Source organism: Macrosteles quadrilineatus, unplaced genomic scaffold (assembly GCF_028750875.1).
Source record: "Macrosteles quadrilineatus isolate MER2022 unplaced genomic scaffold, UCM_ALF_1.0 Scaffold_3__2_contigs__length_128488019, whole genome shotgun sequence".
NCBI lineage: Eukaryota > Metazoa > Arthropoda > Insecta > Hemiptera > Cicadellidae > Macrosteles > Macrosteles quadrilineatus.
In genome coordinates, this window is record NW_026542596.1 from 28,998,954 (window position 1) to 29,143,132 (window position 144,179).

The 144,179-nt window shown below is 33.1% G+C and overlaps 4 protein-coding genes across 6 annotated transcripts; 1 reads left to right on the forward strand and 3 right to left on the reverse strand.

The window, feature by feature from the left end:
* Positions 1 to 265: 265 nt before the first annotated feature.
* Positions 266 to 2,420, reverse strand: LOC128990846 (39S ribosomal protein L44, mitochondrial). Its single transcript, XM_054413460.1, has one exon. The coding sequence runs from the start codon at positions 2,161 to 2,163 to the stop codon at positions 1,060 to 1,062; it is 1,104 nt and encodes a 367-aa protein (XP_054269435.1). The 5' UTR covers positions 2,164 to 2,420; the 3' UTR covers positions 266 to 1,059.
* A 1,997-nt stretch (positions 2,421 to 4,417) lies between these two features.
* Positions 4,418 to 38,707, forward strand: LOC128990497 (F-box only protein 9). The gene is made up of 10 exons (XM_054412871.1): positions 4,418 to 4,577; positions 6,991 to 7,080; positions 13,847 to 13,993; positions 16,733 to 16,892; positions 17,624 to 17,775; positions 22,219 to 22,382; positions 26,852 to 27,040; positions 31,604 to 31,685; positions 32,443 to 32,586; positions 38,451 to 38,707. Exons 1-10 carry the CDS (start codon positions 4,575 to 4,577, stop codon positions 38,640 to 38,642), a joined length of 1,323 nt encoding a protein of 440 aa, XP_054268846.1. The 5' UTR covers positions 4,418 to 4,574; the 3' UTR covers positions 38,643 to 38,707.
* Positions 38,708 to 39,212: 505 nt separating this feature from the next.
* On the reverse strand, positions 39,213 to 42,769 carry LOC128991157 (leucine-rich repeat-containing protein 51-like). The gene is made up of 4 exons (XM_054413925.1): positions 42,735 to 42,769; positions 41,781 to 41,910; positions 40,671 to 40,882; positions 39,213 to 39,546 (listed from the first exon to the last, which is right to left on the reverse strand). Exons 2-4 carry the CDS (start codon positions 41,866 to 41,868, stop codon positions 39,259 to 39,261), a joined length of 588 nt encoding a protein of 195 aa, XP_054269900.1. The 5' UTR covers positions 41,869 to 41,910; positions 42,735 to 42,769; the 3' UTR covers positions 39,213 to 39,258.
* An 8,670-nt stretch (positions 42,770 to 51,439) lies between these two features.
* LOC128990601 (clavesin-1-like) lies at positions 51,440 to 64,000 on the reverse strand. Of its 3 annotated transcripts, none has more exons than XM_054413065.1 (6): positions 63,955 to 64,000; positions 62,639 to 62,786; positions 61,986 to 62,190; positions 59,594 to 59,930; positions 56,448 to 56,602; positions 51,440 to 55,063 (listed from the first exon to the last, which is right to left on the reverse strand). In XM_054413065.1, the coding sequence occupies exons 2-6, from the start codon at positions 62,781 to 62,783 to the stop codon at positions 55,030 to 55,032; spliced, it is 876 nt and encodes a 291-aa protein (XP_054269040.1). In that variant the 5' UTR covers positions 62,784 to 62,786; positions 63,955 to 64,000; the 3' UTR covers positions 51,440 to 55,029. The 3 variants fall into 3 exon arrangements, with proteins under 3 accessions (XP_054269040.1, XP_054269038.1, XP_054269037.1); XM_054413063.1 differs by having other exon boundaries at positions 63,891 to 63,964; XM_054413062.1 differs by lacking the exon at positions 63,955 to 64,000 and adding an exon at positions 63,831 to 63,890.
* Between the last annotated feature and the right edge of the window lie 80,179 nt (positions 64,001 to 144,179).

Below are 144,179 nucleotides of genomic sequence, written 5' to 3' on the forward strand. Positions count from 1 at the left end.
AGATTTTGATCAAACTTGGAAAATGTCTTTATTTTGAACCAAGCTATGCCTATTAATATTTCACTTAAAACAGACTCTTTACCACCCTCCGTAGCAGCAAACCTAGGTACCCACTCGTTAAACCTAATGTTACTGAGACCAACCATGCCTACAGGAATCCTACAATCACCCTGCATGTGCAGATACATTTAAAAGAGATTTCTACTCTTATTAACAATCTAAATGCCATTCAAACTGGGACTGCAGGATGAAATAAAAGCCCAAATTAGAGTACTAAGTAACTGACTATGTATTTACAAGAAAGTTTGTCTCAACATGACAATCAAGTTTGACTTAAAATAGGTACCTACGAATGGTAAATCAATCTGGATTTTTAAGTTGGGATAATTTTGTATTGGCCTTGGTATGAATTTTAAAACATTAAAATTCTCACAATGTTTATGCCAAGGGTTCTCAAACTTTACTAAAACTGTGTAACTGTTGGTTAAGCAGGTATTTTTACAAAATTAAACATTACAAATTCACTCTTTTTGAACTAACGAGCAGAATGTTTGCAAAGTTTATAATATAGGTAAGCCTATTGTATAATTTCCAGTTTCAACTAAATTGTGGAACATAAAAATCTAGGCCTATCTAACAACTAACTTAAATAGGTAGGTATGATGCTACAAATAAATACATACTGGAATTTGTTCGAGTTTTAATTTAGGGCCTATAGTTTTAATTTTCAATAATATGCCCCTAAATAACAAATGAATCCAAACAGTTTCTACAAAAATATTTCAGTCGCATCATCAGATAGGCCTACTTATATGTCATGGCTTGAATCCAATTCACCTAAACTAGCTACTGTACTGTAAATGTGCTTTTGCTGATTTAAGTTAGGCCTTATATTTATTTAAGTTATTCTCAAGGTAAATTATAATTATGAATCCGAAAATTGATAAAGGTTATTGACCGTGTGTTCCTATTGGTTGTCTTCCAATTTGGAAATGAAATGGCAATTTGGCAAAACTAAAAAGGCAGTGTATAAGTTACTCACAAAATCTAATTCCAGCACTAGGTCATTAAGGATTTCACATTTTTCTCACACCAATCTTGAATACTTATGTTCGCAAAAGGTTTTTGATCATTAGCTTTTAACACCAAGTTGAAAGGTATAGGCCTTGCTCGTTCGGTTGTTTGGAATAATCTTTTCAGTGCATCTCTAGCAGCCATATCTCTTGCTACAGCAATGCTTTCCCCAAATCCCATGCCAATAAATTCTTTGTCACTAAACAAACCGATTTGATACGCAGCCAATATCGTTCCTTTACCAGCATCTCCAATAATTCTTGGTTCTGCTTCACATCTTCCATCTCGCTGTAAAATTGAAGCTAAAACAGTCTCTGGCTCATTGATTTCCCAAAGTTCATTGATATCTTTGTCTGAGAGATAAGTAATAATGAAGTCCCTTATGAATGCACAGGCTCTTTCTTCACCAGAACTCAGTTCCAGAGCATGGATGATAGCTTTCAAAACATTAGCCAACGAGTTCACTGACGGGGGATGGTCTGATGTTAATATTATATCAGTTGTGCCGATGTGTCTCGATATTTCGGCCAAAACGGCATCACTCAATAAATAGTCCGTGATTGAGCAAATCCCTTCCTCAGGATACTTGGGATACACAGTTCTTAAATATCTTTTTATAAAATTCTTGATCAAAGATTCTCCTTTGAGAACGAACTCTGTATTATCCTTTAACATAATCTTGGGTTCCTCAATGCCAACTTTCTTCTGTTTTTCTTCTTCCATAATAATATAAGATCGCTCCACAAAGGCTCGCTGCAATAGCTCCTTGTTAAAATTTTCATTTAACCTCTTACCAAAGCCAAATAGTTCAGCATTGTAGTTCCACTCAGGATATGTATTCCTCGGTTGAGGAGGAAGAGGTCCCATATTGTCTTTTACCATTTGTTCTTTCCTTTTTTTGAATACTGCCTTAACTGCACGTACATACCTTTTGTGGCCTCGATTTATCTGTAGTTGTGGACTTGTAACTTTTAGAGAAGCAATCACACCTGGTCCAGAATTGGCTGAAAAAAGTGAATTAGTACACCTGGATAAAACATGGGTCCTGGTAGTTGAAATACTTGAGAAGAACTTCATTGCAAGCGCCATAGTTTTCCAAAAACTTTTAAGTAGGCCTACACGTCAGAAGATTGTCATTTAACTCGAATTAATGTAGATATGAACAGAGGTCAAGTGGTCTGACTCTGACTAGACAGTTCCTCGCGCCCTCGCAACTCTCAATCTCAATTAGTTTATTAATCGAAATGGAAATCTAAAAGCAATAGTCTAGTTAGCCTAGTAGCGTATCTCATAAAACATGAACTCATGAACATAACATAAAACATAACCTCCAACTCCAACGATACAATAGAGAATAGACAATTAGACAAAGAACTCAAGAAGAAGAAAAACAAAAACAAAACATTCAACATTTCTTTCAACAAATGGCTAACTATTATTAAAACCATGCAGCTCCAACATGATGTGATTGCTTCATTTGAGCGTAGATTAAATATTAAGGAGAGTTAAAATTAAGTGACCGTGGTTAAGGTTCTGGAGCCGAAAAAAATGAGACTCATTCCAATAAATTACACTTTCTTTATATAACACACAATTATAGTTCCATTGGTGGTAAAATTTAACCTTTGACTATTTTGAGTGATACATTGTAAAAAAATACTTAAAATATCTAACAGTATGTTTTAGCGAATTTCCCTATAGGGAAGTAGCCATCACCGTAGGTGGCATGGACAGAGCTAGGCCCGAGATCGATTTACTTTTTTCATTTTGATGTCACCAGAGGGAAAAACACTCATCGTCCAAATTGTTTTGTATAAACAGGATGTTTTTTCCTACTTCTTTATTTATAGAAAAACTGCAATCGATAAAAGTATGCAGTTTGTGGGAATCATCTAGTGACAGAGGGGCCACAATTTTTGAGTATGTAATGCGAATGGGCAAACGCACGGCCGCCTTTAACTCCAGGCCGCGGCCTTCGAAGTGGCAACGTCGCGAGTGGTGTTGTAACAGCTGTTTTGTTTGGAAGCAGCTAATGGTATTTTTTGTGTATTTATGAAAGATTGGTTAATGGTCTATGACAACATCGACTCCACTTAAAATGTACAGATATAGATTTTTAATTCTTATTGTTTCGGTTTTCAATTCTGTATGTATTATTTTCAACATTTTAATAAATTAAATAAATGTATTTAAACATTTATTAAACCTAATATTTAACCATTTTAATAAATGTATGTTCATAAGTTTAAATTTTAATCGATAAAGTGCAAATTAATGAGCTGATGTCACCTGTCTGCTATGTTGTCTTATGGGACGTCTGTCACTAATTACAACACAACTTGCGATTTTGCCAATTTTACCAGGCCGCGGCCTGTAGTGAAAGCCGGCCGTGGCATACGGGAGGGACGATGGCTAAGGGTGTGGTGACGTCATATCTCTAGTGGCTAATGTCTTCTCTTGAGGCAACACGATTACCGTAACGAGACAATGTGTTTCCAGCGGCGTTCGTGGCATAGTGGATAGCGTTTCGGACTGGTGCTTAGGAGTTATCCAGTTCGAAACCAGCCGGGGACGCTATCTTTTTGCCAAGACTACTTCTTAACTGTACATCTTTTGTTAGAATTTGATGCATTTATCAGGACTTTTTATGTTTAATAGTAAACCTTTATTCGATTTTTATCTTATACCTTTTTTTATTATCAGCAAGTTTGGTTGGTTAGGTTAGGTTATGACAGTAATTTAATTTTCTAATTAAATTTTTTTAAATTAATTTTAAAAATAAAAATTTATTTTATAATTAAAAAGTTAATTTTATAACTAAAAATTATGAAAGTAATTTCAATTTTTTAAACTTAGCTGTTTTAGCAGAGAACGCTGACACTACAAGATATGTTAGCCATCGTTCCTCCCGTGTGCCCCACCGGTATTTAATGTGAAGTTCCCATTCGCCCCTTTTCTCACCCTACCCATAACATTTTTAAACTGCAAGACACCCCTCATTATCATATCAAAGATATCAAATGTGAGGGCATGAAAAAAGAAAAAAAAGAATGACAGAAACTAGAGATCTCTACGTCAATCCTATCCAAATTTATGGCAGTTTAAAATTTGAATTTTCAACCCCTTTTTTTAAGAAAAACACGTGTAGCTAAAAAACGGTAAGAGCTAGTAAAGATTTGAGATTATAAGCTATAATATAGTGTATAATTTTTATATTTCAAACTCTATGGATTTATCTTATTATACTTTGTAGAAACTACTTGAGAGAAAAAAAATCCAGCTGACACGAAAACGAAGACCATACAGAGAAAGAAACGTCAACATTGACTTGACTGTCAAGTCAAACAGACCACAACCAAATCGAAAATCCAGAAGGACAACAATAACATGGATGCGTGTGTCTTTGTAATGCTATCAAGTTTTGGCAGTTCATCGAAAAGTTCATCCGTTATTCGATATTCCGACCGTGAATTTTGGCGCTGAAATAAAATTGGGCTAAAATGGTAAATTTAGACTATTTAAAAAAGTATAGTACTTAAATAAGAGCCATGTCTGTGTAATTACTGTGGACCTAGTAGCATGACCTAGAGGTAGGGTTTAGGTTTTACAACATAGCCTAATTCAATGTATTAATTGCGACAATATAAACTAGTAAGTTAGTCTAAGAGAACGTGATGAAGGATTAACTTTACTACTCTTCTTAGCCTACAAGAAAAACAAATATGTGTTGAAACCCTAGCCAAAACAAGTAGGCTTAGGCCTAGGCCCAATGAGTTACCGGTACCCAATATCTGAGAAGTTCAAATTCATATTCCTTTATACTCTTCAATTAAACATAATTAGGCCTAAACATAATCAAACATAGCCTAATTACTTAAGTAGTGATGCGCGATGTCAAAATATGTTACAATATAAATGTTTTGATTGTTTGAACCGCTCGACACGTTTCGATTGTATTTTTGCATAGCTAGAGGTTCTTACCGAGAGGTTTTTAACAAAATATTTGTGACGATTGTTTCGTTTCAGCACGGCATGAGCATAAAATTTGTCTCGTATAATTCTTAAGGAGAACCGAGAAATCCTTACCGAGAGACTTTTTAACGAGATTTCATGGCGATTGTTTCGTTAAGTAAGGCATTGACAATTAGCATCCTTTTTCTATTGTATCTGCCGAAAATTTACCCTCAACGAGAAGGTCTTTCTTATTTCAAAAACCTTACACGAGGAAGGTTTATGAATAGGTATACTTTATCAAAGGAAACTATATATTTAATACGCTAGGCATATTTTTGTCATATGTAATTGTTTTGGAGTGGTGGTGCTACCGATCACCATGTTCAAGGTGTCGTTAGAAAGGTCTTGGCATGTAGTTTTGCAATCAAACAAAAAAAACTTTGGAATTCCATCAGGGCTCTGCCCCACTGGCCTTCAAAGTTCCATTGTTATTCTTAGGGAGAAAATGTTTGTTTATATTTGAACAGATGAATACTTTCAAATTGACACTAATATTTGAAACAGATGGTTATATTAAAATTTTTCACAAAATCAAAACATAACCAAAAAACGTTCAACATAATGGAGACTATAAGACGTTGACCAGGACGGCCAATAGGAGGAGGCCGACGAACTTTAACTGGTTGACACGAACGAAATACATACTATTGTCGTTGATAGCCGAACACAGCAAGCACCCTTCCGTGCTGGCTTTAAGTGTGCTCTCCAACAGTCACCAGAAGATTTCACATTCAATTTAGGACTGATGGATACTAATTGCTGTGCATAAGCTGTTGATTTTGGATGACAAGGAGGAGGGTAGGACTAATTTGTAAACAGAAGAGAGGAGATGAGTGGCAAATGCGTTGGGAGCAGAGTGTTCTATGTTAACGTTTTAAAGGTAAACATCCGTATTTATACCTAACATCAGAAAGAGACTGGAACAAGATTGGGAGATGGGCCATTATGAAACGCAGTTTGTCACAGGACATTGAAAATTTCAAGGCGATTTTGTGAAGATTTCACCAGGTGGAAGAGGAAGTATGTAGATGCGGAGAAATAAAAACAACGAGTCACGTATTTATAAATTGCTCACTTCAGGAGACAAATAGGTGAGAACAGGAATATGTCTTGGATAAGATAGACATAGAGATGAGAAAATAAAACATGATGAGTGACAAGGAAGCAATTGAGACGTTTACAAAAGTAGCTAGAGAAATAGGAAAAGACAAAGGATACATACAGGTATTAAAATTTAAAAAAGAAACAATCAAAAACTTAGAAAGAAAGGGTACGAAAACTTGCCCATGAAGGGGAGAAGAAAGGTTAGAGCGAATCTCAATGATCCCTCGCTCAGGGCGGTATGGGGAAGGGAGTCGTGCTGGCTTTTGGACACACAATGTGTCTGGAAACCCAATGCAGCTATGAGTAAGGCTATTTTTGTAGAAAACACTATTTACAATAAATGTTGATTATATTGATCTATTAAGTACATCTTTAGTATTTCCATAATCTTTGAGTCGAATATTTTAAAGTCATCAGATGCTCGAATTCAAGCAACAGGTTCACAAGTATAGAGAAAATTTTGTTAGAATCATGTATAGCCTAATAACCTCTGGATCTTCCCATCATTATTATCTTGAGAACTTGAAGAGTTGCCAAAAAATATCGTCACATTCACAGTCACTCTCATGACCAATAGTCACATCAGGATGTCAAATGTCACCACCACCTTCAGAAATCTGGTCGTCATCACTGATATTGTTATACAATTCCTTATACTGTCACTCTCAGTGACTTATTAAGATTGAGGATTTAAAGAATTATGGTGGATTGTTTCACAGTACCTAGTACCTACTCATAATAAACACCAGCATTGACTGATTGATTTAGCCTTACCAAGTTTTTATTTATTATTTCCAGAATGCCAAATCAAGTGGAAGCGGGGATGGGGCAGGAGTGGGCGACGAGGGGGATGATCAGGAAGACCCTTCTTCTTTGTCATCATCTCAAGTAAGATACAGCTGAGTTCTCTTAACCCATTGGTATGCTGAAATCGCACTGCTTAATAACCCATAGGAAATATTTTTTTCTGCTCTTTTAGTGACCTAACAAAAATCACCGTAACTTATCTATTTATTATTATTTTGTCTTAAAACTATTATCTTTCTGCACTAAAAGATTGGAAGACATTTTGCAACTATCTATACCGGTCTATTACACTTGATCGTTTCAAAACGACAGTCATGGCATTTTGATACAAAACATAACCTCATACTTTCATTTGTAACTAATATTTTAGTTTTCCAACATAAATTAAACAACCAAAGAAACTAAAAATACACACCATAACTATTGCAGATAGACAGAAACAAGTTATTGACCCATCAAGTGCTGTGATCCCTTATAATAATGTGTCCAACTAGTAGGAATGTCCAAGGACGGAACAGTTCCGTCTGTCAATGCCAAAGCGCATTAGAGGCAAGACGTCGAACTATGTAAGTGGGTTAAGTATATGCAATCATACCTTATCAAATGTACCTCTCTTGTTTGGAATATGGAGTATCTTAGAACACATTTAGAATGTTTACATACAAACATTACATTATATTAATAGCCTACCCCTAGCTACTTCGGCCTGCAGACCTATTTTAGCACCCTTTAAATCATTCTGACAGCCCTAGGCTTCTCAAGTAGCCCAGGAGCTGAAAGACACCCAGCTTCCTTATCTCTGTTGGTTCCAGAAATAACCTCCCCAGAGATGTAAGCCTTCTTTGGGCCAACGCTGGACAGTCCAGCCATAAGTGTTCTGAGGTTTCTACCTCGTTCTCGCAGAACCTGCAGAGGTCTGTCTGTGACCTACCTATGGTCCTGAGATGTTTCCTGATAGGACCGTGCCCTGTTAACACTCCTACTAGTAGACTAATGTCCCCTTTCTTAAGGCTCAGCAAGCCTTTCCAACTTTTATCAGTGGGGTCAATTAGTAATTTAGACGTCCTCATTCCTGGGTAGTTCCTCCAGGCCAAAGCCTTTTGAGCCTTGACCCAGTCTTGGACTTTGGCTACTCCTGAGCTTATGGGGGTACCACAGTAGGGTTCTGGTCCTCCTGACAGTTGGCCTTCCGCACCCTTCCTGGCCAATGCATCGGCTTTTTCGTTCCCCTCATGCCCCGAATGTCCAAGGACCCAACAAGACAGTTTGACTTGGTTCCGCTCTGCTAACATTTTGAGGGGGTTTTTGCACTCTTTTACTGTTCGTGACTGTGTCACACATGACCCCAGTACCTTCAATGCTGCCTGGCTGTCAGAGAGAATAAGGATTTTCCCCTTTCTTAGATTCTTGCCAGGAATATTATTAGCACAGCACTCAATCGCCAGGACCTCTGATTGAAATACTGTTGTTGTTCTGCAAAGGCCAGGGATAGGTTGGTTTTGTTACCATACACTCTCAACCCTGATCTCTCATCCTTCCGACTTCCATCGGTGTAATAAACCAAGCATGCTCTGTCAAAGTTGAAGTTACACTGTTGCCAGTTATCTCTTCCTCCTATAGCAACTTGGTAAGGAATCTCAAAGTCGTATTCCTTTGTCATGAGGTCTGGTATACTTAGTTCCATGTCCATGCTTGGGAAGTCCCTTAGGATGGACAGGTGACCAGACTGCCTCTGTAGGTTCAGCTCGCCTCTGCTTCCCATTTTTAGGGCAGATATAGCTGCACATTTCTTGACTTCCAGCCCTAGTGGGAGCATGTCGAGTATTGCCTCCATTGCAGCTGTGGGGCAGGATTTCATGGTCCCACAGATCCCCGAACACGCTAGCCTTTACAGCTGCTGCAGTTTCCTGCCAGCTGCTGTCTGCTCTGCCTTAGGCCACCATACTAAGGCTGCATATGTAACCATTGGTTTGACTATGGCTTCATAAGTCCAATGTATAAGTTTGGGACTCAGTCCCCATTTCTTGCCAAAGGTTCTGCAGGCACCAAAAGCTCCTGTTCCTTTTGCAAGTACATAGTCAAAATGCCTGCTCCAGGTCAGTTTCTGGTCCAGGTAAACTTCAAGGTATTTTGTTTCCTTCACAAGTTTCACTCTTTTCCCCTGAATTTTCCCCTAAAATAGTGAGTCCCCTGTCGCTTCACAGGTTCGTCTACCTTGTAATAAAAACAGGATGAAATTAATATATTTAAATTCTGTGTTAACTGCTGTTTAATCCCTATAAATATATTTATTTTGTGGCAATGGGTAGTTTTGTATAAAGGAAAATATAAAAAAGGTTGCTCTATGTAAGCATGGAAAAGGAAGTAAGCGAGGATTTTTTAAATTTGTTGGTCAGATACAGATAAAAACTTTCAGCGAGAAATGTGTAGATAATTAAATGCTCTTCAGTTTTTGTTAAAAAAATTGTTTTGTAAGACTTTTAGTTTGTCCAATAATTGTCTTAAATGTTCACCGCGAGGTCTAGATGAACTAGTTTTCTAGTTCTAGTTTTCTTCCAGCGCATAGTTTTCCAGCAATTGCCGTCTTTCAACTACAACTTAAGTCTTTACTCCGGAACTTAAGTTAGCTAAAGATGAAATAATACTATTAAGCCGAGAAATTAGGGTAAATAAGGATAAGTTTTTAATAAAAAAGCTAAAAGACCTGAAAATAAGCTACGCAGCCCAATTAAATAGTACTAAACGACATTATATCGAAAGCAATATAAGAAATGCCAGTAATGTCTCAAAAACTACTTGGAATATTATTAATAGGGAACTAAACAGAAACCGAGTTCGTGAAAATGAAATCCAATTAAAAATTTGTAACTTTGAATACACTGAACCTGATGATATATGTGAAATATTTAATGATCATTTTGTAAGTTTGGTAGATAGGATTGGGGACTTGTCTTCGGGAGCTCTTGGTGCAATCTCAAATCCTGCAAATTCAGTAAAATTTTATTTAAAGCCTGTTGATGAAGCTGAAGTAGACAAGATTCTTTCTTCTTTTGAAAACAAGTTTACCTGTGGTTTTGATGAAATTCCTATGCCTGTTTTAAAAAGTGCTAAAGATGTTTTAGCTAAACCATTGGCTCATTTAATCAACTCTTCTTTCATTTCAGGAATATTTCCAAGTAAATTAAAAATCTCTAAAATTAAAACATTACATAAATCTGGTAGCAATAAGGACCCTTCTAATTACAGACCATTATCTATTTTGCCATGCTTATCAAAAATCTATGAGCGTGCCATGCATTCACGATTAATGAATTTCTTAGAAAATAATAGCTTATTTGATACTGAGCAACATGGATTCAGGCCCGGTAAATCTGTTGTCACTGCAACAATTGATTTGATAGAAACTATAATTGATGCTATTGATAAGGGTGAGAGCACTGTCGGGGTGTTTATGGATATTAGTAAAGCCTTTGATAGTGTCTGCCATTCAACATTAATTTCAATTTAAAAAAATTTTGGTTTTGCTAACAATGCTTTAAATTGGTTTCAATCTTACCTTGAAAACAGATTACAATATGTGGAAATTAATCATATAAATAATTTCAACCAATTAAGAAATGTAAAATCCTCTTTGAGGTGTATCAAATATGGTGTACCTCAAGGTTCGATTCTTGGTCCCATTTTATTTCTTTGTTATATTAAAGGTCTGCCAACAGCATTAACAGATAATATGGCAAAATTGTGTCTATATGCTGATGATGCAAATTTGTTGGTTTCTGGTAAATGTTTTAATAAAATACAAGAGTCGGCCCAAAACAATCTGTTATCTATAAAAAACTACTTAAACTTCAATAAATTATTTCTCAATTTTAATAAAACCAATTTTATGTCATTCAGTACAGCACAAAAGAAAAATCCAGAATTCTGTATTAAAGTAAATGATCTCCAAATTACTCAGGTAAAGGTAACAAAATTTTTGGGTTTATTGCTTGATGAAAATTTATCATGGTCACTCCATACGGATAAATTGTTACATAAAATTTCCTCGGGTTTATTTGCCTTAAGAAATCTGTCAAAATTTTGTTCCCTTGAGATATTGCTTAAGGTTTACCATGCACATATCAACTCACACATTACATTTGGTATTGAGTTATATGGAGCTACAAGTAATCAAAATTTACAAAGTATTCTAATCCTTCAAAAAAGGGCAATAAGAATCATGTTAAATCTGGATGATGAAGAATCGGCCAAAAAATATTTTCCTAAATTAAAAATTCTAACCGTTTACAGCTCATATATATTGCACACTATTATGCATGTGAGGGCTTCTGAAGACAAGGTGCCACTGCTGGGGGATAATCATAGATATAATACTAGGCATAAAAATTATCCATCCGTAACACAACACAAACTGGAGTTTTATAACAAGAAACCAACAGCTGCAGGTATTAGGTTTTTGTACCATCTACCAAAAGAAATATTTGATATAAAAAACATTAGGTCTTTTAAAAAAAAACTTAAACTGTTACTAATTGATAGAGCATTTTACTCATTTGAAGAGTTTTACAACATGTAATTACATTAATGAAATTTTCCTGTTTTATTTAGTTTAACAAAGTATTTTTAATTAGTAATAAGCTGTTTTGACGCCATTCTGTATTTATGCATATATTTCATGTAGGTATATAATGTATAAATCTTGAATAAAGCTTTTCTGATTCTGATTCTGATACAATAGGGCAGAAATATTAGTTCACGCTTTGAAATTGCTAAATGATTAAAACTATTTAGTATTAACTGCTTCAGCTGGATGTACGAAGTTTTGACATAATTATATGCACATAACATTCATGGTGCATAACGCAAGCAAGTCTTCATGTCTGTTATGTCTAAGACAGATTAAAATGCACTGGTTTATCCAAAAGCACCCAACCTCTTCATTCCCCTCCCATCTCTACCCACTCTAGCATTCAGATCTCCCATTAAGATGTTCACACTCTTTTTTAATGTTCTTCTAACTCAACTTCAAAATCCTCTTTTTCTTGATCTGTATGTACATCCCATTTGTGGTACATATACTTGCATTATCCCCAACTGTTCTGCGGTATTTTTTTTAGGATGTCTTCATCCTAATTGACATTCTAATCATTCTATCTGATACATGCTTCACCTCTTCAATCCTTTCTTTGATTTCTTTATTCTCTATTAAAGCAGCACAATACCTTTATCTCCTATTTCTACTCCAAAAAGGCTTATACCCATCAAGTAGTTCCTGTTCACCATGTCCTCTCCACTTCATTTCACTTAGACCTAGCACATCTAATTTCCTTTCCTTCATCATATCGATTAATTCTTCTACTTTATTCGACTATATAAGTATATTTAATGTTACAAATCTTAGCCTTTGAATGTTCCGTTTATTCCATTCTTCCGAGACCTATTTTTGTTTCTGAAAGTAATTTGAAAATCAACTGTTGGCTTTCTGGGCCTAACACAGCTTCACCAGCTGCCCATTTTGTTTCCTAATCAGGTCGTTGCTCGCATCTTATGACGTGGACGTGGTTGGTCTTAAAGAGGCAGAATGTTGTTTACAAACGTGCAAATATCCCTTCTTGCCTGGATTAAGTACGGTACATCATTGAATATGATCACATCCTTTTATCCCAGAGAAAACTTTATTTCCTAATAATACTTAGTGTAACTGTTGCTCGAATTCGAGCAATTGCAAAGCATTACAGGCGACTTAAAGATTATGGAAACACTCACGATCTACACAACAGTTAGATATAGGCCTAATCAAAATCTTTTGTAAATATCTTATCTTTTTTCAAAACGCTTATCTTGTTTTTTTAGTGTAAAAAAAACATTATTTCTATTTCTTCTACTTGGTTGTGTTCTATGACTTTTTCTATGTTTCCATTGTTTGCAAATCGGTTGTTTCAATGATTGCTCAAGAAATGTAGCACAGTGTTAATTCAGTTTTATTTTTAGCCTATATCAAATTGTCCAGGATTTCCATTGTAATAATTACACCAACCCAAGTTTCGTCTACAGATGCAATATGCCAAAGAATATCACCTACGTACAATCTCCAATAAGTGGTAAAAACGGCAGAAACCAACCAATACAATAGATATAAGTTAACTCCATAAGAAATAATTTCAAAAGTTACTGTGATATTAGGATTTTCCACTGATTTGGTAATAGAACATTATATTGCAAAACATGATACGATGCAGAAGAAAATCAATTTTAAAATCAGAAAAATCCAGTTCATTTTGACAAATTCAATAAATCACAATTTAAATATTAACAGCTGTTGCATTAGAAAGTAGTGTAGAATTATGCATATGGTCGTAATGTAAACAAATCTGAAGAGGCAACTTTAAAGGCTTCTGGGACAGAGCCCCAAGGGTATTTACCTCTTTCCTCTTTTAATGGCTCATCTACAGACCAAGACCTTTCTTTAGAAACCCCTACCAAGTTTCTACGCCCAGCCGTTCTTTCAAATTAGCTGTGATAAAAACCCAGTTTTCCTCCATAAGAATAACATGGGATGGGAATTTAAAGGCCATGGGGGCAGAGCCCCAAGGGAATTCACCATGTTTCTCTTTTGATGGCTCATCTTCAGACCAAGACCTTTCTTTAGACACCCCTACCGAGTTTCTACGCCCAGTCGTTCTCTCAAAATAGCTGTGACAAAGAAAAACAGTTTCAAATTAATATATAGATCATAAATAATTTAGTCTTTACCGCTTCAACATAGATTGATTTGTTCACTTGTTGTCCTCTGTAGCAAGTGCAAAATCAACAATTTATCTCTGATTTTTTTGTACCTTTGTGTCAGAGACCAACCAAAGGTGATGAGTTAGATGACTTTCGAGCCAAGTGGAAGAAAGAACTTGAGTCTGCACCAGTCTCTCGCAATGCAACAGCCCCCACTACACCGGTGAAAGAGTTCCCGGAGAGTCGTGAAGAAAATGAGGAAGAAAAGGTTAGTTTTATAATGAACCACATCAGTATAGTTATAGAGAGGAATTATCCTACCTGTAAGGGCCCTTTCACACGAGGCCACTGGTGGCGGCCACCGGTGTCCGCCACCAGTTACCGGCCGGGAAACTGCAGTGGATGATACAGGCAACTTACAAGCCACTCCACTACAGCCACTGTACAATGGCAGTTGCTGTGAGAATGTTGTCGAACAATGAACATCTCCTTCTCGCGTTGATAATAAAGAAAATAAGGCAAAGACACAGTCGTACTATACCAAATTGCCGGTTACTTTTCAATTTCGCAAATTAGATCTTCAGTATCCACTTTGTCTTATATTATTTTGTTTATTCTCTTATTCTGTTGTTTTCCTTTGTCTTTTTCTTTTTCAGCAACGTCCTCTTTATTTTTCTTCCGATCACTCATTTTTACAAACAAACAATTCAACACGAAAACACTCAACAACTACCATAGTCGTTGCAGTATGCACGTGAACTGATTCAAAATAGTAGCTGCGTGCTCATCCACGGTGGCGGCCACTGGTTGCTACGTGTGAAAGCTCCCATTTAATTCAATGCCCCGCGACGAGTTGCCGCCACTGCAGTTGCCGGCGGTTGCCGACTAGCAGTTGCGCGAGGAGACACTGCTCGGCCACAGTGTAGTGGCGGGCAACTACAGTGGCTGCGTGTGAAAGGTCCCATTTTAAATAATGTTAAAGCTGTGGCGGGCAACCAGTGGCGGCCACCGGTGGCGGCCACCAGTGGCCTCGTGTGAAAGGGCCCTAAGGTGTTACTATAGTTTAATAGACCAATCCAAAGAAATACCTAGCTTTAGAATGGGTGTCCTTCATGTGAAATTCCTGATGTGTTTATCTTATTTTAATAATATTCTTATGTATATATAATAATATAACTTATTGGAATTAGGGCTACTATATGTATATATACAGGGTGTCTCACGAGAGGTGTCTCAAATCGATTACGGAAAAACGGCTTAACGTACAAGGATGAAATAAAGTTATTTCCCGCTAAATCGACCCCAAGGAATAACGTAAAAATATTTTTAACTTTTTCCCAATACAGGGTGTGCCAAAAACTGAGGGTCACTAGTTCGAATCTCGGAATTTTCAAATGTAAACATATGTCATGTTATACATCATTTTAAAGGTATTTGATAGACAAACATTTTAGTGAAAACAGAAAGTAGTTATCTTTTTCCGTTTCAAAATGGCGGCAGTTTTTTTGGAAAAGATCTATATTTTTTTAATACTCTGTATTTCCTATACCAATGCATTTATCCCTTCTCCGGTTGAATTTTCTTACTCGTTATGAAATTAGCTTTTAATTTCATAACGAGTAAGAAAATTTAACCGGAGAAGGGATAAATACATTGGTATAGGAAACACAGAATATTAAAAAAATATAGATTTTTTCCAAAAAAACTGCTGCCATTTTGAAACGGAAAAAGATAACTACTTTCTGTTTTCACTAAAATGTTTGTCTATCAAATACCTTTAAAATGATGTATAACATGACATATGTTTACATTTGAAAATTCCGAGATTCCAACTAGTGACCCTCAGTTTTCGGCACACCCTGTATTGGGAAAAAGTTAAAAATATTTTTACGTTATTCCTTGGGGTCGATTTAGCGGGAAATAATTTTATTTCATCCTTGTACGTTAAGCCGTTTTTCCGTAATCGATTTGAGACACCTCTCGTGAGACACCCTGTATATATTTTTTTTTGTCCTATTGATGCAAGGCACTAGCCCGGAATCGTTTTTCACATTACTTTAGGCTAGACCTGGGGTTTTGACATTATTACTTAGATAAAATCCATTTGTCATTTGGCGGAATTTGAACCCAGGACATCAGGGACCAAAGTCTCTACTACTAGATAAGCTCGCTCCCCCAATATTCTTGTATATTAAAATAATTTTGTGTGTAAATCATATATGTATAATGTATGAATTGTATTGACATGTCACATAATATGTATATTTATTTTCAATTGAATATAATTGATATTTCGGGCATAGAAATATCTTTAAGAGAGAGGGAGTTTTCCTCGCCTAAGAGACCTATTTGTTTTTCATAGATGTACCCACAGCTTAAGGTATAGACAACAAACCATTAATTGTGGCTACCACACAGGTAAACCAAAGGGTATTGGTGATTGTGGTGATTTAAATTATGGTTTCCTAGACAGTAGTATTGGGCTCTAACACTAAACCAGTCCCGCTCATCTGAATCGAAGGTCACATAGTAGTTCTAAGCATTTAATGTGAACTAGAGGTCGTCCAGTGGTTGAAAACTCGACCAAAAATATGTAATGTGACAGACTTCTCTATTTTCACCCTATACTGTAAATAAAACATCTGACTGGAATTTCTTCCATTTGTTTTGATTTTCTGTTTATATTGCATTGTTTAGTCACCATAAGGCAACCCATAAGGTCAATGTAAATTTTTTTAAATTCTAAATTCATTTGTTGTGTTTATTTTTTAGCCTATTTTAATTTATGAAGGGATTCTGCACATCTACAGGAAAATATTTTTCCTACAGTATGGGTAGATTTTCCCTACATGCGCACAACTGAGAAGAAAGGTTTGAAAGAAACATGCTTGCCTATTAATATATATATACCTGCATACACCTTGTTAAAAATTACAGCATTTTGTGTAAGTAATTTTAAAGGTTGACATTTGTAATAAAATCAATCAATAATTTGTAATTTTTTTAGGCTAGAAGATTGTTTCTGAAAGGCATCGAGAACGAGCAAAAGGGAAAGCTGTATGAGGCGATTCAGTTCTATCGGCGAGCTGTCCAGCTGATTCCAGACATTGAGTTTAAAATATACGAGAGCACAAAAAATCAGAGGCCATCTGCTGAACCAACTCAACGTAAGAAAATTAGATCCTGATAGTTAATTGTTCTGACACGATGTGTTTATACTTTTCAAATTATCATTCTGGCACAAGAATCATAAATCTTTACACTAGGCTTATACCATAATTAGAACATTTTCATACCCATAGCTTAGGTGGCATTGAAAAAGCCTTTAGCATGCCTGTATGAGAAAGGACTGCTTCAATTCATCAAGCCAGTTCTATGTAAAATCTTATGTTAGCGCTGAACATTTTGGATTTGTTCACTTCGTTTGGCATATGTAATATGTACTTAAACTAGATTAAACTGATGCTTACAGTTTTAATTTGACTCACCAATTTGCAGTACAAGACTATTTAAGATTAACCAGTCTTCAAAATTCTTGAATCTATCAAAAGTTGTTCAAAATAATGGTTGTATTATCTGCATGCATATAGAACAAGGTATCGCCAAAAAAAATCGGTGGTGTGACGTACAGTGACTTGGTACTTGGTACATGGCCTGTTCGCATGGGCAGGGTTCATGGTTTTTGTGCCGCCTGCCACTTAAATTTATCAACTTACTTTAATAGACTGTGCTGACCTCGTACCCTTTCTTTGCATGATGTGTCCAACGCACAGGCCCATTGCCTATGTTGACGGGCAATTACAAGGAGAAAAGAGGCTACCAACATTTCAAAAAATTAAATACCAGTAATCATAATAATTTAATTCCTTAAGATCTTTGACACGTGTACATTTTGTAGATGAAGTTGATGAGGATGCTGAAGACAGAACACCAGGAGAGGAGGAGGAGGAGGAAGAAGAGTTTGATCCGAGTCAGACAGATTTGGTGTCACATCTACAGCGAGTCATGGCCCGTAGCTATTGCATCTGTCAGCCCAAGCAGCCTCAGATGGTGATTAAAAATAAAATAGAACACAATTTTGGTTATGTCCCACCTTTACATTCTAGGACGATAAAGCTCTAGCCCAGAACTGTTTTCATATTCAGACTAGGCCTTGTCAATCCGTTGGTTATTTAGACCAGCTTGCTTGGGGTAGCGGAATTATTTCTCCCTTGAATTTTACCCCCTGAGCAAAACTGATGCCACAGCCTAGGGGCCGGACTTTTGAGTTGCAAAACCTGACGGAATTTTATCCTTAGACTTTTCCCCCCCATGAGTTTAGCTCAAAATGTACGGCCCAGATTTTTACCCTGAACTTTTACAGGATGAAGGTAAAGGAGGAGCCAGGAGGTAAAGTCATAAGTAATGAGTCATAAGTATTTTATTGCATAAAACATTCTTCATTACAAAGGCAATGGTGAACAGGTGCATGGTCAATCAATAAGTTATAAAAACTAAAATTAAAAAGTTACAAAAAAATACAACAAGAACAGTAGCCTACAATTGAGAGAAAGTTACCAATTCAAAAAAGTTAGAAAAAAGACAAATAAAAATGAAGATGTTGAAGCAATATCAGAGAAAAAAAACCATTAAAAACATTCTGTGTCATATTTCACATAAACTAATGGTCAATTAATGTCACGGTCACTTAGGAAATCTGCCAGGAAGTAATATGATTTTCTCCACAAATAATGCTTTAGTCCTAATTTTAAATTTTTGTGGTGTAAAGGATTTTATTTTTGAGAGGATCTTATTATATAGACAAATCCCCATATAGATGGGGTTTTTTTTCAAAATGAGAGTGTTTAAGAATTGGATAATTTAGCAGATTTGGGTTTCGGGTATTATAACTATGAGTGGGTCTAAATTCACCAAAAAGTGTATTATTTAAATTAACAAATTTACTGTTTCATAGATGTACAAAGAAGTCAATGGCATTATTTTTAATTCCTTAAAGAACGACGACAGCTTGATCCATATTCTGCCCCTATCATCACTCTAATAATACTTTTTTGGACTTTAAAAACTCTGCTAACATCCTCTGAGTTTCCCCACAGAACAATTCCATAACGAAGCAGAGAGTGTATATAAGCATAATAAATAATTTTTAATGTTACTAGTGATGTTGAATTTTGAATACATTTAATTGCAAACCTAAAAGAAGTCAACTTACTAACCAAATATTGTATGTGTGATTTCCAATTGAATCTTTGATCTATATTAATCCCAAGAAATTTATATTTATCAGTGACATTAAAATCCATTCCATTGAGTTTGTGGTTATTGTTATTTCTGATGTGGAATTGCATAATGTTAGATTTGCATTCATTTAGTAAAAGTCCATTTGATTCAAACCATCTCTTTAGATCTTTTAGTGTTAATTTCAAAGTGCTTTCTAATGCAGACAGGTTTTTTCCCTGAACTATTACACTTGTATCATCAGCAAATAGTACGAACCTTTTGGAAATATGTGCTGGTAGGTCATTTATATATATATAAGAAAGAGTGTGGGTCCTAAAATGGATCCTTGAGGGACGCCAAATTTCACTGTAGCCCAGTCCGAGTAAAAACGGGTTGCCCTCTCACTGATAACTGTTCTCTGCTTTCTCCCCAAAAGATATGATGTTAATAGCTTAAGAGCCGACTCCTCAATACCAATACTGGCCATTTTTTAATTCATCATCTGATGATCCACACAGTAAAAAGCCCTGGATAGGTCACAGAAAATCCCCGCAGTAAACTGTCACCCATCCAAGGCCCTCGCTGCATCGCTCACAAAGTTTATCAAAGCCAATTCAGTTATTCTATTTTTCCTAAACTCAAACTGTTCAGCCTCAAGCAGATTATTACTTTCAAGAAAAAAAACAATTCTATTATACAGAGCTTTTTCAAAAATCTTTGATATATTTCTAAGTATATTACTAATAATATAGGTCGGACATTTTGAATGTAATTTTTTATTCCTTTTAAAAAAATTGGTTTTATCTCTAACAGCTTCAGCTTAGTCGGAAAGGTACAATTTCTAATAGCTAGATTAAAAATATAAAGTTAAAATAGGGCTTATTACTTTAACAGACAATTTAAATAAATGAACTGGAATGTCATCCCATCCACAAGATTTTGTGTTATTTAGACCTAAGATAATTTTAGCTACTTCTTCCACTGACACAGGTGAAAATTCACTTAAATATTTTATCTTACATGAAGGACTGTCTTTGACAAAAGATAAAACAGCTTTAGGGACTTTTAATAAGTCAACGTTGTTAATAAATTGATTGTTAAAACTTTGGTTGATTTTTTGAGGATTTTAAATTATCTTATAATTCTTATTGTTTATTTCTAATGTAATAGGTTCACTAATTTTATTACAATGCGCATACCCATTTCTCTTTTAACAACCAACCGCCCATGTAGCTCTTGATTTGTTTTTTGACTAAAAATGTAATTATCATTAGATGCTATTTTTCCTGCTTTTACAACTGACTTAAACACTTTTTTATAATTTTTTACATATTGCTGAAATTTTATACTTATGTTATACTTTGCTTGCCAGTGTAAAATTCCGGGGGTAAATATCTGGGCCGTAAATCTTAAGTTGCCTAATCCCCAGTTATACAGACAGGTGTAAAATTCCGGGTTTTATTGCTAATCTAATTTATCATGCTCTATCTACTTTCATTAGACTCCCAAATCCGCAGGGGTAAAATTCCACCTGCGAACAAACTTGAGAGCGCTCAGATGACTACATCATAGTGACGTCAGCTCTGCTCAGGGGGTAAAATTCCGGCAAACCGCTTGCTGTTCTGAACATAATACCAGATGAAATAAAAGATATTAAGGATAAAAAAAAGTTTAGACAAAAACTTAAAGAATTTTCGATAGAAAAGCCCATCTACTCAATAGATGAACTGTTTATGAATGTATACAGCTATAGATAGTTTTATTTTCTGTATTTTTTGTTTAGGTTAAGTATTTGTACATAGTAATTATAAGCTTGACACTATTTATTGTACGTTTTGTACATAATATAAATAAAGATAATTTGAATTTTGAATTTGAATTTGAACATTTGCATGATATTATTAAATTATATTATATTTTAGTTTTGGAAAACACATAATCCATTTGTTTGGTTTTTGTTGATGTTGATTATTTGATAGTTAAATGGAGCTTAAAATAGCCAATGAAAAAATTCCTACTACAAAACACAATAAAGTTAAACGCCAATAGATTATTTTTATTTTTATAAACCTAGTTAAGTTTATAAAAATAAAAATTATTTCATTTTTTTGTTGGAGCTTTTATCTCAAGTAGGTATATGAATATGTGTAGTTTACATGGCTTAAAATTTGCCCATAAGAAGTCAACAGTGCTTTTTATTAGAGTAAATTAAAATTATACGAGAGTACGCCCCGTGGTCGAAAAATCGACCAAAAGTATGTTTTGTGCAAACTTCTCTATTTTCACCCCGCACTGTAAATAAAACATGTGATTGAAATGTCTTCCATTTGTTTTGATTTTCTGTTTATATTTTGTTGTTATTTTGTCATCACCATAGCAACCCATATGACCCATGTTAATTTTTTAAAATTTCAAATTCATTTTTTGTGCTTATCTTTGAGCCTATTTAAATTATAAAGGGATTCTGCACACCTACAGGAAATAGCTTTCTAACGGTATGCGTAGATTTTCCCTACGATACACACGAGCTGAGAAAAAAGGTTTTAAAGAAACATGCTCGCCTATTAATATATAGATAGATTTGTCTGAGTTCTTGAGACTTGTTCATCCATCCTACATGAGGGTTGTTCACCATAGGTTATGAATCTAGGATCGTAGAATACAACAAGTTAAAAAACTCAGACTAAAAAGGTAAATAATATTTAATTATGATTTTAATATTTGTATTTTCAAATTGGAAAATAAGTCTAATTATTTTTCCCATGTAGTGTGGGTAAAAAGAACTTTAACACGACACTTCATTTATGGAAATTGCTGAAGAATTAAGGAAGTTATGGCCCACCGACAAAAAAATACTTTAGAAATTGTAATATATACTGTAGGTATAGATATAGATTATTTTATTATTATAGATTAAAAAATTTTTTTGCGCTTCAGTTTGATAAAAACAATTGTGAGATTAAGTGAATTTCATGTGCCATATTTTGAACTATTATAATTTTTGCAAATTCAAAATTAAATCCTGTCATTCCATTCAACAAAGTGATAGTAGAGTAACACTACTATTAATACCAACATAGTAACACTGTCCAAATACCACTTATACAATTTTTTAGCAACTTTTGCAATTGTTGAAAAATGCTGGCTAAAATGCCTCAATCTTACCAGATGACAAAAATGGTTGGAATAACAAACGGTATGTTATTCTCAAACCTTTAACTATTAAGATTGCATTCCTTAAAAGACTTAGCCTAAGATTCAAATTTTTAACAGACAACTCATATCTCGGCCCTGCCAGTGGAGATAATCCTGTATATCCTGCGATGGGTGGTATCCTCGGATCTGGACTTGCGATCCTTGGAAATGTGCTCTCAAGTCTCCCGGGGATTCTACGTCTGCAGCAGGGATTCTGAGATTTGGAGGCTAGCTTGTGTAAGGTGAGAATCTCAGTGTTAATTGAACATTTCCCCCTAGACCTGTAAATGCTATTATGTATGTATTTTTTCTCTTGTTTCTATCCTCATCTGCATATATTTTCCCTTTATTTCTTCTGTAAATTTCACTTGTATCCAGTTTGACCAATGTAAACCAACATGATGCACTTTTGACCTTTCCACATGCAATGTATTTTACCTGACTAGAAATTAACGTTTGATTTAATGTAAAGGTTAAGGATGTAACATTAGAGCAGTAGGGTCTAGGTTATTAGTATTTCTTTAAAGAACACCTTAATAGTTAAAAGTCCAAACTGGCACAAACACACTTGGGCTCCTCACATTGTTTTCATACAACCTCTCAACCTTCGACCCATAGTAATAGTCCAACCAAAATTTCCTTATCCGGCAAACAATAACTCAACCAACTAATGGATCATACCCTTGTGAAATCAAGAGATAAAAAAATGTGAGATAATTCAACCAAGCAAAACTTTTCCCAGCTCCAAAATTCCAATCCAAAATTCAAACATATGTGAAACAAAGCATATTGTTTACCAACTCATCCAATGTAACCAATTTGATGCACACAGTATGTAAGCCTATCCACCAATAGCCTTGTATCAAGGATGAATGGTCACAGTCAAGATGTATCTGCTGAACACAAAGACAAACCAGTAGTAAACATACCCAAAGCCACAATATCTCCAATTTTTACGAATGCTACACAACGTAAACAGTCAAATCCCTGCCTCTTCAATGGAACCAGTCAATTAAGAAGATGGGAATTATCTTACTAGTGGTTTACTTACAGATCTGGACAACTAGAGAGTAGGGGTGTGAGAGCGGCTCGATTATCGAGCCGAGCCTGGTCTATAATCTCAAAAGATGGAGCACAAAGTTGAAAAATCAAGTAATCGTAAAACAAGTCTGCAAAATTTGTGCAATCAAAAAATGTACCCTATTGCTGCCATTGCGGATGATGATGAAAACATAATCGCGGGAAATAATGGTGATGTGTACACAACTGCGGAAGGTGTCCAGGATTTTGCCATAATGGCAAAAGACAATGATGACGTTTTTGTAACATAACTCTTACATCAATTTTTGTTCAATATTTACCAATATAACCAAAAAATATATTATACATATATATTATATATTATATAATATATAATATATATTATATATATTATATATTATTAAAATATATTATTTATTATATTTTTAATTTTTCAATATTTTTTAAATATTTATACACACCCATTTTTACCAATTAACAGAAGCGACCAGCCAAAGCTTGCCTAAAAAACAGTCTAACTTTTATCACAAAATATTTTAAATTTTTAACAGAAGCAACAAGCTAAAGCTTGCCTAAAAACCATCTAATTTTTATCATACAACGTTTTTTAAATTTCAACCAACTGTTCAAGACTATTTGGCGAAGACTTAACTATGTCGAAGTACAAAACAAAACTTTCAAAATATCCCTGTGGTAAATGTAATATCATCGGTGTAAAATACATTACAACACTCGTCATGGCTACAAATTTGTCCTACCAGCTCACCGAACCACTCTCTGGGAGAAAAAAACCTTCATTCACCGGCCGTTTTGTATATTAAAATTAACTCTAATTTACTCATGCAACTATTGTAACTCTTGATGAATGCACAATAAAAAATATTGTATTGTATTGTAAATAAGTTGAAATTTATTTTAAACTACTCTACATCTTAACATTAAATTGCTTTAAAAAAAAAGCTTTTTGACTAAGTATGATGATATTCATTATAATTATAGAAGAAATCTCGGCTTGGAAAAAGCTCGAAGCTCCGCTTGACTGAAAATCTCATGCTTGCACACCTTTACTAGTAAGCACTAAAAACAGACTTACATACATATTTACTTACACATATAAAGTCTGAGTACATATTGGCAACACTGTTACAACTTCCTGGCCCATTAGGCATGAAGAAAACTCTCTCTTTATCATATAACATAAAAGTACCGGGGGACCGAGGCTTGCTCGGTTGTGGTTTTGGTTAAATGGTAAAAAAATATCGTAAACACATTTTATAATTTACAAAAAGGATTTTTATTACAATCCATAGACACTTGATTGCTGAAATAACAACAAATCTGTAATTTTAAATTATGCAACCAAACAAAAATAAAATAAACTTTTATGAACTTGCTTAAGTTGATCCAATCTATTTCTGCCTCAGTAATTTTTTATCTAAAACTCCAAAAGTCTAGTAGAGTTGTATTTACCAAATTAGTTTCTTCAGCAACTTCACAAAGTTCCCTGCGATACTGGTCCACCAATAAATTTGATAGCTCCAAAATTATCTATTCATAAAATTACAACCATATTCTTCCCTTGTTTTTAAATACACTTTGCTAGAAAATCCACAAACGATCAATATTATTGCTCATAAAAACATGAGATTAAGCTCACTCTGTAATTAGAAACATACTCTAAAAATAGAACTATTTTTCTCCATATTGCGTAAAATTCAGTGTAATGTTTGCTCAATAGTTACAACTGATGTTTTTTCCTTTATTTTGTAATTTGTTAGCATACTGTGGATGAATTGTTATGAACAGATGTTACATACAAGTCCTTTGTTTACATTTTCCTTGTTATTTTGTTCAACCAAAATAGTTACTTAACAACCTATAAGGCCCAATAATACATTTTTAAAATTTTTAAATGAGTTGGGGTAGCGAAATACAAATTTTCCTGGGGTAGTGGCTGTCGCCAATCACGTTTTTTGGGCTATAAGTCTCTACCTAATTCCAAAATTTAGTCAAAATCCTAACAGACATTGCTCGCATTAGAGAATAGGATATTGTCAGTGACAGTGAAATTTTATAAGGTTTTGTGTATAGTGTAAAGTTTTGTGTTTCTTGTGCCAGTTGAAGAGCAAGTGTATCTGTACCATTAAAAACAACAGACAACATTTTTACCATTCAGGTAAATCAGGAATCCTAGAAAAATACCGGTATGGATCATAAACATAAACAAATGACGTTGTCGGCCCGAATCCTATACTTAAGGCGGGGACACACTTGTCATACACTGTTCCGATCCTACTACGATCCGATTTGCGGGATTCCAGAGGGATCAGTGCGGAGGGGGTGAGCACACATGTCATATACGATTCCGACTCATCTCCGATTTCCTCCACCGGGTCGATCAACACTCGCCAGTCTGATTTGTAAACTACGTGCAGAAGGTGGTAAACATGTTCAAAAACTTTGGACTTCGGGATTCAGCCATGATGGCGGTTTGTCTAGATGAAGAGGAAGAATGTCAGACATCTCTGGAGGGCAGTGGAAAACGGAGAATTTGGGTCCATTCTGCATGGAATGAAAGTTAGGTTGTTTACTTAAGTGCCCATCTTATATATTAAACACATTGGGTTTTCTCTCTCGAGTTCGATTGGCTCTTCTACCCGTCCGATTTTCATGATCGAGGTCTCAAATTGAAGATATGCATGCACAGATTTCACATCAAGCATCGGCATATATTTATCTTAAACCAATATTCTTGAACATTAAGAATAAAGGTGATTTTTAAGAAACAACCCGTCCTGCATCCGACAAACGAATAGACTGCAGTGTCGGTGCGTGATCGGAGACAAAATCGGAGTAGGATCGGAGTATGACGTGACGCGTGTCGGAGAGGTGTAAACACCCGCGTTCAAAGTTAAGTAGGCTACCATTCCCCTCTCCGACAGTCGTACCACAGTATGATTGGAGTCGGATCGGAAGGGTGTATGACAAGTGTGTCCCCGCGCCTTAACAGCATTAACATATGTTTTGGCAGTTCCATTTAAGCAATGTTAAATATTGTTTATTTTCGGGCCGAAAACATCATTTGTTTATGTTTATGATCCATACCGGGTCTTTTCTAGTATTCGTGAGGTAAATCTTCTATCCTCACAAAGATCCTAATAGACTCCCCTATAAATTTATCATCTTTAAGGATCAGCTGAAGACAATTTTAAGTTATGTTGTTTGGTTACATAGTAGTTATATATCTTGTTATTTTGCTAGTTATAAAATTATAATAAATCTAAAACAACATAACCATAGAAAACCATTAATAGAGAATTAAAAAAATATTGTGGTGTCAATTGGTTGAAGGCAATAAGTAAGTTAACTTGTGTAAGAACAAGAACGCAGATTTGTTTGGGGTAATTTTATTTATAGTTTGAGCCTGCTCCAGGACTTTTCGATCCATTCTAACTAGTTTAAAAAATCTTGTGAAATAAGTCAAAAGTAGCAATAATAAAGAGCTCATTTATTGGGAAAAGACTTGCTCCCATATGTTTCTGCAAGTTTGTTATCATAAGATAAAAAAAGCTAGGTGAATTGGATATCAGACTGTGGTTATACTGATGGGGAAAATTGTTTATGAGAACACAAAGTCCAAACTAAACAGTAATATTCTGTATTGCAACAGGGTGTGGGGCATCAACTGTGGAGGTCTGTCGTCATACAAGACATGGAGGGAAATGTTCATATCTCGGCCTCGACTGCTGTACAATGGCTGCTACATCAGTAAGACAACGTACATCCGTAGCGGAGAGAACAGCTTCCAGGACCAGTTCTACAGGCCCTGGCATCTAGTGCAATACTACCGCTATATCAGGTAGAAATTTGCCTAAAACATTCATAACAGTGAGTCCAGCCAACTGGGAAACCATGGTATGTGGTTGCTTTTTTTGGTGTCAGTTAATGACTTGCCACTTCATATTGAGGGATCCTCAACCACAATGTTTGCGGATGACACTACTTTTTTAACTGTACATTCAAATTACAATAGTCTTAAGATAGCTGTAGATAAAACAATGGAACAAGCTGGTGTATGGTTTGGTGCTAATAACCTAGTTCTAAATGTAGACAAAACACAAATTCTTATTTGCCTAACAAAAAATAAGAATATAGGGTGTGAGGTAGGGAAAATGAGGCTGTAAAGACTCTAGGTGTGCTTATTGATAGTGATCTGTCCTGGTCTTCCCATGTTGATTATGTCTGTAAGAAGTTGTCTAGAGTTTTATTTTTATACTTATTAAATAATTTAAAAACTGTTGTAGGCCTACCTGATAAATATGTTAGAGTAGCCTATTTTGCTTTTTTTCAATCTGTTTTAAGTTATGGTTTGATTCTCTGGGGCAACAGTAGTTGTATTGAAGATGTTTTGTTACTGCAGAAGAAAGCCTTGCGAATAATACTAGATCTCCATTTAAAGCTCATTGTAGGCCTTTATTTACCAGCACTAAGATATTAACTGTAATTAATCTGTATATATTTGTATGTTTAGTTGATGTAAAAAGTAATTTAAGTAATTTAGTTGCTGGAAGGGATTGCCATGCGCATGACACAAGACATAACTCTTTGCTCCAAATTCCACAACATAGACTTAGTTTAAGTGCCAAGAACCATCCCATTTTGAGTTTAAATATGCTCAATATACTTCACCCTGAATCAAGACTTACCAGATTCTGTATTTATAGACTTTTCAACTGGTTAACTGTAAATCCTTTTTATCACAAGTATTTTGATTTAAAAAAATACAACTGTAATTTTTTAGTTAAAATCCGTATGCACTTTAGTTATAGTCTCATTGTACCTGTTTAGTTAAGTATATAACAAATTTTGACTTGGCCTATTTTATAAATGTTTATGGCAATAAAGAGATTTGATTTGATTTGTGAATATTGGTGACTGGGAAAAGTAGGGTGGATCATGTGAATTTGTATGGGACCAGGAAATATTTAATAATCACCAGTGTAGCCTTTGGTTGAGTGTCTACTCATTTATGGCATTCCACTGGTCTCACAAGTAGCTTGTAGTGAGAAAATCGCAATGACAGAAAATTATCTTCATGTTTCCATGATCGCCAAAGGGTCCGCGGAATTGGCTAACTCTGGAACTCGCTAACCCCATGTTAAACGCCCTATCTTCAAATTTGGTCGATGAGAGGAACTCGCTAACTTGTTCGGTTTCGGAATTGGCTAACTCCGGAACCCACTAACCCGCTCTAGAGCCGGGTTAGCGAATTCTGTCCTCGTACGGAAGTCGCTAACTCGGTCCCTCGGCGGAACTCGCTAACTCCCAATCAGAAGCCTCGCGGGCCGTCCAATGGGAGCCAAGCACGAAGATTTTTTGGCCAGTGTTGCCGAAAGTGTAGTACCTATGATCGTATCGGTACCATAATGTCGTATCCTACGAATGATTAGGAGTAAGAGGAAGGTAGTTGATAAAATAAATATATTTAGAAGTATGTTTAATATTATTCTTATGATTATTAGGGTGGAAAATGCATTATAGTCTTACCATAGAGACTAACCAACACAAGTAAACTTTACATCCCATTGTAAACTTTGAAGCTAATTTTTCGTGTCTAGTCAATGTCCGGTGACACTGATCGCTATTGTTTTTTAATCATAGAAAAAAGAACCTTATGAAAAATAAACTTGATGTTGGTTGTTCACCTTGCGTTTGCTTGAAACTCGTCCGATTTAAATAAATAAAAGCTTAATGAAAGCCGGTATTTCTCTTAAGGTTCTTGATCAAAATACCTATATAGGATTAGATAATTATAACTGGTGAAATACATCTTAAATTGAAGTAAGAATTTGAAAATGAAATTAATCAAATTATGTATTTGGTCGAGTAATACAGTAGGTAAATATATGCCGATGCTTGATGGCAAATCTGTGTGTGCGTACCTTCAATTTGAGACCTCAATCATAAAAATCGGTCTGGTAGAAGAGCCAAACAAACTCGGAAAAGAAAAACAAAAATTGTTAAATATATAAGATTGGGATGCAAAAAGATATTACTGTACATTTAATTTGGATCATTTACATGTAATGAAACATCTTTTTTCGTAGTCCGCCATTTTTCTTTTATTCGAATAAATATCATTTTGTGAACTTCTGCAAATAAAATAATTAAGTTCGTATTTTGTATACTGGGCTTGTAACCTTGAATGCTTATCCTTGATGGGCTATAATATTTGATTCTTTAAAGGCCTATTATATCTGTCGTGTGAGTGTTAACAATAGTTTGGTTCTTCTTAATATTTCTGTATTATCTCCGAAATAATTCCGAATCATAGTATTTGTAAACAAATGAAAATAGTTTCGATATTTTTATATAGCAGGCACATGATTTACCTAGGTACATTAATTAATAACGGAAATAAAAAACGTTAACAATGCATTACAATATTGCATCTTTACTGTAGCCAAGAAAAGGAATTTAAACTTTCTTGCATTACGTTGTTAGGAAACATATAATCTATTAACACAAATTGAAGCAGTGTTGTAATAGTCTATCCTATTCGAGGCAAATAACAAATAGACATTTAAAAAAGCTCCAGTAATTGCCGTAGACTTTATGCCTAGAATTTTGAGGATTACCTTACCGATATAACTTACACGTTAAACGTCATTACAGAAATACTTTGTAGTGGTAATATATTTTTAAATAGAGCTATTGAATTAAAATAAATATTGATCAATAGGCCTACATTATAAAGTGGTAATGTATTCATGGATTGCATTAAAAATTAGTCTATGCATAAATACAATTTGTAAATTTCTCTTACCATAGGCTATTAGTGTAGAACCCGGGTCATCCTCTTAATTTTGTTTAATTGATATTAATTTTACGTTTCTTAGTAGGCATACTTTTAAAAAGTCTGGAGTTTTTATGGTTCTAAATGGACCCAGGCGTTCTTGTTTGTTACCATTTTAATGGATGGTGACCATAGCTTACCTGCTGATCTTATCCAACAACAAAGCTACTGTCTAGATTGAGTAGCTCAGTATCGGGAAACGGGGAACCGAGAAATGGCTTGGTATAGTTTATTTCGATTGTGAAAGCAATATAAAGGAAACTTGACACTCAAATCAGGAAAATCCGTCAAGTTGCTGATTAAGAATCGTGAATTAAAATTACTCTGTCACGTTTTAATATAAGAATATTATATCTTCTCCTATTATGTACTAGTGGGGCTTAGGTGTACAATCTAAAAACTGTTTTAAAACATGTAACATTACTAAAACACATTTTAGAATTAGGAAACTATTTACTAGTAGGCCTACAAGGCTTTGGTTACAGCTATTCTATAAATTGATATGAAACGTAGTGTGTATGTCATATTTTTACAGGTAAGTTGGACGATTCAACGACAAACCTTTAATTTTAAATCTATGAATTAGTTATAAACGTTACGTTGGTTGATGACTGTATTATTTAATGGTTTTGGTTTATTACTACATTACGATTAAATTTGTTTTCCGTGTTGAAGAATTTGCGTGTATTTTAGCTTAATTTCGTAGAGGTTTAATTGTTTAGTACCAATTAAACTGAATGTTCAATATTTTTCATATTCTATTATTTTCCTATAATACTGATTGCATTTATATTTTTAGATCGAAATCATTAACATTTAAGCCTAATTGGCCGTTGTACAGTTAAATAAAAAAAAACACTTTTTTCATGATTTATTAATTGCCTTTCAATTACTTTGGACTAGTTAGCTGTTAAAAGTGGAATTGATAACAAAAAACAATAACATATACAGTGTTAGAGGTCTCCATTGGCACTCCCGTTTCGCTAACACTGTACTGTATCTTCATTGAAACTGACATTTTGAAATACGGCAGAGTACAATTATTTCTTTGTACAAGGTTGGCAACGCTCCATGCAATGGGCGCGGCCCGGTTAGCGACTTCCAGAGTTAGCGAATTCCGCCGCGAGACAAAATCGAGTTAGCAGGTTCCGGAGTTAGCCAATTCCTGACTGAGATGGTTAGCCAGTTCCAGAGTTAGCCAGTTCCGACACACGACCGAGTTAGCGAGTTCCAGAGTTAGCCAATTCCTACGTCTCTCGCCAAAGATACTCAAGAGTGTTGTCGGCGTTGTCGCTATTGTAGGAGCTATAACAATGTCGCCTTCAAGGTTCTTTTCCTTTTGTTTTGATACAACCTCATAATCAAGATTTGGAAAGTAGGTAGTTCAACAGGTAAAACTCCTAGGTATAGACTAATAAAAAAAACTTATCTTGGGGTTAATGGCGTGCCAATTTTTTTTTTCAAAGAAATTTCAGTCCCCTACAGAATTTTTGATGTTGATTAATTAGTTTGTTAATATACCACATACAGTACCATATAAGTTTATAAACTTAGTGGTTTTGGCAGGTTTTTCCCTGAAGGTTTGGTGCTAATGCTCACTACAGCTGAGGAGCCGATGTCTTGTCTCTCTTTGTTGAAGGCTCGCCAGGTAACATCCATTTGCTGATACATTTAGCAATTTATTAATTTCAATTTGTTCAATCATTGAAACCTTATTTACAATCACGAGTTTTAAAAAGGGATACAGGTTAGCTACCTTACCTGAGAAAATTAGATTATAACAGTCAGTTGGTTTTTCTTTAAAATATTTCATAATTTAGCGATGGATTAAAAATTCAGTGGTACTCATTACCACGATTCAATGTCGCCAGAGATATCAGTGATATGTTTATCCTAACTATTAAAAAATAGATTTGTTTAAATTGACTGGATCTTCTTAGTTCTTGAGCCAGTATCTTGGCTGTGGGTGTTTCACGGAATATTAATCAAACAATCAATCAAAATGCTTTATTCTCAAGTGCTTCTCAGTTCAAAACTGGTTTACAAAATTAATTATGTCAAACATCAAACAAACTATATAGATAGAAGAATATACAAAGAAAAACTTATACAAGGATGCTTTGTAAAACACTTTCATTTTCACCATGAATGCCGAGGTCAAAAGGCTTTTGAACTTAAACAAAAGGTTGTTGTAAATTGTTGGGCCAAGATAGGAGAACCCCCTATGTTCTATCTCTCCAAATTGACTTTTGGAAAGTGGAAGAAAGAGTCCTGTGTAGTGCCTTGTCGAGACAAGCAGAATCCACAAAAAAGGGGATGTTTCCCTTACAAGGCGACTCTAGACAAGACAAACTGTGGTATTTGACATTTGTACATTTAATAGTAATGTGTATTTTTGTAACCAGGCTCGCCACCCCGCAGTGATGATTGGTCACTATAGGCTATGTGATGATAGAGTAACCTTGACTGTACAAAAGCAAGAGACTGGCGGACCACAGAAGTACAAACAGAGGAGGAACAATAACACACAGGAACACACCTTCCATCTGGTAGGTCTACCAATCTTGTACATGCTTTATGGTCACTATCCCCTTATAACACACCTATTTATTTGAAGTATGTTATCACTTTCACAGTGGCGTAACTAGAACATGGCTTTGGGGGGGGGGGGGGGGATGGATGAGCTCAAAGTCTGCACCCATCCGAGGGGCCTGCCAGTAAAGAGGGGGGTCCGGAAAAATTAGAACTCCAAACTCGCGTTTTCAGGCTTTCTAAAGGTGTAATCACGTTCAAAAGAACTCAAAAAATCAACCCAATTGAGGCTGTCTCTGGCCGGTCAGATTTAGGAAATAGTATTTCTTGATAAGAAGTACCACTATCAGTAACACACGTGATTGTTTTTACCGGCCGCCTGCGTGATTCGCAGCTTATTACAGTTTCTCCACTTTAGAGTTTTAGAGCTTTAGACTTGGCTGACATACCCTCCCGACAGCCCTGACACTATAGGCTATTGGATAATCTTCATATACAGGGTGAGTTTTAAATAAGTTCCCCCCCCTACTTTTTTCTACATTTCTTAAGATATCAACTCCGGACCACGTCAGATCATTGTAGAGTAGAAAGTACTTCATTTTGACTGGGTATAAAATTTTGGCCGCCATCTTGGATTTGCCATATTGGATACAAAGTTTTTTTTTCAAATGTAAAGGTAGGATTGTGACCCATCGTTTCAAACAAACATTTTACGCTGAGTATGATGCTGCAATGCGTTTTTAAAAATCTTGATCCATTCTAAAGTTATGAGAAAATTTTATAACTTATTTTTAGCCCATTTTAACATTGTGTAGTTACAAACTCAGACTATAATCGTAAAATAGAGCTAGATAAAGATAAGTATACACCACCAGTCATTGTCAACCTATTTTCACTTGGTTATGATCACTTGGATACGATTATGGTCTTAGTTTGTAACTGCACAATGTTAAAATTGGCTAAAAATACAGTTTTAAACAGTACTCATAACTTTAGAACGGATCAAAATTTTTAAAAACGGATTGCAGCATCGTATTCAGGGTAAAAATCTAGTTTGAAACGATGGGTCACAACCCTACCTTTGCATTTGAAAAAAAAACTTTGTGTCCAATATGGCGGATCCAAGATGGCTGCCAAAATTTTATACCCAGTCAAAATGAAGTACTTACTACTCTACAATGATCTGACGTGGTCCGGAGTTGATATCTTAAGAAATGTAGAAAAAAGTAGGGGGGGGGAACTCATTTAAAACTCACCCTGTATAATACGTTAAGGCGATTTCTACGAAACACTACTCCTTCGTTAATAATGGATGGGTTTTTACAAACGATGTGTCAAAATTAAGTATTTTTTGTGTAGATGCCCTCTTTCACCAATTCCTGTAATAAAAGTCCTCGGACTTTGCCCTACAGACCATCAAAATCCCAATGTATTTCTTATAAAGAAAATTTACTAACCCAGCTGTTTAGTAAATCTTACTTCAGTAGTGGAATTTGTCAAGTGTCAAGAAAGTATTTAAAGTATAAAGTATATTTTGCGTCATGTGTACATGTTGTTAGTTCAATATAAACAAACAACACATGGCTTAATATAAAGCAAATATTGGGTTAGATAAAAATAAATATTAGAATTCAATAATATTTTCCGTAGATTTTTAAAACAGAATTAATTATTCTCTCCTGTATTCTCACCCCGTAGCGAAGCACAGGCAGAGCAACTAGTATAATACAAAATACCCAACATTACTAAATAACTTCAATATATTTCAAATTAACATGGCTCATTTAATATTTGTTACAAGTCAATACAAGTTTATTTTTGTTTTTGGTTCTTTGCTTAAATTAAGGCAAACTATCATATTAAAAAGACAACAGGACAGTTAACGTGTGATAGTTTCTGTAGATTACAAAACAAACTCAAGTTTTCTTGGTCTTTTTGTTATGTCATCTATAATTTCCGTATAACAGAACAGAACTAGAACTAGAATACAGAGTAACTAACCTAAAAGCTGTCTGGCGTCTGATTAGTGCATGCCTGCAGTTTTACCACTATCACTCTCCAAATTAACTCCTGCTGCCTGGGTGTATTAATTAAATAAACCTTTTAAAATTAGTTAGCTAATAATTAACGTATTAGATTAATAAAACCAAATCAAAACTAAATCATCAGTTTCAGTTATAATGCTGTGATAAAAATATTTAATTTTAATTTTAGGGTTCTGGGGGGGGGGGATTATATCCTCCTCATCCCCCCCCCCCACAGTTATGCCACCACACTTTCAGATCTATTCAAACAAACTTAAAATAAACTGATGTAATGGATAAAGGTAAATTCAAAGATACGACACAAAATGATCATTTTTTTTAAACCAACAAGATTTTTTTCCTGGCACAAGAAAGATTGGAAATATCTCAAAAGCAGTATAGTGTCAAGTTGATTAACACGTTCGCTACTGCAATAGTACGAAATTTTTCATTAACATAGACCAGCGACGCACATATGCGACGGCCAGTTTCCACCCATAGACTGCCGTCGCATATTTGCGTCGGGGTTCTAATGTTATTAAAATGCTTATATCTTTGTAACGGTCTATTTGAAGGCACTGAATTCCCTGCAGTGGTCTACAGAGATGTCTGACGTACAACTGCGTTGCTTGGTCTGTGGATATGATGATTGGTGACGTCATATGATAGTTGGAAAAACGGGTCCGCGGAATTGGCTAACTCTGGAACTCGCTAACCCCATGTTAAATGCCCTATCTTCAAATTTGGTCGATGAGAGGAACTCGCTAACTTGTTCGGTTTCGGAATTGGCTAACTCCGGAACCCGCTATCCCGCTCTAGAGCCGGGTTAGCGAATTCCGTCCTCGTACGGAAGTCGCTAACTCGGTCCCTCGGCAGAACTCGCTAACTCCCAATCAGAGGCCTCGCGGGCCGTCCAATGGGAGCCAAGCACGAATATTTTTGGCCAGTGTTGCCGAAAGTGTAGTACCTGTATCGTATCGGCACCATAATGTCGTATCCTACGCTTAATTAGGAGTAAGATCAACGTAGTCGATAAAATAAATATATTTTGAAGTATGTTTAACCACAGAGAAGTTCTTATGATTATTAGGGTGGAAAATGCATTATAGTCTTACCATAGACTAACCAACACAAGTAAACTTTACATCCCATTGTAAACTTTGAAGCTCGTTTTTCGTGTCTAGTTCATGTCCGGTGACACTGATCGCTAGTGTCGACAAAATTGTGTTTCGATTATTTTATAGTTAACTTCATGATTTGTTCCTTACTGTTTGGTTATATAACTAGGGGACGTGTTATTAGTTGTGATTAGAACGTTTTATTTGGTTAAACGAGGTTTTAAATTACTGAAAACAAGAAACAATTGTAAACCAAACACGACCTCTAAAGACAGTACACCGGACAGAACTAACAATACAACTGTCTTCAGATCATCCATAAGGATGAGAAATGTACTAATATAAGGGAGTATGTTTTATATGTGGGTTTCTTACTTAAATAGTAGCTTATTGGTATGAAAAAGATAAAAATACACATTTAATTTGGATCTATTACATGTTATGAAATATCTATTTTCGTAGTCCGCCATTTATTTCTTTTATTCGAATAAATACCATTTTGTGAACTTCTGCAAATAAAATTTTTGAGTTCGTATTTTATATACTGGGCTTGTAGTAACCTTAAATCATAAATCATAATAAAATTTACACGTTAAACGTCATTACAGAATTACATTGTAGTGGTTATGTATTTTTAAATAGAGCTATTGAATTTAAATAAATATTTATCAATACATTATAAAGTGGTAGGCCTAATGTATTCATGGATTGCATTAAAAGTTAGTCTATGCATAAATACAACTTGTAAATTTCTTTTATCGTAGGCTATTAGTGTAGAACCCGGGTCATCCTCTTAATTTTGTTGAATTAATATTAATTTTACTTCTTTCAGTAGGCTTACTTTTTAAAAGTCTGGAGTTTTTTTCCAGGCTGATTCTATCTTATCCAAAAACAAAGCTATTGTCTATTGTGTAGCTCAGTACTGGGGAATGGTGAACCGAGCAATGGCTTGGTATAGTTTATATCGTTTGTGAAAGCAATATAAAGGAAACCCAACACTCAAATCAGGAAAATCCGTCAATTAGTTTATTAAAAATCGTGAATTAAAATAACCCTGTCACGTTTTATTATATGAATATTATATCTTCTCCTATTTTTTACTAGTGGTGCTTAGGTGTACAATCTAAAAACTGTTTTGAAACATGTAACATTATTGCTAAAAAATTCAACACATTTTAGAATTAGGCAACTATTTACTAGTAGGTCTACAATGCTTTGGTTCAAACTATTAGGCCTAGATAAAAACTTAGTCTATGTCATCATATTTGTACACGTAAGTTGGACGGTTCAATGACGAACATTTAATTTAAAATCTATGAATTAATTATGAAAGTTACGATGGTTGATGACTGTATTAATTAATGGTTTTGGTTTATTACGACATTACAATTAAATCTGTTTTCCGTGTTTAAGAACTTGCGTGTATTTTAGCTTATTTTCGTAGAGGTTTAATTATTTATTACCAATAAACTAAATTTTGAATATTTTTCATATTCTATTATTTTCTTTTATACTGATGGCATTTATATTTAAGATCGAAATCATAAACATTTAACTGGCCATTGTACAGTTTAATAAAAAACACTTTTTCATGATTTTTTAATTGTCTTTTAATTACTTTGGGCTAGTTATCTGTTAAAAGTGGAATTGATAAAAAAAAAAATTACATTTACTGTATCTTTATAGACACTGACATTTTGAAATACGGCAGTGTACGATTATTTTGTCGTACAAGGTTGGCAACGCTCCGAGCAGTGGGCGCGGCCGGGTTAGCGACTTCCAGAGTTAGCGAATTCCGCCGCGAGACAAAATCGAGTTAGCGGGTTCCGGAGTTAGCCAATTCCTGACTGAGACGGTTAGCCAGTTCCAGAGTTAGCCAGTTCCGCCACACGACCGAGTTAGCGAGTTCCTGAGTTAGCCAATTCCTACGTCTCGGAAAAACTTGTCTTTACTTTTCTGCATCACTGTATGTATGTATGCTGCATTATCCTATGTAGCCTTTATATTTGTTCAGTTATAAACTGTTCTTGAATAATCTGTTTTTGACTTACTTTCACCTCAAAAATTAACTGTCGCATATATTGGGCGTTTGGTCTATTTCAAGAAAACTATGATAATTTTCACTATTGTCTTTGCTGTAGACCGGGCTTCGCAAATATGCGACATTACAAAAGGTTATAAAAAATACAAAAAAACAAGAATAAATTATTTACAAAAACGATTGTAGCGTATTACAATGTAAACGATCTCTGTTTTACAGGTTTTCGCCCGTGGTCTGTGTGTACTGTTAACCAAGTGACAGCCGGTCTATGTGTAAGATTCAAATGTATACCTCAGTCTGTGGCAATGACCTCGGTGTCGGATGTATGCGACGCTCAGTAGCAAACGTGTTAACCATATCAATGTATGTCAAGCCCTTGAGTGTTTGGAATGAAAGAAAGCCCAAATGATCAAGCCCCAGAAAAAAACCATCAAAAAGCTACTGATATTTTTTGGTACCGGACCTGGGACCTTCTGATTTAAATGCAAGCATTATAACCACTCAGTTTAAACCCCAGCTTTTGTTAAAAAGTATTCACCGCAAGTATTGAAGACACATTGCAATCAATTAAATTAAAAAATTTGATTTCCGTAGCTTTTAAATAGTTAAATCATACCTTTTCAAAACACGTACACATTGACTTTTGCATTCATCCTGATAAATCTTGAATTTGTTTACTATTAGTTTTCCCTTTGCAGGAGTTTGAGATAGTCCCAAGGCGCTCTAAGAACCACGGACAGCTAAGATGGCGTTGCTACTCAGTGTTCACCAAGAATAGAGATGGCCACGAGACATCGTCCACGTTTGAGGTTGTCGGCTCCCGTTTCCCTTCCCTTTGGTTCTCTAGAGTCAAGAGTTACACGGCAGAAGCTGATTACCCTCTTATGTAAAGTTATATTTTTCTCAGATACTAAAGCTATATTTAACTATAGAATAAAGTCGTTGTAAGGACCAATGTTTTGTACTCTTTGGTGTTACTTTCCCGTTCCTTTATGAACATTAGTAGCAGAAATGTGCTTCACTTAATTTCTTTTGAATTATTATTCAACTTACTGCAGAAAAATTAGTACCCTTTTTTATGTGTCTTTTAACATCTTATCATTAGGTGTTCTTCATGGTTTTAAAAACATTTCCTAAGACCAAATTGGAATTGAATTATTGTTGAATTGTTGGGTATCATCCAATGATGATGTTGGTCTTCCCTTAGTTAATCGGTTGAGGAAAGTTGATGCAAAGCCTAGAGCTAAAGTTGAGATTGGAGGGACGAACCTACCTGCAAACTTGTCCTGTGTTTTATGTTCTTTTGCACAACCTATACACAATTATTTAAAGATGTATAGGATGAGAAGAAAACAGACCATCCAAGAACGAATAAGAGAAGTTCATAGAAGTCCATAGCAAAAACCTTTCTCAAAAGAAATAAATACCAAAAGTCAAGCAATAATTAATTTTATCCATAATATTTTTGTCCATTCCTTCCTCCATGTGTACCAGTGGCAATCAGAATCAATCCTTGGGCAGAGACTTTTTCTTTCCTCTAACAATATCTTGGTGCCACTGAGGAGGTTTTCCTAGACGCTCAGATCTTACGACTCGTACAAAATCCAGACTAGTAAGCTGAGGTAGTAGATGGAGTACTGTCGTGCGATATTGTGGCAGGGAATCCATAGGGTTGCCATGGAGAGTGAGTGAACGGAGCTCCTGAAGTGGTTGAAGTTGAGTCACCACTTCCAGGTTGTAAATTACATTACCATGTAAATAAAGAATCTTCAGGTTCTTGAAGTGCAGGATTTGCTGAAAATTGTTAGTAAAATCGTTGACTAAGGACACAACTAGACAATACATTCCCATGTTAAATTTGAAGCAGTAAGATCCTAGTTGAATCGACCCAATGACAGAGTGTGCTGATGTAAATTACCGATTCCTGATGTGTCTTGTGTCCTTGGAGGCTAGCGGCCATCTTGGATAATTTCAAACATCTGCTGAAGAGTTAATTTTCATCCAAAATAGTTTTTCAAACACCAAAGTGATTATAATCTTTGTTATTTTGAATTGATTTCCAAGGGATTTCATGGAAACCAACGGCCACTTGGATTTGCCTGCCATAAGAGCAATGTTAATTTTGATCTTTTTAAACAGCCGCTGAAAAGTTATTTACAGTACCATCTCAAAATATATTTTCAAATACAAAGGTGATTGTAATTTAAATATCTAGTATACTGTGTAGTTAAAAATGTTCTTTGTATTTTTAAAATTGTTTTATGAGTTAGAATGTCTAGGCTCCAAGGACTCTTAACCACACCAAACTGAAAGGACAACTTACTGTATAGGTTATCTCCAGCATATTGTATGCCACATCAACAAAAACAAAGAGGGAAAATAGAATCCTATTTTTGAAAGACATGTTTTTAGGTGAGGTTTATTATACTGTATTGATCAGCTTGTGGGCTTCACTCACCTTAATTTGTTAGTCCAGGACTCGTCAAAATTTAATACACGAAGACACAAGGACGATTTTTTTATGTACGTGTATGTGTATGTTGTGTGTCTTCGTGTATTAAATTTTGACAAGTCCTGGATTAACAAATTAAGGTGAGTGAAGCCCACAAGCTGATCAATACAGAAAATAGAATGTCAGATTCTTGCACTTTCTGTTAGGGCCTCATTCAACTTTTTTTTTTATTAGTCAGAGCTTTAATATTAAGTTACTTTTATGATCGTAATTTCTGCTGGAGCAGCTTATTGTTTCTCATAAATCATAGATTGTTATACTTAAGATGAGTAGACATATATGCAGCTAATATACGGTACACTATATGAGTTCACAAAGTGTTTTCAGGAGTTCTGCTAAGTGTCTTTAAAATTGAATTATCTTTAATAAATTTTACTTTAAAATTATTATGTGTTGTATACATTACCACATCGATATCGTATATCTTGTTGTAAGAAAGGTCGAGCCAAACAAGATTGATTGGAGCAACAAGAAGCAGATTCAAGATGGCTGCCGCATCTCTAGTAGTCTGTAGCTTATTGTTGCCTAACCACACAGCTGCAGCATTGTACTTGCCATCTTCTCCAACTTTTGGACCAGTACCCAGCCGATTCTTACTTGGTTTTTGGGTAAAAATGTCTGAAGACAACATTTTTAATATTTTTATTATTGTGGTTTACTTTTCCTGAAGTTAAACTTTCCACAAAATATAGCTGAACTTTCAACTCTCTTAACCTCTTAGCTCACTCAGTTACCAGAACCCTATTACTGGTACCAAAGATTTATTACTAAAATATCATGGTTATTTTACCACACACAATAGTAATCTAAAGAGATTGACAGGTAAATCACCACACAAAACATAAAAAATACAGACTAACTCATAACTAATTCAAAACAGCTAGAAAACAGCAAACATCCATCTGAAATATTTGTATCATTATAAAATAAAATTGTATATATGCTCTCTGCAAATAAATATATGAAATGGAGAATACAATATCAATTTTTTAGGATGGGGACGCCACTATTTTAACCCAAGGATGAGTGGCGCGATCTTGTAGTCTATAGTCTAGTAGTGTTAATGAATAAGGCCGACATATTTCTTGGACACAGCTGTTAATTAATAGACCATACAGCTAATGGCAACTAAGGGACCTACAGTTTATGGTGGAATCCAAACCACATTTTTGCCTTGGAATTAAGGAATTGGTCTAATTATCAGGATAGTACTGCAGATAGTTGTAGTACTCACTAGTGCGGACGTTAATCCACACCAGGGAGGATCACATCCACAGTGTATGCCTATAAATATCCACAATTCGTGACCTCCTATATGCTGGATTATAAGTCAACGCCACCATCCCAGTCTATTAAAGAGTGAATCATTTCTATCAGTTAAAACTGAAACTAGAGTTTTTGTGATGCGACAATTACTGGGGTTGATTAAATTGAAATAGGAAATGAAAACTATTCACACTATTATTTCTTTATTTATTACAATCTATTAATATTCTGTCATAATGTTAAAACTTACCAGTTTCGTCAGCTATTTGTTTAAATGAAAAGTCAAGAGGAGGAACTGCCCAAGATACTTTAGAGTGTTCTTCAGTAGGTTCTGCCATGAGGAAATAGATGCTCAATTTGGGCCAAATAGAATCAAATTCCTGTTTTTATTTCAGATGTCATTATTTTAGTAGGTAAAAATAGTACCTAACCAACATATACAATACTTGGAAGTTTATTTACATTTCTTGAGCAAATAACATAAAAGTTTAATTGATAAACGTATAATAGTTTCATTCTCAATTTTTGGTTTGGTACTTTCGTATTATACGGAGGCCACCCTTATATAGCGTGCTGCGGCGGTTATGTTAGGTTGGGTTACGATACTTGCTGTTTAGGTAACGATACCAGATAAGTCATACTTTCAATCCCCTCCAAGTAAGCCAAGGTCAGGTCATTGACCAGCAGAGTGTGCACGTCACCTGTCAGGCCTGTATCTGGGTCAGTCCTGAGTGATGACTCATCTGGTATCGTTTGATTCATAAAGAAACGAGGAAAGTCCTACAAGCATATTTATGATATAACCCAACCTAACATAACCGCCCTAGCACGCTGGATACCTACTTGGCGGATTATTTGTGGCAGCTACCGGTGGGGGACGCATTCAACTCAATCCTTGCCAACATCGCTGCCTTCTGGGAGGCAGAACTCAAAGGCCGCTAATCGTAATCATGTCAGTTTCAGACAGTAAGTCAATTTAAGTATGTTTTTTCCAATTATGTAGTTATTTTTGGTCTCCGGTAAAAAAATCCCTCTAAAATAAGTGGCTTCCATATAATACGAAAGTACCTTTGGTTTTGCTATCAATTTTCAATTTTAAATTCAAATGATTTGTATATTTTATTATGAATATTCAAAATTAAAAACTTGACTTTTACAATCTGGACTAGACAGAAAATACTAATAGATGAATATAAATACTTACATAGTTTATACCAAAAATTTTTAGCCTTAAATTTTGCAATCAGTTGTCATAGTTTTATCTCTTTAAAGTATGTTTTAAAAAAATACCCACGCCTCAGCAAACCTGCTTTTTAAGCGGATTTCCATTTGTCTGAATTGATTTTCAATAAAATCTATTTAAATAAAATTAGGTTTAACAAGTACCTAGGTTTGCTGCTACAAGAAAACTAAAAGTGTGTTTTTTAGTAAAATAAATAGCTGAGTATAAAATAAATAAATTTCCGAAGTTTGGTCAAAATATATGCATAAACAAGCAAACTACAACATTTTACAATACTCTCCGTAAGAATAACATAGGAATTTTAAATTTACATTTTTTTGAATTTTCTCCATTGCCAATAGCTTAACTGTAACAAATCACTTTGATATACTAACTTATTTGTTTTTTTAAGCTCTTTAATAGAGAGAAATTAGGAAATTTTAAAATTATAATAGTTGTTTAGCCTCTGGATTACTGTATTATACTTAAAATGGTTTACAATACCTATACATATAGTAATCCTTTGTTGTAATCCAAAGGATTACTAATATGCAGGTATTGTAAACCATTTAAAAATTTTATATTTTGGAGGGTCAAAAATGAAAACGACCAATTTTTACCCCATAAAACCTCCTGTTTCCGTGGTCCGATCATACTGGTTCACGAACTCATTCAAGTTTATCTCACCTTACACCTTCAAACCAAATTTCATCAAAATTGGACAAAAATTACCCAAGTTATCGCGTTCACGGACATATATATATATATATATATATATATAAAATACCCCCGCCGCAGCAAACCTGCCATCTAAGCGAATTTCCATTTGTCCGAATTGATTTTCAATTGATCTATTTAAATAACATTAGGTTTAACGAGTACCTAGGTTTGCTGCTACAAGGAAACTAATAAAGTAGTGTGTTTTTAGTAAAATATTGATAGCTTACTATAAAATAAATAAATTTGCCAAGTTTGATCAAAATATATCCATAAAGAAGCAAACTACAACATTTTACAATATTCTCCATAAGAATAACATGGGAATTTTAAATTTACCATTTTTTTTGTTTTCTCCGTAACCAATAACCGTACAAAAACACTTTGATATACTGAATTGTTTGTTTTTTTAAGCTCTTTAAGAAGGTTTAGAGAAAAATTGGGAAATTTTATGTTTTGAGGGTAAGAAGTGAGAAAAACCAATTTTTACCCCATAAAACCCTGTTCCCATGGTCCGATCATGCTGGATCGCGAACTCATTCAAGTTTATCCCGCCTTACACCTTCAAACCAAGTTTCATCAAAATCGGATAAAAACTACTCAAAGTTATCGTGTTCACGGACACACATATATATATATATAAATCTATATATATATATATATATATATATATATCTATATATATATATCTATATATATATATATATACACATATATAAAAATTTGAACGAATGGTGTTTTTGGCCTCTGGGGACACTAAAATGAAAAAGTAAATCGGTCCCGGGCCTAAGTCTTACCATGAGACCTACGGTAATAGCTACTTCCCTATAGGGAAATTCGCTAATAGGTATTATTGTGATAAGGGCTACTTTACATTAGTACCCTTTAACTCATTTTAATTTATAAACGACTAGTTTCTACACTAAGGACATAGTCATGTTGACATTTTATATTGTATAAATATTTTTGTTATTGTATTTGTATGAAATGTAAACATGACCTTAGTGTAGAAACTGGTTGTTAATAATAATTAAAATGAGTTAAAAGGGTACTAATGTTTTGAATACTAATATACACTATATATTATTAAATATTTAAGTAAATACAACTGAGCACCCTGTATATTATCAGTTGTACTTATTTACTTAAATATTTAATATATCAGCAGCCCTTACGTGAACACATAAATTAATACTATATATTATGTATATACAAGGTGGTAAAAAAGTCCCTGGACAGTTAAATATTTTAAAAAATAATGTAGATAGAGCTACAATACTTGGTACAAAGTTACAGGGCATAAAACTCTATTTTAACACATATTCAGTGATCCAATAACTCTTCAGGGGGACGGCCCACAAGGAGTCGGAAGAAAATCTTAAATGGAAGCATAGGTCAATATGCACATCAAATTAAAGGTCTTTTTTAGTAGAATACAATGCCGCAAACCGCACTTTAAAAGGTTGATCCTGCGCAAAATGGCAGATGTTCAAAGATTTCTTGAATCCGCCATTTTGAATCTTTGAACGACTGCCATTTTTTACTCAGGCATTCTTTTGAGCTTGAACTTACGGCATCGTAATCTACTAGTGAAGACCTTTAATTTGATGTGCATATCGACCTATGCTTACGTTAACAATTTTCTTCCGATTCCTAGGGTTGTGCCCCCTGAGGAGTAAGCGTATAATAGCAATGTTAATTAAATGAATCTTTGAACAACTGTCATTTTGCGCAGGATCAACCTTTTGAAGTGCGGTTTGCGGCATTGTATTTTACTAAAAAAGACATTTAATTTGATGTGCATATTGACCTATGCTTCCATTTAAGATTTTCTTCCGACTCCTTGTGGGCCGTCCCCCTGAAGAGTTATTGGATCATTGAATATGTGTTAAAATAGAGTTTTATGCCCTGTAACTTTGTACCAAGTATTGTAGCTCTATCTGCATTTTTTTTTAAATATTTAACTGTCCAGGGACTTTTACCACCCTGTATACATATATAAACATTTCAACAAATGGAGTTTTTGTCCTCTGGGGACATCAAAATGAAAAAGTAAATTGGTCCCGGGCCTAGGTCTTACTGTAGGTATATATAGTCAATGGTCTTATTGTGCCACCTACGGTAATAGCTACTTCCCTATAGGGAAATTTGCTAAATATAAGTATACTTCACTACTGGTCCAGAAAGGGAACAAATTCAAGGCAAGATAGAGGTTTGTGAGGGAGGTAAAGCCAAGGAAGTGCAGAAAAACCAGTGTAGCTCCAAAATGGGACTCGAGTAGTGACAGATACTTCTCATCACAATGCAAATAATCACACACAGCTTTTTGGTTTTAAATAAGCTATTTGCTTTACCCATGATTTGAGAAGAGAATAATGTTGCTCTTTAAATCCTCTGTAATAGTATATTATGTTACTAGTCCTGAAAAAAGGTGTTTACCAGACGAGAGTGGTCGTTCCCGTGCGGGACTACCATACAAGTCCGATAAACACATTTTGGACGAGCAACTCTTGGTAGGTACCTAATAATAGTTGTGCTAAGAATTTATTTTTGGCTCTAGAGGAGGGTATATGTATACAGCATTTAGAAGATAATACTCCTGCCGCAGCAAACCTGCAGACTAAGCGAATGTCCATTTACTGATTTGGTTTTCAATTAAATCTATTAAAGTAAACATTAGGTTTATCGAGTACTTAGGTTTGCAATAATAGGGAGGCTGATAAAGTCTGTATTTTTTTTTGTAAAACATTAATAAAAAACTCTCTAGTACGAAATAAGCAATTTCCATCCTTATTTGTTCTTATAACTGAAAATATTCTGCTGTTACCATTCTATTTTTCTTGATTGAGATTAAGGCCATATTTTAGTATCAACAGTTATTTTAAAGATAGCAAATTTTTAATGGCCGCCATTTTGGATTGGTAAAATTTAAAAATCTGATACTTTGTGCAACTTGTACAAAGTTTCAAGTCAATCACTTAAGGAGTTAGAAAGTAATGAATTAATTTGTGAAAATCACATATACACACACAGACAGAAATTGTAGACCCATGTTTATATGGTGCATTTTTTTTAGCGAATTTCCCTATAGGGAAGTAGCTATAACCGTAGGTGACACGGTAAGATCTAGACCCGGGACCCATATGCTTTTTCATTTCTTATAAATGTGTATATTTATACATACCTATATAAACATTTTAACGAATAATGTTTTTGGCCTCTAGGGACGTCAGGTGGCGTCCCCATCTCAACGATTGATTGATTGATCAAAATGAAAAAGTATATCGCTCCCTGGTCTAGGTCTTACTGTGCCACCTGAAGTAATACTAATAGCATAGCTACTTCCCTATGGGGAAATTCGCTAAAAACACACTTTATTACACTCCCCACAGCAGCAAACTTAGGAAATCATTAAACATAATGCTATTTAAATATATTTAAGTGAAAATCAAATCCAGAAAATAGAAATTGGCTTAGTCTGCAGGTTTGCAGCGGTGGGGGTATTTATTTACATCTGTGTATGTATGGTCGGTCTGGAGTATATTTTTGGCATATGAGGATTTTTGCGTTGTTATGTTATTCGATTGTATTATGATTAATACTGTGTATTTCTTCAAACAGACATAGCGAAAGGTTTACCAAAGACTTAGGAACAAAACAAAGTGCATAGTCAACATTAAGCCACACACAAGAAGCTAACCTGCTGAGCCAGGGATTTTTATTACGTCTTATTGATGTCATAATTTTAATTTTACTTGTTTGAACACCAGAAATCCACATGCTTATTTTCTAACCCAAGCTACATAATAATACCACCGCTGCAGCAAACCATCAGACTATGCGAATTTCAATCTACTTGGCTGGAATTCCACTAAATTATTCCTTTAAAATTGTCAGATTTATTTCCTATTTAAATATCATTAATGTTAATGAGTACTTAGGTTTGCTGCTACAGGGGAGAAAATAGGGGATTTTTTTTAAATATTGATAGCTTAGTATGACGTAAAGCAAATTTTAAAATTTCATTAAAATATGTCTATTGACAAGCAAGATACAACAGTTTAATTATTCTCCATAAGAATAACATGATATTTTAAAATTTAGACTTTTTTAGGATTTTTTCCGTAACCGTTAGACATTGTTCAAACAAATGCTTCAAAATATTAATTTTTTTTAGCTCTACAAAATAGTTTGGAAAGTAATTGCAAGATCTTATAAATGTAGGTTTACACGTTTTTACAAAATTTCATCAAAATCAGATCATTTTTGCTCGAGTTAACGGACACACACACATTATATATGAATTTGAACGGATGGTGTTTTTGACCTCTGGGGACCTCAAAACGAAAAAGTAAATCGGTCCCGGGTTCAGGTCTTACCATGAGACCTATGGTAATAGCTACTTCCCTATAGTGAAATTGCTAAAAGCAACAATGTAACTTGTTAATTTATTTTTAATACTAGTAATCCTCAAAAACTATCAAGATTGATTATTAAGGACTGAATAAATAACACCAGATGCACTTTTTACTCAAACAGTAATCACAACACAAAGAATATAGTAGTAACATAATAATCTCATAATAAAAACTAAAACCATAACAAGTTATAGTAACCAAATACTTTTGAAAAATAACAAATATTTCTTAACTAATTGTTTAAAATTCAGTTTTTGTAAACATACAAATTCAACAAGATAAATTTGAACGAGTATTAATCAACATAACTAGTTGGTCTGTGAAATGAAAACTTAAGAGACTGGATTTTAACTGTTCGGCCTTCTAATTTAAAGTTTTAGTTGCTCAACCCAGAACATTATGTGATGTGTACCAGGGCCGTCCCTAGGGTTGGCGTCGCCCGGAGCAAACGTGGTTGTGGCGCCACCTCCCCCCCCAGTAATAGTTGCATATATTTTAATACTATTTTAATACAATAATAGCCGCTTGGCGCCCCCACTGCCACGGCGCCCAGGGTAGCTTGCCCCCCCCTTCGGACGGCCCTGATGTGTACTGATTGGCAAGAGTTTATATCCAAGTCAAATTGCTAACAGTTAAATCTAAAAACTCTAGCATTCTAAACTACCTGTATTATAAGAAGTTACCAGCCAATGTATTGAAATTTCTGTAGGGTTATTAAATTTATGTTAACTGTATTTTGTACGGCAAATTTTTTGCCAGCAGTAATTTTATCAAATTTGTCTATATTAAGTTCAATACTGTTTTCATTCAACAATTTCTAGACTCTTTAACAAAACCCCACACATTTTAAGGACTGTTAGAAAACAAAATTTAATCAAATAAAACTACAAGTAATATTGCTTTTATTTATACAAATGACCTTAATGTTTGACAGCTATGCTTAAGATAGAAACCAACTAAATATGTTAGGTACTATTTTTACAGGTTTGTATAAAAACTATCATGGTCACAGTCAACTACGGCTATTGTTTTTATGAAAATACTAGCTGGCCCGACAGACGTCGTCCTGTCCTATTGTGGTTTTATGTCACATGCTCGTTCATTTTCAAGATGAGCTCGTTCGCATGGCTCAATCACGTCCTGGTTGAAGTTCGTTCGCTACGCTCACTCACCTTTAGGTTGGAGCTCGTTCGCTGCGCTCACTTGCCTTCAGGTTAGCTCGTTCGCTACGCTAACTCGCCTCCGTTGAAGTTCGTTCGCTACGCTCACTCACCTTTTAGTTGCAAATTAGCTGTTCACATAAATTAAAAATAAATATAGTGCTGCACCCTGTTGGTAAACCTATTAACTTGTTAATGCTATTGAACATCACAGAATCAAATTGTTTAGTTGCACCAGCTGTTAAGATTCTTTAATTCCATTTAAATATGAGTACTCATAAGGTTAACATGGGAAACTCCAGAGCCACTGGGGTGGAGCCCTATTGACGGATCTGCACCAAACTTCACACAAACCATCCTTGAATGATGCTTAATAATGCCTGAAAGTTTCATTACAATCTGTCGAGCGGTTTTGGAGTCCATAAAGGACAAACATACAAATATACAAACATACAAATATACAAACATACATTGGATTTTATATATATAGATAAGTAAGAAGGCACTGTTTATACAATAGTTAAAGAATTATAGCAAATAAAACCTTTGCTTTTTGTCAACATTTGTTTGTTTTTGTAAAATATATATATATATATGAAAAGACATAAAAATTACATACAAAAAGTAAAGTGAATGAACTCAATATTTGAGATTCTATCAATGACCATAGAGAATACAAATCAGAGGACACTTCAATAGTACACACACACACAAACTGTTTTCGAGCCTAACAGTTCTACTCAATTGTGTCTATTCAAGATGACAGTTTTTTCCTGGTCATACATTCTCTTCTTATGAACAAAACTGGTTAATGATACCATAATTCTCTACATTAAAACTATTGCAAGGCTTTAATAACTCCTCTTATTTAACACATTGAGTGAGGACTGGCCAGTGGCCAGTGGCCAGGTCCCACTGAATAAAGTATAAGTGTATAAGCTATTTATATGACAAAACAATATATTTTTCCTACAGTCACCCACAAAGTTGGCTTCCTTGTACTGTTTATAGTACAGAAAACTGCTAATTTGCTGCATATTTATACTTTGTCGTACAGTTTATACTTCAACGCACATCAGAATTCCAACGAAACAACACAAAACAGCGTGGTTCTATTATGCACGTAATCCGTGTACGCTTGGAAATAGGTTGGCAACACTTAAAGATAATAATACTATGAGCAGCTGACTGACTATTATAACTACGATTTAACCTGTCATTTCATGATTATAGTTTCGGTATTTCTGAACTTTCTAGACTTTTCTTTTAAACGTTTAAACGTTGTTTAAAACATTGCTAAAATCTTAATAAACAAGAAAATACCTTTAAAGCATTTTTTTAGGCGCCGAAACCCCTTCAAGCGGAGTGATACGGACCGGTGACTACTTTCTCTAGGGCACCTATTTGTGTTGCCAGCTGAACCTAAAAACGTGTTGTATAGTGTTTGAAAGACTAATTATTTATATGCTTTATAGTGACTGTAGGAAAAATATAATGTGTAACACGAGTGCAAAAGGCCTTTGCTGCACTCGAGATCATTCCGCACTCGCCTGCAGCTTGTGCGTAAACATTGCTCTCGTGTGCAGCCAAAGTGCCACTTTGCTCACTAGTTACACAAATAACTATTATTGTTAATTATTTTAGTTTATTTGCTTTTTCTTTTTCCAATACAAATTGTGTCCAAAATCGCCAGTCACTCAGACTGAAGCATCATGGCCGAACAATCTTAAACAAACTTAAAGACAACCGGAAATGACGTCCGGTCCCTGGAAAAGTAAAACCACGATGTACGATGCCGCAAAAATGGACGTCAATTCTGCTTATTCCTATCACGAGCTTTGTGATAGGTGGTCTCATTAGTGGAGTCATTGCGAACTGTGCTATTAGTGTTCCATTGTGTGAGCTGTTCACACTACACCTTTTATAGACTATAGGTTTTGTGATTGGTTATTATTTGCATGTTGTATCATGACTTGACTATTATACAGTGCATCTTTTTTTACTGCTACCCTCTGTAGTGTATTCCAAATTAGGTTAGACATTTGTGTATTGTTAGTTGTAATGTGTTAGTTACGTTTTTTTCACCTGAGGACGGTATCAGATTCCAGATCCCAAAACGTTGTGTATTAACTCACCATCACGAACAATGAACTTCAAACAAAGAACTCCATTTTTGGAGTTCTTTTGGAGTTCACAAACATTGTTTTTGACACCAAATATGATAAATATAACTTTAACTAATATTTACGATTATATACAGCCCCTTTCTCCCTCCCAACAATTGTTTATTTCAGTCACTGTGAATCATGGAACTGGACTTTGGTATATAGAAAGGGGCTGTATAATTGTAAATATTGGTTGTAGTGCTATTTAACATATTTGGTGTCAAAAACTGCGTTTGTGAGACCAAAAATGGAGTATTTTTGTCACGGTGCCCGCAAATATTATTGCACAGGCCAGCCGAATCACCCATGACTGGCGATTTTAAACACAAATTTTATTGGAAAAAACAGCTCAAAACCCTATTTCCGACCTGATCTGGATCCTCACTTCTGGGAACAAAAGGTAAGATTTTATGTAAAAACAATTTCATGGTCTTGGGGAAGCACCCACTGATATTTTCACTCAATGTGTTAACAGTATCCTCTGATCCATATTCTCTGAGTAATCACACAGTGAGTACCAAACAGCTAATACTACAACAATACTTATAAAATTAAAATGTATCCAGAAATGTTACATTTGACTTCCTGTACATCGCAAAACATTAAAAAAGGTACTGTTTTTCTGCATACTTATTCAACCAGAATGTCGTAATACGATTAATAGTGTAGTACAGATAAAATAATTTGTTTTCAGTTTTTATCAAATGAGTTGATACATAATTCAACACTTGACATAACAAAAATATATAGGTATCTAATTAGGTGTATAAGGGTAGGCCTACATATTAAAATATGTATGTTGTGCATTATACCTAAAACCATAATGTATAAAATTCCTGACTTCCACAAATAAGTAAGCTACATACAAAAAAGTAGTAAATAATAGATCTGTGTTAACATAAAAACCTATGAGAAAACCAAATTATTGAAATACTTCAATAGAATAACATTTTAATTTAGAACAAATAATATCAAACAAGTATACAAATCTGTAATACAAAAATTATATTGTATTCCAAAAACATAAACAATATAAAGTAAAATACATTTTAAAATCCACTAACTTAAAAATCATTAAATAGGTGAGATTATTATTTGATTAGTGTTACACAAATTGAGTAAGAATATTATCATGAATACAACTCTTAAAACAAGCACATAAACATGCTATTCATACTTATAATCACAATCTGAAACAAATGTTTTAGAATATGGTTTAATACTGAATTTATACAAAGCATACAGACAGAGCAAGTTATATTTTCTAATAACTTATCACTTGACTAACTTAATTTTATAAAGTGTTGGTAGGTATAAAATACATTATTTTAATTGTAAGAAATAATACAAATTATTGTCATATCTGAACTGGATATTATGATAAGTAACCATTGGTTTAGTTTGTACTCCATAAAGGACTTATTGTTTACTTACACACATTAATTTAATCTTCAATTGTTCAAATGTTCACTAATAGAAAAAAAAAATTAGCCAGACATAAAAAAATCAACTGTAGACTTGTCTACATAAGCCAATGAAAGAGTATATTAAGCTTAATACTGTAGGTATAAAACTATAATCTTGATGTTAGAGTTATATTTGGTATTATCTAGTAATGTTTGTGCTTTCTCTAAATGTGTGTGCCTAAGACAGCCTTATAGTTTACAAATAAATTAATTGATTATTTCTTGACATATGTAATGTTATACTGTATAACGGTTATTATCACAAGGAGGATTAGTTTTTACAGAGATTAGAGAAGAGTTTTTGTTTTCATCAAGCTATATCTTTACATTTGAAGTATCCATAGCAAGGGGTCTCCAACCTCCAGCCGGTAATAGATTGTTTTGGCCTGCCTAAAAGTAGTGTAGACAACTAAAAATTAATATTTTTTTATAGTGTTGGCTGAAGATTGTCTCTCACAATCGCGGCAAAACTCGTGACAATGCCTTGCGGCCTCAGTGATAGCGTGATCGTCTCTCGCGAACATGGCAGTACTCGTGACAATGCCTTGCGGCCTCAGTGATAGCGTGATCGTCTCTCGCGAACATGGCAGTACTCGTGAGCATTTTACGGTCTCAGGAATACCATAATTGTCTTCCACAATGACGATGTCATACAACATTAAAAGAGAACCAATTTTACACCGCCGACAAAATGGATTCAATGCTTTTTACCACCATTCTAAAATTCAAATTTAATATTCAAGGATTTTTATTTTTCAGCCATCAAAATTGATGAACAATTTTTAGTTTCCAGGTCAAACAACCTATTAAGATTTTTTTATATTAGGTACACATTTCTCACTTGCCACTTTTTTCTCAATAATTGATATCAAATTGTAAAACAACACTGAACTGGTGCCTGCCTTTAGCCTACTCCAACAAATTAAAATGGCCCCTGAGTAAAAAAGGTGGAGTCCCCTGAACTATAGAATAAGCTTTAGACACTCCCTTTCTAGCTAATATATCACTATTAAACTGTAGATAAAATAATTACATGAATACAAGAGCAAACAAACTAAACAGCTAGAAAACCACAAAGGCTTTCTGACATCAACACAAATTTAGAAGTTATTATCACAGTAGGATTTTATCTGACGTATAGAGACTATTTATCCTCAAGATCATTAGAGAAAGAAAGACTAGAGGCAAAGGAAGATAAGTATCGAGGAAGCATTGACAGAGAAAGATTTTTTAAATAGATTTAAATCTTATTCAATAATATTAGCTTGATTCGAAAACCAGGCAGCTAGTAATTTAAGTAAAAACGTATTTAAACAATGTTATCAATAGTAACACCAAACTGTTTTCTACTATTTTGACACATTCAAATAAATAATGTAAGACAAGATATGACATTACAAAGATAAGACATAACGACATAACCAAACTTGAATGTTTGCTAAACTGTTAAATAAGATTCCGTCCCACTTTATACTATATATGTATAGCATATATCAAGTAAATACTTTTAGGATTAGTTAAACCATTAAAGTAAAGAATGATGTGAGTTCTTTTTTAATAGATAGAAGATAAACCTAGTGAACATCGATTCTAGGCCAATGAAGAACATATTATATACCTATAAATATTTGGGATCAGAGCCACTTTGATAAGTTCTTGGGCCCAGGAGCGCAAGAGGTTTTGGGTTTGTTGGAGCGCAAGGAGGAAAAAGATTTACCCTCAAGGTAGGTGGAGAGGGGCACAATCATTGCTTGTGCTTATAAGCGCATCACATGCAAATCGTGTGCCTGTCGCCTGTCCAGGGCTAGAAAATGATTTATATTTCATAGGTTAAGTAAGGCTCATAAGTAGAAAACCAGGTTGATACTAAAAATGCTTACTACTGTAGTACAAAATAACCTAACTATTGAATACTCCAATGTACTCCATAGAAGTGATAATTATGTTTTAAAAACATAATTAAGATCACATTTCAGGACGGTTACAATATTAATAAACACATGAAATTTAAGTTTTTTAAAGATAAAGTAGCTCACATGAAAAAATTAGAGACCAGGAGCTTTTGGATGTACAAAGAAAAAGGTTAGATCTGTGGTTTTTATCCATAAGCTATCTCTTTGAACTGTAATTTTTTCATGCAAGCTCACTGAACACTATCCATAAAAACTCCTTGATTAGCCATATTGTGTGACTAATGTCAATCAAATATAAACTAAAATGAATTTAAGTATAGTTTCTAGATTTTAAATCTAAATCTATCAATAAAAATAAATGCCGCACCCATAGATCCATGAAGTACTTAAACAAGAAAACTTTCTCTTAAATTAAATGGTCTTGCAGTTTGACTGCTCTTAGTTTTCATCTGGATAGACTTTTCCGATATCCCTAAAAATACACATAATTATTAACTCTCATAAAAATGTTATTGTTAGCTCAAATACCTGAAAAACATGGTAAAAATGTTTTGCAACTCTTGGTTTAAAAGTTTTATACAGTCAATCTTGGGAATGATATTTTTTTTCACGTCTGTACCAAATTTCATAAAAATCGGATGACTTTTGCTCGAGTTATCGCGCTAACGGATACATATATAAATATATATGAATTTGAACGGATGGTGATTTTGGTCTCTAGGGACCTCAAAACGAAAAAGTAAATCGGTCCCGGGTCCAGGTCTTACCATGAGTACTACGGTAATAGCTTATTCCCTATAGGGGAAATTTGCTAAAACATAATATAAGTCATCAAAAATGTGTATAATTTTAGCTTACTAAAAGATAATAAAAACACTTGTAAAACGAATATAAAGATAGTTTATCTGTCCCCAGGTAATGAAATAAGTTGCACCTTGTGACATAGGGCATCAGGAGCAGACAGATATGTAAAACGGAGTAGACGATTATCAGCACAAGCGTTGAATGTCACATTTTTATTTTATTTTCATCAAAGGAACAGTGGTTTTCTAAAATAATAATGTGGAGGGTTCGTTATATAGAGGGAAAGACGCAACAAATTTGTTAAGTAAGAGGTTAAATTCAATATGTAGATATTCTGAAAAATATAAATTTAGATTGGCAACAATCAAGCCGCATCGTTGGAACGAGGAAGATGGCTTTGTAGACTCGTGGGACATGGGGAGGGGGGGGGGCTCCTTGTGAGGCATGGTGTGAGACGTTAATTAATTTAGTTCCAATAAACTTATTCTTTGCATACTCCAGCTACCAACAACATTAATCTAATTTCTAGTGTCAGCATTTTAATTCCAGTATTACTTCAATTAATACTTCACGGTGTCCAGTCACTTGATCTGTAATTATTATATTCGTTGAAGGATAATAGTATTTCTGTAGGGAAAATGCATTAATTAGTATTAGCAATCATCAAAGCTGGCTCTTTGGGCCTGTGATTCGTGGTAAACTGAGTCCTTCTGATTAAATTCAAGGGTTGTCATCGTTCCCAACATGAATGGTTATGTTATAAAAGTCAATCAATCGACAATAATCACCAATGTGTTGCCTCACCGCCACAATTCCAAAGTTGTATATGAACCAACAACATACCAGATAAAGATGTCATAGACACTCAACGATATTTAGGCCGACAAGATCCAACTGCACATAAAAGTTAAAATAATCAAAATAAGTTTTTTTTACATAATGTCTTAGGCCTAACTGAACATGCAATATTCGATAAATACATAATAGGGTGGTGTTAAAAGTGATCTTTTTATAGGTTTTAGGTTAAATTTAGACGATATAGGCCTACTCACTTTTCCTTCCATCTGGAGGAGGCGTCTGATGTCAACATATAATCGGCCCAGCTAGCAGGCTTGTGTGTAGGCAACTCTCCCCCGAGTTCAGCTGGCAGCAAATCAGCATTCACTGCCTCATGGAGAGCGGACAAGTTGTTGCCGTACATCCAGATCTGCAATTAAAATAAATACTCATATATTCTCCCCAATAAATAAGGCCTACTACTGTGGTATGATGTATTTAGTAATTGCTCTACCCCAACACCCAAAGTTTCTCTCCGACTCCAAACTGTTCAAGTATTTAGTAAAAAGGTACCATTTTGAAATACGGATTTTAGGAAAAAGAGGGAAAAAGTAAAAATTTGGAGTTTTTAAGAAATATTTCAAAATTTATGAAGTTTAGCCCAAAATACTTACTGTTCAGTTCTTTCACCTAATATTTTTTATTTAGCCTGTTTAGAATTAATTAGAACAGCTGATGATTTTAAAATGATTCATAATATTGTGCAAATAAACATTCTATTCTGGTTCTTCTTGTTAACATGGCTTACTCATTTTTCTCTCATAATTTTTATTTATCACACACAAACACTCCACACTTACGGTACGTTATATTGTATACAGAAAACGTAAGTAACATTTAAAACAAGAATCATGGTCCTCTTCATAATCTTGCTAAAGTAGATCTTAATAATAATAAAGTTGCAATATGTTAAAAATTAATACCGTACATTTTTAATAGCCTTCTTAGAATGTGTATAAAATTATTGCTTTATCACCATGGTAACTTTGTTTGTATACAGGATTATTTATATTTGTTTTGTAACAATTGCTATCAATTTGTGTGGTTGGAGAGTGTGTGTGGTGGAATAATGGAAGAGTTTTGTTGATAGTGTAGATGAGGGTTGAAACATGGCATTTAGGAAATCGTTACCTAATGAGTGCGTAAAATGTTGGCGAGTTAAAGAAATTAAAGCTTGTGACACCTAAGCTGGCACTTGGCCTAGCGCGGGCAGTTTTGGCGGGAGGAGGGTGGAGGTAGGGAAAAGACCGGACTGCAAACATTTCCGCTGCCTCACGGGGTTGACTCCCCTTGTGTTATGTGCTTGAGCGCCTTCATATGGGTCGCGAGGACAGTTGATGCAACCCGCATCGACGGGACATAATGTTTTTGAAATAGGTACTAGTAGCGATCGGCCAAGTGCCAGCTTAGATGTCACGAGCTGTACTGGGCAGGTTAATTAACCGAGGAATTAGGAAAGGCTGCAACTGTATATTTTAAAGGAAATGGTTTTACCCTGAGGCTGATCGTGCCCATTGCCGTAAACGCCTTTTGATAAGCTGGGATTAACTAATTTATAGCATGAAAACCTTATAACTATACCAATACCACCTGAAAAGAGTTGCATTATGGAATACTTGGGTATTGTAATTACATAATAAATTCCATTTCACTATGGAATACTGAATTCTTGACACAGGTAATCTTTGGAGGGAATGAATTACTCAGATTTACAGGAGAGAACTACTGATCAATTTAGTACCATGTGATTTTGTGACATTATGTCTCTAGAAAACTTTGATGGGGAAACAACGTTTTAAACTCCAAAACTACATCCTAAAACCCTTGGTTTTTCCCCGGAAACCCCTAACTAAAGCTAAACAAACTATATGTGATGATGAGGAAAGCGAATAGGTACCTCTTGTCGGGAATTTTTGATTTTGAGTTATATATTTATATTTGAATTCTGTATTAAATTCCGAATCACTTGGTGCAAGTCCCATGCATCTACGATTTATTTGGTTAAAGTTATAGGATTTTGAAATTTTGTTATAAAAAAGGGTCATTATGAGAAAAACTATTAAAAAAGTTCTAATACGCAAAAAATAGTTGTATTCTTTGGAGTATAATAGGGAATGGGGGAGATAGATTCAACCGATCAGATTTTGTTACGTTTATCTTGACGAAAGAAGAACGATGAAACACGCAAAAAAAGTTATATTTAATGTAATTGGCAGAATGGTTTGAATTCATACATTCTTTATTAATTTAAGCTGGAAAGGGCTGACTTTATGAAGGAAATAATTGAGGATTTATCAAAAGAATGGTTGGCTAAAAAAAGTGTTCCAGCAGAGGTAGGAGGGGGTGGGGATAGTGTTGAAGTTGCTCAAAATTTGGGCTATGGACTAAGAAAAATTCCTGATGGTAAGGAAAGAGTGTGCAAATTGTGCTCATGAAAACCATCCCGAAGGGAAAAGGCGGAGATCGAGGACAGTGTGTGTGCGGTGTGGGGCGCTCGTACACCCAGAATGTTTTGTAAATCATGTCTGTTTGTAAAAAAAGACAACATGTACATAGTATAAATAGTATATTCAAAAGACTACCTAATGCAAAAGACTAATAGTGTAAAAAAAGACAACATGTACATAGTGTAAATAAAATAGTACCTATATTTAAAAGACTACCTAATGCAAAAGACTAATAGTATTAAATAATATATTCAAGACTAGGCCTGCCTTATGCATTTTGCAAAGTGTTCGAAGTTGGTTTTCTCATACCTGCGCAAATCAACATTTTGGTAAGTTTTTTTTTAAATTTATTTGTATAATTTTTATAAATAATACTATTTGCATGAAATTTTTAGGATTTATTCACAGCAATAGCCTATATATTTTTAATAAAAAAATTGATATCATTACTTCAAAATTTGTGTATGGTTTTATGTAAAAAAAACTTACATATATAGGTAGGTACTCTCTAAATATTTTAATCCATATTTATATATTTGTTATTTGGGGGATTTCATTAGTTACAAAACAAAACAGAGGTTAATAGGCCTACCTTAAAAATTAGGCAAGTTGTGGAGTTTTTCACAAAACACTACTTAAATCACCAATTTCACCCTAGCACTTTTTAGATATTTCTAGAAAAAATACCAGCATTTTTAAGAAAAATAAAAAATGCCTAGCACTGATAGGGTTAAGACTCTATCAGTTACTTGTAATATTTAGGCTATTTGGTTTGGCCTATAGATTCAACAATATTTAAGGGCTTTTAAATAGATTAAAGGTTAGATTTAAACAGATAAATTAAAATCTTTAAGAAAAACAAGGAATAAAAACAGCAATTTTGTAATACAAATACGATGTAAAAAAATAAATACCTTTTCTTTAGTCTTTTCTTTGAGAAAAGGCTTCACAACCATCAGGGCCGCTTCAATGTACCACGGCTGATTTACAAAATGAACTCCCTTGAATCGAGCTGGGAAACAATCCTGAAGACCTTCCACCATTGATTTCAGGACTCTTGGACTTATATTTGTCGACTGTCTGAGAGAAAAGTCAGTCCAGTCCACTATAAACACAAAGCCGTTAATCTGATTCTCTTCCTGCTCTAACAGACGGTCGAGGGTCAGAAGAAGAGACCTGTAGATGACTTCTAGAGAATAGTTTGAGTGGTCCCAGTGGTTGCAGAAGAACACCAGAACACACCGTCCTCGTCTGAAACATTATGTTCAACTGTAAACTAGAACTTGTACATCATACTACATCATATATCATTGTGATCATTGTACAGTAGATATTGTCTTTGTAAACTACTTCTTCTGTTATTCTGTTGATATGGCAATGGATGATTGTTTTTGACTGAGCCAAGTGACTGGTCATCCAGCACAGAAGCTGATTACACCTGTAGTTGATCTTCTAGTTGCCATATCACCTGCAAAATCAGCATCACTACACTATATGGTTAACTTTTGATTCTCAGGCTGTTTGTCATATTTTATTCTATAGTACATTGTGCCTTTCAAATAGCGCATAATTTGTTTCACTGTATCCTAGTGTTCAGAAGTATGGCAGTCCAAGAATCTTGAAAAAGAAAGGGTAAAGCCATCAATTTTCAATAATAGCAAATATAGGACCTTTTCAAAGCAAAGTTACAGACATGAAATCTTTTTTAAATAAGTGTAAATTTAAAAACGTACGTTTTCAAGAAAAGCACTTATAAATTGTTTTTTATTTTTTTTCTAAACGTTTTTTATTTTATTGACATTTCAAGTAAAGGCATTATTAAGCATTATTCAAGGATGGTTTGTGTGATGTTTGGCGCAGTCTGTCAAAAGGGCCCCTTTCCAGTGACTCTGGAGTTTCCCATGTTAACCTTATGAGTACTCATATTTTAATGGAATTAAAGAATCTTAACTGGTTCAACTAAACAATTTGGTTCTGTGATGTTCAATAGCATTAAAAAGTTAATAGGTTTACCAACAGGGTGCAGCACTATTATTTTTTAAAATTTATGACAACAGCTAATTTGCTAATTCAACCTGGAGGCGAGTTAGCGTAGCGAACGAGCTAACCTAAAGGCAAGTGAGCACAGCCAACAAGTTCCAACCTAAAGGTGAGTAAGCGTAGCAAACAAACTTCAACCAGGACGTGATTGAGCCATGCGAACGAGCTCATCTTGAAAATGAACAAGCATTGACATCAAACCACATTAGGACAGGACGACGTCTGTCGGGCCAGCTAGTACAATATAGGCCTAAGCGTTACCTTATAATAAAACGTTACAAAATAAATATACCTGTCAATGTAAACATAGTTTAAAATCTGTTTTTTACATCCTTCAATTAATTATACTGTTATAACAAAGATTTTTGTTGCAATTAAACTAAACAGTGCAATTTACAATGATGTTTAAATTTATTTTCACCACCATAACACAGTTTAATTGATAAAGCTATTGTGATCATGAAATACCCCGTGATGGTCGTGATGCATCGGTCGTGAAATTGTGTATTATTTGGTTCTTTTCTGGTGGCTGCTCTACACCTCTTGTTTGAGGAGGCAAAGTGGATTTCTAGGTTAACGTAGCAATTAAAATAGGCCTATAATAACAACAAAAATTAAGACCATGTCTAATTCATCAAATGACTACGTACGGTCGTGGCACACCAAAATTACAAAAAGCACAAACTTACCTATAATAATCTTGTACTTCTTTTTTTTACTGCAATCCACCAGCACAAAGAAACTAACGCACATCCCAAACCAGTCTCTAAAACCAAATGACGCTATCGCTGCCAGGATTGCCACTGTTGTGTTCTAAAGTTGCAAATTTTGCCCTTATGGTCGGGACATCAAATCGAGGGACAGACTTATTTTGTCATGGTAGTCTTTTTGCAATTAAAACAAAATGTTTGTAACTTATTCCCCTTTTTTGTAAATTTAATAACTATTGATGACATAAAAATATGTCATAATATATTTCGTTATGAGTAATTAGTCTAAAAATAGCGTGAAAGTTTAAAAATGTACCCTAGGGACACGTGATGGTCGTGAATTTCGTGACTTTAAAAATACAAAAAAAAAAAAATACCTAGAACCTATGTAAGCCAAATAAATGTTTGTAACTGTTACCCTCATAACAAAAAATATTAAAACACATAATAATATACTACAAATGTCAAATACTGTATCCACAAAATAAAAGGCCAGGGACATTAAAATGTGTACGTTTCAAAATTTTCACTCAAATATTGTTTAAGCATCACCAACCTGTCTCTGTTAGCCAAAACACCAGGGAAACCATCATACAGAGCTTGTTGTATCAGTGTATCATTGAGATTCATATTGGCAAACAGTGCAGGGTTCTCCTTCCTATACTGGTGATATCTACATAGTAGATGGTAACTTTCTTCTACCTTCATCTTCCGGGCATGCAGAAACCTCAGGAGAAACATGTCTGTCATTTCTGGTAATTCTGAAATCACCAAATCAACACATTCAACACCGAGCAAAACAAGCCACCTTAACAAATGTTTAAAAGAAGCTTGCAGGAAACACTCAGTTTTTTCCTTCATTAAAAACTAATTTGACTAAACAACCCAAACCGACTGAACACATTATGCCAGATTGCAATTTTGCATTCAATGATTCATGCAATATAAGAGTCAATTTGATGTCAAAACGTTTTAATAGGCCTACAGTAAGTTTAAGATTGTTCATAATGGCCTACTAAAAAACTACGTTTCCTTGCAGTATTTTGTGTGCTGAACTTATTTGATTTTGTCAGAAATAAGTTAGCCCTGAACATGCAAAAATGAAGATCAAAATTAGAAAACACAATTGAGTAACTTACAACACTTGTATTTTAACCTTCATGTAAGCTACTGTTTAAAGCTAAATTGTTTAACCTAATTGGTATTTACCTTTGTTAGAGTCAACTTTACTTTTGAGAACTTTTAAAGCCTCTTCTTTCCCCAGAGGAACCTCTTTAGTTGGTGTATAAGGAGCGCTAGAGGGACTAATGGGCACTCTATAACCAGTCCAGTCAAAGTCACAGTACTCCGCCATTTTCTAAAACAGTTTTATGCAATAACTTAATTCTTGTAGAGTTCATTGTAGAGTAGAAAGCATGATTTTGTTCTTTCTAACCTAAGTCAGTGTTTTTGCAGGGTTTGCACTGTATGATATAATACTGAATATTGAATAAGTTTAGGCCTATATTTATTTGTAAAATATTGGCATAACATACAAATTTTGAATGAAACATTCTAAAAAAAAACTTTAAATGGTCCAAATGATTGTTTAAACCTTCTCAGCAGGGTGGATGTTCGAGTTCCTAGAAAAACATGATATTTGGGAAACCTCTCCTTTAGGTAACTTACAACATGTAACTTAGAGCTCTGTTTACCATAACTTAGTATCATCCCTCGTTTGATTTGGGAATGCAATTTTACCTCAGGTTTTCTTTGGACCAACGCTTCCATCCTTCAAAAGTAAAATGTTGTCGCTAAATTTAAGTTAAGCCTATTAATTTTACAGAATAACTTAGGCCTAGGTTTTTGAGGTTAATAAGTTATTTGTTTACGCTGTTGAGATATTATTTCTGTATGCAAATTAAGTTTAACTTATTTTAGCCTATTTGATTAAAATATTGAAATTGCTGTAGCCTACAGGCTAGTAAATGATTTAAGTTAGCTTGTTACCTTAGGCTATCATTCTTTCCTATAATTTTAAATGGTCCGTTCACAAAAATTAGGCGGTTTCACGATTACTAGAAAAATATTTTTCTAGTAAGTAATCGTGGGCGGTTTGAGGGATGGGTTTTGTGGGTTTCCCTACCACTTTTTTAGCTTAGGCCTTATTTTTGAAATGGGAATTTTAATAAAAGTAGGCCTACTTCGTTATAATAGTCCAGCTTATGTTCATATATTAAGTTAAAGTTGAAAAATAAAAAATAAACACTTAAGTTAAGTTATGGGGTTATGATTAGAACATTTTTAAATTATAGACATTTAGACTATAAGAAAAGGATTTCAAAGCTAGGCTTAATTATTACAGCTTCATTGACGAAACCCTAATATTAGGCTAGTTTAGATTTTCATATTTTCTACATACATCAGCCTTAATAATTTCACAAAGTAGCCTAGGCATATGAGTCAAACTATGTCCACTCACTTCACTACTACAGAACTACAGTAGAAGAAGGGCTAAATTGAACCCAAAACATAAGAATTACAACCTTCTGCCTATATTACTATCATCATCACAATCAACAATGAAATGACATGACGACACTGATCATCTGATGACAGTAGACAGTGACAGTTGAGTTAGTTGTTTGTTGTCAAAGTTGAATCATCACATAACAAAACAAAACAACCAAAAACGCAAACCACTGCAAAGCAGTGCTGCAAAGCAAACGCAAAAAAAAAACGCAATCGACTGCGAGCGACTGCGAGACTGCGACGCAAACGGACAGGACAAGAGAAAAAAAAAAACATTGTTCATTTTACTGAAATGCGAATCTTTTACCATGTAACTTAACAGTACACCTTAAGTTCATCAAATTCTAATATTATTATTTATAAAAAAATAACTGAACCCTATGATGAACTAGTTAGCGTTAGTGCCTCGATAAAAAACACACATACTCAAAACAAGCTTTCTTTGGCTTATGTAAAAAAATCAGTTAATCCTTATTCAATGTAGCCTCTTCTTTTCTTGTAAAAAAGACTTTGCTAGAACCATTGACTATCAACTATTGGATCTAGAACGCGTTAGCACACGGCCGCATTTAGCGTCGTTCACACGGGGCGAGTTTGCATAAAAGCTGCTCGCCAGCGTAAGAAGCCGGCAAGTGCGCTTGTAGTCGTTCACACGATGCTTTTTCCACTCGCCCAGTAGCTGGGCTGGCTTGAACCAAATCCTCCGACATCCTCCTACGGGTTCCGCCCATAAGCTGGCGAGTAGGCGTGTAAAATAGCCACAGAGTCAACTTTTTCCAGAGATTATTTACAAGCAGCTTTTGAGTGATTTTGACACTGGTCGTCTAAGAGGATGACTTCTTGAAAGTCGAAACTAGTTGTTGTTATATGACCAGTAATTCATTGGTTAAAGCTCCAATATATTTAAAAGAACGTTTGCTGAGAGACTATTTTTTACTTATTGCTTAATGACTGTTTTGTTTTCACAAGTTATTTCTATGGGTTTCATGTGTGTTTTAATTGTTTTATAAATAAAACTAGCTGAACCCGGCAGACGTTGTCTTGCCTTTGACTATTTATAATTTAAGTACCGTAACGCTTAATTGTCTTATCGTATATGAAGTGCTTATAACCAAATTAAAATACGTATGGCATCTAATGAAACACATATAGTACAAAGAATAACCGATTCTTTATTATTGCTCTTATATTAATGCTAGTGGGTAGACAATATTTTTGGTCTTTCTATTCGGCTCAATCTCGTCCTGGTTGAAGTTCGTTCGCTACGCTCACTCACCTTTAGGTTAGCTCGTTCGCTATGCTAACTCACCTTTTGGTTGCAAATTAGCTGTTGTCATATGTAAAAGAAATAATAGTGCTGCACCCTGTTGGTAATCCTTGTAACTTTAATGCTATTGAACATCATAGAACAGAACCAACTTGTTTAATTGAAACAGCTGTAAAATTCATTAATTCCATTTCTCATAAGGTTAACATGGGAAACTCCAGAGCCACTGGGGCGGAGCCGATTGGACGGACCACGAAATTGATGGTGTATAAACCTATTCCATGAAATTCTACACGTATGTACCAAGTTTCGTGGCAATCGGTTCAGCGGTGTCTGAGTTTATCACTGCCAAATATACAAACATCCTCTTTTTGACCGACTTCCCCACTACCAACAAAAGGAGGAGGTTCTCAATTTGTTTGTGGCGATGTTTTTTTTTCTATGTATGTTCACCAATTTCTCTGTGATTCTTTTACCGATCAGTGTGGTTCCACCACCAAAATAACCAGGAGAGTTTCTATTTGGTACCTTATATATTATGTTTAAGTATAATATTTGTTTCGGTGAAAAATTCTGAAAACCTTAAATATTCAACATTTATTTTGTTTACATTTGTGCAGAGAAGGCAATAAATAATAATAACATTCCTACAGCTGTTAGTTGAAACCATTTAAATGAAGCTACAGACAATTCTTCATGAAACAGTTGCTTCATATTGATCAATAAACTATTTCTTGCCATGGAGCCTAAATGAATTACATTGAGAAAAATGCATTTTGTTTTGGTTACTATAAAAAATGTATTTTAACGTTTGACCTGATTTGTGTATATAGTAATTCTGTTTTTAGTATTGAATATTCTGACTTACAAAAGCATGTTTCAGTGAATAGCTGTATGATATTGACAAATAAAGGTGTATTGTGAACACCAAAGCATTCGTAAAACAGGTCTAAATATAAATTAAATGCAATTATTCCTTACACGACCTAAGAAGTGTGACAGTGCATAATCATCAATTGTCTTAAAAGTGTTAAATATTTTAATTACTAAACATGCATTTGCAGATGTTGAATGTTTATTGATATTCTCTACCGAGTTACTATATCATATCAATACTATTATGCCTGTTTCGGAAAGTCCTAGAGGAAGATGATTTGCAATTTCGACTAGGCTATATCATAGACTAACCAACACAAGAAGACTTCTCATCCCATTGTAAATTTTGAAGCACGTTTTTCGTGTCTAGTTCATGTACGTGACACAAAGGCGCTAGTGTCGACGAAACTTTGTTTCTATTATTTTAGGGTTAATTTCTTGATTTGTGCTTTACTGTTTGGTTATATAACTAGGGGACAAGTTATTGTTTATGATTAGATCGTATAATTTGGTTAAACGAGGTTTTAAATGGCTGTAATATCGGGAAACAAATTGTAAACAAAACACGACCTCTGCAGAAAACCGTACAGAACTAACAATAAAATTGGCTTCAGCTGTTCCATAAGGATGGGAAATCTACTAAGGGAGTATGTTTTATCTATGGCTATATCTTGAGCAAACAAAACCCCCTACATGACTTACACCACTTTTAGCTGAACCAATCTTTCATATAATATTTCATTTGCAGATGTGGAATGTTTATTAATATTCTCTACCCAGTTACTATAACATATAAATACTATTATGCCTGCTTCGGAAAGTCCTAGAGGAAGATGATTTGCAATTTCGACTAGGCTATATCTTGAGCAAACAAAACCCCCTACATGACTTACACCACTTTTAGCTGAACCAATCTTTCATATAATATTTTACAAAGGTACTATACGTGTTAACGACCAATTTTCCACTTTTGAGAGATTTTTTAGTGCTGGTGGCTGAGGAATAACTTTCATATTGTTTCAAAAGGCTTGAGACGTTACTGTAGTTCTTTTTATAATGTAGAAGTACACCGATTGCAGGAAACGATGATGTCTGACATTTTAATGTATCTAGAAAAGACAATTAGTTTTTCATTAGGCCTAATGTAATGTAATGGACAACTCTTTCTTTTTTAAGGAATATCTAAAGATTTTTAATTTTATACCCATTGATTATGTAACCTGAACAGGTGACTCAAAGCAGTTTTAAAATAATGATTGTTCTGTGGAACTTTTGATTGTTTCAAACAGTTTTGCTTATCAAATAACCTCAAGTAATTAATATATAAAAAAATATACAGTCACTAAAAATCACGAATAATTTATTTTTGTAAAAAATACAACCGACTTCAAAACGCTCTAAAAAGAATGAAATAATTTTAATAAAGTAAACTTTTGAATTAGGCAAGCTCACGTTTTTCAAGTCGGCGCGGCTCAAACTGCAAATATGATTGAAATTAAATATTGTGTGTGTATTTTGAAAATCAATAAATTGTAGCTGGATAACATAAATATATAAAAAACATACTGAACTGTTTTGTTTATATATTAAAGGAAATATTTTCTTGTATTTTATGTTTACTTCAGAATAGATGCATTATGAAAATAACACACACAAATGTTCTATATGAATAGGAAAATAATTTAGTTTGATATTATGATAGGGAAAAGAAGCTAGTTTAGTATTAAAACGTTACTTTTCCAAGTTAGAAACATTTAAATGCGTTATAATCTTTTTAAAGATACTCGTTAATACCACTATAATGCCGATCTCTGATTACGGTAATAAAATAACACTTAACGCATAACTATGAACAAGAAATGCAGATTAACACCTTTAGTTATAGATAGATAGTCACCTGCAATATGGACACCCTCTTTCAATTTTGTATAAAAAATCATCATAGAGCCGCGCCGACTTAAAATACGTGAGCTTGCCTAATACAAAAGTTTACTTTATTAAAATTATTTCATTCTTTTTAGAGCGTTTTGAAGTCGGTTGTATTTTTTACAAAAATAAATTATATACTTATAGATAAACAAGTTTAGTTTTTTTGGGATTCGTAAACAACACCAGCTCATTTTGGTGTTAAATTAAATCCTATATTTTGTCATTGCCGAATTTAATTTCGTCCGTATCACATGTAAGTGAATCGCGTACAGTAGACGACGACGCATATAGTTGCGTCATTGCAACAATTTGGATTACTAAAGAAGCAGGTAAATTTATATTTCTTGGAAGTCAAAAAACGCCACCACTGTCCTATCCATTCTGTTCTAATTTTGAAAAAAGAAGGCACTATCCTAAACCCCGTCAGAGTTTAAAATTTTTTAAATTTTATATTTTTAGACCTTTGTGTTTTCTTCTCTAAGCTTGGACTATAACATTTCTCAGAACTCAGTAAACACCATCACAATCCTATATCAATCATGTTCTATTTTGGACAGTACAAAGAATAAAACAATCCTAAATCCGGTCAGAGTTTCATTATTTATTTAGTTTTGGTCGATGTGTAAATCCAAATCTTTATACTTTATTTTGTTTATTACATTACAAAAACCATATTAGTATTTAGCATGTTAGGCGTATCAGAATATTATTATCAATCATCATTCATTCATAGGGATATGTCTTATCAGTTCATCATCTCATTTTATTCAATTGTTGTGAACATATTTTAATCATACTGTTTGTAAAAAAAATACTCTGTACCGGTAATCATTTTAAATTATAGCAATAGTCAAATAGTTAATAGTACACTTAAAGGGAGGAGGAAGTTGGAGAGATTGATTGTATTTATTTTAGTTCATCATACCAAAATGATATCATACAGTCCACTCCTATAAAATTCATTTCAAGTGTTAATAAACAGTCCTTATTTAAAATACATAAATGTGTCATTTTTATCATTCCATAATATTGTCATCCCATCACGCGCCTCAACATTAATCATATTCTATATTAAATGCCATACTAAAATATTACGAGGCATGTTTTTTAAGTAAGTACCGTTATTAAATTTCTCCGTTGCAGTGCTGCGATTGGCATTTTGGACATTTTCGCTGTATATGTGCATCTATTGGCAAGCCCTAGCCAGAAATTCGACGAAAATCGGCCGTGTTTACATCCGGTATCGAGCATTCAAAATGGTGCCGCCAATTGAGACTGCCGCCGACTGTGAAGTGCGCGCTGTAATTAGAGTTTTAAGTGCTAAGGGTGTGAAAGCCATTGAAATTTATCGACAGATTAGTGAAGTGTATGGCGAGAACATGTATGAGTGACGGAATGGTACGCAAGTGGGTAAGGGCATCTAAAGACGGCCCCACCAACGTCCATCATGAGCAACGCACTGGGCAGCGTCACTGTCCCCAGTACCCAGTGCGTTGCTCATCATGAACGTTGGTGGGGCCGTCTTTAGATGCCCTTACCCACTTTTGTACCATTCCGTCACTCATACATGTTCTCGCCATACACTTCACTAATCTGTCGATAAATTTCAATGGCTTTCACACCCTTAGCACTTAAAACTCTAATTACAGCGCGCACTTCACAGTCGGCGGCAGTCTCAATTGGCGGCACCATTTTGAATGCTCGATACCGGATGTAAACACGGCCGATTTTCGTCGAATTTCTGGCTAGGGCTTGCCAATAGATGCACATATACAGCGAAAATGTCCAAAATGCCAATCGCAGCACTGCAACGGAGAAATTTAATAACGGTACTTACTTAAAAAACATGCCTCGTAGTTTTAGATGTAAGGTATCCTCAAAAATCATATTTATAGACAATAAATTAAATAGCTTTGACATAATGAAAGATTATGGACTATAAAATCGATTGGATTGTGAATGTTTTCTTATTAAAATATTGTACAAGTATTGTTATCACCATATTGCTAGAAGTCAGATGTATATTATGATACTTTGATTTAGTAAGATGTTTCCTTCCAAGTTACATGTAGTTTGTTAACAGAGGCGGATCTAGAACAGTCACAAGGGGGGGGGGGCGAACCGGGGGGCCTGGGGGGTTCAGGGGTACTTTGTGTGAACTAAGTTTCCAAAATGGCAGTTTTAAAGCATTTCTTTGTCCAAAGTTAGTGTGACAAATTATTTTACGTACTGTATTACATGCAGTAAAAAAATAAATATATGTATATCCGAGGGGGGGGGGTCGCCCCCTTCACCCCCCTCTGGATCCGCCACTGTTTGTTAAAGGACTGTCGTGATGTATCAATGAAGTAAGTATCAATCGATCTGCGTTCAATTGAAAGACATGTATATCAGTCAGGAATACACATTTGCTGCGAATGAGTTTAGTTTTGAAATGGCCCAATATACAAGTTATTGATCAATCAATCAATTTATATTGAATTAGTAGGATGGTATGTTATATAAACTACTAAAACAAACTAGTCCAAATATAAATAAAGTAGCCCTGTATTTTTTTTTATGAAAAAATGTAATTAAAGCATTTTGTATAATAATGATGCCAGCACCAGCAGTTCCAGTCGATGGTCATTGTGTGCTACCGTAGAAGCAGTTGACAATATTATAAGGTCCATTTACATAGAGATTGCAGTCATCATCACTGTGGATTACAGCCGTCATCATGTAAATTACTGGAGTCTCGTTAAAAAATATGAAACATTTTAACTGGCCTCTCTTAGAAAAATAGGTTTGTTAGACCATGCTATCCATACGTCATAAAAGTTATTTAGTTCATAACCTATACTGTGGGACTTGGAGAGATTTGTAAAATGTTAATAAATTTAATTTATTTTCTATTATCTTCTATACTTATCAAAGTCAAATATCACTCACTGACTCACTGATCACTGTATCTCAATAACCACTAACTATAATAACTCAGCAATTAGCAGACTTACTATTTAAGCTCTAGGTGTGCAACAAGAAGCGTTTTCAAGAAATCCCACCATGGCTCTGACCCAGTGGCCAGATTTATTTTACTAGATAAATTTTATAATGACTCTAAACAAACAATGTTATTACAGTTACTCTTATTTATTTAAGCACACAGTTTTCTTCAGCGAAATGTTTCATACTATGCGGCACGGATTCCCTAGTTTTATAATATTACTTAAAGGAACAGCTGGTTGTATTTATTTGATTGAAACGAAAATATTTGCATTATTTTGTGGTTTGATAATTGGTGTGTTATATATGTACACTATTTGTTGATGTTTTTAAGATTTGTTTCTCAACAACTAAATAACATTATATTATGTAATGTTTTCAGAATGTCAATGTCAAAGGAACGATTATTTGCTATCGAGTTTCATCAAATACCTTCTTAAGGTATGGCATCTGCCTTCTTCTTTCATTACTTTATGGCTATTTACAATGGGTGCTCAAGAGAGAAGATCAGGAGTCCCCATCCCTAGGCTAATAAAAATGGCGCAATCATGAATTTTCAGATGAGTATGTTGCTATACAATCCCAGTTAAGTATAGATGGGTGCTCAAAAGAGAAGATTAGAAATGCTTGACAAGAAATGATAGACACTGTAGACCTGCCTGTTTAGGGCCTTTAAGGGTTATAAGAACTACAGTAAAACATCGTGCAAGGATTTTATGCAACTTAATGTTACTTTACGATACATAAACTCAAATATAGGAACTGCTTTAACACCTTACTTTGAAGAGGCGACCGTGCATCTGACAGTACTACTGGATAATTAGGTTTAAGCATTTAAACGTTTTTGAAACGAAATCAACGAGAATGGTTTTCTGGCCAAAAATATTTTGTAGGTGGTGTCAGAGTGTAGTTAACAAGTGGTCACATATGTTTATCTTAAATATTCGTAAGCAAAACCACGACGGGGTAATCTAGTTCGTGTATAATTCAACAAAATGTATAGTTTTAAATACATATTAGGAGGTAAGATGTAAATTTGTATTTCTATTTTTGTAAAAATTCCTTTTTCAATTGATATTATTTCAATAAACATTGAAATCAATATTAAATAATTGATTAACTTCAAAATGATAGAATGTTGATTGAAATTCCAAATATTTGATCTGAAAATCACTTCTCAGCAATAACCTTAAACGCTCCCAAGGCAGTCGTTCAGGCAGATTGGTTTTGTTACGACACTCCGATAAATGGTTTGGTCTCTTTATCAAGACTCGTAAACGGAATCGCTGCCAGTAATCACTGATACACTTTCAGTGATGTGCTTTCTCTTGTCATATCGCACCTAATATTCATAAAGTAGTGGATACAAATAATAATATATAGACAAATATCACTTTGTTGTTTCCCTAACAGGGGCGTCATTTGGGGGGGGGGGCAGGGGGGGCATTTGCCCCCCCTGGATCCTGGGCTAGAGAAAAAAATATGCTGTACTAGCCAATATACAAATATTTTCTCCTGTCAAATTCTAAAAAAGCACAGCAGACAAAAATCGGTATACAGTATTCTTGTACAGTAATTTGAAACAAAAATTATTATTGTTTTATTGTCTTACATAGCACATTTTGAGTTTACATAAGTTAGTAGTTTTGTTATTCATTTACTTTTCTGTTTGGTGCTGTACGATAAACCACTTACTTCTAGTTTATATATATATACAAAAATTCAGAATTTTTAGAAGCATTGCTTTGTCATTTACTTTTATGAATTATTTAAGCATTAAAATTATACATGTGTACCTATACATTTTACGTAATTTATTTTGAACATTGCAGACTACCAATTTAGTATAGTTAAATAGAACCTTTTGTACTTTTGTGTCAAATTATTTTATTGGTGATAAAATTTGATTTGCTTTTAAGTTCTTAAATACTTGTATTTTATTTAAAACCCAAAATAAACTGTTATAAACTATAGGCTATGAAAAACCGTATTCATTGCTAAATGTTGTACAACAAACATAATATCACTGACAATGATAATATTAGTACATCATATGGAACTATTGATCACGTTTCTTAGATAACTAACTTACCAACATAAAATTATTGTGATTCTTTCTGATGTCAATAATTTCTAAGTTTCGTTAATTGTAAATAAAATTTAAATAAATTTTACTCATATTTATTTTTTACTTGAAGGGCTTTTGTCAATTAAAATAAGCTTAAACCCCTCTTTTTTTGTTTCAAAACTGCAAAACTTTCTGGGGGGGACCCCCGGATTTGTTGTTTCCCTACCTAAGTTCCACTCTTTGAAACTTGAACTTTGGCGATACATGTTAAACGTATGAAATGTTAAAACAGATTTAGGTGTCATATGAGTAATTTGTGTCTAAAATATCACTGTATAGTGTAGATAACACCATCCATAGGTCCAGGGTCCAGACCAGTAATAAATCAATATGAACATTGCACAACAATACAGGATACTGTCGTCACTGACGGACAGGCAATATAAGCCATTTAATTCAATTTGTGATCATGGACCACTAAGCATAATGCAATTTTCTTAAGTCTTGCCATCTCTTTTTTCTTTACTTACTTTCTTTACTTTAGGTTCTGTGGCAGTAACTTACATAATGCCTGCCCTTTCTCTTGTGTCTGGTACAATAATATATTGAAGTCAAATTCCCAAGAGATTTTCAATAGAAATAGATTTCCACTTAAGACATTTCAAAATGCTAAAAAACTGGAACATCTATCTATCTATATTATTAATACGCTACATGAAACTTTGTGAACGATAAGGCTTTTTGTTTTAAGATTCAACCCCACATAATACATACCAAAATGTTTGAATAGGTGTGTAGATTTGCAAACTGACCTTATATTTTCGAAAAAGATTTGGGTTCGCGTAGCAATGGAAAAGAGCGAAAAAGCCTGGACAATTTGATATACAAAAAATAAAGCTGAATTAACACTGTGCTGCATTTCCTGAGTAATATCATTGAAAGAGCCGATTTGCAAACTATGGAAACATAGGAAAGTCATAAAACACCACCAAGTAGAAAAAAAAGAAATGATGTTTTTTTTAAATAATAATCGTTATTATGGACAACCTAATGCAGCTATGAGGGGAAAACATTTGTAGAAAACACTGAAAAACAAGATCAGCTTTTAAAGTTTTTTTTTGTAACCAGCCTCTATATATAATAATTGATTAACAATGTTGCCTGAAAAAATGCCCACGAGAAGGATTTTCTACAAATAGTTCTTTCGTATCCTACATTTAATGTTTTACAATGTATTGTCAAGAGAAATTTACGCTTCTGTAAAAAGAAGTAGAAGTAGCATCCCTTCCGTATTCAGCATTTAAATAAAACAAGACGTTATTCTTCTTTCTTGAAGAATAATAGCTCCCTCAAAGCAGGGCCGTTTTATTAACTGGGCTATCTATTACAGTCCTTAGAAGGGGTGAGAAACACAAGTTCAGGTGTGGTTCAATAAACAATGGGGGATTTCAATTCAAAGCATTTAGACGTTTACATTTTTGTATTTAAAATTTTTGATACTCTTGCAGTCTTTAATATTGATTTGTTATTATACTTGGTTGTATGCATGTATGCATGGTTAAACAATATAAAAATAGTACAGAACTGCATGGAGAATATTTTAGCCTTTGTTCCAATGCGAGTAGGGATTGTTTAAATCTCTTCTTACAAATATATCTTAGATAGATTAATTAAATAGTGAAAATACTATGAAACTTACTACTGAATAATTTATATCACTTTATGAAGTTGTTGTTTATTAGTTTACTTGCTGCTTAAAATGTTAGGTTATATAACCAGAAGTCAATTTAAAAATGTTTTCCTCAAGGAATCGTGGAGCCATTTGTATTTCGAAATTAGGTTTCTGGTTAAATGTTCCACAATATGTAATATAAATCTGTCCAAACGTGACCTCACAAAGGTACACGAAGTGAATTTATGAGTGCGGTTTTAGATGACCTTATACATAACTGGACGGTGACCATGTCCCTAATCTACATTTTAATAACTTTGTCGAACAGAGTATTACATGCAATACTTCGTGTATGTATAATTTATTATTGTTAGCTCAGAACGCACAAAGTCTGATTTAATTAATAATAGTCTGAAACCACTACAGAATTATTGAAGTAATTACTTTGACATGAAAGCAAGTATGTTGTCAATATAATATTTAGTAATTTTTATTACCGTTCAATTTCCAATTTGCGTTTTGCAGTATTACAATGAGAAACTAATTACGGTAGTAATGTTTTGGAGTTATTTGCAATGGTGTTCCGGTATTAATAAATGATATTCGAAAATACATTAACAAAGATATTTTGATATTTGTGTTTTGTTATTCATGGAAAGTACACTGTTTTCTTAAATACCTACATATAGAAGTTTAAAAACAAACATACTTCTAAATTTGATATTTTAACGCGTTAAGAACATGTTGAAACAAAAAACAAGTATGTTTAGTCGAAAATGGTGTTTTGTAAAAATCTGTACCCAAGATGAAAGCCTATATTAGTATATTATGCCTCTAAAAAGTCTTGATTATTACTAACACGATTTGTATGAAATCTATGCTAGACATATTCCACCAACAAACTCTTAAACAATTGCACTTATCGTCAAAAATTAATCAATAATCTTCAACCATCAATGCCGTCCAAGGTCTATCTATCATCTGGTGTAAATGTGTGTACTAACAGTGCTACGCTGTCCTTGTACACACCACTGACTAATCAATCAACCTCAATCATCTTTTGACATTAACGGTCTGTCTATCATCTGGTGTAAATGTGTGTACTAACAGTACTACACTGTCCTTGTAAACACCACTGACTAATCAATCAACCTCAATCATCTGTTGACGTTAGTGGTGTATCAGAATATACTTGTCATTTTAAGTAATCATGCAATTCAACTAGAACAGTGTAAAACACTGCAGTACTCAAAACCAGAAAGGTTCTATTACTGTCCAATCAGAAGTAAAACATTTGAATAGAGCATTCGGTCCAATCAAGGTAAACAAGAGTTTACTGTGTGTGTACAATTTACGACCTTGAAAATAAAACTGCTGCTCATCTGATTTAAAGATTTATTTTGAAATTGCATTACATTTTTGGTCGATTTGTATTTGATTGAATCAGAAATGCGTAATTTGGCTTAAGTGGTTTATCGGCGACTATGCTTTTTTCATTGATTTATTCTGTAGTCATTTAATTTTAACGTTGAATTCAAATACGATTCGGTGGACCTACTTTGAAATATAAATACTATAAACAATAAATCATATTCCTAACTGTGTAATTTACATAAATCACCTTTACTTTGCATTTACTTTTTTTGGTAAACATTTGCTAGTACCTTAAAAAGTGTAATTTTCTTGTACTTTCTTTTAGGATAAATTACACTTTTAGCGGTAAAATGAATGATTTATTAATGTCTAGTAGTAATATAGACACTGTTTGCAATTATTGAATATTGTAAAATGATTGTGTTTTGAAAATATAATAATAAATACACAATGTCCTATACTATTTCCAATGAAAAAATAGCCTTTGTATTTTAATCACACGAGTAGCTTTGTATTTCTAGCCCCAACTACGGAATCTAAATATATAAAAGGCAAAGCCCTCACTGACTGACTGACTGACTGACTCACTCACTCACTCACTCATCACTAATTCTCCCACTTCCCATTTACCTAGGAGGCTGAAATTCGGTACACCGATTCTTTGGGCATTAAATAGAAAAACTAAGTAGTTTTTATTCTGATCGGGCTTTCGGGCTCCGCCCCAGTGGCTCTGGAGTTTCCCATGTTAACCTTATGATTTTTCATATTTAAAAGGAATTTCTTAACAGCTGTTTCATTTAAACAAGTTGGTTCTGTTGTATGATGTTCAATATCATTAAAGTTAGGTACAAGGATTGCCAACAGGGTGCAGCACTATTATTTTTTTTTTTATTTATGACTACAGCCAATTAGCAACCAAAAGGTGAGTGATCGTAGCGAACGAACTTCAACCTGGAAGCGAGTTAGCGTAGCGAACGAGCTAACCTGAAGGCAAGTGAGCGGAGCGAACGAGCTCCAACCTAAAGGTGAGTGAGCGTAGCGAACGAACTTCAACCAGGACGTGATTGAGCCATGCGAACGAGCTCACTTGTGAAGTTAAACGGGGCAAAGCCCGCGGGTACAGCTAGTGTAACATATGGTCCAGTTAATAATTCTGGGAAGAAGAATACTGTCTTGTTTTATTTACATGGAGAAGACGGTGCGAATCGCTTTAACACACACATCTATTTACAAAAAGGTAAATTACTGTTTAGTTCAAATTGTAAAACTAAGGAGGCAAGACTCAATGTATAAGAACTTACGGCTAACAAAACTTATTTTTGAATTGTATATACGTGAGTAATGAGTATACTATATTCCTAATGAGTTACGTTTCGCAAAATTTAGATACTACTAGCCGTCATACCCGTGCTTAACAACGGGATGAGAACCAGAATGCTAAAGAGAACAATTATCATGTTCCCTAGAACTGCTGTATGTAGATATACTTATATTAATTTACTATTAGTATTAACTAAAAATCCATCCATTCCATGTATCACAGTTTTTTCTCTGCTTGGTACAAATTAGCTGTTGTCATAAATTTAAACAATTTATAGTGCTGAACCCTGTTGCAAAACCTATTAACTTGCTATTGAACATCACAGAATCAAATTGTTAAGTTTAAACAGTAGTTGATTCTTTAATTCCATTTAAATATAGGTACTCATAAGGTTAACATGGGGAAACATCAGAGCCACTGGGGTGGAACCATTTGGGCGGATCACGAAATTGATGGTGTATAAACCTATTCCATAAAATTCTACACGTATGTACCAAGTTTCGTGGCCATCGGTCCAGTGATATCTGAGATTATCACTGCCAAATGTACAAACATAAAAACAAACCAACATCCTCTTTTATATACATAGACAATCAGCATAGATTAAGCATAAGTTATTGCTAGATGGTTGTGCATCTTTTTAGTGCTGCTTGTAACCTTCTTCACTTTGTCATTACAAATGTACCTCTATACGTTAAATCTTCTAAGCTCCTGGTTTTGATCAAAATACCCTAACACTACTACTGTAAATAGATTTTACCACTCACATAGGCAAAAACATTCTGGTTTGGGAGGTTTAAATATAAGGAGCTAGATAAAAAACTAAACAAATTGGAACTAGAATTAACAGTATGGTTGAATTTTACAAGGCTCATTTTATGAACCCTTATTATAGTTGCTTAGGTCCAACAGTCCATCGCGCTAGGGACCGAACCATTGGAAAACCACAATCGTCATAAGCATTCCATAGGAAAGCTGGAGGGTATTGTACAATAATGACTTGCTTTGGGCGATTAAAACGGTGCTTTTGTTAGTGACGCTTTTAAAAGAACAACAAAAGAAGAGCCTTCTGTAATATTTCTCAACAGTTTTCCCTTCATATTTCATAAGTTTTTACTTAAAATCTATGAGGACATTCTAACTCATTTGCTTATTTTAAGAGTCTACCGCCATGCCATAGCTGCATAATCAAATAGCTGATCAACTGTGCATTTTTTTAATATTCACATGAAATAGTCACTGTGAAAATAATTGCATTCCTCACTAATCAGTAAATAATAACCATAAATATATATATAAAAAAAACTAATAAGTGACAATCGTGTGAACTCATACACCATAAGTCGCCTAAGCTAAATGAGTATTTTATGGAAATACGTAGAAATATATATTTAAATAGATAGAAAACAACATTTACGAAATATCATAGTTTCAATAGGAATAAAAAAGATTGAAATGAATATTCAAGACCAAGTAAATTACATAGAGGACAGAAACTTAATTACAAGTTGGAAAATGCAAATGAGTCTCTGAGCTGAGTTTATTTCTCTCAGAGTTTGGATTTATTCATAATACGAAGGTTTGAACACCGAAAGGAAATAGGTTGTACAGTACTCATTAAAACAAGTGTCATAAGACATACCACTACTAAAAAGTCCTCGTGGTTAGTCATTCTAACATTTATAGATGAATACAACTAATTTTCGCTTTTATTATTCAGGTTTTAGTGGAATTTTAATTTATTATGTTGTACATTTTAACCTAGCAATCCACAACACATTGTTTTGACAGTAGCAGGGTAATTGAAGACTTAATTAGTAAAATAATTCAACCTGTAAAAAATTACGGCAAAAAATACAAAATCTAAGGAGAAAAGTTGTACTGTAATTGTAAAGTAAAACTACTTCAATAAATGAAAGTAACCTTGTTAAGGATGTAATTCCTATCATCAATGGGTTTACAAAATTTGTTTCCAAATAAGTTAACTTTTTATATTTTCAACTGAAAAACATTAATTACTTGCATTTATATTTACTTGAAGTTGAAACATTGTAAAGTTGAATAAAAATAGACTCATTCCAATATGTCAATGTTATAAAAACCAACTTGTTATTTTGGTATTTGATTACAGTTAAAGGTATTAATGCATATTTATTAATTTTAAAAACATGGGAAGTGTTATTCAATTAAAGGTTTTCATCTAGCTAACAAGCCTAAGGAGGTCCTAAATGATTTATTTTATGAAAAAGTAATAGGACGAATACTTAGAGTAATAGAAATAAGCAAATCATAAATTGAAACCTTTCATTGAATTTGTTAAACATATAATGAGAAAACAATGTTCTTTATTCTTAAACCAGGTATTCATTATTCTCTTACTACAATTCCCTTGTAATAGATAAATTTGATGCGAGGTTAATCTTAATATTTAATTGTCCAGATATTGACAAGAAAAGATTTATTTTTGTCAAAGCCTCTTTTTCTTTCTCTAAAGTTATTAGTTAATAACCGTATTCTTCAATGATTCTGAAAGAACACGGTATATTAAAGCTTTGTACCTCAAAGGTTTATGGATAAAATAAAATATTAATTAACTTAAGAATGAAATCCATCGTATAGTCTTACATTTCAAGTTTAATTGTATAAAGAAATCCTCCATCGATAACTTATATATTTCAAATGGGGTTTCTTTGGTTGGAAAATGTATAGGCTTGGAGGATATTTGCAACTAATCAAGACAATTCTCACCGTTATTTATCAAACGACCATCAAAACACACGAATATGTGTCTCTACCTCTGTGTATATGACAATGACAGGACAGTGTCAATCGGCTAAGTGCACTCAGTGCAATCTGTCAGTAGAGACAATGTCACAGGTAGAGTGCTGTTTGTATCACGTATAATTGACATTGATATGACACGTCATCAAAACAGGAGTGAATCCCTATTGGGTCCGAAAAGCTCCACAATCACTTTATATCCGTAAAAATATTTGAATTCTTACAGTTTTTAGCTTAGCAAGATTTAAACAGTGAATCATACTTAATTGATCTTTTAAATGCTATCAGCTCCTTACAGGAGTCACTAATGTTAGTGTCACTAAGTTTTTGACAATTTGTAGTAAGAAGATCGATTTTTAGAGACTATTATTCACAAATATTATTACTTATTTCATATTATATAAAAAACTTTATTGTATTGACATTTATAACTTAATGGCATTGTGAAATAACAAATAGTATATTTCATCACTAGGGCCTAAAGTGACCCTTTTGCCCGTGTGGTGAACTATATTTTTTGTCATGCTGCATTATTAATTAGCAAACTAAGCTAGAAAACAGTAGTTATTTATGCAACTAGTGAGCGAAGTGAGCAATCGCCTCACTCAAGACACCATTCCACACTCGCCTACGGCTCGTTAGTAAGGATTTCTCTCGAGTGAGGCAATTGCTCACTTTGCTCACTAGTTGCACATTATATTTTCCCTACAGTTACCATAAAACAAATAAATTGGTAAAGAAACGTGCCTTCACGTTGCAAGTCTGGAGTGAGGCAAAGTAATTAGAGTGAGACAATGTTATCATTGTCTCACTGATGAGCGAATTGGACATGTACATTGTTAGGTAACTGTAGGAAAAATAATTTGTATGTAAAGATCAATTATTCTTATAACGTCTTCCAGCTTGTTTTCAATTCTGCCAATGCAAATAAGCAGCCGTTTAGTAAGTGATTCAATCATTTCCTCTGTTACGATTGTGTTACATACCATCGATATGTCGAGTGATCGACAACAATTAGGCTAACGCCTGACTTAATAAATCAATCGATACATAATTTCGATCGATACCATACGATTACCACAATCGAAATTTACAACTGTTTACAACTGCTGATTTTTACTCACTAGGGTCTAAAAATGATCTTTACTCCCTAAGCAGTAAAAATGCTACTATAGACCTGCAACGCATGCATTAAACGGCTGTTTTGCCGCAGAATGTCGAAGAATAAATTGAATGTATTCACATGTTGGAACATCGTTATTAATTCTTAGCTTGTAATGTTTATTTTACTTCAACGTATTGAAAATTTAACAGGAAATGTACAATTAGATGAAAAGGGATTACGTAAGCATGTTCAAAGTAGGAGTAAATGCTTCTCAAGTCCTTTCAGTCAATGATTGTTTACCAAGAAGCATCTGTTAGAAGATTTGGTTTAATACTGGTCATATCTAAGATTTGATTTTGTAACATAGAATAACATTAATAGCTGCGTAATGTTGTAAAATTTCAATCCCATGTGTAATGGCTACTAACTGTATCTATTTGTACTAATGAGCTATTATATACCAGGGGCCCATTTCATAATAAAGTACAAACTAATATTATTAGTAAATCAGCTGATTGCCCAATGCAAATCTAATGGAAATAACAAGGTACAAGTTGTAACTTGTAACTTGTAGTTTATTATGAAATGGGCCCCAGCATATACATAATATATCAGTACTTCTTCTGTCATATTTTCATGTATTTTAATCCAACAATACTCTGGTGGATTTGTGCAAGCTTTTGCTCCTTGCTATATCAAAATACTTTTTACGCCACACTACATTATTTTGACGAACTTCCCACGCAAGGATTTAGTCCAGAAAACAGCTGTTTGCCGCCAGCTTATTCAAATGGGGTTTCATTGCGTAATACTGTTCTGCAATGAGTTTTACCGGACACCAATCAGCTGATTATACTGTATTTTCGTGGCAATTAGTGGTTATAAACAAAAACATAACCTCTCTCAGAGGTTATGACTAGTGTTTATTAGTCCTTTAGTTGGTGGAAATATATCAGGATTTGTACGGATTAAGTAGTATGGCGTAAACTATCGTACGTAACTCGTCCAAAATGTGTGTACCGGACTCGTATGGTAATCCCGTACTCGACTTTGTCTCGCACGGGAACGACCACACTCGTCCGGTAAACACTTATTTTCAGGACTAGTAACGTAATATACTATTACCTACGACCGTTTTCTAAAGTAGCCGTTTCAGCTCAGTTCTTAGAATTGAAGAGTTTCACATAACAGCATTACAGTTTACTTTCATAACAGCATAGCTGTACTCATAAATCACGGGTGATTGACCAATGAGGTTCGAGGATCGAGAGAGGTAGTAAAATTGTAAAAATTCGAACTATTCAGCTGTTCAGGCCAATTTAATTGTTGAGTGGTGCAACTAGTGTTTGTACAATGTTTCGTTGCATCACTGGCAGTGGCAATGAGAGGTTATAAACAAAAACATAACCTGTCTTAGAAGTTATGAGTACGGTAGTGATTTTTAGTAATAAAAACACTGTCGTAGGTACAGTAGTGTACGCAATTAGCCTAAATAGTGTTAACGACACTCGTTGAAGTTCTTAAGGCACTTGCCAAGGCTCGTACCTTAAATTTCTTACTAGTATCGTTAACACTATCTTTTCGCAATCGTTGCGTAAACTAGTATTACAATATTGTTAAATATTATAAGTACATTGTATTTTGAAGACATTTTAAATCACACGGACTCTATTTTTAGCTTGTTTCCATAAAAATAAACAATCACCTAAACGTGTTTAGTTCAATGTAAGAATTGGTCAGTAAGCTACCAAAATTATATAAGTAATAATTAAATCTTTAACTATTCACAATACACATTAAACAACCGACAATGATTAAAGGCAGCTATTACAGCGTTATCATAAATGATAGAGAAACAAAAGATTACTAGGTGAACCCCGTCAAAATCGACGGTTGCTTTAAAGGCTTACGACAATTCTTCTAACTGCGTCAAAAAGAGTGCAATTATAAAAAAAATGAGAGCATTTAGCATTGTTTAATGAGATATAAATAGGTGTAGAAACAATAATGACTATTGCGTTAGTTACAAAATATGGTTGATCATGAATAACATATTTCTTATACCGTCCGTAATAGGAGTTATTGTTCATATGTTAACTGGTTTATCTTATTTTGATGAATATAGTATAAAGAATCTACATTTGGTAGAATCTACAGACCGAGACCTTTCTTTGGACACAGATACCAAGTTTCTACGCCCAGCCGTTCTCTCAAAGTGGAGACAAAGTTTCCATTTAAATATTTAGAATCCCCCTTGTTAATCTTATGGGAGAAAACCCAGCTTTGGTGGAAGATCCTGCCCAAACTAATAAAGATTTCAATAAATGAAAATAAACACTTTGCGAAACTACAGATCAGGGCCATTTTTGACTCTTTAATCATCAAAATCGGTCCAAAAATGAGGGAGGAGTTCTTTTCACAAAAATCGGCTTAGCGTATTACAGTATATATATAGATTTCCTCTGTGATGAGCCCAGCCTCCATCTTATATACATATATGAGAAGTTATGGGAATGCATTGGTGACAGACAGTCCCCGACAACACCTGCTACGAGGCTGCTAGCTTACATCAAGTTGTATTCACTCCTGCTGAGATAGACTTAAGTGTTGTTAATGTCATCAATCTTGCAGTAGCAGCAGAGTAACAAAATGTTGAGACAACGTTGTTCTTATACGCATGAAAATTAAAAATTGTAAAATTTTTATAGTAAGCAAAATAACCATAGGTAACTAATTAACATTTCAACAGTTAGTTTTATTTTGTAGTACAGTATCGTAATATGAAAAGTTTTAATATTTTGATAATCCTACTTTATTATAAGTGAGAAAGTTTGTATGCATGAATGGATGTTTGTGACAAGTAAACGCGAAAATACTGGTCTGATCGGGCTGAAATTTGGTGTGGTGATATATCAAAGTCCTTCCAGGCTCCTCCCCAGTGGCTCTAGAGTTTCCCAAGTATTCATATTTAAAAGGAATAAAATAATTTTGTCAGCTGTTTCAACTTTACAAGTTGGTTCTATGGTATTAAAATTGTAAAATAGCATTAAAAAGTTATAAGGTTTACCAACAGGGTGCAGCGCTATTAATTTTTTGCATTAATGACAACATCTAATTTGAACAAAAAGCTGTGAAAAATTCGAATTTAATTTTTTTTTGTTTAGGTTTAGGTTTATTGCAGGTTTCTGCAGTAGTAGAACATTATGGATAAGGGAGATGAAAATAAATAATGTATGTAAAAATGTTATTCGAACATCTTTATTCGAAGTTTTTCTCATATCAGCCTACACTAGATTTAAAATTAATCAAAACCAAAATTGATCAACACTTCTAAACCCTGCACAAATAATTGTTGAGGTTAATAGTCCATAATACTTCAAATGTATTCGTAAAAATTGCCTTTGCAAAGTTAGACGAAGTGAATTTATGAATGAGACTGTAAATGGCCTTATACATAGTATAATAAACTGAATGGTGACCATATTCCTAATCTACATCTTAATAACTTTGTCAGCAACAGTATTACATAAAATACTTCATACATACATGATTTATTATTACCATTCAAAAGGAAAATGTAGAACAATAAAAAGCTTTCATTTATGACTGTCCGAAATAGCTACGAGCATTATTGGAGTAATAACTTTGACGTGAAATGCATGTATTTCTTCAAATTTTTTCAATTCCTGGCACACTTCAATTATTTATTCGAGTTTCTGTTTATAACATACACTAAAACAAACTGTAAAACAGTTTGTTAGTAATTAGTAACATACAATGCAATTCTCGTCTGTTGTCTGATTCTTGTAAAAATATGACTGTTTTACACCAGTGGCTGGGATTTTTATACCAGTTATTGTTGCCTTAAACAACAGTTTTTCAGCAGAAAACAACATTAAAATACATTAATATCATTAAAATTTGTAAAGTGTGCTTCTATCCTATGTTCTATCCTAATCTGATAAAAATCTAAACATATACAAGCAAATTAACTGTTCATTTATTCTCCATAAGAATAACATGGGAATTTTGAATTTACAATTTTTTGAATTATATCTGTAACCGTTAGGCATACAACAACGCTTCAACATACAAAATTATCTCTTTTAAGCTCTACAAATTGGTTTGGAAAATTTTTTTAAATGTTGTGTTTTTAAGGTCAAAAATCGGATAACCCAATTTTACTCCATAAACCCCTGTTGTCATAGTCCGATCAAGCTGGTTCGCGAACTCGTTCGTATAGACGTAGGTTTACACGTTTGTACTAAATTTTATCAAAATCGGATAACTTTTGCTCGAGTTATAGCGCTAACGGACACACACGCACATACAGTATATATATAGAATTTGAACGGTGGGTCATTTTGGTCTCTGGGGACCTCAAAACGAAAGAGCAAATTGGTCCCGGGTCTAAGTCTTACCATGACACCTACGGTAATAGCTATATGGTAAATTCGCTAAAATCTGTTAAAAATCAATATTGATAGAAATTCCAAATATTTGATCTGAGAATCACTTCTCAGCAATAACCTTAAACGCTCCCAAGGCAGTCGTTCAGGCAGATTGGTTTTGTTACGACACTCCGATAAATGGTTTGGTCTCTTTATCAAGACTCGTAAACGGAATTGCTGCCAGTAATCACTGACATACTTTCAGTTATGTACTTTCTCTTGTTGTGGTACCTTCAAGGGATTTTGTTAATGTCGTTTTAATGATTAAGTGTAACTTAGCTTGATGGAAAATAATTGAAATCACGTCACTGTCATCTTAGGCAGATGTTAATGTTAATAATATGATTAAACTTGGAGTATCTTAGTTTTTTATTTAATTAAATCATTAAAAGTTATTATGGTCTGTGATGGTGCTTCTATTACAACAACTTTTAAAGCGTTAAAACTGAAATAAAGTAGTATCTTTAACTGTTGTACTAAACTTATTATAACATATTTTATGGAACTGTATTCTTACTATAGTCTGTTGCAATGGAGATCAGGTGTCCTTACTGCATCTAGTGACTGAGATGGGCCAGGTGTGCCCTTGTCAACTCCCCTACTGCTACAAATCTACATGCTGTAAATATTGTCAGTCCTCCATTCACTTCCATCCCTTAGTGGTGAGACTAATTGAAAAACCCGTAAACCTTTAAATGGAAAACTATTTTCTACAGTATCTATGTTTTATTGTAATAAAGCGTCTTCACTTTTTTTCTAAACTATAAACCATGTTATATTACAATATTATTACAAGATTATTACAATATTACTGGGAAGCAAACTAGTCGTGGTAGACCGTGGCGACTCGGCCCTACGCTCCCAAATTTAAATCCTGCCCATGTCTTTCAGATATGCAATAAAACCGTGTCCCTCTGTGCCTAAATCAGAGTAATCATATTAAATTTATTGCTTAAGAGTAGAAAAACTCCGTACTGTAATATACTTACATAAACAAATTTATTGTTTTGTTAATAGCTCAATAATAAATATGGAAAATCAACGAAATCATGTTAATAATTACTAAATAGTAATTAAATTTTACCCAAGTTTAATTTAAACGTGGAATCTGTATAGTAATTTGAAATAACCTAGACTGTTAACAACTAGTTAGATTTTTAGAGCATGTGCCAATAATTTTCATTAGGTTGAACATTCGACTTGAATCGGACCAATTGAAACAATTTGTTAGGGAAGGGTCAATTGGAGAGAATCGCACAGTTCAGCTAGTTCAAATCTTCTTACAAAATAAATTGTCTAATACTTTTTAAAACGCAAATTGTTTGTTTACACGAAAATTATAATTTAATAAAAACAAAATAGTATATGAGGAGAGATTAAGATGAATGAAAAGGACGGTATATTTTATTTATCGTCAGATTTAATTGAACTGAAACCCTTATACATTTTTTCATTTGTATCATTGTGTTATATGTACAACATAAACATGACACTTTATTCAAAACATAGATTTACACGTTTTATTCGTGGGATGGTATATAATTAAAATCCATCTGTGTTTGGGCATGATGTAAGAATAAACTACTTACGTAATCCTGTCACAGATCAATAAAATATGTTAATTCAGGACATCAAAACAATTAAATAATACATAATACAGGACATAAATACATAACACAATGAAACATTTTAGAAACATGTCTGTTCTAATAAAAGATGACCGACCGCATTGGATCTAAGGCAATATTTTTCTGTATTTTATAACACACTTATGTGGCAGTGTGTTGCCTTTTGGCTTATCAACAGATTGTTGTTTGGTTTCTTAACGAATCTTCATTGAGATAGTATAATGTTAATCATTCAACCCACTTACTTTATGTTCTTTAGTATTATGGCATGCTATTGGTAGCCTCCGTGTGCACTGTACCTACTAAGGTAGCGTCTGTATGTACTGTAAATACTAAAGTAGCTTCTTTGTGCACATTTACAACTAAAATAGCTTCTGTGTGCACTATGCGCAGCACTGTGTGCAGCTTCTATGCAGGCTAGAACTAGGGGTTCCGGCATTATCACATAGATAAAATCCATTGGTGATTTGGTGGGATTTGAACCCGGGATCTCTGAAACCGAAGTCCGGCGCTCTAACCACTACACCAGCTCGCTCTCCAAAAAAGGTAATATAGCTACGAGTTCCTTATAAACATGTAATTTTTAATCTAGGTAAAACCATACTGGAAAAAGTCATGTTATGACTAAGTATGTTTCGTTTGGTTTCTTTTTTTACGTTTAAACGCTGCTTTGTAAGTTTATCAACATATTATTAATACGTATTCGGTAAAAGTGACTTTGTTGCCAAACACATTTTTCGAAATATAATTATAAATAAAATATAATTAAGTAATTATTTTAGTTTGTTTTTTATTCAACTTTTATTCTTGGTTTTTAAGATGTAAATGAATGTCTGTAAGTAAGAGTTGAACCTTACCTAAGCATTGTCAAGTATCAGTGACAGTGACACATACACCGCCCCTACATGGTCTCTGGGATTTATGCCAAACACATGTCTGCATCCTTACATTCAAATGCTGAAACAAATAATCAAAGTAAGTAGATGTAAATGAAACTATTTATTTATGATAATCAATATTTTATAGTTATTATTACATTAATATATTATCATAATTAAAACTTTGCAAATAATAAGGTAACAGCTTTAATAAAATAACTTCAAAACAACTTAAATAAAGTAGTATATAATTTCTGTGTTTTATTCTTGCCCCGAAATGGACCAATCAAATCGTATAATGCAATTAGAATCATTCCTGGCACGAATTCCCCATTCGTTAGGTTAAGACTAAATTTCTGTAATGAGCTCAATAAGTTACAATGAAATATTACTAAAGCAGTCCTTAACACAATCTGCTTCGCTTCTAATGGGAATAACCGTTGAGTTTCAATCTTGATATTTTTATTGCAGAATTACAAAGAATTATTAAAATGAAACTGAAGGGAAAGAACTAGACGTATATTGTTTCATAGGTTACAAGCTGTGTATAAAAGGACTTAGTTACATTGTATATTCAAAATGTATACTGATTGTGTCAAAAGATGCGTAAGAGTAGGGTAAAAATGAAGTGTTCTTTGTTAGACTTGAAGGTTTATCGATGGTTTAAAATAAAAATTATTTAAGTATTAAAGTACCTGCTTGGAACCAGCAAATATAACTTTTGCAGTAATGTTTATTGTCAATAGTCTAACAAGACTATAATCAAATCTGTAGATGGATTTTTGATTCGTTAATTAAGTAGTTAATGTTGTTCATTCCCTCCGATCTTTTTCTTGTTTGGATTGGCTGTAGCATTACCCGGTTACAAATAGAGAATATTTAACTTGATTTTCTTCAAACTAATCCAATAGCTTGGTCTTACTATGCAACGTGTGGACTTGCCTGAATCTTAAGGGTAGCATAGCTGGATGAAATATTTGTGAATGTAAGAGTTCAACAGTCCATGTAGCAACAATAATAATTCCTTGTTAAGCTATAGAACAGGAAGCAATGGATGATTTTTAGATCGTGAATTTGTATTGAGGTATGTAATTTTAAGGAATTTGTATTTTATCTTTAGCGTTTGATTACATTCAAATTTGAGTGTGAATTGAGTGGCAATTTTATCAATTGTAAGATGAACGATCTGCTTCTTTAATAATACCCTAGTAGTCCTATCAAAGTCTATTTGAGTAATACATTAGGAATAAATAAATGCTGTTCACCTTTAGTGTGATATTTTATGTAAAAATATTTGTTAGTCCTATCAAAGTATATTTTAATAATAAATTAAGAATAAATAAATGCTATTGTCCATTAGTGTACGCAAACAATTTTTTATATCGAATTTTCTGATTTTTGTGTTTTGATACAAAATTACCTGACCAGGTAATTTGATTTCGAACTTAATAATGAAACATCGAAGTGTTTAAATAAACCAATTTGCCGCATATGACAACCTGTCAACGGTATCGAAATTGACTTGTTGTTTTAATATTGTAAACTGTTTTGTCAAGGATTACATTACAAAATATAATTGAACATGTTTATTATTCAGATGGAGTTATTCACAAAATCATCACCAACCATGTGACGCTTTGAAATCTTGTTGCATGCGTTACCTCTTTGCTCAATTAAGCTCAATATTAAGTTCTTCTTCAAAGGTAACTTCACAATTAATTACAGGAATGTATATGTCACATGTGTACTACTTGATGGTAGGCATGTAGATCCATAGAGTCCAAAAATGCGAAGCATTTATTGCACTATTTACGACCTACGAAATAAGCACACCGACAATACTGCTGTCTAACAAGAAGGGGGTTTTGCGTGACGTCTAGCTGTGTGTGATTGTAAACGTAATTAGAGGCGTGATTGCTATTGCTTGAAGTAATTACATCAATCACGACCAGTATTAATTTGATAGTATGATTAATTTACTCACTGTAATTCACGGACCTTCCACTCAATTCCCTTAGTTAGATTCATCAGAATTCTACATATTGGATTGAAATTACTATGTACAATCTAACCAGTTTACAATACAGTACTTGGAATATTACTGGTTTATGTAGCCTACTTATTAATTTAACGGTAAAAAAATCCCAAAAGATTTGTAATTACAAGCCTGAGAGATCTGTCTGTTTTATTACCAAATTTGTATTTTTGAGACCCATGTATACAATTCATACAAGTAGACATCTTATATACTAAAAAACTTTTGCAAAACTTATGACAGCTAGCCTGACCTTACTACTGAACCGAATTATATGTGGTTGGTACCAAATGAAAGATATTTACCTGTAGATGTGCAGAGTCCCTTAATAAATTAAAATAGGCTAACAAATAAGCACGAAAAATGAATTTGAATTTTTTAAAAATTAACATGGGTCTTATGGGTTGCTATGGTGATGACAAAATAACAAAAAAATATAAACAGAAAATCAAAACAAATGGAAGACATTCCAATCACATGTTTTATTTACAGTGTGGGTGAAAATAGAGAAGTTTGCACAAAACATACTTTTGGTCGATTTTTCGACCACGGGGCGTGCTCTCGTTCCATACTAATGTTAAAGTTGTTGCGAGGTTGCACTTATCAAAAACTACTAATTTAGAAAAAGGTGGCAACAGCTGATCCATATACATGTGATGTCAACTTCAGTTTCCGATAGTCAATGCTAAGACTGTGTAAAAGCATTAAACGTAGAAAAGTGCATACTTTTACCTTATAAGAATTACTGAATAGCCTATAAAACACAAGAATAACTGAGGAGCCAATACAAGAAAAGAGTAGTTCCTGATACAATCCGATAGTGGTACAGTACAAGTCAACCAGATTCATGCATTGGTGTTTAGTGGCTCATATCAGTCGAGGCGCAACTTAGGCAGCGATGTTGTGGGTTCGGATTTGGTACCTGCCGCCACATGTTATCTATACAGTTCAAATCTTGTACTGTACTAGCTTACTAGTTTATTTGCTAGATACGTGTTACGCAAAGGCCTGAGACCTATGTAGCTGGGAAATACGGACTTAAAAGAGGCTCCAAATCTATAAAAAATGTCAATTGAACCTATTTTATTAATCTAAAAACCAAACGTGGTTATAATAAATACAAATGTTTTAAATATGTCAACAATTTTCACTCAAGATACCCTTACATCAGTTCTAAAATCATAGTCATAATTCTATTACGCTAAAGAACACGAATCACAAAAGCTTACAATGCGTAATTACCTAAAATTCAAAGGTCACTTGAGCATGTAAAGTGGAATTCATAGAGTATACAATCTCTTTAAATTTCAACAAAATAAAAACAGTAAGTAACATTGCTGGGAATGGAAACTGAACAGCAAAGATAAAGTTGGAGGGAAGGAAGTACGTCAGGATGATCAAAGTAGCAGTAATTGCCTAGCAACTACTTTCAGCCGATGTTCGTTTGTTATCAAACAGCGTATATAGACAGTTATTGTTTTAGCAGTTTATAGCCAACCTCAAGGAATATTGAACACAGAAAACTACATTTTAACCTTTTCGTATTCTTAACTATAATTACCAAAATGTGCCAAGATGTCTTGAAAAAAATAACATTTTAACTTAGGCTTAAATGTTTATAATCTCTTAGTGACGTGGTGATAAAGTTTAAATATTACTTAATGCTATGTTTTGAAGCAGTTGATATCCCAGATGGATTTTCGAAAATAATTTCTTATACATTAAAAGTGTTTTAAAATGCGACTAACAATCAATAAGGCTACACAAGAGTTTATAACACTTCTATACAGGGTGTCCCGGAACTCTCTACCAATATTTTAGGGCATTGTTCCTGGGTAGTTAACATACCTAAATATCATATTTAAATTGTCCGGAAGTCCTTAGTTACTCACACAGCCGCCATTTTGTTTTTTTGAGTTATTATTTTTTTTCTAAGGAATGGTTAAACATCCGAAATTGAAACTTTACACAAACGTTTATGACATCTAGTTTTACCGTAACCGCTGGAGGATAGTTGCAGTGCATGCTGATAGCGGTCACGTATCACTAAAACCATAGATTAAAAGAAGTCCTTTTATCTATGCTAAAACTACCATATCTCAGTTAATACTTGTCCAATCAAATTTAAGGTGTAATCGATTTGTAATAAAAATGCCTTAAAAAAGGTATTCTTGTAAAATTTTTGTAAAATCAACGGTTTTCGAGTTATTAAAGAAACAAAAATTAAAATGGCCGCCATTTTGTTTTATGAATTTTAAAAATCTTCATAATTTTTTGGTAGCTTTGTCTAGTTGTCATAAATGTTTGTGCAAAGTTTCAATTTCGTATGTTTAACCATTCCTTAGAAAAAAATTAATAACTTAAAAAAACAAAATGGCGGCTGTGTGAGTAACTAAGGACTTCCGGACAGTTTAACTATGATATTTAGGTATGTTAACTACCCAGGAACAATGCCCTAAAATATTGGTAGAGAGTTCCGGGACATTCTGTATACAGAATATAAAATGTTATACTAAGACAGCCTAAAAGAACCCCTTTCTACATACGAGGGGTGTAATGGGGATGCATTAGTGACAGACAGCACCGGACCATTTGTTCTGGAGACAACACCTGCTACTTGGCTGCTTGTTTGTATTAGGTTGCATTCACTCCTGCTAAAAGGTTTACTGAAGTGAAATGTATAACGTTGACTCCTACATAAGAGTAACAATATCTAGGAGCAATGTGCAAGACATGAAGACGAAATGACAGAAATATAGGGAAACAGTTTTAGGGCATCAAAGCCTAGAGTTTAATTAATGTTCACGAAAAAAAACAGTAAATATCTTATACTGAAAAAATCTTTTACTTGCATTCCTATTTTTAATGAAATTTCAAAACAACGTTCAATAGTGTAACATAATGCACATAAATGTAAGTAATCACGAAAATATGATGTCATAGTTGTTTTACAGACGGTTATTTTATCTGTCATATATTATTCAATATGTAAGAGAAAGTAAACATAATCTAAAAAAAATATCTAAAAAAATATATATTTTTCTACTTAGTAGCTAATTTAGAGAGCATTACGATTTTAGTTTAAAACTTTCACCTCGATATTTTTTTCGATGTCTTAGCCGTTTTACAAACGTTTATTGGAGGCCTAAAGCTACGTATTGCTGTCTATTCCAGCTGTCATCGTCATTTGGGGACCGAGCAGGTTTAACATCCCTAGGGCCCAAATTCAGCTGTATGTTTACAAACTAAATAAGCAAGCAACAATAAACAGTTGGACCAATAAGCCGCTTCCAGTTTATTCATATACAATTTCAATTATGGTAATCGTTGATGCTCTTTCAATAAATTCCCTAACTCATAAAATATCGAAACGTAATGTTTCTGTAGTAAATAGTTTCTTGATACATTTTGTTTACATGTGTGTAAAAAGAGTTTTTATGTTTTATCAATAATGTTCAAGGAACTTAAGGCAGGCCAAAAAAGGATATAACATTTTATTCTAATTATTATTACATGATTTCAACATCAAAGATCATTAGAAAAAACAACATTTTTTGCCAGTTTTTACAAATAAATCCATATTTTGGACAGTCTTAAATTAAACTCCGATGTATTTGCTTTAGGCTGAACATATTTGCTTTAGGAGTCGTCAATTAAATTATATGCTATTTTTCAATGGATTGAAGTTGAACCAAAGTTGAAACTGTTTAGTTTGAACTACAATGGTTGTATACACGTCCTGTAATTAAAGCTATAACCCAGAGAAATAATCCTATTGAGTTTTGATGCACTTTAACATGATAGATTAAAAGCTATTTACAATCTCCAGTACCCATATCACTGACGATGTTTGGTGGTGACGTCAGCAGAAGCTCCATCAGTTAAACTAATGAGTCTATTAATAACGTTTGACGTCGTTCCATTCATCCGATTCATTGATAAAGCACCAGGTATATTGGTAAAATTATTCACATCATACTTTTTTTTCAAGTTACGTACAATTTACAATCCTGTATACACCTAAAAAGGGAATGTAAAAATATCTAAGAACATAAAATTATAATTGTAAATGGACATTACTTGATTTTTAAATACACAGTAGCCTATGCTTTTTCTAAAACCCCAAACATAAAAAAACCTTCCATAATTAATTATAGTTAGGAATACTTCCAAATTATTAATATCGTTAAGCTTGCACAAGCTGTAATGTTAGTAATGTATAAAAGTCATGTTAATGTGTCAACCAAAAGTGCAAAATGTATACTAGTACTAGCCAGGAGGAGATTTTGGATTTCAAAACGATCATCTGCTTTTTTTCAGGTAGAATTATTATAAGAAGAATTGCTTATCGAACACAGATTTGGGCTATATTTACTTAATGTATCAATTTATTAAAACTATGACGAAAGAACGAAGCTGAGACACATAATAGTTAACTTAGTTAAAAGTTTTATTTAACTATTTTTTTAAATTATAGACGTATGTATATTTTTTGAAAGAATACAATTTTGAAACTTAAACACAATTAATTAAACAATGGAATGAAATATCTTTTTTTTATACAAATCATTGACAATGTTATAAAACTGCTAAAATTAGCATAGTCAGTTAATGAATACAATATAGCTAACTACACACAAGGAGACATGTTACATTACATGTTTTAAATATTACAACCAAATAATCTTATTGTTAAGAGAAATTCAAGGCATTTGGAATAATGGAAGTTATTAAGCCCTATAACCAACTAAATCCAACAGTAATTTGGTAAATTTGCTGACTAGGCCTACTTAAAAATTAATAAAAGGCATTTTAAAATAATCTTTTAATGAATAAAAAGGGTTGTTCAAAAGCCATTTGTAGAATTTGAATTTAAAAGTATTTTCAGGATATTTAGGTATTAAATATATTAGCTTGTTGTATATTTTTTAGTGAGATTACAATATGGCTTTTAAGATTTAGCCGGTCTAAAAAATCTATGATAGCAACGTTTTTATTCCTTGTATTATGAACATGAGAATTTTGTTTGATAAGGTTGGGATTTTTTTTAGAATGTATGATACAGAGTCAAATACATAAATTGATTTATGGGTTTACTGTTTACATTTAGGGTTTACTGTTGGAATTTGTAGCTGAATGAACAGGGGTTTACAGTATTCGTAGGGGTTCACAAGATATGATTCCAACTAACATATTTTGTAAGACTAAAATTTCCTCTATCCTACTGCAATTTCCGTAAAAGATAATATTGTATCTGAAAATGGATTGAAAATCTGTAAAGTAGGCTGTTTTAGTATAATTTTGATATATACAATGTATTAGTTTAGTTATAAGACAAATTACCCTTGAAAGCGTACAACTTATGTAATCTATAAAATGATGTCCCTAAGAAAGGGTCTTATCCAGATAATTACCAAGAAATTTAACATTATCTACATAACCATCCAACATATTTAATTCACACGGTCTAAGGCCAAACACAAATTTTTGAGTTTTATCTTTGTTTAAGAGGAAGCCATCAGATTCAAACCAAATAGAAGCTTCATTAATTGACTTTTGATTAATTGACTCTTGAAGTTGTTTAAGATCGGAATTAATTATTTAAAAATGTTTTATCATCTGCATGAAAATAAGTTTTACTGGTTATACATTCTGGGAGGTCGTTAATACAAATTAAAAATAACAGAGGACCTAGAACAGATCCCTGAGGCACGCCATAATTTATTTTTAATTCTTGGGACCATTCTCCATAAATATTGCCATTTTGTGTTCTATTGTTTAAGCATGACTTAAAAAAAGAAAGTGGAGTTCCGATGATACCATAAAAACCTAATTTCATTATTAGGTCATCATGGTCCTCAAAATCAAAAGCCCTACTCAGGTCGCAGAAAGTGGCCTGAGTAAATGAATCTTATTACTTATCAAGAAATTATTGCCAGTCTCCATTGTTCATATACTGATAACTTTCAAATCAAGGGAATGTAGAGATGGGTAAAACTTAATATATTTTTGAAATAACAACTTAACCGTTTTCGAATGGAGCTGCTGCTTGTGCTTTGACCTTCAATAACCTTTTTTAAATATGACACATGTAAAACGGCATTTCTTATAGACTACGTCTTTTATATTTGAAAACCATACACGAAGTAAGGTTATCATAAAAAGTATATTCGTATGTTCTAGAAATCAGAATTTGTTTATATTAAAGCAATACAAAATATTTGATCTGAGAATCACTTCTCAGCAATAACCTTAAACGCTCCCAAGGCAGTTGTTCAGGCAGATTGGTTTTGTTACGACACTCCGATAAATGGTTTGGTCTCTTTATCAAGACTCGTAAACGGAATTGCTGCCAGTAATCACTGATATACTTTCACTGTTGTACTTTTTTTATTGTGGTGGCCTTGTAACATCGTAGCTGATTCATGTTGACTTTGATGTCTTAGTACCAATGTTTCCTTTGTGTCTAATTTGTTATTTATTTCGGTTACTTAAAAGGGTGTCCCAGTAAGAACGCCGGATTTCAGGAGCGTCATATCCTTATCTGTATTTCAATAGGAATTCCCAAATTATCAGCGATGTTATCAGTATTATGTCCCATTTGTAGTCATGAATCGTTACATGACGGATCAACGCGTGGTCATAGTTTAAGTGCACTACAAGAACGGGGAATGTTTCGCTGAAACTGTGCGGAAGCTGCGCGCTATTTTCGCCCGGGATAATGCACAAAATGAGTCATCTGTCTGTAAATTAATTTCTAAGTTCGAAGGAATTGGCTCAGTTTTGGACATTAAAAGACCAGTGCGTAGTCGGGCAGGTCGTTGATGTTGTACATGATAGTGTAGAGGACAACGCAAAAACATCGATTCGTCGGCGTAGTCAGCAGTTAGGCCTAGCTCGGAGCACAATACAAAGAATTTTGATAAAAGACCTTCACTGTTCCCTGAAAAATCCAACTCAAACAAGAGATCAAGCCAAGAGATCCTGTAAAATGGCTTGAATTTGAAATCTAGGTGGTTGGAAATTGAGATGAAAATGACTTGTTTTAAAAAACATTGCTGTTCAGTGATGACGCACACATTCATCTAAGCAAGATCGTGTGATTTAACACCGTGTGACTACTTTCTTTGGGGATGTTTAAAGTCGCTTGTTTTTGCCAATAATCCTCAAACAATCCAAGACCTGAAGGAGGAAATTATTCGTGCCATTAGAGGAATTCAACATGAAGTGTGTGAAAAAGTTATGGAAAACTTCGTCAATAGATGTCTGGCTTGTCAGCAGGCAGTAGGTGGGCACTTACGAGACATATTATTCCATTACTAATCGGAGATACTATGCTTTAAGATTCATGTTTCATATTGTAAATTTAGCGTGAAAATATATGGTTTATTAAAATTTTAAATCCGGCGTTCTTATTGGGACACCCTTTATTTTAATTTTATTTATCTATGCGTACCTAATAGAATTCCACTCAGTTCAGCGCATGCTAGGCTATAGGCCTATTGTATATTGCCGTTCCTACGTTAAATATTATGTGTATTATGTTGTTTTAATGTTTCTGAGTCAGCGAATTAAAATATTGATATAAGTACTGTATATTGTCCCCAGCAAAATAACAAGTTTAAAATTACCAGGAGCAAAGTTGCCGCCGGTGTGTTTGAATTGAACTGTAGGTACCTCTTGGATCAATTTATAATGAATAGTAATGTATATAGCTATATCTAAATGTGCTATTTTGTTTCTTTTAGAAGAATTGAGTTTGTTCCTCCTACTGGTTGTTCAACAATAAAATATAATACCCATAACAAGTTTTAAAAGGTAGATATCATTGAATATTTTATTCGTTAAGCTCTACTGAAATATTTTGAATCAAAGTTAATGAATCTAAAATTTCCACAAGAATGCGATATTACTATCAAAGTCAAGGAAAACTTGCAAACCCATTTTTGGGAAGAATACTTTCGTCCAATCCCAAAATAAGTGCTGTAGTGTAATTGAGGAAAGAGAAAGTTGCTGTAATAACTTTTAGAAACGTTATAATTGCTTACTGGTGGTGTATTTAGAAGTACTGCAATCATATTGATGCTAAAGTTACAATAGGAATCTCAAAATATTTAAAGCTAAATAAATATTCAAGACCAAGTAAATTGCATGGCGGACAGGAACTTAATTAATTACAAGTTGGGAAATGCAAATGAGTCTCCGAGCTGAGCTTATTCCTCTTGAAGAAGAGATTTGTCCAAAACCACTATGTTTCAAACTAAGGAATTAGGCCTTTAAATAAATATTGTTGTGTATAGCCAAAATATTAAAACATTAAAATATACTTAACGCATGAAATTCAAATTCACAGAGAAAGACTCAAAGGCGTTTCTACTAATAATGAACCTTAAGTGCCAGTTAAGCTGAGTAAAAGATTGAAACTACAGTACTGGAAAAAATGTTGTTGTTATTTTAGAACATAAATGTAATCATTTGTTTTGTGTCTTAATTAAAGTATTTACGTTTAATTACTTTTTAAGGCACGTGGCATAATTTTTAGAACCAATAAATTTTGTTTATACATTTTATTAAAATCAGATGCAAACTATTGGCCATTGTGTTTTTTTATGAAATACAAAAAAAATTTATTACACCAACATTCATACACCTACACTACAATGGTAAGAGGAATCCACTGTAAAAATGTGTATTTACCAGCAATAAGAAAGCTAAAATATACTATCTAGCTAAAAGCATTAACAAATTTAAATTTTTATCATGCCATAAGATTCTATAGTCTCCAATGGCAGGGGGTCAGGTGGCTTCCTTGTCACCCCTCTGCAGCTGCAAATCTTCCTCATGTTGTAAATATTGTCAGTCCTCTACCTATCAGGACCCCTTAGTGGGGGAACTCGAATTGGCAAACCCATAAACCTCTTAGACTATTTATGAGCAATAAAAACCTCGAAGCAAAATTAAAGAAACCCTCTTACAGATTGGCTAGTTTACTTATTACCCAAAGATCATGCTGGATCTTCCTTAACAAATTACTTTAAGAGTTCCGTAACAACTGCATCATGCAAATCAAGTTAAACAAATTAAAAACTAAATCTTAAGCACAGGTAACAAAAATAATACATTAATTAAACAATAGAGCTTAATATTGATGAGATAGAGAGAAATATATAAATTTACAAAATATAAATTTTATCCATTTTTACTAACTCCAATTATCATCAGATCCAATAGGCCAATGTTAAATGTATATTTATTAAATGTATAATAAATATATTTCAAATCTTTGTACTTATTTATAATGATTCAATACAGCTATTTCACAGTCTAGAACACTCTTTCAACAATGTTTTGTTTGTAAAGACTTATTGTAAGAATGTTAATAATGTATGTTAAGAGTTTAACCTAAGCATTGTCAAGTATCAGTGACAGTGACACATACACCGCCCCTACATGGTCTCTGGGATTTATGCCAAACACATGTCTGGCACTGCTTACATTCAAATGGTAAAAGAAGTACATTATCTAAGTTACATAGCTTTAAGTAAATCTATACTAAGGTTAAATAAGACATCTATTCTTAAAATATTTTGAATTCCTGAATTATGTTTAAGGCACGGATGGTAAAATATAACAACTTTGATCTTTGCCGGTTTTTCACCAATCTAGTTTATGTTGGTGAATCGTAGTCCTTTCCTCGATAATCAGTAGTCAAAGAAATATTTTGTCCAATTCCTCAATGTGTTCACAATTTCAATACTTTAAACTATTACTATCCAGTCCAACAAGTGTGGCTCATTTGATATATAGGAATGTAACATGAGGGACAAAATCTGTCGTAGAAAAAGGTACAAAATGAAATCATAAAAACTTAATCTAATTAAACAATCTTAATTCACAGGATAAGATTAAGTAAAAAATAAGATACTGTATGCAGAGCTTATTTTTGTAAAAATAAGGATTAAAATAAGGATAAAAAAATTTCAGGCAGACGGTGAATTTGCAGAGAGAAAATATATAGCTGAGAAAATGGACACGATTTATGGAGTAAAATAGTGGCTTAAAATATCTTTAGAAAAAATTCCGTAAAATTAGTTATTTAAATTTACGTTGAAAACAAGTGCAACTTTTTTATAAAGTAGTTTACCAAATAAATGCTTGACACCACGTAATTTGTTTTATTATACTTAACTTAATAGCCATCCAAACAATTAAAATATGTTTATTCCTCTAATGTTCCTATTTTTTTTTTACACCTAAGTATTTAGAACAAACTGATAAATAGTTGATTGTAAACACAGAAGATAGTATTAGCCAATATTATTTCAATATCATGTGGTGAAAAGACTACAACGCGATTTTAAAAGAGCTAAACAAATGACATATAAAAAAGGCTCATTTAAAAAAATCGCCAAATTTGATGTAGGACCTTTTATTTTGAGACCTAACATAGTATGAAGTTGAGTTTGGAAAAACAGTTACCATATTCATTGATAAAAAATGTTACTGAAACACAAAAAACTTTAACTATTGTGATTTTCACTAACGAGATTATTTTACAAAGTTGGTTTTATTTTGCGAGAAAAGTTAGAAAAAGTAACAATTCTTCAAACGAAACAATTAAGAGCAAGAATCTGGACACGTGTTCTCTATTCATCATGTTAAGATTAAATCTCTATAATTATCTCAATATGTTACTGTAAAATATTGCTTAAACTGTCTTTAACACAATCTGCTTTCCTTATAATAGAGGCGGAGTGGAGTTAAACTGATCCATTTCAGTATTTAATGGCCAGTTCTTAGAATAATGTGACTAAGATACTAATTATTATCGGTCAAACTTCTATTTAAAGAAATGTCATAGCTAATACATGTTATTTTTATCTCCCTAGTTATTAAATCTTCCTAAAGAACCTTAATGGGGGGGGGGGTCAAATAAAATTTCCAATATTGAATAATATGCTTCAGGTGTAAATTTAGTTTTTATATAATTAAATGTTTAACGTTTTCCTCAATTATTATTCCCTTCTGTATTATTATAACCTCGTTGAGAAGTAAATGCAGTGCACTTGTTTTAAGAATCACCATTTATAATGTAAGTTTTAATAATAATCGTATAAGTAAATATTATGGTGTGTGGAAAATATATAATTGAAGTATAGAGTTGAAACTGGAACACAAAGAAGGGGTGAATAATTGCTTAGGGTAAACTTCTTCTTCTTCTGTTGTTCTCGATAGCCAAGTCAGACTTGTTTCGAGAGTCTACAATCACAGTGCGAGGCTATAATTATACTCGATCACGTGACTGGATATCCACCCATGTTAATGACGGTCAAACATACTTGGTTATTAACTTGTCTGGTTTGTAACACGTTGCTTTGATGGCTTAACTAACAATATAGCTCGATCACACGCATGTTTGAGAACTATCTGTGCATTACTAAAATAAACTGGATACAAAAATTGGAGGACCCGTCATCATTTTTAAAAAGCCCTCTTTATTTTTGATGTAATATATCGTTTAGTATGACGTTAACGACTTAATTTCCCAATGCGCTCTCATCACTCTAACCTAGGCTATACTAAAATAAGGCTGAGGACTATAAACTCAAGAGCATTGTGCGTGGTACTCAGGTGTGCGTTGGAGGTTTCTGATTAGTATTGTTTGTCGAGATAATTACTCCACTCATGATCAATATTTGATTGTATGATTAATTTACTCACATCATTAATTGATGTAACTTTCTCGTGGCAATTCCAATTAATGGTAATCTCATCATAACTCCACGCGCGTTTAATCAAGCTTTTTCAAAACATATTGATACATGAATGTTAACAAGAATAACTCCCCAAATGTTTATATTAAAGCAGTTTTCAAACATCTCATGTACAAAAACCCTACTCTCTGACACGACCTATATCTGTTTTTATTTGTGGGTGTCTTTGTAAAATGTATCTTGAGATTCAGCCTAATCGAACAATTATAGGAAATATTTTGCCTAAAATTTGGAATTAGAGACTTAAAGGCCTAAAACAGTATTTGGCGAAAGACACTACCAACTTCCGTTTAGCGGTAAAATTAATACAGGTATATATTAATTATCTAAGGTAACAATAAAGAATTTAAACAAACATCAAACATATGTTTTAAATTAACTAACTGTCAAACAATGTTAAAGATAAGACTACTATAAACACGTGGTTTTACAATTAATTGTAAATAGTGCGATTACTAAACTCAAAAAGATTTTTATCCTACCCCATTTTTTAAAACCCACCATTTTTTTTTAAATCTAGCTGACATTATTGTATTCTTTATAAGACTGAAATAGCGTTGTATTTTACCCTATCAATTACGCTAATGACTCTCACCACAATATGACTAATGATGCAGATCATTCGTGTTACGATTGTTGAGATGATTGATTGATTGTGAAACAGTGAAACACGGTTCTCTTCTACAAAATGTTCTAACTCGAACTTGATATTGATTGAGTTTTAATTGATTTCTAAAAATATGATTCAGTGTTTTCACTAGTATCAGTAGTAAACTAACGAGTTCCGTTGTCTCCTTTACTTTAGTAGTGGTAAGGTCATAAGTAGTTTTAGTTGTTTCCAGTAGCTGAAAAACCTTCCGAAAATAGGCTCTAGAAGATTTAATTGTAAAATAAATATTAAAAAGGTTTGAATACCATCCATTTAATTGCAGTTGCAACTAGTTCGACTCCTATGTGGAGTCATCATCAGGCGGTACAAGGACTTCTTCTTTCTTCATATGAAGAGAGTCATATTTGACACGTAAAAATAAATAAACATTTACACACAATTAAATGCATTAAATACAATTAAATGGATTGCTTGATAGCAGGTATTTAAACCTTTTTAGTATTATTTGGCAATCCGGAGGCTACATCCACAATGAAGTAAAATAAATAGTTTTTGGAAGTTTTTCTTGATGGAAGAAAACCAAATACTTAAAATCACTCAAATTCGTTAATACTGTACTATATTCACAAAGCCACAATTTAGATTCTTGTACCATTAAATTGGTTAAATGCAGAAGTTATGTTTATCCAAAACAATTAATTTTAGTAAAATAAAATTAAAAATTTTACACTTCATTAAAACATGTTATAAATAGCCTACATTGTATATAATTATCTCATGAAATATGTGTTCAAAGAGACAAAATATTTGCGATTCTAACAAAGAACAGGAACAACTATAAAAATCATGTATAAAGTTTAGTATCGGTTTAATTCAAGCCCCGATCTAGATCGTTGGTCAGATTGGCTTTGTTTATAGGTCATTAAGCTTAATGGGAATACCTCCTTTGCAATGCCTCTCTTTTATTGCCTAACTGAAACGTTTGTTTGTATTACAACAGCGCCAAGTAGTAACATTCGTTTTATAGAGTTTCAAAATGACTTACTTTATAGCAACTCGGGTAGCTACTGAAATTCTTAAGAACCGTGGTTTTAATAATAATATGGTTTAGCTTTATATATCCAAAACATCCTATTTATCCTCAATTTAATCATTTCAAAGTTACGTGTCAAGTGGAGGTGACCCTCGACCGTCGTATACCGTGTACTTGAGAAATTAAAAAAATCTTATCTTTTTCGATTGTTAAATGATGTTTAAATATATATTTTCCTTATTAACTGATGTTTACAAATATAAGATAAAAATATACAGTCAATCCACGTTACTTGCACTGCAATCCATTATATTAAAGCTCAGTCTGCGACAGGCACGTTTCGACTATCTGTCACTTGAATATATAAATATGCTTGAGTTAGCCTATTAGGGTAGAACCTAACTAGTTATGTTTACCAATGTACTTTAAATAATTTATGCATGAATCTATGCTAACAAAAGTTAAAATCACATTTAAGTCAAATACCCCCGTCGCAGCAAACCTGACGCCTAAGCGAATTTCCATTTGGCTGAATTGATTTTCAATTGAACTATTTAAATAACAGGTTTAACGAGTACCTAGGTTTGCTGCTACAAGGAAACTAATAAAGTGTGTGTTTTAAGTAAAATAATTATTGCTTAGTATAAAATGAATATATTTGCCAAGTTTGATCAAAAGATATCCATAAACAAGCAAACTACAACATTTTACAATATTCTCCATAAGAATAACATGGGAATTTTAAATTTACAATTTTTTTAGTTTTCTCCGTAACCAATAACCGTACAAAAACACTTTGATATACTGAATTGTTTGTTTTTTAAGCTCTTTAAGAAGGTTTAGAGAAAAATTGGGAAATTTTGTGTTTTGAGGGTCAAAAGTGAGAAAAACCAATTTTTACCCTATAAAACCCCCCATAAAACCCTGTTCCCATGGTCCGATCATGCTGGATCGCAAACTCATTCAAGTTTATCCCGCCTTACACCTTCAAACCAAATTTCATCAAAATCGGATAAAAATTACTCAAGTTATCGTGTTCACGGACACACACACACACACACATATATAAAAATTTGAACGAGTGGTGTTTTTGGCCTCTGGGGACATCAAAATGAAAAAGTAAATCGGTCCCGGGCCTAAGTCTTACCATGAGACCTACGGTAATAGCTACTTCCCTATAGGGAAATTCGCTAATACTTCCCTATAGGGAAATTCGCTAAAATGTGAGTATATTAACATGTCATAGCCTTAAAAGTGACCAATCTCAAGTTTTATATACGTTAACTGCAGGGGACCATGACTTTTGATTAAAAATTATGAGATCATTTCATACGTATTATTTTGAAAGCGAAAATTAGATTAGAAAATTAGAATTTAGACACCGGTTTATAATGCATATTCTTCCTGTTACATTATGTTTGGAATGATAATGTGTGCTTGTATTGACTGGATATATGATTTTAAGAGGGCGTATGTACTGAATATATATTGTCAAAATTATTTCTGCACGGAAAATTTATTTTCAAGAGAGCGTTTGTCCTTGAAAATTTTTTCATAAGGGCGCTTCTATTTGGTTGAGTAATGGTATACGTTTGTGCACTGAATATACTTTAGGACCATGTTTTTGTACTAGTTTCATTTTGTTGATGGAGTAAGTGTAATGGGGATTTATTGTTGAGCTAATGTCTTTCTTCTCGATGTAGTTTATTAACGGCATATTTGTACTGGCCGTAGTCTCAGATATTTGGTTTTACCTGGCGTATACCGAGATGTGTGCACATTTGTACTGGATATTCTTTGATGGATGGCACCCGTGATTGATTCTGATTGCTTGTCAAAACTCAATGGACTTGCATCATTTCAGACAATAGCATTTTCCTAATGCAGCCTCTACATCGCTGTTAGCAGCAGAGCCATCTAAGTACAAAATATTTTCATACAGCTGTTATAGAAATCATATTTTATCAATAGTAAAGGTCATCCAGTGGTAAAAAAAATTCGACCAAAAATATGTAATACTAGCAGTTGTACCCGTGCTTTGCAACGGGAAGAGAACACAAAATAGAAACATTTTAATCTTTACATCTGTTGCATATAATAGTTACACATTATAACGCTTTTAGAAACAAAATTCAACTTTTATAGCCTAAATAGAAACGTTTAAGTTATATGACTTTTAAATCTGGTAAGTAGTGGATACCACCATTTTGGTTTTGATTAATTTTAAATCTTGTGTAGGCTGATATGAGAAAAACTTACCAAATCTTCAAATAAAACATTGACATGCATGATTTAGGTACCTTCATCTTACATATCTTTTAATTTATTATTGACATTTTATATTTCAATTTTGAAGCTTCAAAAATACTAATTATTAAATTTAAATGAACATTTTTTTAAATTTCACTCTTCTTTATATTAAATGACAAATCCTTCCATCTTCAGTTTCTTCACTCACAATAAATCATTAGTAAAACTAAGTCAGCTGTTATAAACTATAGAAATATTGTTGTGCCTTATCAATACAGTTTTTTTGAAATATTAAAGAAACTATATCTATAGGTACTATAAAAAATTGTAAACAAATAATTTAGCATTAAAGACAGCAGACAAAACTAATATGATTATCAAAGCATCAAGGACTAAAAAATGTAATAGCAAATACAGTATATGTTTCATTGCATCTCTGATTCTACTCTACAAAAATATCAACAAACAACTTAATATGAAGGGTCCAGGGGAAAAAGGGGCAAAGTCCAATTTTTTTTCAAATTGAGTTAAAAATGCAAAAATATTCTTCTTTTGATGCTAAATATGGCAGTATATTTGTTCTGGGGAAAAAGAGACTCATTGACATTGAAATGTAAGAATAAAGATTCGTGGTGCTGGGGAAGAAGGGGCCAAGTCACTGCAGTTCTAAGGAAGAAGAAGTCAAGTCCAAGACTTGACCCTAAAACTTGAACCTAAAATATAAAATACGTTTCCTGAAGAATTTGGTTTTATGGACTTTGCCCCTTTTTCCCCTGGACCCTGTACTCCGGCTCTGCTTTGGATTTTTTAAAGCGTCTAAGTTATGAAAATAATGTTATTGATATGTTTTCATGGAAACAGTATTAAAATTACAAAGTATAGATGTTTCATATGAATTTAAAGGCTACTTTAAATACATTCTAACTGCTTAACATGTGTTAGATTAACTTAACATAACTTGCACATCACATTGTTTTTTATATGTATATTTAGGTAGATTAAGTTATTGTGTTTTGCTAAACCTATGCTTAAATTAAACTAAAGATTATCATCAAAAACTAAATTGTACGTTGATTTTTGTTTTCTAAAATCTGTTGTATATATGTAACTATATTTAATTATCAAATGCTAATACAAAATACTCTTATTTTATCTTAACATAGCTTTCAGTTCACATTTACTTTATTTGATACATTTATTATTTGTGTTTTGCCACACCACTGATTAAATTAAACCAAGGAAAATATCATAAAACTAAGCTGTACACAGTGTTTTTTGTTTCTAAAATCAATGAAATATGTGTTACTATGTTTACTTAATGGTAAGTGTGAAAATGTAAAAATATTTGTTAGTCCTATCAAAGTCTATTTTAATAATAAATTAAGAATAAATACATGCTATTCTCCATTAGTGTAATGTTTTAACGTAAACAATTTTTTATATAGAATTTTCAGATTTTTGTGTTCTGATACAAAATTACCTGACCAGTTAATTTGATTTCGAACGTAATAATGAAACATCGAAGTGTTTAAATAAACCAATTTACCGCATACGACAACCTGTCAACGGGATCGTAATTGACTTTTTGTTCAATATTGTAAACTATTTGTCAAGGGTTACATTACAAAATATAATTAAACATGTTTATTATTCGGATAGAATTATTCACAAAACCGTCACCAACCATGAGTCGCTTCGAAATCTTGTGGCCTGCGTTACCTCTTTGCTCAATTAAGCTCAATAAGTTCATCGACAAGGGTTCAATAACTAAATACATCACTTAAATGACGGTAATATATCTTAGTGTAAGGGGAATAGTTAATGGCTAGGTAAACGCAGTAATGAGTATTTAAAATATAATCTCATTAGTAAGACACGTAATCCGCTTCAAAGATTACATGAAAATGTGTGTGAGTGTTTATTAAAACGTCAGTGTTAATTTTTTATGTGCACTATAACTTCACAATTGAGTACAGGAATGTATACGTAACATGTGTACTAATTGATTGGTAGGTATGTAGATGAGTCCAAAAATTCGATCCACTTATTACACTATTTACGACCTACTAAATAAGCACACCGACCACACTGCTGTCTAACAAGAAGGAGGTTTAGCGTGACGTCTAGCTGTGTATGATTGTAAACGTAATTAGAGGCGTGATTGCTATTGTTTGAAGTAATTACATCAATCACGACCAGTATTAATTTGATAGTATGATTAATTTACTCAAGTAATTCACAGAGATTCCCTTAGTTAGATTCATCAGAATTCTACATATTGGATTGAAATAACTATGTACAATCTACCCAGTTTACAATGTTTGTAGTATTATTGGTTTATGTAGCATAACGGTAAAAAAATCCCAAAAGATTTGTAATTATAAGCCTGAGAGATATGTCTGTTTTATTACCAAAGTTGTATTTTTGATGGATTCAAAGACCCATATATACAATATAATATTCATACAACTAGACATTCCATACTAATGTTAAAGTTGTTGCTAGATTGCAATTATCAAATCTACTAATTTAGAAAAAGGTGGCAACAGCTGATCCATATACATGTGAGGTCAACTTCAGTTTCCGATAGTCAATGCTAAGACTGTGTAAAAGCATTAAACGTAGAAAAGTGTATACTTTTACCTTATAAGAATTACTGGATTGCCTATAAAACACAAGAATGACTGAGGAGCCAATACAAGAAAACAACCTGATACAATTCGATAGTGGTACAGTACAAGTAAACCAGATTCATGCATTGGTGTTTAGTGGCTCATATCAGTCGAGGCGCAACTTGAGGATCTTAAAGGCAGGATGATGTGGGTTCGGATTCGGTACCTGCCGCCACATATCTATACAGTTCAATTCTTGTACTGTACTAGCTTACTAGTTTATTTGCTAGATACGTACCACTCAAGGGCCTGAGGCCTATGTAGCTAGGAAATACTGGCTTAAAAGAGGCCCCAAACCTATAAAAAATGTCAATTGAACCTTTTTTTTTATCTAAAAGTCAAACGTGGTTATAATAAATATAAATCTTTTAAATATAGCAACAATTTTAACTGAACATATCCCTACATCAGTTCTAAAATCTTAGTCATAATTCTATTACGCTAAAGACACGAATCACAAAAGCTTACAATGCGTAATTACCTAATATTCAAAGGTTACTTGAGCATGTAAAGTGGAATTCATAGAGTATACAATTTCCTTAAATTTCATAACAAAATTAAAACAGTAAGTAACATCGCTGGGAATGGAAACTGAACAGCAAAGATAAAGTTGGAGGGAAGGAAGTACGTCAGGATGATCAAAGTAGCAGTAATTGCCTTGAAACTACTTTCAGCCGATGTTCGTTTGTTATCAAACTGTTGGCAGTACTTGTTTTAGCAGTTTATAGCCAAACTCAAGGAATATTGAAAAAAAAAATAACATTTTAACTTAGGCTTAAATGTTAATAATTTCTTAGTGACGCAGTGATAAAGTTTAAATATTACTTAATGCTTGAAGCGGTTGAAATCCCAGATGGATTTTCAAAAACAATTTCGTATATATTAAAAGTGTTTTAAATGCGACTAACAATCAATAAGGCTACATGAAAATCTTTAAGAAAAAATCGAAGAATCAAGATTTAAAGAGTTTATAACACTTATAAAAAAGGAATCAATAATTTTATAAATTTTTTAACACAGCTTAACAAGAACCCCAGCGACTCGCCTACAATATTACATACGAGGGGAGTAATGGGGATGCATTAGTGACAGACAGCATCGGACCATTTGTTCTGGAGACAACACCTGCTACTTGGCTGCTTGTTTGTATTAGGTTGCATTCACTCCTGCTAAAAGGTTTACTGAAGAGAAATGTATCACGTTAACTCCTACATAAGAGTAACAATATCTAGGGGTACGCAGATGTTAAATAATGTGCAAGACATGAAGACGAAATGACACAATTGTAGGGAGGGCATCGAAACCTAGAGTTCAATTAGTTTTAATGTTCTTAAAAAAAAAAAAAAAAAAAAAAAAAACAGTAAATATCTTATACTGAGGCAGTTTTTTTTAGGTGCAACCCTATTTTTTCCTGAAATTTCTAAACGACGTTCAATAATATAATGCATAATATATATAAATGTAAGTAATCACAAAAATGTGATATCATAGTTGTTTTACAAACTGTTATTTTATCTGTCATATATTATTTAATCTGTAAAGGAAAATAAACATAATCCTTGAAAAGAAATTAGCTTTTCACCACCTATTTTTTATTAGGCCTACAGCAAACATCGATCATCCATTATATGGGATAAGGTGAAATATTAATTCCCAAACATAAAATCAATTTTTTATTATATGAACAGAGATGCGACTTTAGGATCCAATCCGTCACTGAGAAACTGAACTCCAACCAAAGAAGTGACTTTTCGTCTTATCGGTTACTGTTATTTTTGTTTTTATGTTGTATGTCCCATAAACAAATTTATTCAGCTTACCATAAGCTTACCGTTTCTAGGCTAATATATTTTTCTACTTAGTAGCTAATTTAGAGATCATTACGATTTTAGTTTAAAACTTTCACCACGATATTTTTTTTCGATGTCTTAGCCGTTTTACAAACGTTTATTGGAGGCCAAAAGCTACGTATTGCTGTCTATTCCAGCTGTCATCGTCATTTGGGGACCGAGCAGGTTTTACATCCCTAGGGCCCAAATTCAGCTGTATGTTTGGTTTCATGAAACATTAATGCATAAATACACAATCAGTATCTATAGCATTTCAATTAATAGAGTTGTTTTATTGTCTGCTCTGCCTAAAAACGATTCATTATAATTTTTGCTGATTCTTCTAAATATTTCTTCATATTATATTATTAATATTTTGGTGAATAGTGGTAATAGGGTATAGTGTGGTAAAAAATAGCGTTCGTACGACGGACCGAAAATTATGTTGCAGCTCTTGATTGTTTTAAAAATCGTATTTTCAGCCCTATGTACGAAATATAGGCTACTATTTCGTCATTCTAGAAAAAAAAAACACGTTGAATTATGCACAAACTAAATAAGGCAAGCAACAATAAACCGTTGGACCAATAAGCCGCTTCCGGTTTATTCAGATACATTTTTAATTATGGTAATAGTCAATGCTCTCTCAATGAATTCCCTAACTCAAAAACATATCGAAACGTACTGTTTCTGTAGTAAATAGTTTCTTTATTTCTTTTTAATATGTGTGCAAAATAGAATTTTTATGTTTAATCAATGTTCAAGGAGCTTAAGGGAGGCAAAAAAATATACACAATTTTATTCTCTGATTATTAATACGGGGTTTCAACATTCAAGATCATTAGTAAAAAACAACATTTTTTGCCAGTTTTTACAAATAAATCTATGTTTTGGACAGTCTTAAATTAAACTCCGATGTATTTGCTTTAGGCTGGGCATATTTGCTTTATAAGTCGTCAATTAAATTACATGCTATTTTTCAATAGATAGAAGTTGAACCAAAGTTGAAACTGTTTAGTTTGAACTACAATGGTTGTATACACGTCCTATAATTAAAACTATAACCCCAGAGAAATAATCCTACTCAGTTTTGATGCATGATAGATTAAAAGCTATTTACAATCTTCAGTACCTATATCACTGACGATGTTTGGTGGTGACGTCAGCAGAAGCTCCATCAGTTAAACTAATGAGTCTATTAATAACGTTTGACGTCTTTCCATTCATCCGAATCATTGATAAAGCACCAGGTATATTAGTAAATTATTCACACCTTACTTTTTATTTTCAGCCTAAGTTAGTACAATTTACAATCCTGTATACACCTAAAGGGAATGTTAATTATTCTAAGAACTTAAATGGTTATTGTAAATGGACTACTGATTTTTAAATATACAGTATGCTTTTTCTAAAACCACAAACCTCAAAAAACGTCCTAAATTATAGTTAGGAATACTTCCAAACTATTATTATCAAGCTTGCACAAGCTGCAATGTTAGTAATGTATAAAAGTCAAGTTAATGTGTCAACCAATCTTTGCTGTAAAGTGCAAAATGTATACTAGCCAGGAGGAGACTTTGGATTTCAATACGACCATCTGTTTTTTTCAGGTAGAATTATTATAAGAAGAATTGCTTATCGAACACAGATTTGGGCTACACAATAATTGTGACTAGTGGTCGTCCAGCGGTCGAAAACTTGACCAAAAATATGTAATATACACTCATTGTCAAATTGATAATTTGGTAAATTTGCTGACTAGGCCTACTTAAAAATTAATAAAAGGCATTTAAAAATAATCTTTTAATGAATAAAAAGGGTTGTTCAAAAGCAATTTGTAGAATTTGAATTTAAAAGTATTTTCAGGATATGTAGGTATTAAATATATAAGCTTGTTGTATATTTTTAGTGAGATTACAATATTTCTTTTAAGATTTAGCCGGTCTAAAAAATCTATGATAGCAACGTTTTTATTCCTTGTATTATGAACATGAGAATTTTGTTTGATAAGGTTAGGATTTTTTTAGAATGTATGATACAGAGTCAAATACAAAAATGTTATTTAAGTTGGAATTTGTAGCTAAATGAACAGGGGTTTACAGTGTTCCTGTAGGGGTTCACAAGATATGATTCTAACTAACATATTTTGTAAGACTAAAATTTCCTCTATCCTACTGCAATTTCCGTAAAAGATAATGTTGTATCCGAAAATGGATTGAAAATAAGCAAAGTAGGCTGTTTTAATATAATTTTGATCTATACAATGTATTAGTTTAGTTATAAGACAAATTACCCTTGAAAGCTTAGAACTTATGTAATCTATATGATGTCACCAAGAAAGGGTCTTATCCAGATAAATACCAAGAAATTTAACATTGTCTACATAACCATCCAACATATTTAATTCAAACGGTCTAAGGCCAAAAACAATTTATTGAGTTTTATCTTTGTTTAAGAGGAAGCCATAAGATTAAAACCAAATAGAAGCTTCATTAATTGACTTTTGATATAACTCTTGAAGTTGTTTAAGATCGGAATTAATTATTAAAAAAAGGTTTTATCATCTGCATGAAAATAAGTTTTACTGGTTATACATTCTGGGAGGTCGTTAATACAAATTTAAAATAACAGAGGACCTAGAACAGACCCCTGAGGCACGCCATATTTTATTTTTAATTCTTGGGACCATTCTCCATAAATATTGTCTTTTTGTGTTCTATTCTTTAAGCATGACTTAAAAAAATAAAGTGGAGTTCCGTTGATACCATAAAAACTTAATTTCATTATTAGGTCATCATGGTCCTCAAAATAGAAAACCCTACTCAGGTCGCAGAAAGTGGCCTGAGTAAGTGAATCTTATTACTTATCAAGAAATTATTGCCAGTCTCCATTGTTCATATACTGATAACTTTCAAATCAAGGGAATGTAGAGATGGGTAAAACTTATATATATTATTGAAATAACAACTCTACCGTTTTCGAATGGGGCTGCTGCTTGTGCTTTGACCTTCAATAACCTTTTTAAATATGACACATGTGCAACGGCCTTTCTTATAGACTACGTCTGTTATATTTGAAAACCATACACGAAGTAAAGTAAAAAATATATTCGTAAAAAATGAAAAGTATATTCGTATGTTCTAGAAATCAGAATTTGTTTATATTCAAGCAATACAAAATATTTGATCTGAGAATCACTTCTCAGCAATAACCTTAAACGCTCCCAAGGCAGTTGTTCAGGCAGATTGGTTTTGTTACGACACTCCGATAAATGGTTTGGTCTCTTTATCAAGACTCGTAAACGGAATTGCTGCCAGTAATCACTGATACACTTTCACTGTTGTACTTTCTTTTGTTGTGGTGGCCTTGTAACATCGTAGCTGATTCATGTTGACGTTGATGTCTAGTACCAATGTTTACTTTGTGTTTAATTTGTTATTTATTTCGGTTCCTTACTGGTATTATATTCAAATTTTATTTATCTATGCGTACCTTATAGAATTCCACCCAGTTCAGCGCATGCTTAGTTATATTGTATATTGCCGTTCCTACGTTACATATTATGTTGTTTAAATATTTCTGTGTCAGCCAATAAAATATAGATATACAGTATATTGTCCCCAGAATTACCTGGAGAAAAGTTGCCACCGGTGTGTTTGAATTGAACTGTAGGTACCTCTTGGATCAATTTATGATGAATAATAATACATTTGTATCTAGCTATATCTTAGTGTGCTATTTTGTTTATTTTAGAGGAATTGAGTTTGTTCCTCCTACTGGTTGTTCAACAATAAAATATAATACCCATAACAAGTTTTAAAGGTAGATTTCATTGACCATTTTATTCGTTAAGCTCTACTGGAATATTTGGAATCAAATTTAATGAATTGAAAATTTCCCCAAGCATGCGATATTACTATCAAAGTCAAGGAAAACTTGCAAATCCATTTTTGGGAAGAATACTTTCGCCCAATCCCAAAATAGATGCTGTAGTGTAATTGAGGAAAGAGAAAGTTGTTGTTAATAACTTTTAGAAACTTTTTATAACTGCTTACTTTTGGTGTAGTTAGAAGTACTGCAATCAATGCTAAAGTTACAATAGGAATCCCAAAATATCCAAAGTTAAATAAATATTCAAGACCAAGTAAATTGCATGGCGAACAGGAACTTAATTACAAGTTGGGAAATGCAAATGAGTCTCCGAGCTGAGCTTATTACTCTTGAAGAAGAGATTTGTCCAAAACCACTATGTTTCAAAACTAAGGAAATAGGCCTATAAATAAATATTGTTGGAATAGCCAAAATATTAAGATATACTTAACGCATGAAATTCACAGAGAAAGATTAGTTTTCTAGAGGCTTTTGTACTCATCTTGAACTTTAAGTGCCAGATAAGCTAAGTAAAAGATTGAAACTACAGTATTGGAAAATATGTCGATGTTATTTTAGAACATAGATGTAATAATTTGTTTTGTGTCGTAATTATTAAAGTATTAACGTTTAATTAAGTTTTAAGGCACGTGGCATAATTTGTAGAACCAATACAGTTTTTTTATACAATTTATTAAAACCAGACGTAAACTATTGGCCATTGTGATATTTTATGAAATACCTAAACATTCTATTACACAAACATTAGTACACCTACACTACAATGGTAAGAGGAATCCACTTTAAAAATGTGCATTTACTAGCAATTTAATTCTTTAAGAAAGCTAAAATATATTATTTAGCTACAAGCATTAACCAATTTAAATTTTTATTGTTTATGTTATAAGATTCTATAGTCTCCAGTGGCAGGGGGTCAGGTGGCTTCCTTGTCCCCCCCCTCTGCAGCTGCAAATCTTCCTCATGCTGTAAATATCGTCAGTCCTCTACCTATCAGGACCCCTTAGTGGGGGAACTCGAATTGGCAAGCCCATTAACCTCTTAGACTATTTATGAGCAATAAAAACCTCGAAGAAAAATTAAAGAAACCCCCTTACAGATTGGCTAGTTTACTTAATACCTAATAATCATGCTGGATCTTTCTCAACAAATTACTTTAAGAGTCCTGTAACAACTGCATCATGCAAATCATGCTAAACAAATTAAAACTAAATCTAAAGCACATGTAACAAAAATAAATACATTAATTTAACAAAAGAATATAATATTGATGAGCCAGAGAGAACCAATAACAATTATGGTTACTTGTTTGATGTAAAATAAATATATTTCAAATCTTTGTACTTATTTATAACGATTCAATACACCTATTTCACAGTCTAGAACATCCTCTTAACAATGTGCTGTTTGTAAAGACTTATTGTAAGTCTACAAAGAAATAATGTCTGTTAAGAGTTTAACCTAAGCATTGTCAAGTATCAGTGACAGTGACACATACACCGCCCCTACATGGTCTATGGGATTTATGCCAAACATATGTCTGGCACTGCTTACATTCAAATGGTAAAAGAAGTACAGTATCTAAGTTACATAGCTTTTAGTAAATCTAAACTAGCGTTAAAATAAGACATCTCTTCTTAAAAGATTTTGAATTCCTGAATTATGTTTCAGGCACGGATAATAATAAAATATAACAACTTTGATCTTTGCCAGTTTTCCACCAATATAGTTTATGTTGGTGAATCGTAGTCCTTTCCTCGATAATCAGTAGTCAAGGAAATATTTTGTCAAATTCCTCAATGTGTTCACAATTTCACTACTTTTAACTATTACTATCCAGTCCAACAAGTGTGACTCATTTGATATATAGGAATATAACATGAGGGACAAAATCTGTCGTAGAAAAAGGGACAAAATGAAATCATAAAAACTTAATTTAATTAAACAATCTTAATTCGCAGGATAAGATTAAGTAAAAAATAAGATATTGTATAAATAAAGCTTCTTTCTGTATAAATAAGGATTAAAATAAGGATAACAAAATTGCAGGCAGACGGTGAATTTACAGAGAGAAAATATATCGCTGAGGAAATAGACACGATTTATGGAGTAAAATAGTGGCTTAAAATATCTTAAAAAAAATACCGTATAATCAGTTATTTAAATTTACGTTGAAAAAAGGTGCAATTTTTTAAAAGTAGTTTACCAAATAAATGCTTGACACCGCATAAGTGGTTTTATTATACTTAACTTCAGCCATCCAAACAATTAAAATATGTTTATTCCTATAATGTTCCTATATCTTTTACACCTAAGTATTTAGAACAAACTGATAAATAGTTGATTGTATACACATAAGATAGTATTAGCCAATATTATTTCAATATCATGTGGTGAAAAGACTACAACGCGATTTTGAAAGAGCCAAAATAAATGACATATAAAAAAGGCTCATTTAAAAAATCGCCAAATTTGATGTAGGACCTTTTATTTTGAGACCTAACATAGTATGAAGTTGAGTTTGGAAAAACAGTTACCATATTCATTGATAAAAAATGTTACTGAAACACAAAAAACTTTAACTATTGTGATTTTCACTAACGAGATTATTTTACAAAGTTGGTTTTATTTTGCGAGAAAAGTTAGAAAAAGTTACAATTCTTCAAACTAAACAATTAAGGGAAAGAATCTGGACACGTGTTCTCTATTCATCATGTTAAGATTAAATCTCTATAATTATCTCAATATGTTACTGTAAAATATTGCTTAAACTGTCTTTAAAACAATCTGCTTTCCTTATAATAGAGGCGGAGTGGAGTTTAATTGATCTATTTCAGTATTTAATGGCCAGTTCTTAGAATAATAAGACTAAGATCCAAATAATTATCGGCCAAACTCCTATTTTTAAAATATCATAGCTAATACATGTTATTTTTATGAAATCTTTAATTATAAATCTTGTTAGTTGCTCAAAACTAAATGTACTGAGACCTCCTTCACAGTGTATACAGTATAACGTTCATTAGGAACACAACCGTTTGAATAAACCATAATCCTGACATCTATAAACCATATGCTCGAATGAAAGGAGTTGATTAAATATCATTTTATTAGTTATTAGTTTTTACGTAAAAATCTTCCTAAAGAACCTTAATTAAGGGGGTTCAAATCAAATTTCCAATATATGGTATATGCTTTAGGTGTAAAATTAGTTTTTATATAATTGTTTTCAAACGTTTTCCTCAATTTTTCTCTTCTGTATTATTATACCCTCGTTGAGAAGTAAATGCAGTGCACTTGTTTTAAGAATCACCATTTATAATGTAAGTTTTAATAATAATCGTATAAGTAAATATTATGGTGTGTGGAAAATATATAATTGAAGTATAGAGTTGAAACTGGAATACAAAGAAGGGGTGAATAATTGCTTCAGGTAAACTTCTTCTTCTTCTGTTGTTCTCGATAGCCAAGTCAGACTTGTTTCAAGAGTCTACAATCACAGTGCGAGGCTATAATTATACTCAATCACGTGACTGGATATCCACCCATGTTAATGACGGTCAAACATACTTGGTTATTAACTTGTCTGGCTTGTACGCGTTCCTTTGATGGCTTAACTAACAACATAGCTCGATCACACGCATGTTTGAGAACTATCTGTGCATTACTAGAATAAACTGGATAAAAAAATGGAGGACCCATCATCATTTTTGAATAGCCCTTTTTATGTTTGATGTAATATATCGTTTAGTATGACGTTAACGATTTTCCAATGCGCTCTCATCACTCTAACCTAGGCTATACTGAAATGAACCTGAGGAGACTATAAACTCAAGAGCATTGTGCGCGGTACTCATGTGTGCATTGGAGGGTTATGATTATTATTGTTTGTCAAGATAATTACTCCACTCATGATCAATATTTGATTGTATGATTAATTTACTCACATCATTAATTGATGTAACTTACTCGTGGCAATTCCAATTGGTAATCTCATCACAATTCCACGCGCGTTTAATCAAGCTTTTTCAAAACATATTAATACATGAATGTTAACAGGAATAACTCCCCGAATGTTTATGTTAAAGCAGTTTTCAAACATCTCATGTACAAAAACCCTACTCTCTGACACGACCTATATGTTTTTTTTTATTTGTGGGTTTGTTTGTAAAATGTATCTTGAGATTCAGCCTAATCGAACAATTATAGGAAATATTTTGCCTAAAATTTGGAATTAGAGACTTAAAGGCCTAAAACAGTAATTGGCGAAAGACACTATCAACTTCCGTTTAGCGGTAAAATTAATACAGGTATATATTAATTATCTAAGGTAACAATAAAGAATTTAAACAAACATCAAACATGTTTTAAATTAACTAACTGTCAAACAATGTTAAAGATAAGACTACTATAAACACGTGGTTTTACAATTAATTGTAAATAGTGCGATTACTAAACTCAATAAAATTAAAAAAAAATCTAGCTGACATTATTGTATTCTTCATCAGACTGAAATAGCGTTGTATTTTACCCTATCAATTACGCTAATGACTCTCACCACAATATGACTAATGATGCAGATCATTCGTGTTACGATTGTTGAGATGATTGATTGATTGTGAAACAGTGAAACACGGTTCTCTTCTACAAAGTGTTCTAACTCGAACTTGATATTGATTGAGTTTTAATTGATCTTTAAAAATATGATTCAGTGTTTTCACTAGTATCAGTAGTAAACGAACTCGTTGTCTCCTTTACTTTAGTAGTGGTAAGGTCATGAGTAGTTTTAGTTGTTTCCAGTAGCTGCAAAACCTTCCGAAAATAGGCTCTAGAAGATTTAGTTGTAAAATAAACAGTTTTTATAAGCTTTCCTTGATAAAAAAAAAACAAATACTTAAAATCACTCAAATTAATTAATACTATATTCACAAAGCCTTAATTTAGATTCTTGTACCATTAAATTGCTTAAATGCAGAAGCTATGTTTATCCAAAACAATTAATTTTAGTAAAATTAAATTAGAAATTTTACACTTCATTAAAACATGTTATAAATAGCCTGCATTGTATTTGATTATCTCATGAAATATGTGTTCAAAGAGACAAAATATTTGCGATTCTAACAAAGAACAGTAACAACTATAAAAATCATGTATAAAGTTTAGTATCGGTTTAATTTAAGCCCCGATCTAGATCGTTGGTCAGATTGGCTTTGTTTATAGGTCATTAAGCTTAATGGGAATACCTCCTTTGCAATGCCTCTCTTTTATTGCCTAACTGAAACGTTTGTTTGTATTACAACAGCGCCAAGTAGTAACATTCGTTTTATAGAGTTTCAAAATGACTTACTTTATAGCAACTCGGGTAGCTACTGAAATGCTTAAGAACCGTAGTTTAATAATAATATGGTTTAACTTTATGTATCCAAAACATTCTATTTATCCTCAATTTAATCATTTCAAAGTTACGTGTCAAGTGGAGGTGACCCTCGACCGTCTTATACCGTGTACTTGAGAAATTAAAAAATACAAATCTTTTTCGATTGTTAAACGATGTTTAAATATATATTTTCCTTATTAACTTATGTTTACAAATATAAGATAAAAATATGCAGACAATCCACGTTACTTGCACTGCAATCCATTATATTAAAGCTCAGTCTGCGACAGGCACGTTTCGACTATCTGTCACTTGAATATATAAATCTGCTTGAGTTAGCCTATTAGGATAGAACCTAACTGGTTATGTTTACCAATGTACTTGAACTCATTTATACATTAATCTATGCTAACAAAAGTTAAAATCACATCTAAGTCCAAAATGTGAGTATATTAACATGTCATAGTCTTAGAAGTGACCAATCTCAAGTTTTCTATACGTAAACTGCAGGGGACCATGACTTTTGTTTAAATATGAGATCATTTCATACGTATTATTTTGAAAGCGAAAATTAGATTAGAAAATTAGAATTTAGATACCGGTTTATAATGCATATTCTTCCTGTTACATTATGTTTGGAATGATAATGTGTGCTAGTATTGACTGGATATATGATTTTAAGAGGGCGTATGTACTGAATATATATTGTCAAAATTATTTCTGCACGAAAAATTTATTTTTAAGAGAGCGTTTGTCCTTGAAATTTTTTTCATAAGGGAGCTTCTATTTGGTTGAGTAATGGTATACGTTTGTGCACTGAATATACTTTAGGACCATGTTTTTTGTACTAGTTTTATTTTGTTGATGGAGTAAGTGTAATCTATATATAAAGCTCAAATTATTTTTTTTTTAAGAGGTTGGTAGTCTCTTTTAACCTTGCATTTGCCTGTCCACATAGACTAAGCGCCCGTGCGTGGATCGTTTACAGCAAAGCAAGGAGTGAGCCGGTACAGTACAAAGGTGAACTGTACTGATAAAATGTTATCGGCAGTGACCAGGATCCGAACCCACGACACTACTGCCTTGGGCCCGAAGTCCGCGACGCTACCGACTGAGCCACCGACTCACTAAACATATTATGACATCAGCTAATTTGCAACCAAAGGGTGAGTGAGCGAAGCGAACGAACTTCAACCTGGAGGTGAGTTAGCGTAGCGAACGAGCTAACCTGAAGGCAAGTGAGGGCAGCGAACGAGCAACAACAAGGACGCGATTGAGCCATGCGAACGAGCTCACTTATTAAGTTAAACGGGGCAAAGCCCGCGGGTACAGCTAGTGGAGATATATTGTTGAGCCGTTGTTGTTTGTCTTTCTTCTCGATGTATTTTATTTACGGCATATTTGTCCTGGCCGTAGTCTAAGATATTAGGTTTTACCTGGCGTATACCGAGATGTGTGCACATTTGGACTGGATATTCTCTGATGGATGGCACCAGTGATTGATTCTGATTGCTTGCCAAAACTCAATGGACTTGCATCATTTCAGACAGTAGCATTTTCCTAATGCAGCCTCTATATCGCTGTCAGCAGCAGAGTCAACTAAGTATACAATATTTTCATACAGCTGTTATAGACGTCATATTTTAATCTACACTATGGTCGTCCAGTGGTCGAAAACTCGACCAAAAATATGTAATGTACAGACTCCTGTATTTTGACCCCACGATGTATATAAAACACATGTTTAAAATCTTCAATTTGCTTTGTCTGTTTATATTTCGTTGTTATTTCGTCACCAGCACGGCAACCCATAAGGCCTAAAAAAGATTTTAAAGAAACTTTGCTTGCCTGTTAATATATAGACTATTAATATATAGATTACTTGTAAATATTGATGATGATAAAGCTTACATTACGTAAATAAAAGAAACTGATATGTATTGTTTGATAAAGTAGATCATATACAAGTAATACTAGCATGTTAGTAATATGTATAAAATACGTTAAGCGATTCAAACGCAATCTATTAATTATACAGTCCAAAAATACATTATTAGTTTTAGTTTTGAATAAATATTTTGTATTACATAAATCTGTAAAAAATTACAATAAGCTTCAAACCCCTTTATAACTTACAATAACATATGTACATCCAAGTGACCTTGAAATTTTATTTTGTGACCTTAATAATCATACCAAATTGAAAATAAATAGGGAGAAATAACTTATACAACGAAATAATATTAAAGCCCAATTAGTTATTGTACTTATAAACATTCTTAAATTTGTGTGCAGTGTAAAATATCATGTTTGGTTAAAAAAGTGTTCAAAGATAAAAATTTAATTTTCTTTTAGTTAACACACGTATGGGTACGGCCATAAATAAACTATTATAATGTATTTGCAGGCAGTTTCCATGAGAAAACATTTTCCAAAGTATTTTAAACACACAGGTGAAACGTTGTTCTTTTGCATGTGTGAATCAAAGGATTGAGGCTAGCCCCATACAAAGGAGTAATCCAATAAACTGCTTGGTTACTGTGTGTGGTTCGATGTTATTTTGAACTCAAGACCTGCTTCATGACCTTTTACTATTGTAATAAACATTTTGTTTGTAGTAATTTAAATGGATATGTTTGATGGATATATTGTTTAAATATATTTTAACGGGAAGAATAAGTATTGAATCCATTTCAAAAGATATAAAGAGCATTTTTTTAAATTTTGTCGTTGGATATATGTTTAGTACTGATTTGTTGTAATTCCAACATTAAAATTAAATAAATACATTAAAAAACAGCTTTTTCTTACCACTGTATGGAAATGGTGACATTGCAATACCTGTAAACAGGACGACAACTAGTTCATTAATGCTCTAGCTGATTTCACTGTTGTTATTTCTACACCAACCACAGCCGCGGATACGTTAAGTTGATTTAAAACAAGTAAGCAAATAACATAACCTAAAAAAGCAAATATTACCTAAATGGCATTTTATATGCATTTGAAAAGTTAATCTGTGTGTAATGATAAGTTAATTATGGTGGTAGGAAAACTCTTGTGTGTATTACAAGCACAAACAGTCATTACCGATCTCAAAATGTTTCTACAGTTCATCAACAGTTCTCGAGCGGCAATGACGTACTTTGCGCTCTTAGTACAGAAATACCTATACCCTATTAATCTCCAGCTCTGAAATGAAAACCCTCGGCCGCCGGAGCTCATTTGCATTGCCTAACTTGTAATTGAGTTTTGAAATACAATAGGGTTCAGGCTGTGGTAAATACTATGAAAAGAAATACTATTGGGTGGTGAAAAAATAATATCATAAAAAGCTCTTTAATGTTTATCATACTAATACACTATTATAAGTGTGAAAGTTTGTGTGATTTTTTGTTCAATCACGCATTAAATACTAGTCGGATTGAGCTGAAATTTAGTATGATGATAGCTCACGTAGTTTAAGTTCCCGATTAACATTATAGACATGCTCTTATCTCAAAGATCTTTTAGGGCTCCGTATCAGAGGCTCTGGAGATTCTCATGATGACCTTATCAGAATTCACATTTAAAATGAATTAAAGAATTTTGCCAGATGTTTTAAATACACAGATTGATTCTATCATTCAATAGAATTAAAAAGTTATAGGGCTTACCACAGAGTACTATTATTTTTTCGCACTTATGACAACAGCTAATTTAAACCAAGCAGCAACAAAAAGCTGATATACACAATGAGAAACGTCAAAGTAGGATTGTTTACAGTTATACAGTTTGTGCGTTAAAGAAAATTTGTGATTTTGTGCAAACATTTGCTCATTTACTTTTTCCTATTGCTTAGGTTCAGTGATAGAACATTATTATGGCTATGATAGACGTGTTACACAGGTTATACTATGGCATACCATAAACTAAAGGAACCAAATTTTCTCAAACCGTGTCCTCTCCCATTACGACGGGTTACTTTGTTAGTTAATAATATGCTATAAAACGTCTATTGGTTACTAGCTTGATATTAGCTACTATCAGTATACTTCCCGCTGCTTATAAATCATGCCGAACATTACGTGCCGAATACATGGGATTCTGTATCAGACATTTCCCCGCCCTTACATGCCTCATGACAAATGGGTTCTTAAGATACACTAACACACATATTTAAATCAAATCAGCATTGTTACACTTTTCAAAAACCAAATGTTAGCTCTTAATACACACAACAAGTCAATTTATATACTTTTAAGTAATTTACCTAGATAGGCCTAATTTAATATGGACATCTTAGGATAACCCAGAATGTACTTAAAACTATAATCTATGAAAACTGACAAATTTTTTCCATCCAAATACCATATAAATATATTTGGTAAAATAATATCAGTATGATTTATATAATATATATATATATTTTCAACTTTTACATAGATATCCAATGCTCTCATTAGTTAATAATTGACACGTAAAAATTAGAGGAGATATTGAAGTTTTTTAATTGCTAATCTAAATTAAAGTTTTTTTGCTCGTATCTATGACAGTGGCATTTTTTTAATGAAGTTAAACACTTTTAAGGGAAAGCGGTCCAAACCCATTACAGTTTTGTGGATGTGCCGGGGATTGAACCCGTCCCTCCCGCACCGAAGTCAGAGATGCTAACCACTAGGCTAGCAACACACCCAAATTAATTTAATAATCTACCAAATTAATCTAATTTTAAATTAATCTACTAAGAAAATGAATGGAGCTTGATACTCCTGTATAAACAAAGTGATAATCATATATTAGATAAATGAGAATCAGGATCTGATTGTAAATCGTAAGTTAATGCTTATGTCATTTAAAGATCAGTTTCAGAATATATCCCCAGAAAACTGTATTTGATTTAGTAAAATCCCAAAATAATCGGTTATATTGCCCGTGTGTTGATTTCAGTATAATTTTCATTGAACAAAATGATGTTGTATATGTTAGAATATTATGTGTAAGTGGTTACTTATTGTAACCTTGGTAAAGATTAACTGAAGTTTTATTCCTTGTTTACTAACTTATTATTCGAGATGTATGTTAAAATGGTTTATAAATCGGTGCATTGTAAATATGGACATATTTTACTCATGCACGGTACTGATCAATACATCCACACATTGAGGGCTCCGGTACAAAGTTAAGGGGAACAGCTGCGAATGGAACTGTGAGAGCCTTTTAAGACGCCCTCATCTGTAACCCTAATGTAAACATCTTTAAGCCCTAGGATACATTTGAGGTGGTTATTTTGAACGTTGAATGAAACATTCATAACTCAAAACCCTCAACAAATGGTCCCTACAATCACATCCTTTTAAAGTTTATTGCTATTTTGATTTACTTGAATAATGAACTTAAATTTTGGTTTACATATCGAACAGTTTTGTTAACAGAATTGTAAAACTTGAAATAGATTGTAATAATCTAAAAAAAGGATACCGGGATCGAAGAGAAATATTTAATTGAGCGGAGCAAAGCGAAGCTCATTGGGATCAACTTCAATGCAATATTTATAACACTTAATCTCAATAACGGTTGAACATATTTTAGCCAAACTTACCAAGGTTGTTTTGTCAAATGTTTGGATGGCTTAGACGTAACCAATATCAAATTTTGATAATGCCTATATAGTTTTAAAGTAACTCAAAGTTTTTAAATTTCCACATTGGTCTTATTGGTTGCCATGATGGTTACAAAATAACGACGTAAATGTAAACAAAACAAAGAATCATAGCATATGTTAAAACTATTCATTCCCTTTATTTTATGGTAAAAAGTAACACCGTTTTGGAAGTCGGGCTTGGTGGAGGGGTAGCGGTTTTGTTGTTTACAAAACTATTAGGGATAGGGTAAAATACGTTATCTGCAAAAATGTGTAATCATTTTATTAGCTTTCATTAAGCTACATAAACACACTGGACGAAAACTTTGCCCAGTTGTTTACATGAAGGGGAGTCCCCTGAACAGTTTTCGGTTTACGTTCCATTCCAGTGTACATCTCATTTCGGCTGGGAGGGTAGTGTTCAGGCAGGCAGAAAATGAAGCCATTGTTAGTGATTTAAGTTAAACAAAAGCCAAAATTCTATTTTAAAATGAAATAATTTATATGACAAATTTTCCTTTGAGAATATAGCAAAATGGCATGAGATAGATCGTTTTGTTTTATATGAGTGTTTATGGTGCTAATTTTTTTAGTTTCAAATAAAAATTTTGTCGAATGATATGTTCAATTTTTACGATTGTTGGTTTTAGAGTTCATTAGAAATATGTATACATAAATTCGTTTACTAACTGAAGCCAGTTACTAATAAGATAAAAAATTTTATTAGGCTGATAAAATAATATTTTGTTGTGCGTAATCTTTAATACAAAGGATAGATTTCACAATCACTTTTCCAACTTAAACTTTCCTCCATTTTTCTGATTGATGATGTATGCCAACCGACATATCCATCAGATGCTTAATGGCTCGATCAGTCTGTTGTGATGACACTACATTCATCGCAGGCATCACTGAGGTGAGTTCATCTCTGATGGTCTGTTTATAAATAAGATGTATACCCTTTATAAGAGAGGATAATCTTCTTTACGCTTGACCAATTTAATCAACTAATTGAATTTGAATGTTAAATGTTAGTAACCATTATTGATAAAATTACTACATTTTAATAAGAAATTTCTACGGTTAATCTCTATTCCAATTTTTTTTTGCCAAAAAATCTTAAATGATTTTGTGTTTGCGCCAGTAGCTTTTTAAATAATTCCATTCTCAAAGGGTTGGGCGAAAATCCATCCCTCTTAAATTTATTATCGGGAATCGAAACTGACGTCCCAGACATCAATAAATTAATGCCGTGCTTATAGCATAGCAACACACCCATTCTTATGTTTCAGTGAAAGTTTTGACCTATGCTATGCTTTGATGCATGTTTTATGAATAAATTAGTTGCTAAGTTCAATCAAATCTAAAGGGTCCAATACTCTTAAATTCAGTCAGCCTAATCAAAATAATAGTCATACTTGAAGCTAAATCACTCAGTTCCTCCATGTTCTCTTTAGTTGATACGTTTTGCAACCAAACTGTTCAATGAGTGTTGTCTATTCAATGGTTATTACTTTAGATAGGTTCGGTGTTACTTTAGAGATATGTTAGAGGCGTGGAGAACAATCCTCTTGGTTCATTGGGGTGAACAAATTTTAAGTTGTCTAAAGTAAGCTACTTTTAAACCTATTTGACATACGGGATTTTTGTTTAATTAAATATATGTTTACATTATAAACACCCACAATTATTTGCGTAATAAGTTATATTCTGGAGAGATGGTTGTTAGACGAATGAGGTTTTTGGTAAAATCGTCAATTTATTGCACAACAAGTTTTAATTAAGGACAGCAGTCTTAAAAAATTGTCAAATCAAATCAAATCAGTTTCATTTCCACAATATATAAAAAAATTACAATTTTTCAAAAATATTTTACAAATATATATAGTCTAGAAGCATTATACAGTAAATTGTTTCGTAAATTAATTCTAGTAAAATTAAATTTATAAAGTTATAATAGTAAAAACTTAAATACTAGTTGAATGTTTGCTCCGGCTTGAATAATAACTAATGTAATAGATAATGGAAATGAGTCTACATAGACCTCAGTGGTCTGTGCGTAGACTCGAGTTGTTAAAAATTATATATATTTTTTGAGCTAATTTGCAATTGAAGAAAAAGTTTAAAATTAAATAAAATTGTACTATGTGCTATGGGAACGTGTAAAGATAAAGATAAGTTTAAAGATTATATAAAAAATTGGAGTAAATATTAATTTAAAATTTTATTTACAGAATTGGTTGAAGGGGAAGCCAATAAATAATTAAATAATTAAACACTAAACCATTAATACAATCTTAATGGTACATAGATTATATTTACCTTTACTCTAAAGGTGTAGTGGTGTTTTATTTTACCAAGGAGCAGCTTATAGTTTACTTCTCCTAGAACCACTTAACGTTTTAAAAATTAAAGGCCAGAAACGGAACAGCTGTCGTGACGGATGGTTGCATTCAGGCTGGCTTTTAAACAGCTTCCTTTATAACATTGAGTAAAAAGCGTTGCCTTAAACATTTTTAGACTAGCCTAGACACTGAGAGTAAATATTGCAAATTATTCCTGCCTAAAAGTTCGGAAAACAGACTATGGCTTCTGAATTGGTACCAAAACATATCGTCAAACATTAACACCTTAGCCATACGTATTTCTTTATTGTTAAGCTGCCTCTTGACCGACATACGTATAAATCAATGTAAATATTGCTACACAGCTCCAAGTAACACTTAGAGAACTCAGGGTGGCTATGTATCTCTCTTGAGAATTACAAGGTGCTGTGTGATTTCTTAACCCGAAGAGGGAGGGTTGTTGCACAAAAATAAAAATAGTGATGTGTTTTGGCTATGGTATCTCTAGTATTTCCAAGATTCTCTAATGCTTAGTGGCTCATTTATTTTATCTAATACTATTTTTTACATTTCGTATGCCAACTCATATAGAGGGTTAGTTAGTTTAATATTTTTGTTTTTGCTCCAAAAATACGTATTATTTTTTAGTCTACTTAAAAAATGTTTTTCGTAATTTAAAAATGGTTTTCGTCCAAATTGATAGATCGAATGCATGAACACTGTGAACAGGGAAAATCAGGATAGGGAAAAGGTATAGAAGGGTTGGGTTGATTGTTTGGAATACAAATGTGCAGCCTTAATGATCCTTGAAATGCCTCGACCAACCCTCATGCTATTTGTAGCAATTTAAATGACCGGAACCGTGTTGTCATCAGTTGTTTGGGTAATAGTAGTTTGCAAGGTTTAAAATAATTTGTAACTCTAAATTCAGCTTTTTCTAATAGGATATTGTTGACATTATCAATCACAAGTACCGGGGGACCGAGCCGAGACATAGTATAGTTGATTTCGATTGTAAAAGCAATATAAAGGAAACTAAAGTCTTATTTACAACTAATTTGTTTAATTAATTATTTCAGTTTCAGTGTAATTTAAATAATTTCGCACTAATCGCCTTTACTACTTCCTTCACAACGTTCTTCTTCGTGGGCATTTTCCCCTAATCTTCCTATAGCATTTAAGTACTGCAGATACGTTAATTCAACTAGTACAAACGGTTCCCACAATCCACACTAATCGCCTTTAATACTTACTCCACCTCGTCCTACGTCATAGACCTGTTTCCCTCCCTTCCCATAGCATTGTAGTATTGCAGATACTTTACTGCCACAAACGGTTCCCACACTCCGCCTTGCTCGCCTTTACTACTTACTTCACCACTTCCTATGTCGTGGAACAGTTTCCATTCCAACCCGTAGCATTTTATTATAGCAGATACGTGATTCTAACTGCAACAAACAGTTCCCACACTCCGCCTTGCTCACATTTACTACTTCTTTCACCACATCCTTCGTCGTGGAACTGTTTCACTCTCTTCCCAAGGTATTTTAGTACTGCAAATACGTTAATCTAACTGCCACAAACAGTTCTCACACTCCGCCATACTCACCTTTACTACCTCCTATGTAATGGAACTGTTTCCCTCGCCATAGCATCTTAATATTGCAGATACATTAATTTTACTGTCACAGACGGTTCTCACACTCCACCCTGCCAGCCTTTACTACTTCTACTACTATACCGAGTACTACTAGTACCATTACTACCCTTCTTTACTACTAATTTCCTTCACCACTTTCTATGTCGTGGACCTGTTTCCTCCCTTCATATACCATTTTAGTATTACAGATACATTAATGCATTAATATAACTTCCATAGACGGTTCCCCACATTCCGCAGTAATCTTCAATGAAATCTTGTCTAGTTACAACTTAATCTTAGTTAGAAATAGTTACAACTGATGCGTTTCCCTTTTTACTGTATTTTGTAATATACTAGTATACCATGGATAGCTCATTATAAACACATGATACAAATCTTTTGTTTATCTTTTCCTTGTTATTGGTCAACCATGTTGGTTGACCAACCTGGCAACCCATAAGGCCCATGTAAAATTTTTAATTTTCCAAATATGTTTTGTAGTGAAATAAGAATTTCCTGGAGATAGTGGATTTCGTTAAACACGTTTTTGGCCAGAAATATACTTTTTTCAACATTTGAAGAAAATCGTCGAATACATTTTCGAGATCTTTGTGCAAGCAAGTAGGTATATAAACATACAAGCAAACATTGCTCATATAAGAGTATAGAAATAGGATTAGTAAGAAACTAGAGTTTCATGTTGTTTTGAACAGGTGTAAAGAAAGATTTGTTGTATTCGTCAAGTATTAACCATAGTATATTTTAAAGTATTGCAGGTGTATTAGTTTCAATGTTTATTAGAAACATACAGGTTGGCCGGAACAATTTTTATTTCATCTAGATGAGAGACTTATACATATAATCTAACAATTTAAAAATTAAAAGCAAGAAGTTCCTTAATTAATGTTGTAAATATAATCTATGCATTGGGGTGAGCAGAATTTTATATAAGGCCATTCAATTTTAACCGGACCCTCATTGATATTATTAATGTAATAAAAATAGATTGCAAAAACAATGATGAGTTTAATAAAATATTTTCATCACTCCTCACCGAAAGTAACTATTTTCGATAACAGCTGACATCAATGAAAGTAGCCGTTTCCCAAGCTCTAATTTAGGGCGAGGGAAAATCGATCAGCTGATTTTCCCTCGCTCTAAATTTACTTTCCCTCGCTCTCAATTAGTTTTCCATTTATTCACTACGCGCGCTAGTGTTTTGTTAAGGTTTAACTTAATGATTTAAATCAGCTGTATGTATTGTTCAAAATCGTTTTATTCTTTTATTTTGATGTTTGAAGTATTGAGAAATTTACGAAGGTTTCCTTTAGAATATTTTATTTTATTTTTATGTTTTAAAAATTAAACAAAAATGAACAAAGGTTTACTTTTAGAAGATATTATTTTATTTTTATGTTTAAACAAATTGTTTGATAGATAATTATTGTAATATTACTGAGGTCTGCTATTCTGTGTTTGTGTATTTTTGCGTCGTGATGAAAAGTATCGTTCATAACTCGTACCGAAAGTTATTATCCGGTACTTGCTCCATTATTCCCGTCCTCGGCTTCGCCTCGTACGTGAAAATAGCTCTCACGTACTCGGCTTCGCCTCGCACGTGAAATTGGGATTCCCTGTGTTCGGCTTCGCCTCACACAAAAACTTGAGCGCGCGCCGGAAAATGCCACTTTCGGTCCTAGTAATGAAATATACTATTCCTGATGATTAGACGATATAAATACGACAGAGCTAAAGTTCTAAAATACTTTGACAAGTTTTTTTTTCATGGTAAGAACCATGCAGTTGACTATAATATGCAACCAATCGACATAGCTTATGATTTTCACAGTAAATTCGGGATAATCAACTAATTCATGGCACGTTCCATGATAATGATAATTTACTGTTGGCAGAAATAGCTCTGAATCAGCTTTTTGACGCTCATTGAACAACTGTGTCATTGATATCGTGAAAGCCGCGTTGGATCATCAGATGCTTACAAACATTTAGCTTTGATATCATTAACTGCATTGTTATGCAGAACGTCAGCTTTCAAATCCTGTATCAACAGAGATTTTAGGGTTTACACATTCAATAATATGATATGACATTAAGCATAAAATATATTTCTTGCAAACATAATTAATTAACAGCTTACTATTGGAGGTGTGTAATATGAAGTTAAATCTGCGAACTCATTGATTGTTTTATATATATTTTCACTAGTATATCTTAAACGAATTACGGCCCTTTTACACTTCAACCAAGTGATCCAATAGGCATTCCTTTATTGACTAACGGATCTCTTCCCTTAACGATACTGATATTTACCTACATTTTCATAGAAATTTAAGTAAGTCTAGTAAGTATTATTTGTAGAGGGTAAACCTTTGTAACAGGGAAAACTTAGAAAACCTTATTTCTTTATGAAGCTTCATGCAAAGCTAAAAGTATTCAGCAGGTTGGAAGTATACGTAATATTTTTTTATAATAACGGTACGTACTATGGATTACCGAGAAGAGATATGAATGACAAATAAATACAAACTGTAACACACAAACGACTCTAAATGTACATTCGTACGTTTGTATCTTGTACACTTATCCATATATTACAGTTCTAAAATCCATTAAATATTTTGGTCTTGGCTTATAATTTTAAACACTTATTATCAGGTTAACACTAATTGTTAACCTGAGAGGCCGGGAACATTCATGTATAAACAAAGCTGTAAGTACAGTACGTAATCATTTCCGTAATCATAAATTAGGGCGAACACGGCATCAGCCCTCGCTCAACTTCAGCGGTTTTTAAACCTAATATGAACCTTAAGTTGCTAATCAAAAGATTCCAAGACACTTGAATTCACGCTTTTTAATTAGTTAACAACTACCTTAACTTCCTAAGTACCTTTAATTGTAATCTTATTATTGCCATTTTATCCAATATTAATATGTTCTACTCAATGGTTTTGAAATATATTATTCATTAAAATATAACTTGTGCTAGGGGGGGGAATTAACAATTAAATGTGGTTTTACTGTTGATATTTCTTATTTCATAAATCGACACCGAAGTGGCTTTTGAATTTTGATTGTTTTCCAGCCTAAGCCATGTTATAATATACTTCTCTAACTGGGGACCTGTTTGAACGACCAAGTTCATTGATACTCGCCATTATTGAATTTATTGTGATGAGATTACAGATGCGACGAGACACACAAGAATGAATCAATTTTTAAACAAATCATAGTGAAATACTTAAAACATTAGCTGTATCCAATTAAACATTTGTGTGTAGCGAATTAATATTGTATAGGATTAACAGATAATTTATGATTGTAATAGCTTACCACACTTATATTTCTTCCGCAGTATCATCAACCTCTCTCCTATCATCGGTGATAAAGATGATTTGCAGTAGCTGCTGGCTCGAGAAACCATTTTAATCAAACTAAATCATCCCACGCAATTTGGAGCGTCGAACTGCGAGATGATTTATATAAATGGAAGTCACATTGGATCTATGATTTCTGATACTAATTTAACGGTTAGGATCAGGATCTTCATAATAATCTAAAAACATATTTGCATGCGAATTTTACCCCGTTTTTTAAATTACAATTTTCTATATAATTATATAGTACTCGATGAAATTATTACTTTTAATTCAAGTATGTCACATGTGTTGCATTGTATTTATTTTATTACCTTTGGAATTTGTAATGATGTCAAGAAAATCTTTTATCAACATTATGGTATTAAGTTGTATGTATATTAATTCTTAAAGGTTCTTATTTAAACTGTAATGAACGTTTCAAATTAATGAAGTTAAAATCAGCTATAACAGGACAATATTAGAACCATTACAATTGATCATTCTCGTTTCTCCAATGTTAAGTAAGTTGCAGTTGCATACGAAAAAAAGTAAAGGTATCAAAGGTCTTTCTAACTTAAACAAAGAAAAAAGATCTAGTCTAGTTATAAAACTAGAAACTTAAATATGCCTTTTCCAAAATATACGACAAAAGAATTCAAGAGAAATGCTTGTTACAGATATAAGAGGATTCAATCCTGCACCATTTCCACGTCCTCAAGGAGAGTAGCACTATTCTCATAACGGGTCTTACCTTAAATAGCCTTTTTTCAGAAAACATTGTATAAAAATATTGGAGGAAACTCTTATATTTTTACCACGTATGCAACATCTTTATTTACAACAAAAAGACTACAGAATTATTAGAACTGCCCTTAAATTATTTTTATTTTATATAGCCAATTGTGACTTCAAATCTACATTCAAAAGCAACAGATTACTTTCACTAAATCGTTATTGATCGACGCTAGTTTTGAAGATTGTTGGATTTAAGTTGATAGTCCGGTTTTTATTTCCTTTTTTTATAAAAAAATCCGTAGTATTTTCTCTACAAAAATGATTATATGCCTAATCAGAAGAAATCTGTAAAGCTGTTTCAAGATCTTCCTCCTATAAAAGGATGGTAAACTATATGTTTTGGAATCGCACAACGAATATACAGTTTCAGAGAAAAAAATATACTTATACTTCTCTTTGCTACAGTGCTTACAAAACTGACCATCAGAATAGATATTATTCACTGTTTAAATTCGCAATAGTTACCTTTAATTGAGTTTTCATTCAAAATTGAGTGGAAAGTACCTATCATACTTATATTCATACATATTTGAACAACTATTTCAGTTTATAAATGTGTAACTGACAATCCGTACTGTTTGAAAATATAGATAGTAATATTAATATGAACAGGTCTTTATTAAAATAATAGATACAGAACAAGGACATTTATGTTACGTAACAAGGTAGATTTTGTCAATTAAAATTATTATCTCATATTACTAATAGTCTTCTTTGTTCTTCGTCATATCATGCACGATAATCATACAGTGCATTTATGATGCACACGAAGACTTTTATTTACTCTCATTTTCAGCTTTGGGCGTCGATGGGACACTACATTTTCTTTTATCCTCCAAATTTCCTCTTTCTCCATCTTCAGCTAAACTTTCTTCTCTCCATCCATGTTTATTCCATTCATTCTTCTCTGTTTTATTTCTCTTCAATTTTTCGCTCCAGAGATTTATACCTGAAGTAATGTTGTTTCCAAGTATAAATCACTATTAAGTGTACGAATTGCTACAATACACCTAGCCTAACCTCGTTCTTAGGTACTGAGATGTTGAGGTTCCAAACAACTTTGTTGTTAATCAATGTTTCATTACCGTGAACAATGTGCGTTACGCTCTTATCTGGGTTCAAAATCTCCCCCCAAACAAACATGCAATACTGTTATAGGCCTAACATATTAGTTAATATATCAGACGAAATCGTACCAATCCAAACTTGACAAGTTAACGGCTGCTATTGCCTTTCTAACGTATCAAGTCAAGAGATCATGTAGCATTAATGTGTATACTCTCGTTGTATAATTAAGGCTGTTTAAACCGTAGGTAGGTTTGTCAAGTTATATTTGTTTGTATCGTATCTCACTTCACCGGATTCAGGTAAATGTGTAACTACATCTCAGTTAGCCATGATTTTACTATGGGAATCATAATAATCATGATACCTTTTCAAGATAAGCTACCCTTAATTCACATTGCACTTGGTATTTATGGAAAAGAACTGGGGAAATATTAGTTCATTCATCGAGTCTGGTACGTAGTAATATTTTGTAATTTATATTTATGTGTGACTGAAATATTTTAGTAAGCTACTCGCTGTGTTCCTCAAGGAATACGCATCAAATGCGATTACATTAGAAATTCACAATAGTTTGACTCTAAATTAAAACCTAATATTAGTCGTTTTGTTGTCCTTTAAGTTTAGGAAATAATACAAAAAAAACTTGGATTTGGTATTTATGATTTTAAAATTTGTTCTCTCTGAATTTAAACACAATAATCCTGAGTTGTTATTGGAAAGCTCTCATGAACACGACCACGCAGAGTACTCAAATAATACGTAAATGTAATTGAACATTTCAGTAAACCATAGTTCAACAACAAGACCTCTAATTATTTACAAACATAGGCTATGTTCAAACATAACAGATAGTCCAGAATATTATATCATTATTATTCTCCTCTCTGATGTCACAGACAGTGTTAGTCGTCCCAGGAATCTTAATGAATCTGGTTCCCTCAAGTGATTCACTCAAATACGAATTTATTGCCTTACCTCAATTCTATAGTACAAATTACACCAAGTTTGACTTGAGTTGGAGAAAAGCAAAAATCTCTTTCATAAATCAACCTTATTCATGTGGTTAACTAGTAACTAATAACTAATCGCCAAAGTGGTGGACATACTCTACAGTGGAGGACATACTGGTAACTTTTTATAATATAAAAATTAAATAATTTAGTAAATTACAAATTCGTACTAATTGTGTAAATACAAGGAAAATACAATTCGATATTTTATTTACATGTTACAATAGGACTGAACACTTCCAAATCCGCAGCACGTGTCATCTGTGGTCGTTGGATCGCTGTTGCGGTATTTTAGTGGTCGATGATATCAGTGGTGGGGAGTTTACTGTGTCTGTCAGCTGTTTGTATATGTCACATTACAATGTTTGTTTAACGATTAAGGTACATTTCCGTGAAATAAATTGTGTCAGTATCATCTTATAGTTTGTTTTAAGTTCAAAGAATGTTCAAAAAATGTTCAAAGTTCAAAGTTAAAAAAAAAACAAAAGACAAAAATTTGTTGTGATTAAAAAACTTTTACAGTCTCCAAAACACTATTTTTTATCTAAATGTTTCTAACAGTTTTTTGCCATTGAAACAGTCGATTGATGTAATTATGTTTATAGCGCATGTTTAAGCTAGATTTACACCTAAGTTCACAACGAAGTCATTTTTGGCACACCTGTGGTCAACTAAAAGGTTTTCAAAATTGTATTGTCAACTCAGTAGTGAACCGTAAAAAGCTGACCTATGTGAGACCTTATAAGATGTTTTTGATTCTTTTAAATTTATTTAAGAAAACAATTGTCTATCTATAGTATAGTCTGCTGAACGTGTTTCCTAAAATAACTACGATTGGGGAATTGATTATAAATCTTTCACGCACAATTCCCGAAAACTGTGTTTTTTACAACATCAATACGAGGAATATTACATAAAAAAACAAATTTAATTCAATAAATAATTTAAACTATTTTAAGTTTAACGGTTCCCAAACGATTTGTTCCCGATTCCATCATCCAGTTTTCAAAATATGCTTTCCATTACTAAATTGTTGCTATTTGACTTGGAAAATGAAAATAATTATAAAATATGCTTAGATTAATACTTAAAAAAATTAGTTTCTAGCCCCCAACGAAAAAAATATCCAAGTAACATTTTACTCTTAATTTTCAAAAGCAATAAATTTCGCTGGTTTCATGTTTTCCAAATTTATGTAGCAATCTCCAGTTGTGAAATGAAAACCCGCGGCCGCCGGAGCTCATTTGCATTGCCGAACTTGTAATTGAGTTTCGGCCTACTCTACGGTTCAGGCTGGAGTTATTTGCTATAACATCAACTATTTTTGGGAAGTAAAAAACTTTCAAAAATGTTTATTCGATACTAAGTTATAAAATAACTATAGTAATGCAATTGTAGTTGCAATACAATAGTAAGAAAGTAATAGTTATGTAAAAGATATTTCTTAGGATACATTTCAAAAACTCGGTAAGAAACAGAAACTATTTTCCACATTAATGTAAACAGCATTTCTATATTGAATATTGGAGGTTTAAATATTAATTATTAATATTTCCTGTATATTATCCGTAACCATTTTCTGGCAGTGGCTAGAGTGATTCTTGTAGTCTGTCTAGGCTACTGGTTTCTGCTCAAATGGAGTCTTCATCGAGCCACAATGATTCAATTTTCGTTCATTTAGAACATGTAAGTTGATGTCAAACAAAAATACACGAAAACAAAAGAACTTTTTCCTTATTAATTTTGAATTAATTCTCAAAGAATAGATTTAAATTAAGTTTACAACACCTTTGACATTGTAATTCAGCCTGTAAACCAGGTTTTTAGGTGGTTTCGCTTGGTAATAATATTAATAAAATTAATATTCTTAAGTTAAATATTTGTATTTCTTCATCCCTGCTTAGCAATTTGTTGTCCTTATTAGTTATTGGTTGCGTGTTACTTTTTTTGTAGACTCGTCCACACAAATTTTATAATCGGTGATAAAGTTGATTTGTGGTAGCTGCTGGCTTGAGAAATCATTTGGTCAAACCACCCCACACAATTTGGGGTGTCAAACTGCAAGATGATTTATACACTAAAGGCTTTAATTTTATCCACGCGTAGCTTACCAACTGTACGATTACAATATTGTACATTAAATATAATTTTAAAGAACAATTATTTAACAGTAATAAGTTATTAAAAATCTGTTTAATGGAAAAGAGCAATAACCAAAAACTAAACTGTTTCTATATGTCATGACAATAATCAAAACATTATGCAATATTTAAATATCCTGTTGCAATAACTACAAGAGAATATTTAAAATAATATTACAAAATATTTTATTGATTGACTTTAATTTCTTACTAAATGAACATTCTTAATAAAAATAAAAAAAAAAAAAAACCAATAAATAGTAGTTTTTGTTGCGAGTCCCTAAAGTAGGTTTTTTGGGACGATATCGTATTTAACAGGAATCTAATTAAGGGAATTAACAGGGATGAAATTCGATTAAGTCATAAAAAAGCATTTCAGGACGAGAAAGGCCGGGACACACTTGACCGCACCGAGCCCGTGCCGACATACGGCCGAGTGTCGGCCGTGCTGCGGCGAGAACTAAAACAAGGCATTCAAACGTGTTAGGGACACACACTACCGACCCGCGCCAGGAACGTCGCAGTGTTTGCTACCCGCGCCGAGACCGCACCGTCACAGACTAGTTTAGTTTACTTTTTGAAGGTGTCGGTGCGGCCTGGTGAAACATGAAATTCACAAATTCATATATATATATTTATATGAACACACACTGTTATGTTTTATATTTATCATATTGTATTCTTACTGTATTTTATCAGTTTCTATGGCCTATACTGGGTGTCCAAAACCACCCGTACACCCCTTTCAAAACGATGGAAACCTACAATCAAAAAATAATACAGAACTAGCTAAATTGGACACGGTCTACCAAATGGTGATAATTTCAAATCCAAAATCGCACCGGAAGTGGCTTTTTCAAACCGGAAGTTGACTTTTTTAAATGTAAACTACCAATTGTGATTACAGAATCGGATTCTACCTTGAAAAATACATTTAAAAAAACTTGTTTTCTACCTCTAATCTCCTATTAAAGTCAATAATTTTGGATAATTCATCTGCCAAAGTTACTTGAAACAATAATAGAGAAAAATAAATAACAAAGATTACATAAAGACATGTGATAAATAGAATCAGCTGTTCATTGTAAACACTATAGTAATTGAGTAACAGCTGGTCTACACATTGCTTAATTTCATTTTTAATAAAAAAAAAAATCATTTGTTTTTACATTAAAGTGGTCAAATGTAAAAACAAATGATAAAAAAAAAATAAATTAAGCAATGTGTAGACCAGCTGTTATTCAATTACTAAGATGTTTACAATAAACAGCTGATTCTATTCATCATAAGTCTTTATGTAATCTTTGTTATTTGTTTTTCTCTATTATTGTTTCGAGTAACTTTGACAGATGATGAATGACCAAAAATTATTGACTTTAATGGGGGATTAGAGGTAGAAAACAAGTTTTTTTCAAAAAATTGTTTTAGACAAATGTTATATATTTTTTAACGTAGAATCCGATTCTGTAATCAAAATTGGTAGTTTACATTTAAAAAAGTCAACTTCCGGTGTGATTTTGGATTTGAAAATATCACCATTTGGTAGACCGTGCCTAATTTATCTAGTTCTGTATTATTTGTTGTTAGTAAGAAAAGGTTTCCCTCGTTTTTAAAGGGGTGTACGGGTGGTTTTGGACACCCGGTATAGGCACTGAAGTATTTTTGTGCCATAATTTTAATTGATAGAAAAAAAACCATAGGCCTAGTACCCCTTTTAGATTTTTTTAAATTAAAAGATGGTACTATGGTTTATTTTTATATTTATTTTATTTATCTTATCCTATGCTATTAACGTTTGGACAAAAACACCTTATTGCCGTCCCTGTAGCAGCAAACCTAAGAACTCGTTAAACTAATGTTATTAAAATAGGTAATAAATATGACATTTTAAAGGATATATTTTAGTTGAACTGACTATTGAGACAATGATGACGGCTGTCACTCGGATTAGTAACGGAACAGTGTGTTCTCCTATCACCGTCACCAACAGCGGTCCGTGTCATGGACTCAGCTCGGCCGTGTGACGGCGCGGGCCCGGTGCGTTTAAGTGTGTCCCGGCCTTTACGAAAAATTTTTCATTACATTGTCATATAATATAGCAATATAAAATACAAAATACAGTATGTATATATAATATATACAGTATATATAATATATAAAATACAAAATATATACAGTAACACTGAATGAATGAGGTTATGTAAGAAAAAAACAAAATTTGTTTATATATTGTTGAAGCATTTTAAAGGATCAGAATAGCTGATTTATTTTAGGGAATCAAAACGATCCGTAAGACAGCTGTTTTTGAGACAGTGCAATGAAAACATAATTTGAATTGAATTTTGTTTTGTGAAATATTGTTGGTCCTAATAAATAAGTACTTAAACAAAAAACGTATACATTTTCTTTTTAAACTACAACGTGTTTTCATTCAATGAATATAAACACTCAATCAACCATCAACTATCAACTATCAATGTAATGTAATAACTGTTTATATCGACCCTTTGAACTGAATAAAAGTGCCAGTTTCGACAACGAAGTTGTATGATGAGGTTGTACAAGGCAATTATTTTATTTAATATATTGAAATAATGAAGTTACAAAGTTCTTAAAACGAACCAATGGTTTGGGATTCTCAGTGAAAAATAAGGTATATACAAAGTTTGAAACCATTATTGGCTGTACGTAGATTAACATTCCCAATGTATCTATAAACTTTGTAATTTTGAAAAATCAACACACCCTGTTTACTTGATCACAGGACAAATGTGTATGAAAATACATAAAGATAGCACAGTTTTAGTGAAGTAACAATTGATACCCCCAATTTACCAATTTAATTTAAATTAATCTTTGATAAGCTAAAACTATAGTTGCATAGAAATTAAGTATTATTATTAAGTAACATATATAGAACTATTGGCTGGTTACCAACACTCTAGGAACATTTATTTAGCGATAATAATATAAACATTAATGCATACTTGATGCAAAAATACATTCAGGAAAACGCCCGTAAATAATTTTGGAGAAATGCGCAACACTGGCTTGAGAAGATTCTTATAAACCTGCAACATTTTAACGGCCTGGAGGAGAAAAGCACTTTCCTCATAACACATCTCACATTCAATCACCTCTTCACAGAACCAACTGTTAACATTATAGAATTGGGGATATTTGTTGTTATCCCTTGCACCTCTTTTGGATTCATAAATTGAAACAACAAATCTTCTATTTTGATGTAATTTGGGTGGAAATGTCATAGGTGTGATCTTGTTTGAATCTGATCAGCAACCATTTTAATTCAAATATTTTTCATAGTTCTTTCTTACTTAATAATCGTGTTATCTATTCTTGAGGAAAGGAAGGAGTGTCAAGAGTCAATAATCACAGTACGAGACTATAATACTTGATACAGTGATTTAATAACTAACTAAATGTTGTTTGAACTTCAAACTAGGCCCTAACTCAATATATTTGTTATCAACCTCAATAACACCCATGTTAGTAATCATACGTAGTAAACAACAAGGAATGACTGAATTATCACGCGTTATAGTTTTGACACAGATATTCTATGTTGCAATACATAAAAATACTCAATATGATGCGTAGTTCAAGGAAAGAGTTCGTAGGGTAAGGTCATAGAATGAAATAGAGGAAACCTCTATTGCGGTCAACCTTAATCTACAATACTAAGGAAATGTCGTTCGTTTTCCTAAGAAATTGTTGTATCAAAACACAGTAAAGATTTAACATACATTGTGTATAAAATTCACATTTCTGTAAAAAGACCAACGGCAAACTCATAGTACGTTCTTAACAAAAACTTAAAATGCAATCATCATTGTTTGTATGTTCTAGAATAACACACGTTTAAAGGTTTTAAATAATCAAAAATACCTACTCAACAATAATATTACTTTTAGCTAGTTGATCATTTTTTACCATCCGGCTTACCAATTATTTGTACTATTTTTTCTAAGTTTGATAGTTCATTATTAGCTGTCATAACTTTATTTTTAAATAAATGTTTTGGGGAGATACAGGAGAAATTAGCACTTTATTTTCCAGATGATGGGAAGTTCCCATGTGGCGAATGGCATGATGTGTCCCCCTGGCCGAGACTGACAGATTTATTTAATGGCCAGAGTCATGAACATGTAAATAAGGGTTTGTTTTGGAGGGTGAATATTACCTTGTGTATTGGCATTCAACGCGTGGTGAGCATTACTTAATGGCAAGTCGATTAAGTCGATTGTTATTGATAAAAATAACAAAAGTTGAGAACAGTTACAGTTCGTTCACTGAAGTAAATTTACACTGTATTATACTTTTGACAACATTAGTCGAAGGTGTTAGTTAAAATAAGGATTCCAGTTCTGTTTATTAGGGTTTGACAAGTTAAATTATTTTTTAAGATTTCGTTTTGCCTTTCATTCCTTTGCAGTATTTACATAAGCAACATTTTCTGTATCTAAGTAATTATTACTATATTTATTATTATAATCATTGTTTAGTTAGTGATAGCTTATTTCCAAGTGAAATCTTTATTTTCAAATCTCATTTCAATCCGATTAAGGATTGTTTTATCAAATGTTAGAGTCTCACTCACACATGCCTACACAAAAGAAAACACACCATCTTGGCTTGTTGCCCGATACAGGACGTGTCCTATTGGTCCGAAATGTGGCATGATATGGACATGGATACATTTTCGGTATCCCTCTAAGAAACATTGATTAAGCGTCCCTTTCCCCCTCCCAAAATCATGTATTGTTGAAATGTAACTCTCCTCGGCTGAATACGTGCATTGTGCTGTATTTCGTTACTATTTCTCTATTTATAAACTTTTACCTCTAAACCGCTTCTCGGACTCTACCATTCTTCAGTCGTTCGTTCCGAACAATAAAACGGTCTCGACGTCAAACGAAGCCTAAATTGTTTTTACAATTATTTAAAACGTACTTTATCGCTCCCGCAGCCAAGCAGTTCCACCCGCCGCGTCTTCGCGCTACCCTCTTCGCGAGACGTCGTCATCCGCCATCCACCCACGGCCTCCGCCCATGTGCTCTAGTCTCTAGTGTCCCTTGGTCTAAGATTGGTTTCATCGCCCTTGGATTTTAGGTGATTCAGTCTCCTTTATGTCCCAAATACAACCTTAACCTTTGGTAGCATTCTATTAGTTTTACCTTTTATATTTTCATAAGTATTCTTAATAATACCATTTAATATACACAGAAAATATAGTCAATGATATATCTAAGTTTATTCAATGATAATACATACGTTTATTTAATATACACAGAAAATATAGTCAATGATATATCTAAGTTTATTCAATGATAATACATACGTTTATTTTGCTTGTTTGAAATTGTGTTCCTAAAAGTGGGCAAGCGGATCCGATACGTTAACAACCGGTAAGCAAATAGCTTTAAAAAGCAAACATAACATTTGATATATATGTCATTCATGTATATCCAAAAACTTAATCCGTGGGTTTTTATATGTCAACTATGGTGGTAGGAAAAATCTCGTGTGTATTACGAGCACCAACAGTCAATGTCCCTCCCGATTCGTGCGACCATCTACAGTTCTTGAGCGGCAATGACATACTTTGCGCACAAATAGGTATTTCTGTTGACGAAAATTTTTTATTGTAACCTAAATAATAACTTAATAAAAAAATATTTTCAAATGTTTGAGTACTTGTTTGGAAGATAATAGTAATAGAGTTCTCTAGGTCTTGTTTTCCTATAACTAGTATTAGCTAATTAGTCATTAGTTTTGCGATTTTATCTTGTTTACTCCAATCATTGGTTATAATGTAACCTAATTGAAATATTAAGCAGTGAATTGCTATTAATGCTGCATAATAAATACATGTAAACTAGCTAGGGCTTTATTCTATAGAATACTTAATTCACCGTTTAATAAGCTGATCATCGTTTTTCTAATTGTTGCCAATAATAGTTGGAAATAGTGTTGGAAATACGCAATGTACATAAAGCCTCAACAGAGGGGAGCAGCAGAAAACCTCATTAGTGTTGCTGTCATCAAATACGCCAGTGTTGACGTCATCAGGCCGTGTCACGTGTTGGTATGACGTCATCAATCATAACGTATAATGCATCATGGGAGTTTAACTATCGTGGCTTTTGATTACAGTAATGTTGATTAAAGTTAGGAGGATATACCATACTTCTATGAGTAGTTGTCGTTACATTTGATTCCGACCTAATAATTTTGTTGTCTAACAGTGATACGTTTCTATTTAGGATGGTAACAATTTATATTTATTTGAAGTTATTGCAAGTTTTGCTTCATAAACCGATAATTTATTGTAAAATACAAGGAACATTTCTGTTACCGTCAATTAATTGGTTATGTCTTATAAACAAATCGAATATAATGTCATATAAGTTT

Excerpts from the sequence above, each read along its gene's own strand:
- LOC128990846 (XM_054413460.1), bottom strand. The coding sequence starts at position 2,163 with ATGGCGCTTGCAATGAAGTTCTTCTCAAGTATTTCAACTACCAGGACC.
- LOC128990497 (XM_054412871.1), top strand. Across the intron at positions 22,383-26,851 it reads TGGAGGCTAGCTTGTGTAAG|GGTGTGGGGCATCAACTGTG; the intron begins GTGAGAATCTCA and ends GTATTGCAACAG. Across the intron at positions 31,686-32,442 it reads CTTTGTTGAAGGCTCGCCAG|GCTCGCCACCCCGCAGTGAT; the intron begins GTAACATCCATT and ends TTTTGTAACCAG.
- LOC128991157 (XM_054413925.1), bottom strand. The coding sequence starts at position 41,868 with ATGGCAGAACCTACTGAAGAACACTCTAAAGTATCTTGGGCAGTTCCT. Across the intron at positions 40,883-41,780 it reads ACAAATAGCTGACGAAACTG|ACATTTTTACCCAAAAACCA; the intron begins GTAAGTTTTAAC and ends TGTTGTCTTCAG. Across the intron at positions 39,547-40,670 it reads AGATATACGATATCGATGTG|CAAATCCTGCACTTCAAGAA; the intron begins GTAATGTATACA and ends AACAATTTTCAG.
- LOC128990601 (XM_054413062.1), bottom strand. The coding sequence starts at position 63,866 with ATGCCTAGGCTACTTTGTGAAATTATTAAGGCTGAT. Across the intron at positions 62,191-62,638 it reads TAAAGTTGACTCTAACAAAG|AATTACCAGAAATGACAGAC; the intron begins GTAAATACCAAT and ends TGGTGATTTCAG. Across the intron at positions 59,931-61,985 it reads GTTTTGGCTAACAGAGACAG|ACGAGGACGGTGTGTTCTGG; the intron begins GTTGGTGATGCT and ends ATAATGTTTCAG.